Source organism: Rutidosis leptorrhynchoides, chromosome 8, assembly GCF_046630445.1.
Source record: "Rutidosis leptorrhynchoides isolate AG116_Rl617_1_P2 chromosome 8, CSIRO_AGI_Rlap_v1, whole genome shotgun sequence".
Taxonomy (NCBI): domain Eukaryota; kingdom Viridiplantae; phylum Streptophyta; class Magnoliopsida; order Asterales; family Asteraceae; genus Rutidosis; species Rutidosis leptorrhynchoides.
Window position 1 is genome coordinate 234202537 of NC_092340.1, and position 144179 is coordinate 234346715.

The following is a 144179-nucleotide window of genomic DNA, read 5'->3' on the forward strand; positions in this document are numbered from 1 at the left end:
GAAGCTCTTGTGTCAACATTATAGACACAAGGGATCGGCTAGCGTAAAGTATTTACTTTGCTAGAGGGCGCCGAGGTAAAACTAAAGATCTCATAATGTCATGACATACAGAATGATTTATCGCAATGGAATAAATCCATTTATAACTTGTAAACAGAAAATATTAAATACAACTGTATTTTATAAAGCCGCACAAAACCTAAGCGCAACACGCTAGACGGAACATCGCTAGTTCCATAAACAGAATTTTCTCTAACACATTTATTAATTTTTATAACATATAGACAGAATACCATCATTATGATTCATTCACATCCTATTTCAGAAGTTATCAACAGACTTCTCGATATTTCTTCATAACATAATTCAGCTAATGCAGAACGGAGAATGGATAAGTTGTTTACGCAGTAATCATAGAAATTATACATGTTTCGATCAGCTACAAACCCGATATACAATTTTTAAACTGAATAACACAATGACATTTATGTAGCAGTATACTTTAGATTCATAAAGGAGAATGCTGTGATGGGGTATTACGAACAACGGACGACAGATTACAGTTCAATGCGTAATCAAAAATCAGTTTAAGGCAAACATCATTTCATATGACATGCTATATGAAATTCAAATGCACATAGCAGCAAAATAATAAGAATAGCAAAATATGCTAACATTAAGCATAATGGCAGTATACACAAACAAATTATTAAGTGATTACATATTGTTATTACAGAGAAAATATGTTCTTAAATGGTCACATTCAAAATATCCTTCACTGACACCTCATCCCTAGCACAAACCTCACTTACAGAATCAATTTTCAAGGATGTTACTTCAGCAATGGCCAACTGCAGCTTGGCATCAGTATCTGGTTTCATGTGTTTTGAAATAGCATCTGGTAAAGGGTCAGGCTTCACGGGAAGAGCATCCAAAATTTCCTCCATTGCATCTGCAAGATCACTTTCTGTAGATGCCACTAAATACCTATTGAAAGTTTCACCCACAAGTTTAGAACTTAACACCCTATGCACAAGACCAGGGATACCGGCTTTTAAATCAGTAAAGTTTTTCTTAACATCAGCAGCAGCAGTAGTCTTTTCCTCCAACAATTGATTCTTTTCTTCTAATACTTTCTTCAACTCTTCATTTTCCTTCACCAGCTTATCCTTCTCTTCCATGCATTTCTCTTTTTCTACCCTCTCTGCAACATATTTTGTTTCCACTACTTCCAACAACTTATCCTTTTTCTCTACAGCCTCCATCGAAGTTTTCAATTTCATGTTGATATCCTTTAAATCTAGCTCAAGCCTATTCACTCTAGTAGCATTGTGCACAACATTGGCAATGATAGTCTCATGAGCTTTTTGCATCTTAAGCCCATGAATCACATGTTGATTCAGAAGCACTAATGCTGCAGCAGTAGATTGATAGCTTTGTTTATGAGTCATGGTAGACAGAGAGGAAGACAAATCAGTAATGGTGCTTGCCTGCAATGAATTCAGTAATTCTGATAAGAAAAAAATTATTAGTAAAATAGTGTTCTTAGATTATAAATCTTATAAGGACTACCTTCAAAAACTCAGCAAAACTATCAGATTTGTTAGCAGGATCGTCAAGGAAAGCCTGTAAACCACCAAGTGGTACAGATGGTGGTTGGGTAGATGCAGAAGATTGGGTTGTATCAGTCCCTTTAGGAGTATGCGGAGTTCTGAATGAGGGGTCTCAAAAGAATCAACATCATCAGTTTCTTCATTATCATCGTCACTGTCATCTTCAACATTAACAGTTTTATTGCTCTCAGGGTCCTTTCAAGAAGAAGTATCAACAGCATCATCTTAAAGAACCAATCCTATAAAATGGAGAAGCAGATAAATATGCAATACAGCTTCAACACAAAATTATTAATTTATTTATACAGATGCAGCTAAGATACATACTTCTCTTTTTTGGTTTGTCAACAGCTTCACCAGCTGGACGTTTCCTCTCACGTTTTGAACTTTTGCCAGCCTTCTTGGTGCTGGACAGTTCAGGGGTGACTTCAACAATTTCAACATCAGGAGATGGTTGAACAGTACCACCATCTCCGCCCTTAACAGACTGCTCTGGGCTTTTCAATTGTTGTTCAAAAGCAGCATCTTGGGCTTTCTCCGCCTCAATCTCAGCAGGGGTTTTGGGCCATTCAGACACAATCAAAGGGTCAAGATTGGTCTTCTTGAAAGTTTTGTAAACCTGCATTTCTTCTCCTGCAATCAGATAATATACAAACAAACAGAAACACATATAAGAACATACACAACTCAGAACATCATAACAAATAACAGAATATATCAATAAAGGTGCCTACCACGGCCTTCCCAGCGCAGCATCGGTGTATATCCAGAACGCCAGTTGTTACTCATTTTACAGAGAACCAATATGACTTCATAATCATCATATGACCTTTGTGGAAATTTGAATGTCTTCAAAGTACTAAGAATAAAACTTTCATCCTCAGATAATGTAGTGGATTTGCTAACTCCTATGGTAGTTTTTCTCCAACCACGAACACATGCCCAGGCATCCTGAACAACCCTTTCATTAACAAAGAAATAGGGATCTTTCCAGTTCTTTAAAGAACTTTCTTTCACTCCAGTAAACACCTTGTTTGGCTTACAATCAAATGTATACCAGTATTTGCTAACTAATCTAGTTCTAAATAATTCATGGAAAATATTCACATTGGGATTTTCTCCTACAGAATTACAGTACATTTCAAAAAGAATAATTTTCTGTAAACATAATGGATGAACTTGACTAACACCTATCCCATAGTGGGCAAGAATTTGTTGAAGAAAGGAAGAAAGAGGAATACGGAGGTTTCCTACAGTTAATTGCAATTTATAGAGGGTAATCATCTTTTTTGGAGGTTTATTAGCCCTATCGCTAGGTAAAGGCACAATAGGATTCAACAATCCAAGATATTTATGCTTCTTACATAATTGTTCTATATCGGCTTCAGTGATACTGGAAGGGATGGTGCTAACGTCACGATTGTCTCTCTGAGAAGACGTGCTGCTGGATTCGGCCATGGTAGTATGAAAAATGAAAATTCAAACAGAAGAAAAGATGAACAATCACTGACCTTGTACTTCACGGATTTCTAAATTGAATAAATTTGCAAGATATCTTCACAGCAAATAAACAGTTTTTGGAAAAGGAAAAAGGTAAAGGGTCGGACTATTTATAGTCAAGCAAATGAATAACAAAGGGATGAGATTGAGACACGTGTATGGATCAGATTAAATGAACAAAACAATTTGAATTTCGAAAATAAATTAGAAAGGTTTTGGGGGTAAATTCATAATTGATAAAATGACGTCAGAGCAAAAAATCAGACGGCTACAGCAGTTTTGTGTCTTCGAGGAAAAAGGCATCTTTTATTTTTAGTTTAATGACTTTATTTTTTACAAAAAAAAAGACATTAAACTGGGAGGACTTAATGGTGTATCCTAGGAGATACACGCATAAAAACATCAGTTTCATACAAAAAACTCGATCAAAGAGCACAAGACATAATGAAATTTGGCTGTTTTCAGAGTTTGCCGCCCAGCGTCCATCAGGCCGCCCAGCGTCAAGCGTAAGCCCTGCAGGCAGCCTTTATGCATAAGCCCTTTAACTCAGCGCATGAATGGCACGCAGCCACGTCAACACACACCACCGACATTCTGGATACTTCACGTAACAGAGCCATTCAGTGATTGACACGTGTATCCCGTGAAATTCAGACATTCTACGCCTATAAATAGACCCCCTGGGTCACCACATTTCCCATCATCTCAATTCTGAACTTCAGTCAGAGAGAAGTACACTTTCTCTCTCACACAGTTCTTTCTTACTCTAAACATATATTAGCCGCTTAGCAGTAACGCGCTATACGGATCAACTTCAGATTGATCCTCAGATTGATTGAGGCCACCCCACGGATCATCTATCCGTGTTCCGGGTCCGCAGAGATAATTTCTCGAGGGCAAACAACAATCAACATTATACGCCACACGCTAAGCAGTTGTTCTCTGTACTAGTACCTTACAGCCGCTATACGGAAAATCGTACTAACAATATACATATATATATATATATATATATATATATATATATATATATATATATATATATATATATATATATATATATATATATATATATATATTTATGTTAATAGCAACTTAAATATTCTGTATATTATTTTACATTTTTAATTTCAATTAATTGAAGAGTATTTTATTAATTCAAAATATTATATATCCACTTATATATATATATATATATATATATATATATACACTCCCTCCATCCCTAAATAATTGTCCTGTATTGACTTTTTGAGTCTTTTTTCTTCAACTTTGACTTTAAATATCTTTCGTTGTATTATATAATATCGAATGAAAGTTATACCAAATGAAAACATATTCGAAAATGAATCTATTGATATAAATTTCATCAAATATTTTATAGCATACACCAACAAATATTTAAAGTCAAAACTTAATAAATTGACTTTGAAAAGTCCAACAAGACAATTATTTTGGGACGGAGGGAGTATATATATATATATATATATACACACACACACACACATATTTACTTACATACAGTTGTTCGTGAATCTTCAGGCATGGTCAAAGGTTAACTGAATTCAAGTAAATAGTTCAAGAACTATTTAGACTCTACAATACAGACTTTGCTTATCGTGTCGAAATCATATAAAGATTAGGTTTAAATTTGGTCAGAAATTTCCGGGTCATCACAGTACCTACACGTTAAAGAAATTTCGTCCCGAAATTTGAGTGTGGTCGTCATGGTTAACCATAAAAATGTTTTCATGATGAATATGAGTCAATAAATAGAGTTTTATCATTATTGACTATTATAGATAAAACGGTTCGATTATGTGAAGCGTACGAGTGAAGCTGTCACAAAACATTGAGATAGAGATTTAACTTTTGACGTTATCACGGTGGATTTCTGAAATTCAAAGGGTGTAAAGAAAATCTTTGTAATACGATTTGATTCTTTGGTAATTAAGGAAATTAGAATCCTCTTTGGTTAAATGCGATGATCTGTCTCGATTTCTCTATCGAATATTTCACTATAAATCCACCCTCTTCATTTCCTTATTTTCACAGCTCACACCTTCTATTCTTTCTCCCTCAATTCAAACTTTTATTTTCTCTTCTCGACTTTAAGTCGAACAAATAATGTTCCAGAATTCGTAGGTATGGAGTTTTGAATGAACATGACTAATGTTATAAGAGAGAGATTATAATAGCACGATCTTGATTGGTTAAATTACCAGAATTCAATAGAAAAGATAGAATTATCAGGAAGTTATGTTCTTGATATGTTTGGAGATTAGGTAGAATGTAAGAGTCGTGTAAAATGGCACATGATGATGTTATAGTCTGTGAATCATCACGTTCCATTAGAAACTCAGCATGACTTACTGTAATATAATTACGTTGATCAAGTGTCATTATATTATACTAACTCATGCATCAATTCCCAACACTACTTCAAAAACATTCATACTTTATATTCGAATTTTACAGAATTTAGAAACTAAAACAGTTTCCTTTCTGATGTAACACTGATATCGCGAAGAGATAAATGATTTCAGATAAGAATAGTTATGAAAATATCTTCAGAAGTATCGAGGATATTTATAATGAAGATATGGTGTTATCTTAGAATTTTAAAATCATAGTGTGATGAAGAAATTCATTCACAATGATTTATAGCAATTTAAGAAGTAATGTATTCACTAAAGATTTCATCAGAAATAGGACCATCAGGATTATTTATGTACAAGTTTAGTCCTTGTGATTTGTTCAGAGTCTCCTTCATGGTTTGCTCAATCCGTTTCCCAGATCCAACATTTTTGAGTTTTACCAACATACAATTCTTTATCATCAAACTTTAGACAGTTAAGGTTGTTTACAGTTTTTGCTGCTTCATCAGCATTTTCAACCTTCCAAGTAATTATTCGTAGACTGGGTGATTTTCAGAATTTCAGAATGAAAGATCATAATTCTAAGAGTTAAATGTTATATGTATACATATAGCTGTTGATGTAGAAACGTTGCGAGATTCAATGTACTGATTGTTGATTCTCGATAATTGGTATGGTAATTCTCGTTATAAGATGTGAGTGAGTATATGATAGGGTTTTAATGAACAAATATAATGGTTTTTCGGAGAGACTTAAACCGATGAGTAATGAAGTTGCTGGTAAGTTTCTGCTAATGTGGTGAGATATAAACGATTTCTCGGTAATGATGATGAAAGGTAAACTTATATATCAAAGTTATAATAAGGCTAATCCGAATGAAAGATCGATGTTGATTTATTGGAGCTGTGACAAAATTGGCTAATTTGGAGAGAGATTGTAAAGTTATTTTCAGTAATAATAACGCCAAAGGAGCTAGCACAGATACGTGTTAAACGTTCACTCAGGTTCCGAGTGTTTTCAGGTGCATGACTATATGCATCATTCTTTTCTTCTGTAGATGAAATGCGGTTGGTTCATCCTCTCGATTGAGGTGTTTTCAAGAATCATGAAAGGTTTGAACGCAGATTGTAATTGTCAAGATACAAATGAGTTTTAAGATGAAATCAAGTGGCAAACTTGAAGAATTGTTTAGTTTCATATGTTATAATCAATATTTTAATTCATTTTAATTGTCCAATATTGGTAGTCCACGGTTAACAATCCACAGTTAGTAATTCAATAATTCATATATAGTTTAATATATAATATTCAAATTAAATAATACGTGTCGTGAACCATTATATACATGTCTCAGATTCGATCACAACTCAAAGTATATATATTATTTTAGAATCAACCTCAACCCTGTATAGCTAACTCAAGCATTACTGCATATAGAGTGTCTATGGTTATTCCAAATATATTTATAGATGCGTCGATATGATATGTCAAAACCTTGTATACGTGTCCCAATATTTAAAATGCGTAAAATAAATAACAGAAATTAAATGACGATAAATAAAATTGTGAGAATTAAAATTGCGATAAATAAATGTAATTAGGAATTAACAGTTAGCTAGGATTTCATCAGCGTGGATTCTTAACAAAATTTCTCATAGTTAATTTGTTTGTTTCTAACAAATTTTATTTTGTCCAATGTTTTCTTTATTATGCCACTTATTGGATTCTTATAAGTCAAAATCCAAATATGAAATTGAATGAAAATGGTTATTCTGCGGTGAACGGATTCGTATATCTGTGGATGTAAGTAGGGTAGTAAATGACCGTTGAATCAGATTCATAGAATGTACAGTGTACTTATTAATGTGAAATCTAAATATTCCTCGTTTATTACCTACCCGTTAAAATATTTTCACCATTAACAGTTTGTACAAAAGAATTTTTAATTACAATCTTTATGAAAACATATATTCATATATATTTTTTTCAGATGTAATCATGGATTTAATGAGTTAATATGATATTAATCTCATTTTCTTTTCGGTTTGAGCTAGAATAAATAATCTCTAAGACTTTAGAGATTACATAATCGCCATGAAGAACGAGATAATTGATGTAGAATGATACGTAGAATGGTGATTATACTCGAGGTACACAATGAGATGTTGAGGCATGGAATGTTGATGGTACTGGTGCTGTTATTGATGGTACTGTTGGTGCCGGTGATATTGCTGAAGCTGGTAATTTTTGCACCATATTCTCCAAATTGATTACTTGAGCGCGAAGTTCGTTGACTTCTTCTATTATTCCGGGATGATTTTCGGTCGGAACGAGCGAATAAATAAGTTTTAGAATTTTAGATAGAATATAATCGTGACGAGATATCCTGGAAATAAGGGTAAAAATGGTGTTTCGGGCTGATTCGCCGGTAAGTGTTTCAGGTTCTTCGCCAAAAGGGAAATTTGGTTGGTAGAAAGGAATTGCCTTCTTCTCGTTTCCGTGGATTAAGTCGAATATGAACTCATTAGATGAATTGGGAATGTCTGATTGGTTGATTCATTCCGGTGACGCTGCTTTCAGAGCTTAGGTGAACATCCATGTCGGAATCTGAGAGACTTGAACTAGTGGCGAGTTTCATTTCGTACGATTGAGTAAAGGGTTTTTCGGTATAAAATGATTTTCGAATATCAGATCATATTCTAATTACATAGAATACCTATACATAGTACAGAAGATCCCGTAAATTACGGAGGAAATTAAGGAAACATGTCAGATAAAGTCTACAGTAACAGATACGCTAAGATATGAATTTTTGTCTATACACTATTCATGCAATCATTGTAGTAAGATGTGTCTAGACTAAAAATAATAAGCAGGTAATTTCCTAAGGATGATAAGCAGGTGATTTTCGACACAAAATGATAAGCAAAACTTTTGACATGCAGAAACGGTCGAAGTCCAGACTCACTAATGCATCTAAACAACTATCAGTTAGACACACTAATGCAAGACCTGGTTCGCTAAGACCACCGCTCTGATACCAACTCTAACGACCCGTCCTAATCCATCTGGACGAATACATTAGATTTGGTTACATCGCGAGGTACTTGACCTCTATATGATACATTTTACAAACATTACATTCGTTTTTAAAAGACAAACTTTCATTACATCGAAAGTTGACGGCATGCATACCATTTCATAATATATCCAACTATAATTGACTTAATAATAATCTCGATGAACTAAACGACTCGAATGCAACGTCTTTTGAAATATTTCATGAATGACTCCAAGTAATATCTTTAAAATGAGCAAATGCATAGTGGAAGATTTCTTTCATACCTGAGAATAAACATGCTTTCAAGTGTCAACCAAAAGGTTGGTGAGTTCATTAGTTTATCATAATCAATCATTTTCAATAATATAATAGACCACAAGATTTCCTTTATTCAATAATCATACACTCGCAAGTGTTTAAAAATCATTCATATGGATTGAACACCTGGTAACCAACATTAACATCATGCATATAGAATATCCGCAAAAAAGAAATCCATCTGTATAATATAAACTCAAAGTACTAAAGCATACCATTTTCCAGTATGGGAGGAGTTAGTGCCCGTATATCTACCTTTAGGATTCGCGTCAATTAGGGTGTCTGTTCCCTAATTCTTAGGCTACCAAGCTAAAAGGGTGATATTCGATTCGATAATCCAACCATAGAATGTAGTTTCGATTACTTGTGTCTATTTCGTAAAACTTTTATAAAAGCAGCGCATGTATTCTAAGTCCCAAAAATATATATTGCAAAAGCATTTAAAAAGGTAGCAAATGAAACTCACAATACTGTATTTTGTAGTAAAAATACATATGACGATATTGAACAGTGCAGGGTTGGCCTTGGATTCACGAATATATATCATTTGTATATATATATTAAAACATATACTCGTATTCGAATAAATCTATATATTATTTTTAATAATATACTTGTTAAATTATTTGTTATATAGATATATATAATTGATTTATCTATTTTATTTAACTAGCGTTTATCTTTCATTATCATATATTAATAGTAATAATTTATATTAGGGTTTATATATATAATATATATGTATATATATATATATGTATATATATATATATATATATGTATATATATATATATATATATATATATATATATATATATATATATATATATATATATATATATATATATGTATATATATATATATATAATAATAACTATGAACATAATTTTACTAATAATACTAATAATACTAATAATAATAACTATGAACATAACAATTTTACTACTAATGATAATAATGATAATAAGCTTAATTATTTTTTTTCATTACTAATGATAATAATGATAATAATGATAATTAAGCTTAATAGTCATATTACCAATAATAATGATTTCATTACTATTATTTTTTTTGATAATAACGATACTTATAAAAATACTAATGATATTAATGTTTCTAATACTTTTAAATCTAGATATGATAACAATATTAATAATAATTATAATACTAAGAATAGTGATAATAATAATAATACTAATTATACTAATAACCATATTCTAACATTAGTAATAACAATAAATTTGTTAATCATTTTAATATTAATGATAATAATAATAGTACACTAATAATAATAATAATAATAATAATAATAATAATAATAATAATAATAATAATAATAATAATAACAACAATAATAATAATAATAATAATAATAATAATAATAATAATAATAATAATAATAATAATAATAATAATAATAATAATAATAATAATAATAATAATAATAATAATGATAATAATGATACTACTAATAATAATGATAATGATACTAATTGCATTAATGATAATAATAATTTTATTTCTAAAATTTGTGACGACCCGGAAATTTCCGACCAAATTTAAACTTAATCTTTATATGTTTCCGACACGATAAGCAAGGTCTATAATATTGAGTCTTAAAAAAAAATTTGAATTTGTTTACATGAATTCATTGACCTTTAACTGTTTCCGGTGATTCACGAACCTATAAACGCAATATGGAAATTTACATGTCATTAATTACTAATATTAATTTAAATATGTAATATAACTCAGATATATACATACGTAATATCTATATCTTTCTATATTTTCTGTTCCCTTCCTGTGTACTCGTGAATCTTTGGTTGACTCAATCATCACAATAAAACAAACAAGCAGTTGAAATTATATCACACTTACACTAACAAACCACTTGTATATTTCATAGTGTTTTATTTAGAACTACAAAACAATCATCAATTATATCGTGCCTTTTTAACTCACCGAATCAACCACACGTTAACAACTCTTACATAATAATACATTCGATATTACTCTAAAAAAAAAACTACCACCAAAGATCATCACAAAACCATTTTAACTACTACTGCTATCTTCGAATTCGTTGCTGCTGTTTCCATTATGGTTTTCAGTTCTAATCAATCAAATGAAAAGTTCAACGAAACAACAACAACAACAACAACAAAAAAAAAAAAACATTGACTTCACAAATAAAGGGTACTGCTATTACCTTATTCTTCTTTTCTGTTTTAACAGGAATCAAAACAATCACCACATCTTCTTGATTGTTCTTCTTCGTGAACCTCAAAACTCACAAACACCAATTCTTTAAACTTTACTTGCTGCTACCTTGTTTCTGTTTCATGATGGAACTACCTGAAATCAACACAAGCAACTTCCTTGTTCCTGTATTTTATCGAAAACCCAACATCACAAGGTATATTCATAACACCATAATCAAAGCACCATCAGAATTGTTACACAAATCAAATCGAATCTGTGTACAATTTAACAATAGAATACATAACACTTCAATCCTTCCTATATGAACCAACAGATAGATTACATAGCAGCAGATTTGAATGAATCAATTTACAACTTACGATGAATGATGTTGGATAATAAAAGTGTATAATTATATAAATAAATAAATAAGTAAATAAATAAAAGGAGTACCAATTTTTCGATTTCTGTTCTCTGTAATGGATTGATGGTGATAAACACCGAAGATAATTAGATCGATGATGATGATAAATAACGCAGTACCTGTAATCATCGATTGTTAATTTCTTCATGAATTGAACAAACACCAACCGATCATCAATTGTTAGATTTCTGCTCCTCTGTTTCCAAGATGCTTCAATTGCCTTCTCTTATTTCTGATTGATCGGTTGAGGGACCAAAGACCCAGATCGAATTTGGTTGTTGCTGCTTTACTCGCCTGGACCGAATGATCTTATCACACACACATCGGTTATATTTGATACAACTTGGGCCAAATTAAACCTAAATGGGATTTGCAAATGGGCTTCTTTTTATTTGTTAATAGACTTCCAAGATCCATTTGTTATTTAAGGTATAAAATTTATTATATATATATATATATATATATATATATATATATATATATATATATATATATATATATATATATATATATATATCATTAATATTATTATTATTATTATTATTAATATCATTATAATTATAATTAGATATAATTATTACATTGATATGAATACTATTATTGTTAATATTATTATTATTATTATTATTATTATTATTATTATTATTATTATTATTATTATTATTATTAGTAAAATTATTATTACTATAGTTATTACAATTATTATTATTACTATTATTATTATCATTTTTAAAAGTATTAAAAATTATCATTTTAATAAAACTATAATTATTATTATCAGCATTATCATTATCATTATTACTATTTTATTAACATTATTATTATTATTATTACAAATTAATTTAGTATTATTATAATTATAATTTTTACAAATAAAAGATATTATATAGAAATATATTTAATACATGTATCAAAAATATATCTAATTTACTATTTTAATATAAAAGTAACATATATAGATATATATATAAAATTTGAAATAACAAATACATTATAGTAAGTAATATATTAAATAATTAATATATATAAACTGGTTCGATTATTTTTACATGTTAAATTATACGTTTTAATATACAAAACCGATATAGGTTCGTGAATCCGAGGCCAACCTTACTTTTGTTCAATGCATCATATGTATTTTTACTACAAAATACAGTATGGTATTAAAGAAATCTTCCGCTGTGCATTAGCTCATTTTAAGGATATTACTTGGAGTCATTCATGGCATATTTTGAAAGACGTTGCATTCGAGTCTTTGAGTTCATCAAGATTATTATAAAGTCAATTATAGCGGGATGTATTATGAAATGGTATGCATGTTGTCAACTTTCGATGTAAAAAAAGTTTGTCTTCTAAAAACGAATGCAATGTTTGTAAAATGTATCATATAGAGGTCAAGTACCTGGCGATGTAACCAAATGTAATGTATTCGTCCTGATGGATTAGGACGGGTCATGAAAGTTGGTATCAGAGCAGTGGTCTTAGCGAACCAGGTCTTGCATTAGTGTGTCTAACTGATAGTTGTTTAGATGAATTAGTGAGTCTGGACTTCGACCGTATCTGCATGTCAAAAGCTTTGCTTATCATTTGTGTCAAAAATTACCTGCTTATCATTCTTAGGGAATCACTTGCTTATTATTCTTAGTCTAGACACATTTTACTGCATCGACTGCATGAATAGTGTATAGATGAAATTCATATCTTATCGTATCTGCTAATTTATATATTAGCGTATCTGTTACCTTTGCCTGACAGCTTCCGTAGATTCCTATGTAACTTATGGGATTATAGTATTATATATGCATATGTAAATTATGTATTGCAGGGTACTAATCTACATCCTATAATCTATTTCTTATCGAAAATCCTTCATCTGATCGTACGAGATGAATCCCTCAACCAGTTCGAATTCCTCAGATTCCGATAGCTATTCCGATATGGAGTTTCACCTAAGCTCTGAAAGCAGTGTCACCAGAATGAATCAACCAATTCATCTGATGGGTTCGTAGTCTACTTAATCAATGGAGACGCGAAGAAGGCGATCCCTTCCACCAACCGAATTCACCTCTTGGTGAAGAACCTGAAGCACTTACCGGCGAACCAGTCCGGAACACCATTCTCACCCTCACTTCCCGAGTACCTCGCCATGATTATATTCTATCCACAAATCTAAACCTTATTCATCCGCTCGTTTCGACCGGCAAATCATTCTGGAATAATAGAAGAAGTCAACGAACTTCGCGCTCGAGTAATCAATTTGCAGAATATGGTGCAAAATTTACCAGTTTCAGCAACATCACCGGCACCAACAGTATCATCAATAACAGCACTAGTACCATCAACAATCCATGCCTCAAAATCTCATTCTGTACCTCGAGTATAATCATCGTTCTACATATCGTTCTACATCATTTTTCTTCGTTCGACATGGCGATTATGCAATCTCTAATATTTTAGAGATTATATATATTCTTATTCTAACGGTAAACCAAATGAGTTTAATATCATATTAACTCATTAAATCCATGATTACATATAAAGGAAATATATATGTATATATGTTTTCATAAAGATTGTAATTAAAAATTCCTTCGTACAAAACTGTTAATGATGGAAATATTTTAACGGGTAGATAATACCCAAGGAATATTTAGATTTCACATTAATAAGTTACATTGTACATTCTTCGAATCTGATTCAACATTCATTTACTATCCTACTTACATCCACAAGATATACGAATCCGTTTACCACAGAATAACCATTTTCATTCAATTTCATATTTGGATTTTTATCTATCAGAATCCAACAAGTGGCATAATGAAGAAAATATTAGACAAAAATAAAAATTTGTTAGAAATAAACAAATTAACCATGAGAAAATTTTGTTAAGAATCCACGCTAACAAAATCCTAGCTAACTGTTCCTAGCTAACTGATTACATTTTATTTATCACAGTTTATTTATCGCAATTTAATTATCTCAATATTATTTATCGTCATTTAATTTCTGTTATTTACTTTACGCATTTTATTTATCGTCATTTAATTTCTGTATTTATTTTTTACGCACTTTAAATATCGGGACATGTATACAAGGTTTTGACATATCATATCGACGCATATATATATATATATATATATATATATATATATATATATATATATATATATATATATATATATATATATATATATATATATATATATATATATATATATATATATATATATATATTATTTGGAATAACCATAGACACTCTATATGCAGTAATGATCGAGTTCTCTATACAGGGTTGAGGTTGATTCTTAAATAATATATATACTTTGAGTTGTGATCGACTCTGAGACATGCACACGGGTCACGATACGTATTAATTAATTCGAATATTATATATTAAACTATATATGAATTATTGGACTGTTAATTGTGGACTATCGACTGTGGACTAATAACATTGGACAATTAAAATGAATTAAAATATTGATTATAACATATGAAACTAAACATTTTTTTTAGTTTGCCACTTGATTTCATCTTAAACCTCATTTGTATCTTGATGATTACAATCTGCGTTCGAATCCTTCATAAATTCTTGAAAACACCTCAATCTAGAGGATGAACCAACCACAGTTCATCTACCAAAGAAAAGATTGATGCATATAGTTATGCACCTGAGAAACTCTCGGCAACTGAGTAAACGTTTAAAATGTAGCTATGCTAATTCCATAGTGTTATTATTACCCAAAATAACTTGGGAATCCCTTTCAAAGTAGCAATTTTTGTCACAGCTCCAACAAGTCAACTTCAACTATACGTTCGAAACAACCTTATTATCAACTTGATATATATGTGTGCTCTTTTATTGTTATCAGGGAACCTTTTATATTTCACCATATTACCATCAGCGTTTAATCATCTAAAAACACAATTCTCTTGAAACCACCTCGGATTGATAACCGATGATTCAGATATGACTACGTTAAATGCAGAGGAAACAGTAAAACTGTAGATGGTCTAAATGGCCAAGAGTTTGATAACAAAGAATGGAGTGTTGGGAACGCTCGATAGAAAATTTGGTACTGAAAAATGGATTGAGCTAACCATGAAGGAGACCAAGGACAAATACAAGGACCAAACCCTATAATCAAAGAATCCAGATAATTTTAGATCCGATGAAATCTTTAGAGAATATCTTGTTCCAAAGTCATGTTAAAATCTTGCGGAAAATTTTTCTTCATCAACATTCGAACTTAGAAATTCCAAAATATCATCATAAATATCTCCGATATTTCTGAAGATATTTTCATAAATATTCTTGTCCGAAATTATCTACCCCTTCGTGTTTTCTGTATTCCATTATATTGGAAACTTCTGTAAAAATCTAAGAATAAATTATGAATGAATTGTGGAGAAGTGTTGGGAATTGAAGCATGTGTTAGTATAATATAATGATGCCCGGCCAACGTGATTATATTACAGTAATTCATGCTGAGTTTCTAATGAAACGTGATGATGGTTCATAGTAGATCATACCATCATCATGTGTCATGTTACATAACTCTTTCATTCTGCTTAACTTCTAAACGTATTAAGAAAATATATTCTTGATAGTTCTATTCTCAGTGATTCTGGTAATTTAACCAATCAAATCGTGCTATTACAATTCTTCTGCTTAGTATATTATGATCATTCAAAATTTCATACATATGAATTCTGGACCATTATTCGCTTGATTTGGAGCCGGGAAGAGAAAACGAGAGCATGGAGCTCCGAAATATAAAGGAAAATATAAAGCCAATCACAAACACAGAAATCACAAATCGTGAATATCAATGTGTATAGCAACATAAAGACACAAAAAAATTAAAAACACTATACCCCTAGGTAATCATAGACGTAAACAGATTCCTCCGGTGGTAAATGAAAAAGAAGAATGACAGAAGCGATAGTCAGGAAAATAACAAGGATCAGAACTGGATTTAGCATTTTCAAAATCTTTTGGAAGTATGAACTGAGAAGGAAAGTATATGAGTGATGAAAATAATGGAACTAAAGAAGTTCATTTATAGTGAAAATACCAGACAAAGCAATCGAGACAGATAATCGCATTTAATTATAGAGATCTTAAATTCCATAAATCCCGAAGAATCAGATCTTATAGATTACCAAGATTTTCTTTAAATCCCTTGAATTCCGGAATTCAATCGTGACTACGTCAAAAGTTATGGAAAAATCTTCATTTCTTTATCTCGATCTTTTGTGATAGCTTCATTCATACGCTTCGATTAATCAAATTATTTTATCTATATTACTCAATGATGATAAAACACTATTTATCAACTCATATTTGTCATGAAAACATTTTTATTGTTAACCATGACCACCTCACTCAAATTTCGGGACGAAATTTCTTTAACGGGTAGGTACAGTGACGACCCAAAAATTTCTGACCAAATTTAAACTTAATCTTTATATGTTTCCGACACGATAAGCAAGGTCTGTAATAGTGAGTCTTAAAAAAAATTGAATTTGTTTACATGAATTCATTGACCTTTAACTGTTTCTGGCGATTCACGAACCTATAAACGCAATATGGAAATTTACATGTAATTAACAATACATATACATAATTAGATATTGTAAAATAAATATAGTATAGAACTGACATATGATTTAGTTATTAAGAAAGATAAATTAAAATAACTAAACTTGTTATTAATGGATTTCGAACATAATTTGTCAATGATTAACAAACTATAAATCGTATAATGTTATGCTTTGAATTTAAATTGTTTTGATATATATAATTGATAATTGATACATCTATCTATGTAATGAATCTGGTTATGTAAAACATAATTATATATAGTAATTTGAATATACATATAATATATAAACATAATTATTACTATAGGTATATTGATAAAATATATAAATATTAGTTAAATGTTATTATATAAGTATTAAATATACATAATATGTAATGCATAAATATTAAATTTACTTGGAAGTAAAATATAAATATTATACTAATATTATTTCTTTATTATCAGTAAAATTTAACATTTATGTCTGTATTGTTATTATATATAATATATTGATATAAAAATCTAAAATATGTAAATTGTTATATTTTTATTATTACTAGCATTATTGTTAGATATTATTATTAAGAATTAATATTAGTATAAATTATTAGAAAATAATACAATTATACTTATCATGATTAATATTACTAAAAATGATCATTATTAATTATTATTAATATTAGTATTATTATTATTATTAATATTATTAGTCATTAATTACTAATATTAATTTAAATATGTAATATAACTCAGATATATACATACGTAATATCTATATCTTTCTATATTTTCTGTTCCCTTCCTGTGTACTCGTGAATCTTTGGTTGACTCAATCATCACAATAAAACAAACAAGCAGTTGAAATTATATCACACTTACACTAACAAACCACTTGTATATTTCATAGTGTTTTATTTAGAACTACAAAACAATCATCAACACTCGTGAATCTTTGGTTGACTCAATCATCACAATAAAACAAACAAGCAGTTGAAATTATATCACACTTACACAAACAAACCACTTGTATATTTCATAGTGTTTTATTTAGAACTACAAAACAATCATCAATTATATCGTACCTTTTTAACTCACCAAATCAACCACACTTTAACAACTCTTACATAATAATACATTCGATATTACTCTAAAAAAAAAAACTACCACCAAAGATCATCACAAAACCATTTTACCTACTACTGCTATCTTCGAATTCGTTGCTGCTGTTTCCATTATGGTTTTTCAGTTCTAATCAATCAAATGAAAAGTTCAACGAAACAACACCCATAAAAAAAAAAAAAAACATTGACTTCACAAATAAAGGGTACTGCTATTACCTTCTTCTTCTTTTCTGTTTCAACAGGAATCAAAACAATCACCACATCTTCTTGATTGTTCTTCTTCGTGAACCTCAAAACCATCACAAAACACCAATTCTTTAAACTTTACTTGCTGCTACCTTCTTTCTGTTTCATGATGGAACTACCTGAAATCAACACAAGCAAGTTCCTTGTTCCTGTATTTGATCAAAAACCCAACATCACAAGGTATATTCATAACACCATAATCAAAGCACCATCGGAATTGTTACACAAATCAAAACGAATCTGTATACAATTTAACAATAGAATACATAACACTTCAATCCTTCCTATATGAACCAACAGATAGATTACATAGCAGCAGATTTGAATGAATCGATGTACAACTTACGATGAATGATGTTGGATAATAAAAGTGTATAATTATATAAATAAATAAATAAATAAAAGGAGTACCAATTTTTCGGTTTCTGTTCTCTGTAATGGATCGATGGTGATAAACACTGAAGACAATTAGATCGATGACGATGATAAATAATGCAGTACCTGTAATCATCGATTGTTAATTTCTTCATGAATTGAACAAACACCAACAGATCATCAATTGTTAGATTTCTGCTCCTCTGTTTCCAAGATGCTGCAATTGCCTTCTCTTATTTCTGATTGATCGGTTGAGGGACCAAAGACCCAGATCGAATTTGGTTGTTGCTGCTTTACTCGCCTGGACCGAATGATCTTATCACACACACATTGGTTATATTTGATACAACTTAGGCCAAATTAAACCTAAATGGGATTTGCAAATGGGCTTCTTTTTATTTGTTAATAGTCTTCCAAGATCCATTTGTTATTTAAGGTATAAAATTTATTATTATATATATATATATATATATATATATATATATATATATATATATATATATATATATATATATATATATATATATATATATATATATATATATATATATATATATATATATATACATATATATATATACATATCATTAATATTATTATTATTATTATTATTAATATCATTATAATTATAATTAGATATAATTATTACATTGATATGAATACTATTATTATTATTATTATTATTATTATTATTATTATTATTATTATTATTATTATTATTATTATTATTATTAGTAGTAAAATTATTATTACTATAGTTATTACAATTATTATTATTACTATTATTATTATCATTTTTAAAAGTATTAAAAATTATCATTTTAATAAAACTATAATTATTATTATCAGCATTATCATTATCATTATTACTATTTTATTAACATTATTATTATTATTACTACAAATTAATTTAGTATTATTATAATTATAATTTTTACAAATAAAAGATATTATATAGAAATATATTTAATACATGTATCAAAAATATATCTAATTTACTATTTTAATATAAAAGTAACATATATAGATATATATAACATTTGAAATAACAAATACATTATAGTAAGTAATATATTAAATAATTAATATATATAAACTGGTTTGATTATTTTTACATGTTAAATTATACGTTTTAATATACAAAACTGATATAGGTTCGTGAATCCGAGGCCAACCTTACTTTTGTTCAATGCATCATATGTATTTTTACTACAAAATACAGTATGGTATTAAAGAAATCTTCCGCTGTGCATTAGCTCATTTTAAGGATATTACTTAGAGTCATTCATGGCATATTTTGAAAGACGTTGCATTCGAGTCGTTGAGTTCATCAAGATTATTATTAAGTCAATTATAGTTGGATGTATTATGAAATGGTATGCATGCTGTCAACTTTCGATGTAAAGAAAGTTTGTCTTCTAAAAACGAATGCAATGTTTGTAAAATGTATCATATAGAGGTCAAGTACCTCGCGATGTAACCAAATGTAATGTATTCGTCCAGATGGATTAGGACGGGTCATGAAAAAATTAGTAACAAAACATAACAATAATAATTTATAATCTCAATAATAATAATAATAATTATAATAATAATAATAATAATAATAATAATAATAATAATAATAATAATAATAATAATAATAATAATAATAATAATAATAATAATAATAATAATAATAATAATAATAATAATAATAATAATAATAATAATAATAATAATAATAATAATAATGATAATAATAATAGAAATGAAACTACCTCATGAAATCCTTTCATAAAAAAAATGTCACGAGCAGGGCTCGAACTCGAGACCTCCCGCTCACACCCAAACACACTTAACCACTCTTCCGTCCATTTTCTTTCTGATATAAACTCATTCCCTATTTATTTAACCCATTTATGTTTTCTTTCATCTTCTTCAAACACACATCGACCAGAAACAATTCAAAGTCATAACAGCTGAATTTATGGACTGAGTTAATACTAGTAATTGAAATAAAAATGGTCTCTAGTAATAGATCGAATTAATTGGATAAAAAAATTAAAAATCATTGTAACTCAGTTCGTGAAGAACCCACATGAACTCAAACTCAAACTCGAAAATTAAAGGCATTTTAGACAATGTTTTCAACTTGAAAAAGTTTCTAAATCACTCATATAATCTATCTAAATCATTAATTTAAACTTAAACCTTAAAACAATTTCGAATTTAATGATGAACAAAAGCTTTGACTTTTTAAAACCAAACTTTGACTCCAAAATACTTTCTTGATACTAAAAATTGGGATTTGAATCTTTCTAGACAGTTTAAATAAAAGATTTAGAGCTGAACTGCATTAACACATTTTAAAATCATTAAGAAAATCGAGCTTTGGATAAAATTAAAGAAGAACAGGGTACGGCTCCTGTGTTCTTCAAATTTCTGATTTAAATTCGTTTTATTAAGGGTTGTTACTGGGTTCTGTGGTTTGTATAGATAATGTGAGGTTGTGTGGTAACAAATACAGTTGGAATCGATCATTTTAAAACCCAATTGAAATTGATAGGTATTTACAGAAATAAAATAAATAAAAGAATAATTAAAGTTGATATTGATTGGCAACTGCTTTTGGATTTAGTTGTTATCTGATTCCTGGTTAGTACTAAAATAGAGGATTTGAGAATCAATTAAGCATAGTCTCGATTGAGACTTCAAACGTAAAGGTAATCCTATGTAATTTTATTTATATTAATTATTAATATTAATAATTTGTAAATATAATTAAATATATTAATAATAATAATAATATTAGTTTTATTGGAATAAAAAAAATATACTGAATATAGAAAATGATAATAATATTACTAATCAAAATAATATTAGTAATGATAATAGAAATAATAATGATAATGATAATAATAATAATATCACTAATGCTAATAAATAATTATAATAATAATTATAAATAAAATAATGATCATAATATTAATAATAAAATTAATAATTTTGAATGATAATACTTGATAATACAAGTAATAACAAATTTCATGTTTCCTATTACATATTCATGTAATACATATTATAATAGTATCAATAATACAAATAATAGTATTACAATTAATAGTATTAATAATAATGAGGGTAATAATAATATTGATATAAATATATCACTATATCTAAACTTGAAGTTTTATTTAATTTATCAATATTACATATGTCATTTAATATTTATACATTTTATATATTATGATATACATACAACATTAATTTTGTACAGAATCGTATATATATAGATTCATAACAATTTAATTACTTTGTATATTACTTTTTATTTTCAATTCAGATGATTAACTTGTATTTATTTTACTTATTTAGTTTAAACAATTAAATCGTATATTATTATTTCAACTATCATATATACATATATTATTAAGTATGTGTTGAAATCGTGTATATATATATATATATATATATATATATATATATATATATATATATATATATATATATATATATATATATATATATATATATATGTAGTAACCCGAACTTTTCCATGTTTATATATATATTAAATGAAATTGTTATTTACAGGAAATCATTATTAAATGAAATTGTTATTAAATGAAATTGTTATATATATACCAACAATAACCTTGGATCTAGCAGTACAGGAAATCGTGTCGGATGCACCTACAAAGAATTCACTGCCTGCAAACCTTTGGAATTTGATGGAACCGAAGGACCGATCGGATTGAAACGGTGGACCGAGAAGGTCGAATCGGTGTTTGCCATAAGTAAGTGTACTGAAGAGGACAAAGTGAAGTACGCTACGCATACCTTCACAGGTTCTGCGTTAACATGGTGGAATACCTATCTAGAGCAAGTGGGACAAGATGATGCGTATGCACTACCGTGGTCAACATTCAAGCACTTGATGAACGAGAAGTACCGTCCCAGAACCGAGGTCAATAAGCTCAAGACAGAACTTAGAGGGTTACGAACCCAAGGATTTGATATTACCACGTACGAAAGACGATTCACAGAATTGTGCCTATTGTGTCCGGGAGCGTTCGAAGATGAGGAAGAGAAGATCGACGCGTTTGTGAAAGGATTACCGGAAAGAATCCAAGAAGATATAAGTTCACACGAGCCCACCTCCATACAACAGGCATGTAGAATGGCTCACAAACTAGTGAACCAGATTGAGGAAAGAATTAAAGAACAGACGGCTGAAGAGGCCAATGTGAAGCAAGTCAAAAGAAAGTGGGAGGAAAACGGTGATAAGAATCACTAATACAACAACAACAGCAATTACAATAATAATCGCAACAATTATCCCAACAATCGCAACATCAATCGCAACTACAACAAACGGCCCAACAACAACAACAACAACAGCAACAGCAACAACAACAACAACAACAACAACAACAACAACAACAACAACAACAACAACAACAACAACAACAACAACAACAACAACAACAACAACAACAACAACAACAACAACAACAACAACAACAGCAGCAGCAACTACAACAATCATCCCAACAACAATAACAACCGCAACAACAACAACAACAATCAGAAGCAGCTATGCCAAAGGTGTGAAAAGTATCACTCGGGGTTCTGCACCAAATTTTGCAACAAGTGTAAAAGAAATGGTCATAGCGCGACGAAGTGTGAGGTCTACGGACCAGGGGTTAACAGAACGAAAGGAACAAATGGTGTCGGAACGAGTAATGGCGGAGCAAGTAGTGTCGGAGCAAGTTATGCCAATATAGTTTGTTACAAATGTGGAAAACTGGGCCACATTATTAGAAATTTCCCGAACCAGGAGAACACGAATGGACAAGGCCGCTGAAGAGTTTTCAATATTAATGCGGCAGAGGCACAGGAAGACCCGGAGCTTGTTACGGGTACGTTTCTTATTGACAATAAATATGCTTACGTTTTATTTGATTCGGGTGCGGATAGAAGCTATATGAGTAGAGATTTTTGTGCTAAATTAAGTTGTCCATTGACACCGTTGGATAGTAAATTTTTACTCGAATTAGCAAACGGTAAATTAATTTCAGCAGATAATATATGCCGGAATCGAGAAATTAAACTGGGTAGCGAAATATTTAAGATTGATTTGATACCAGTAGAGTTAGGGAGTTTTGATGTAATAGTTGGCATGGACTGGCTGAAGAAGGTGAAAGCAGAGATCGTATGTTATAAAAATGCAATTCGCATTGTACGAGAAGAAGGAGAACCCTTAATGGTGTACGGAGAAAAGGGCAACATGAAGCTACATCTTATTAGTAATTTGAAGGCACAAAAACTAATAAGAAAAGGTTGCTATGCTGTTCTAGCACACGTCGAGAAAGTACAAACTGAAGAAAAGAGCATCAATGATGTTCCCGTCGCAAAAGAATTTCCCGATGTATTTCCGAAAGAATTACCGGGACTACCTTCACATCGATCTGTTGAATTTCAAATAGATCTTGTACCAGGAGCTGCACCAATAGCTCGTGCTCCTTATAGACTCGCACCCAGCGAGATGAAAGAACTGCAAAGTCAACTGCAAGAACTATTAGAGCGTGGTTTCATTTGACCAAGCACATCACCATGGGGAGCTCCTGTTTTGTTTGTCAAGAAGAAGGATGGTACATTTAGGTTGTGTATTGACTACAGAGAGTTGAACAAACTTACCATCAAAAACCGTTATCCACTGCCGAGAATTGACGACTTATTTGATCAACTACAAGGCTTGTCGGTTTATTCGAAGATCGATTTACGTTCTGGATATCATCAAATGCGAGTAAAAGAGGATGATATTCCAAAAACTGCTTTTAGGACGCGTTATTGTCATTACGAGTTTATGGTTATGCCACGCACCAGCTGTGTTCATGGACCTTATGAACCGAGTGTGTGGGCCATATCTTGACAATTTTGTCATTGTTTTCATCGATGACATACTTATTTACTCAAAGAATGATCAAGAGCACGAAGAACATTTGAGAAAAGTGCTAGAAGTATTGAGGAAAGAAAAACTGTACGCTAAGTTTTCAAAGTGTGCATTTTGGTTGGAAGAAGTTCAATTCCTCGGTCACATAGTGAACAAAGAAGGTATCCAGGTGGACTCGGCAAAGATCGAAACCGTTGAAAAGTGGGATACCCCAAAAACTCCGAAGCATATACGTCAATTTTTAGGATTGGCTGGTTACTACAGAAGATTCATCCAAGATTTCTCCAAAATAGCAAAACCCTTGACTGCATTAACGCATAAAGGGAAGAAATTTGAATGGAAGGATGAACAAGAAAAGGCGTTTCAATTATTGAAGAAAAAGCTAACTACGGCACCTATATTGTCATTGCCTGAAGGGAACGATGATTTTGTGATTTATTGTGACGCATCAAAGCAAGGTCTCGGTTGTGTATTAATGCAACGGACAAAGGTGATTGCTTATGCGTCTAGACAATTGAAGATTCACGAGCAAAATTATACGACGCATGATTTGGAATTAGGCGCGGTTGTTTTTGCATTAAAGACTTGGAGGCACTACTTATATGGGGTCAAAAGTATTATATATACCGACCACAAAAGTCTTCAACACATATTTAATCAGAAACAACTGAATATGAGGCAGCGTAGGTGGATTGAATTGTTGAATGATTACGACTTTGAGATTCGTTACCACCCGGGGAAGGCAAATGTGGTAGCCGACGCCTTGAGCTGAAAGGACAGAGAACCCATTCGAGTAAAATCTATGAATATAATGATTCACACTAACCTTACTACTCAAATAAAGGAGGCGCAACAAGGAGTTTTAAAAGATGGAAATTTAAAGGATGAAATACCCAAAGGATCGGAGAAGCATCTTAATATTCGGGAAGACGGAACCCGGTATAAGGCTGAAAGAATTTGGGTACCAAAATTTGGAGATATGAGAGAAATGGTACTTAGAGAAGCTCATAAAACCAGATACTCAATACATCCTGGAACGGGGAAGATGTACAAGGATCTCAAGAAACATTTTTGGTGGCCGGGTATGAAAGCCGATGTTGCTAAATACGTAGGAGAATGTTTGACGTGTTCTAAGGTCAAAGTTGAGCATCAGAAGCCATCAGGTCTACTTCAACAACCCGAAATCCCGGAATGGAAATGGGAAAATATTACCATGGATTTCATCACTAAATTGCCAAGGACTGCAAGTGGTTTTGATACTATTTGGGTAATAGTTGATCGTCTCACCAAATCAGCACACTTCCTGCCAATAAGAGAAGATGACAAGATGGAGAAGTTAGCACGACTGTATTTGAAGGAAGTCGTCTCCATACATGGAATACCAATCTTTATTATCTCTGATAGGGATGGCAGATTTATTTCAAGATTCTGGCAGACATTACAGCAAGTATTAGGAACTCGTCTAGATATGAGTACTGCCTATCATCCACAAACTGATGGACAGAGTGAAAGGACGATACAAACGCTTGAAGACATGCTACGAGCATGTGTTATTGATTTAGGAAACAGTTGGGATCGACATCTACCGTTAGCAGAATTTTCCTACAACAACAGCTACCATTCAAGCATTGAGATGGCGCCATTTGAAGCACTTTATGGTAGAAAGTGCAGGTCTCCGATTTGTTGGAGTGAAGTGGGGGATAGACAGATTACGGGTCCGGAGATAATACAAGAAACTACCGAGAAAATCATCCAAATTCAACAAAGATTGAAAACCGCCCAGAGTCGACAAAAGAGCTAAGCGGACAGTAAAAGAAAAGATATAGAGTTTGAAATTGGAGAAATGGTCATGCTTAAGGTTTCACCTTGGAAAGGCGTTGTTCGATTTGGTAAACGGGGGAAACTAAATCCAAGGTACATTGGACCATTCAAGATTATAGATCGTGTCGGACCAGTAGCTTACCAACTGGAGCTACCTCAACAACTCGCGGCTGTACATAACACTTTCCACGTCTCAAATTTGAAGAAATGTTTTGCTAAAGAAGATCTCACTATTCCGTTGGATGAAATCCAAATCAATGAAAAACTTCAATTCATTGAAAAACCCGTCGAAATAATGGATCGTGAGGTTAAGAGACTTAAACAAAACAAGATACCGATTGTTAAAGTTCGATGGAATGCTCGTAGAGGACCCGAGTTCACCTAGGAGCGTGAAGATTAGATGAAGAAGAAATACCCGCATTTATTTCCAGAAGATACGTCAACACCTCCAACTGCTTAAAATTTCGGGACGAAATTTATTTAACGGGTAGGTACTGTAGTAACCCGAACTTTTCCATGTTTATATATATATATTAAATGAAATTGTTATTTACATGATTAAGTGTTTCCAACATGTTAAGCAATCAAACTTGTTAAGACTTGATTAATTGAAATAGGTTTCATATAGACAATTGACCACCCAAGTTGACCGGTGATTCACGAACGTTAAAACTTGTAAAAACTATACGATGACATATATATGGTTATATATATAGTTAACATGATTTTATTATAAGTATGTATCTCATTAGGTATTTTAACAATGAGTTATATACATAAAAATGAGACTATTAATTTAAGAAACTCGAAAACAATATATATAACGATTATCGTTATAACAACGTCTTACTAGGTACATATGAATCATATTAAGATATTGATACACTTGGTTAATTATGTTAAATTATAAGTAAATATATTATTAAGTGTATTAACAATGAAATACATATGTAAAAATAAGACTACTAACTTAATGATTTCGAAACGAGACATATATGTAACGATTATCGTTGTAATGACATTTAGCTGTATATATATCATACTAAGATATATTATATATCATAATATCATGATAATATAACAATTTAACATCTCAATTGTTATAATAAACAATGGGTTAACAACATTCAACAAGATCGTTAACCTAAAGGTTTCAAAACAACATTTACATGTAACGACTAACGATGACTTAACGACTCAGTTAAAATGTATATACATGTAGTGTTTTAATATGTATTCATACACTTTTGAAAGACTTAAAGACACTTATCAAAATACTTCTACTTAACAAAAATGCTTACAATTACATCCTCGTTCAGTTTCATCAACAATTCTACTCGTATGCACCCGTATTCGTACTCGTACAATACACAGCTTTTAGATGTATGTACTATTAGTATATACACTCCAATGATCAGCTCTTAGCAGCCCATGTGAGTCACTTAACACATGTGGGAACCATCATTTGGCAACTAGCATGAAATATCTCATAAAATTACAAAAATATGAGTAATCATTCATGACTTATTTACATGAAAACAAAATTACATATCCTTTATATCTAATCCATACACCAACGACCAAAAACACCTACAAACACTTTCATTCTTCAATTTTCTTCATCTAATTGATCTCTCTTAAGTTCTATCTTCAAGTTCTAAGTGTTCTTCATAAATTCCAAAAGTTCTAGTTTCATAAAATCAAGAATACTTCCAAGATTGCAAGTTTACTTCCAAGTTTTCTAAATCCATTTCAAGTAATCATCCAAGATCAAGAAACCTTTGTTACTTACAGTAGGTTATCTTTCTAATACAAATTAATAATCATATTCAAACTTTAATTCAATTTCTATAACTATAACAATCTTATTTCGAGTGGAAATCTTACTTGAAATTGTTTTCGTTTCATGATTCTGCTTCAAGAACTTTCAAACCATCCAAGGATCCTTTGAAGCTAGATCTATTTTTCTCATTTCCATTAGGTTTATCCAAGGAACTTGAGGTAGTAATGATGTTCATAACATCATTCGATTCATACATATAAAGCTATCTTATTCGAAGGTTTAAACTTGTAATCACTAGAACATGGTTTAGTTAATTCTAAACTTGTTCGCAAATAAAAGTTAATCCTTCTAAATTGACTTTTAAAATCAACTAAACACATGTTCTATATCTATATGATATGCTAACTTAATGATTTAAAACCTGGAAACACGAAAAACACCGTAAAACCAGATTTACGCCGTCGTAGTAACACCGCGGGCTGTTTTGGGTTAGTTAATTAAAAACTATGATAAACTATGATTTAAAAGTTGTTATTCTGTGAAAATGATTTTTATTATGAACATGAAACTATATCCAAAAATTATGGTTAAACTCAAAGTGGAAGTATGTTTTCTAAAATGGTCATCTAGACGTCGTTCTTTCGACTGAAATGACTACCTTTACAAAAACGACTTGTAACTTATTTTTCTGACTATAAACCTATACTTTTTCTGTTTAGATTCATAAAATAGAGTTCAATATGAAACCATAGCAATTTGATTCACTCAAAACGGATTTAAAATGAAGAAGTTATGGGTAAAACAAGATTGGATAATTTTTCTCATTTTAGCTACGTGAAAATTGGTAACAAATCTATTCCAACCATAACTTAATCAACTTGTATTGTATATTATGTAATCTTGAGATACCATAGACACGTATACAATGTTTCGACCTATCATGTCGACACATCTATATATATTTCGGAACAACCATAGACACTCTATATGTGAATGTTGGAGTTAGCTATACAGGGTTGAGGTTGATTCCAAAATATATATAGTTTGAGTTGTGATCAATACTGAGATACGTATACACTGGGTCGTGGATTGATTCAAGATAATATTTATCGATTTATTTCTGTACATCTAACTGTGGACAACTAGTTGTAGGTTACTAACGAGGACAGCTGACTTAATAAACTTAAAACATCAAAATATATTAAAAGTGTTGTAAATATATTTTGAACATACTTTGATATATATGTATATATTGTTATAGGTTCGTGAATCAACCAGTGGCCAAGTCTTACTTCCCGACGAAGTAAAAATCTGTGAAAGTGAGTTATAGTCCCACTTTTAAAATCTAATATTTTTGGGATGAGAATACATGCAGGTTTTATAAATGATTTACAAAATAGACACAAGTACGTGAAACTACATTCTATGGTTGAATTATCGAAATCGAATATACCCCTTTTTATTAAGTCTGGTAATCTAAGAATTAGAGAACAGACACCCTAATTGACGCGAATCCTAAAGATAGATCTATTGGGCCTAACAAACCCCATCCAAAGTACCGGATGCTTTAGCACTTCGAAATTTATATCATATCCGAAGGGTGTCCCGGAATGATGGGGATATTCTTATATATGCATCTTGTTAATGTCGGTTACCAGGTATTCACTATATGAATGATTTTTATCTCTATGTATGGGATGTGTATTGAAATATGAAATCTTGTAGTCTATTGTTACGATTTGATATATATAGGTTAAACCTATAACTCACCAACATTTTTGTTGACGTTTAAAGCATGTTTATTCTCAGGTGAATACTAAGAGCTTCCGCTGTTGCATACTAAAATAAGGACAAGATTTGGAGTCCATGTTTGTATGATATTGTGTAAAAACTGCATTCAAGAAACTGATTTCGATGTAACATATTTGTATTGTAAACCATTATGTAATGGTCGTGTGTAAACAGGATATTTTTGATTATAATTATTTGATAATCTACGTAAAGCTTTATAAACCTTTATTTATGAAATAAAGGTTATGATTTATTTTAAAAATGAATGCAGTCTTTGAAAAACGTCTCATATAGAGGTCAAAACCTCGCAACGAAATCAATTAATATGGAACGTTTTTAATCAATAAGAACGGGACATTTCAATATATATATATATATATATTATTTTAAAAGCAACTTAAATATTCTGTATATTATTTTACATTTTTAATTTCAATTAATTGAAGAGTATTTTATTAATTCAAAATATTATATATCCATTTTTTTATATATATATATATATATATATATATATATATATATATATATATATATATATATATATATATATATATATATATATATATATATATATATATATATATACACACACACACACACACATATTTACTTACATACAATTGTTCGTGAATTTCGGGCATGGTCAAAGGTTAACTGAATTCATGTAAACAGTTCAAGAACTATTTAGACTCTACAATACAGACTTTGCTTATCGTGTCGAAATCATATAAAGATTAGGTTTAAATTTGGTCGAAAATGTCCGGGTCGTCACATTTAGGGTTTAGATTTAGGGTGTAGGGTTTAGAGTTTAGATTTAGGGTTTTTGGGCTTAGATTTAGAGTTTAGGTTAGGGTTTTGATTTAGGGTTTAGGGTTTAGAGTTCAGGTTTAGGGTTTAGGGTTTATGTTACAGTTTAGGGTTTAGATTCTAGGGTGTAGGGTTTTGGGTTTAGATTTAGGGTTTAGGATTTAGGGTTTAGGTTTAGAGTTTGGATTCTACGGTTTAGGGTTTATATTTTAGGGTTTAGTGTTTATATGGTTTATGTTAGGATTTAGGATTTAGGGTTTAGGGTTTAGAATTAGGGTGTATGGTTTAAAGTTTAGGTTTAGAGTTTTGGTTTTAGATTTAGGGTTTAGGGTTTAGATTTAGGGTTTAAGGTTTAAATTTTAGGGTTTAGTGTTTAGATTTAGGTTTTTTGGTTTAGATTTAGGGTTTAAGATTAGATTCTAGGGTTTAGATTTTGGGGCTTAGGGTTTATGGTTAGGGTTTAGATTTAGTTTTTAATTCAAAGGATTTAGAAGAGTTTAGGGTTTAAGGTGTATGGTTTAGATTTTAGGGTGTATGGTTTAGATTTTATGGTTTAAATTATAGAGTTTAAGGTTTAGGTTAGGGTTACCTAATATTATCATATGAGATCTGTAATCTGTACATTGATTTTACTAATTAAATCTGTAATCTGTATAAAATGATGTATTTTTACTATCATTTTAAGGTATGATTTAACTAATCTTAAATCATGTTGAATATTAATGGGTTTTTAAAAGTAATGTAACCAATACATGTAACCTATAGTTTGTGTTTTGTTCTACCTTCTACTAGCTTTTGCACAATAGCTTTATCATCTGAACATTACCACGAACAATAACTTGGTAGTCACGATGGCGCGTTGAATGTGACTAATATATGATTCACGTTAATTGTATTCAATATGAGCTATTGGGTATCGTCGTGTAAAAAATTATACAGTAATTCATAACAAATAGCTCTGTCTCTACACCTATATCATTTCAAACATCACAAATCATTTAATGCACATAATTGAATTTAGTTACTTGTATTGAAAGAAGCAATGGGTTGGTGAATTGATACATGACAGGAGTTTTGAATGAAACGAATTCATTAACCAATTTATGATCCGCTTTCGATCCAAAAACTTGTTCAAGTTTGATGTTAACTGGAGCATGTATAAACTCAACAACTTCCAAATACAATATAATATGATATTAATAAATGATTTCAACTTTGAAAAATCCCGCGAAATCGCGGGTCTTTAACTAGTATCTTCAAAATTGGCTCAGGAACTTCACAACCATTAAGCTTAGTTTTGGGCCCAATCTGAAGCACATTTATTTTGATTATAGTAGGGTTAAGCATGTAGTTGTAACCCAGTTTAATCTTCGTATCTTATCTATTTATTTAAAGTTCTATTTTTCTGAAGAAAAAAACAAGGAAGACCAGAGTTCACAAACATAACCTCTGCATATACAAATAAAATATATTACCAAAAGCAAAGTGCCAGATTACAGTTTTTAACCACAGTCTGAACTACAAATACTACTACAAGAGCATAAGTCATACATGTATTAATTACCATTATAAATTGTTAATTTATATACTTTACACTACCAAAAAAAGATGGGTTTGGGTATGCACAATGCACCAGTTCATACCCTAAATAAACTCCTAGACTACCCTCTGCAAACAATGGCACGAGCATGATAAATTTTTGTCTATAAACCAATTATGTAACACGTAGAACGGTACAATTAAGATGACGATATATCGAGGGGTACACCAGGAATGGGCTCTAGCGTCTTTACATCCGGTAGTTCTCTTAATAAAAGTTCCTGCATCACAAAGTTAACAAGCTTTTAGTTCCAAAACAACGTTTACATGATTGTTAATTAAATGAAAGTTGTGGAACTGAAAAATATACCTTAAATGATTCTAAGGTTCCATCAGACTTTATTAAAGTTGTAAGAACACCTTTACCTTCAAGATCTCCATTTCTCATTGATACAACATATCTGTAGAAGATAATAACATTAAGGGTACCAATATAGTAATTTTGACAAAATATACATAAAAAAAAAAAGATAAAGATTTTCGTTGAATTACTTGCAACGTAGTAATTTTGCAAGTTGAACAGCATCTTCTTGTCCGGACACTAATGTAAGACCGGGTAAAAGTTGCTTAATTACAGGTGTAATGATGATATCGGCTTTTTCCTTGCCGATAAGCTCCTTGTTGTATACGCAATGTGGTTCATAGTAAAGACTCAACTCCCCTTGTGGCGAAGTGACAATATACCTAAACCACGTAAGCGTGCGTTATGTTGATTATCTTGTTTTTGAAGTTTAAATTTACACAAAGAAAATGCTTACCCATTTTCGGGCCGTTGCCAAGGAGGACCAAGAACAGGCCCAGGGGTAGCCTTTACTTTGAGTTTTGAACCGTTTCTTGTTTGTATTTCAGTGTTTTCGCCAGGTTCCAAATATATAACCTGAAATGTGTGTGTATATAATTTTTAATATTTTAATTTCTGTAATTCAAGTATATTGGAACATGCATCATGTTCCAATATACTTGATAAACAAAAATTCAACATACATAAGGCAGTATAATTACTCTGGCAATATGATTGAAGAGTAGTATCATACTTACATTGCTGAATAGAGGATCTATTAGGACTTTTGCATTTGGAGTGGCTATTACTTTAACATTGGTCAATTGTTTAGAGAGTGGCTTCAATGTTTTTAGATGACAATGATCATCAAGGCTTTGCGTAATCAATAAGCAATCGACTTCAGGAAGATCTGATAGCTGCAATACGCTACAAATCATTAGAGCATAATACTATTTATACTAAAATTCTTATCAATAATCCCTCTGGCAGTATGATCAAGCTGTATAATAAATGTTAACATATGTCATCCAAAGAGACTTGAAAACTGTAGTTAAGGTATATTAGCTTAATAGCATCAACATAATGATAAGATATAAGCATAATACTCCTACAGTCCCAGTTTAATTGTCAACTTTTGTTTTTAGACTATCCCAAATTAATAGTTACATCCATAAGAATAATGAGGTAAAGTTCTATTATACTCTTACTTATGCATGTAAAACAAAAAGGTGTGTAAAATGTAAGGGGTTTAACTATAAAGTTAAAAAATAAAAAGTACAGATAATGATTTTTTCTTAAACTGGGTGTCTGTCTGTAGGCTATTAAATTAGGACGGAGAGTACAACTTAAGAATGGTTCATCGCCTTCATAAATGTACCTTGAATTCCTTCAAGTATTTCTTGCTAGCATCATAAAGGAAAGGTATTCCAAAATCCAAATTACCGACCAATACTGGATCAACTAAAATCTTCACTCCACCAACCTCCCATAACCAACTATTTCCCTGTATTAAAAGAATCCAACAATATGCTAGTTAGAGTCCCATACGATGATACACACATCTTCTTCATATAGGATAAGCAGAACTAAAAATGTGCAGCTTGAACGGTATCTGGCAAGGGTTATTTTGAAACATATTGCCAAGAGGGCATACATTGACAATCCAAATAGATTAACCGAATAATCCTTTTTTAAAGGGTCAAAAAACATGGTAGTAAGAAATTCACATTATGTGAAACACTTTTAGTCCTTTTTGAAACGGCCAATAACGTACAATGACACTAATTTATGCTAGACCATTTAGAGTTTGACCGCCTCGGAATGATTCAATGATTAATGTTGAATCAATCAACATTCAACACGTTTGTATATTAACCTCTAAATGCTAAATGAGAAGTGATGCTAAATGAAACAAAAATACGTACCGAATCATTTACAATTTACAATTGAAATTATCTCTTAACCATTTAATCACCTTCATTTTCTTTTCATACCCTCTTAAATTATACAGTTATCAAACAATTGTTAAGATATTCTTTTATACTCAACTCACTAAGATGCTCGCCTCACGTCACTTCGCTCGCCTTGGGAGGATTGCTAGTGACGGTAGCGGCTTATTGATATAAAAGGTTTATGGAGATTTACACATCATTTAGAGTTCATACATAATGATTATCAAATAAGTTGTTGTAATTCAGAATGAAGTCAGTCACAACCCTTGAATTATTCAAATTTTGAATAATTCTGTGCTTAATAGTAAAGTTTTAAGAGCACCCTCCCTCCAAAAGGCAACAACAAGTTTCACAAAGACCCCTCAAAAATCAAAGAATAAAAGATAGGGACCTCCAAGTAAGTTAGCTTGAATGCATCAGTTCCGCTATAACTGGATCCACCCACTTTCTCTTCAAAATTCAAAGCACAAACAACCCTATATGAACTTTGTAAATTAAGTGATGTTTCATGTCATAAAATTATCATTAATTATAATTATATACCTCCTATTTGTAACAATTCATAGTGACAAAAAAATATCAAAAGTTACCTATTGTTGGAGAGCTTTGGGATTTTGGATATGAAAAACGATAAATTTTCCCTAGTTGATAATGAGCGATTGTTGGAGATGAATAATGGGGAAAATTGTTGTGTTGATGATGCTTTGTTTAATTTGTTGGAAAATTGAGAATACAGGTTACATTGGAGAGCCATCATCATATAATATCTTTAAAAATATAATATCTTATATGGAGACTTTATGATTATGATGATTTTAATTGCAGGGTTTTTGATTAAAGGGTATGCGTGGATTGTTGAGATCCACTGCTACAATTTGGGCGCCAATTGTACCCACCTAATTTTGTGAGGCTCAAATTTTTCTGGTAAAATGAATAATCAATCATATTTGGAACTTTTTGATGTTGGGCTCAAAAAGTTATTTGAACTATAGGAAAATGGTTCTATTAAGGCCCATCAAAATGGAATTAAAATTTATATAGATATAGACACTGAATTCATATTTGATTCGGTTTTTGTCGGTTTTGAATCGATTAGGGTTCGGGTTAAACAGTTTAAACCTAAATATTTAACACCTCTACCGAAACCATCTTTGACCCGAAATCAACCCACTGAAAAATATCATGTTTCACCCATTCACCTAAACGGGTCGTATCCATGTTGTTGTGGATAACACTTGAGAGAGTGGGATATCTAACACCTTTCTATTCACAGTAGGACAAACATAACATGATTCAGTCCCTCATTATCGTCTATCTATACATTTATATTCATAATAATCTAACCACATATGAACTCATGAACTACAGAAAATGAAATATTAAAGAAACGGCAAACCAAACGTAACCATACAGTTACATACAGAGCTTTAGACTATATCAAAGGGTACACCAGGGATGGGCTCAATCGTCTTTACGCCAGGTAATTCTCTCGATAAAAGCTCCTGCATTACAAAGTTAGCCTGTTTTTTCACTTGGAAATTGCAATAGTTTCGCTGTACGATGTTCTTCAATATTGAACAAATTTCACCATAAACTTGTAGTAAAATTGAAGAATCGCATACCTTGAAAGATTCAATGGTTCCCACTGACTTTATTAGACTAGTAAGAGGACCTCTGCTATCAAGATCTCCATTATTCATTGGAACAAAGTACCTAAAAAAGGTATATGAATATGATATCATGATACAATTATTTAAGTTTGTTGGATTGTGGTTGAATAATTAAACTCAAAATCAAGATTCTAGTAATATTACTTTGAATTTAGCCATTTTGCAAGTTGAACTGCATCTTCCTGTCCTGAAACTACCGTTAAGTTTTGAACAAGCTGCTTGATAACAGGGGTAATGATGATATCAGCATTTTTCGTTCTAATAATATCCTCGTCATACACGCAATGTGGTTCGTAGTAGAGACTCAAATGTCCTTTAGGAGAAGTGACAATACACCTAAACAACATATAAGCAAATGAGAAATGATATAATGATTACAAACATATTGTTACTAAACGATTAGATCGCTTTACCATAAAGTGATATATACCCGTTTATATGTGATTGCCAAGGAGGACCTACACGTCGTGGTCCGTCGATTGCCTGTATTTTGACTCGATTTCCGTTACTTGTTTGAATTTCGGAGTGTTTGCTAGAGTGTAGATACGTGACCTGAAATGTGCACGCATATATACTAAAAAAATATAAAAAGGAAACATATATCTCACTAGATAACAAAAACTTTCAATTAAGAAAGCTTGTTTCAATGGTGCAAATTTATAAGTGTAATATATATATAATATATACTTATATATACTAACGTTGTTAAATAAAGGATCCAATAGTGTCTTTGCATTTGGATTAGCTATCACTTGAAGATTCGGAAACATTTGAGAAAGTGGTATTAATGTATTCAAATGGCAATGATCATCAAAGCTTTGTGTAATCAATAAGCACTCAACTTCAGGAAGATCAGAAAGCTGCAATATAAAGGCCAGTTAACCTCACATCATCAAACATAACACCAAATATAGAACTAAAGTGAAAATGATTAATAAATATTATTAATCCTTGTGTCAACGTTAGCAACATTTGTAACTAGGAGTTGGTGTGGGCAGTTGGGCTGAATGACTAAGAGCCCAAGAGGCCGCTGAAAACATGGTTGAAGCCCAAAAGCAGCCTGTTATACATCTAGGGGTTTAGAGTTGGCATTGAGTTCACAAGATTCGTGAACTTATTTTTGGCTTCATAAAAGGTTGGGAATATATGGTTTGGTATTGGTAATAATATTGAAAATACAACGGTAGAAAGCACGTAATTGTTGTAAAAATTTGCATATAACTAATTTGGTTTTCCAGCCACGGGAAAATATACCATATATCATTAGCCATTACCAAGGTTGCATAATTCGCTATATGGGGATTAATCGGTCGAGACTTTGAAATGAGTTTTCGGCAAATCGGGGATTAATCGAGGATTAATCGGATTGTACTTTATACATTTAATATTAAATTTCAAAAATTATATGTGTAAATATAGAAGATAATCATAAACATAAACATAATCTTTAACATAATTGTTTAAAATCGTTCATTGTGTTTAGAAATGATATCGGCCAAAAAGTCACATTTTTACCCACAATATTAAGCCCTAGAATAATAAATATTCAAACTTTGTCGGCAAAATTACCGCTTTTTCGGTTGATTTTGTAGATTAAGTAATTACGAAGGCGATGCAAAAAGAATCAAGTAAAATGGAGCTAAAACGAAGATTCTAGAGCGAAAACGGTGAAAGGCAAGAAATCAAGTTACGATCCAGTGAAAATCAGCTGACCAGGCAGACCAAACGGCTTGCCAAACGGCCTGCCAAACGGCCTGTCTGGCTCACAAACGGCCTACCAAACGGCCAGATCAAACGGGCACCTTAAACAGGCAAACCTGGCAAACGGCCCCTGTTAACGGCCTGCCAGCCGTTTGCAGGCAAATTTCAAGTCTATTTAAAGGGCTTTCTCCATTCATTTCAACACACACTCAAATTGTAATTCAATTTATATTTTCAAGCTTTTAGTTAGTTTTTAGTAGAAGTTAGCTTAGCTTTTATTTTTCGGAGGATATTCCGGCGAGTCCCTGCGATCTTGGGCAGATTTCTTCGGCCCTTTTCAGGTTTCTATCCGAAACGCTTGTCTTTTGTATTAAACATGTGTTCTTACTTTTTATGTTTAATAATGCGTTCCGATATTGCCATGATAGCTTAATTAATCTGTATGTTGCCATGATAGAAGTTTGAGTTAGCGTAATTATGTTAATTTAGTACGATCACTGTCGAAATACTGAACTAGGAAGTCTGATAGATTTGTATGCTAGCATCTTAAGGATTGACCAACTTAGGTTGTGATCAGGACTTGTCCACCTATATGAAATTAGCTACTTCATAGGACTAAGACCCCTGGTTATACTGTATCTGAAGATTCTAAGAACTCGATATGGCCGGAGTTCTCGAGAGGCATTTAATGTGCTTTTAGGACACGGAACTTAGGAATTGAGACATGAATGACCTAGTATGCCTATTGACTGTTCCGAAGAGACTTCTTAGGAGCTGTTAAGATCTGGTTAGTACCTTTACTGTGTGACCCAAGCCTATTGCATGTTCTTGTTTGATTGTTACCTTAGGACTAAGTCATATCAACTGTTTAGGTTTTTATTAGGTTTTTATCTGCTTTACTTTCAGTATATCAACTGTAATGCTGTATAATGCTTGAATTGATATGATCTCACTAGTATGATGGAATGGTTGTTAGTTTTCACTTACGACGGACTCCTTCCGTTTGTGATCAGTGTTAAATCAACATGGCACGTTGTTATTCAGTTAACTAAACTGATAACGAGGGTTAAGATTAGAGCTCAACTCACTAATAAACCTAGTACTTTACTGAGGATAACCTCCGAGGTATAGCTACCTTTCAATTATACAACCAAGTGACATACTTCTCACTGCTCAAAAAGAACTCCGAGAGTTCAGAGACAAGTAGGTCTGTGTAATAGGCTCATCCAACCAGATCTACATCATTCCAAGCATAGTCTTAACATAAGCATAATTACCTTTCCTTAACCTTACACTGATATCTTGGTCAACATTTCCCTGATCTGTATACTCCGGATATCCTTCCACTTATTTACTTTTCCGCACTTAGGACTTTTAGCTTAAACCAACTACTATCTTTTATCTAGGTAATTTAACTAAAAGACAATTATCCACTTGATCTTCAATTCGTTAATCCATCAAAAACACGACACTAGGTTAACTTACACCTTCTACACCTTAGGAAGTGAAAAATAAATTTAGGCCCCCTCATAATACAAATAAACAAAACCACTGTGTGCTACATTGATCAACTGAATCAGACGTCCTGCGGCCTAACGACACCGCACGAATAAAACCGTCCGTTTCAACCGTACCTTTGTAGTCACATCAGAGAGAGTTTTCTGGCGCCACTGCCGGGGATCGAATATTTTGATTGAGAAAGGTTTAAACAGACAAAAGTATTGTTTGGTGGTGTCTAAGAAAGACAATTATACACGGACTTGTGTGACAACCCGGAAATTTCCAACCAAATTTAAACTTTAATCTTTATATGTTTCCGACACGATAAGCAATATTTGTTAAGTTAAATTTCAAGAATTTTAAACTATGTTCATACATTCATTCAACCTCGACCAAGTTCCAACGATTCACGAACCATTAAACGAATATGATTATATATGTATATGTGTATATATATTATAACTTGAAACGTAAACAAAATATTAGATTAAATACTTTATATGATTGTATCTGTTTCAAAATGTTTATCAATGGAATTAGAAGATAAGATCAAATGATTGAATTATCAGATATATTAAATTATGATTACAAGTCTCTGTTGAAAGGCCCACGTTGATTTGAGAAATCTTTTCATTTTAACAATATTCGGAAAATGGTAAAGTGATTTATAAATATGAACAAATTGTCAATCATTGAGAACTAGACAAAGGATAGTGGAAGATTGAATATCATAAAGACTCGATTGATCTATTTAGTTTCAAACGTACAAAAACGTTTTCAGTTTAAAAAGAACTTTATTATTAAAACGTATATAACTTTTATAAATATCTAGAACCATTTTTGACAACTCATTACTTAACTAGTATGATAAAGATAACGATATTTATATTTTATTTTACTAAATATATATAACGATTTAAATTAATATTATATATATTTATACGCATATTATACGTACATAGTTTTATACTTTTACTATACTTAAACTTTACCTTTACTTTATTTTTACTTTACTTTAACTTTAATAATTCATACTTTAATAATTCACTTTAATAATTCATACTTTAATAATTCACTTTAATAATTCACTTTAATAATTCATACTTTAATAATTCACTTTAATAATTCAAAAATCTATTATAAATAGAATTCAATAGGTTTCATTATTTCATAGAAACTTGAAAATAGTTTTCTCTAAACTCTCTCAATCGATTTACATATATATATTTACTCCGTATAATCTCAAGATATTATTAGTATACATAAAATATTACGACGGAGTGCTGTCCGAGTGATTTCGAAGTTGTTTTTTCGAGTGGGATAGGATTAAGGAAATTATGGGTTATAGCTATGGAGGTGATTGAGTATGGTTCATGGGTATGCTCGTGAGGTCAATATAGTGTTTATCATCTCCGTTGCGTTTACGTACCTTTCCTGCAATATTGAATCTCAATATTGATATGTGAGTACTCATAATTTAATTTTTACATACTAATAGTGTATCCCTGACTAGTGCTCGAGTATATAGGATTATGCATGCTTGTACTTTTGATATTGCCATTAGATAGGTTATGTTGATTCCTGAATTAGTTACATATACGATTGAGATAAGGTATAAGATATGCATGTCGTTGGAAAGCTAGCGAAAAATAGTTGAATTTTGGTTTAAGAATCACTTGAATCCAAGTAACGGTTAGAAAGTTATGAAATAAACAAATTGCATAATTAATTTCGTAATTAAAATTGCTGATGATAATTAGTGAACTAATTTTCTGGGTTATAAAAAGTGGTTATTTGGATTCTACTCGTCGAGTAGATGAATTTTCATATAAAGCACGTCTCGTTTCGTTGAACGGTTGTCAAGTTATGGACAAAAGAAGTTTTGCAAATTTTGATGAAATGTCGAAACGGGAACTGAAATTCTCGCTGATCTGCGTTGTTTCATATATAAAAAAAAATACCACTGAATTCTTTGCGGTAAGGTCTAACAAACGACTCTGGCCGTTTGTCAATTCGAGTCTCGACGATTTTTCTAAAAATCATCAAATTTGACGGTTTGGTCACATTTTAAAATTCTAAAAAGAGCTGAAACTTTTTTATTTAAAAATGTCAGTTTTGTATCAGTTGTCATGGTCGGCCTGATATGTGTTTACTCTTGCCAAAAATCATGTTATATCTTTGTGGTAACGAGAATTTGCAGGCTTTGACCGTTTGTCAATACGAGTTTTGAGGAATTTTCTAAAAATCTCCAAAGTAGGCTACTCGGTCACTTTTGTAAATTTATTAAAGCTGAAAAATTAACTTTGAAACGCCGAAAACGCGTTGGCAACTACGAGTTGTCTAGGTTTAGTTTACTTCTGTAATATTTATGCTTAATCTTTTTGGTAATGTGTAACTTTTATCTTTGGCCGTTTATCAATCGGAGTTCCGATAATTTTTCTAAAAATAGCTGAAGTGGCCCGTTTAGTCATGTTTGACCGAAAATCATTTTTGTATAAGTTATTATATATTTGCATGCGACCTCATTTTTACTTTGACCTTTGACTTTTGACTTTAACCTTTGACTTTTGACTTTGAACTTTGACTTTTCCTGTTAACTTTTCAGTTAACTTTTTGTGTTGATTTTCTCTAAAAAAAAAAAAAAAAAACCTAAAATACTATTTTATGATTATGAAACCATTTGTGTTACGTTGTTTCGCACGTCACCTTTTACTAGAATCTTAATTGAGCATGAGTAATATAACATGTTACTATACTGTAGAGTCAGACTCGAGCTATAGGATAGGATTACACTATGACCTGACCTAAATTGCTATACAAATATTGACCAACATATAAATATATATAATTAATATAGGTTCGTGAATCCGAGGCCAACCTTGCACTTGTTCAATGACGTTATATGTATTTTTACTACGAAATACAGTATGGTGAGTTTCATTTGCCTTTTTACCCTTTATATTTTTGGGCTGAGAATACATGCGCTGCTTTTATAACTGTTTTACGAAATAGACACGAGTAAATGAAACTACATTCTATGGCTAGATTATTAAACCGAATATGCCGCTTTTTAGTCTGGTAATCTAAGAATTAGGGAACAGACACCCTAATTGACGCGAATCCTAAAGATAGATCTATCGGGCCCAACAAGCCCCATCCAAAGTACCGGATGCTTTAGTACTTCGAAATTTATATCATGTCCGAAGGAGGATCCCGGAATGATGGGGATATTCTTATATGCATATTGTTAATGTCGGTTACCAGGTGTTCACCATATGAATGATTATTTTTGTCTCTATGCATGGGACGTATATTTATGAGAACTGGAAATGAAATTCTTGTGGTCTAATAAAATGATGGAAATAAATGATTATGATAAACTAATGAACTCACCAACCTTTTGGTTGACACTTTAAAGCATGTTTATTCTCAGGTGTTAAAGAAATCTTCCGCTGTGCATTTGATCATTTTAAAGATATTACTTGGAGTCTTTCATAGCATATTTCGAAGAACGTTGCATTCGAGTCATTGAGTTCATCAAAGATTATTATTAAATCAATTTATAGTTGGATAATGGATATTATGAAATGGTATGCATGCCTGTCAATTTTCGATGTAAAGAAAGATTGTCTTTTAAAAACGAATGCAATGTTTGTAAAATGTATCATATAGAGGTCAAATACCTCGCAATGTAATCAACTATTGTGAATCGTTTATAATGTATATGAACGGGTCCTTTCAGTTGGTATCAGAGCGGTGGTCTTAACGAACCAGGTCTGCATTAGTGTGTCTAACAGATAAGTCGATAGGATGCATTAGTGAGTCTGGACTTCGACCGTGTCTGCATGTCAATAGTTTTGCTTATCATTTTGTGTCAAAAATTAACTACTTATCATCCTCAGGAAATTACCTGCTTATCATTTTTAGTCTAAGGCACGTCTTGCTGCATTGATTGCATGAATAGTGTATAGACAAAAATTCATATCTTAGCGTATCTACTAAATCATATCTTATCGTATCTATTACTGTAAACGTTGCCTGATATATCCCGTAAATTCCTCCGTAATTTACGAAATCTTTTGTTCTATATATATGGATATTCTATGTAATTAGAATACCATCCGATAACCGAAAATCATTTCATATGGAAAAAAAAATCCTTATTCAATCGTACGAAATGGAATTCATCATTAATTCAAGTTCCTCGGATTACGAAATGGAATCCCACTCCAGCTCCGAAAGCAGTGTGACCGGAATAGATCAACCAATCAGTCATTACCTATTCTGGATGAATTGGGGATGGGTTCGTAGCCTCCTCAATCATTGGAGACAAGAAGAAGGTGATCCCTTCCATCCACCACATTGCCCTCTTGACGAAGAACCTGAAGCACTTACCGGCGAACCTGTCCGAAACACCATTTTCTCGCTCATTTCCAGAGTATCTCGTCACGATTATATATTACATCAAATTTTAGATTTTATTTATCCGCTCGTCCGAACCGACAATCACCCCGGTGTAATAGAAGAAGTCAACGAGCTTCGCGCTCGGGTAATGGCTTTGGAGAATATGGTGCAGAGATTACAAACACCAGCAGCAGCAGCATTAGCATAACCAGTAACACCATCATCAACGCCAATAGTACCATTACCACCCCAACCACAACCACGTCGTAAACCTCAACTTTACACTCTGTCCCACGAGCACCAATGTCATACGCCCTGTAGATACCAAGGAATACCAACAACAATAACCGACGAAGTATTAATTCATAACTTCATTGGAGAAACATTCCGCGCAGATTATGTAATCTCTAAAGTCTTAGAGATTATCTAGCCCTAACCATAAATCAGTTAAGCGAACCAAAATGATAGAAGGAAGAGTAGAAACCCTGACAAAAATGGTGTGTGATTAACAAGCTAAACTTGTTTTACCAACAGCATCAACAGTACCGTCAGCATCACCAGCATCATCAGTACAGTCAACATCAGAATCAACAACACCTATAACATCACAAACTCCGCCAGCTCAAGAATCACTATGGACATCATTACGAATCAATAACCCGTATATTGTATCAACGAGTTATGAAGAATTAACTCATTCCCTTTGAAGAAATTATATGTATATTTTATATATTTTGAAATAAAGATAAATCTTTCCGTGCTAAACTATTGTGTGTGAATCTTAACTACTCGGTTAATTCATATTACAAATATGCAATAATGTACGTCCTTCGGCCGCAACTTAACCAGCGTTAACTACAATCTCTGTCGCAATTCAACAAATTCCAATTCATAATAAATCAAGTATATATTTGATTTTACACTTTCATCATCGATGTACCCGAAACTTTTCAGATAACATCATTCGTACTTTGCGAAATTCACAAGAATTCCACGAACCGAACATCATACATCAACAAATAACGAAGTATTGATTCATAATTTCAATGTCATTAAAGAAATACTGCGTAAAAGTTATGTACTTTTTAAAGCCTTTAGGGATTATTCAATTCTAGTTTCAACCGTAAATCAAATGAGTTTAATTTAACATTAACTCATTAAATCTATGTTACATCTGAAGAAAATATACATATATATATTTTCATAAAGACTGTAATAAAATTCTTTTGTACAAAATATTAATTGTGAAATTTTTTTTAACGGGTAGGTAATACCCGAGAGATATATAAATTCACAATTAATATATTACATTCTTCGAATCTGATTCAGCAAATCATCCATTATACTCCCTAATTTCACAACAATATATATTCTTTTATAGAAATCAAAACAACCATACTCATTCAAAATTTAATTACATATTCTAATTTTGAAATCTCAAAATTCAACTTGAGATATGACCAAAATCATCACTCTTAGATCCTTACATCTTTCACAAGCTATATTTTGACTTCAAAACTGTGTTAGAACATCAAATGTATGTTAACGATTACAATCTGTGTTCAAACCCTTCGAAAATTTCTGAAGACACTTCGAATGATGAGCAATCGAGATGATGATCCAACCACATGTTACCCACAGTTATGTACCCGAAAAACTCTTGAAACCAAAGTAAAAGTTTAAACAACGTATCCGCGTCAGATTCTTTAGCATTTATTAGCAAAAATAACTTTGCGACTCCTATTCAAAGTAGCCAGTTTTGTCACAGCTCCAGCAAGTCAACTTCGACTTTTCAGTCAGACTAACCTTATTATAACCTTGAGATATACACCATCGTTACCAGGGAACCTTTTACATTCCACCACATTATTAACAGATGTATCAACAACTTCATTACCCTTTGACTTTAGCCTCTCCAAAAAGTCATTATAATTATTCATTGAAACCCCATCATTTACTCATTCGCATCTTGTAATGAGAATTTCCATACGAATCATTGGGAATTAGCAATCAGTATTTTGAAATCTCGCAGCATGTCTACGCCAACAGTTATATGTGTATATATAACGTCTATCTTCTGGACTTAATTTGAATGTGAAGATTCTGAAAAACACTTCGAACTACGAATTGGTTCTCCGAAAATGGAAAAATACTGATGAAGTAGCAAAAAAAAAAAACTATAAACGACCTTAACAGTAAAAGTTTGATGATAATGAATACGTGTGCTGGCAAAGCGCAGAAAAAGAGAAGTCTTGGAACTGGAAAACGGATTGAGCAAAGTAGGAAGGAGGTTGTGGACAAATTACAAAGACTGAACCTGACTTCAAAGGATCCAAATAATTCAGTATCTGCTGAAGTCATTAACGAATACCTTGCTCCTGACTCTAAACCCCTGCGGACAATATTCTTCATCATCCTCTGATATTAGAAATTCTAAAATATCATCATATCTTGCATTATAAATATCCTCCATATTTCTGAAGATATTTTCTTAATTTTTCTTATTTGAAATCATTTACCTCTTCGCGCTATCTGTATTACATCATAAAAGAAACTATTTTAGTTTCTAAATTCTGAAACATTCAAGTTTAAAATAGGAATATTTTGAAGTAGTGTTGGGAACTGAAGCATGAATTAGTATAATATAATGACACTTGATCAATGTGATTATATTACAGTAAGTCATGCTGAGTTTCTAAATGGAACGTGATGATTCACAGATCATAACATCATCATGTGCCATGTTATACGACTCTTGTATTCTATTTAACCTCTAAAATATCAAGAAAATATTTCTTGATGATTCGGCCTTTTCCAAGGTATTTTAGTAATTTGACAAGTCAAGATCGTGCCATCACAATTTCCTTCCTAGAACATTAAAAATGTTCATTTCGAAATTCATATCTGTGAATTCTGGACCATTACAAGCGGTGCTTAATCGCAAGAAGAAGAAATGAAAGGACAAAACTCCGAAATAGAAATTGGGGTATAAATTGCAGCAAATAAAAAAGAGCATTAACTGTGAATGATAATGATTATAGAAGACAGAAGCAGAGACTTTGAAATATAAGGGAACATATAAAGCCCAACGACAAACCAGAAATTATAAACCATATATATATCGATGCATATAGCAATATAAAGACACGGGAGAACTAGGAACACTATAAACCCAAGAGTATAGTAGAAGTAAATAGATTCTTCCGGCGGTAGATGAAAAAAAAAAGAAGAATGACCGATATGAAAGTTAGAAGTATATCGAGAATCAGAACTGGATGGAGCATATTGATGAATACTTTAAAATATGAGTTGAGGGGGAAAGAATAGAAGGTGATGAAACATGACTAGGAACTTAGAAATCGACAGATTTAACTCACATAATGGCAGAATAAGTGAATCAAACCCTCTAGTGAATAGGTTAAGTTTTTTTTTTGATTAATTTAGTCAAACCACAACTAAATCAAGTGTGATTAGATCAACACCTAGAGCTATTATTCACCACCTGGGTGATTTGGACTGAGAGAGAATCGAAGGAGCTCACTAGATCTGAGTGTGTGTAACAAATGAGAGGCTTAACCTAAAATGAAGAACATAAGACTTTATATACCCCTGCTGTTGACACACCCATACGATTCATTCATCACACGTACGAGTTGGCTTCATCAACCGTACGGGTGATCACTCACTCGTGTCTTATCATTTAGGTTGTAATTGTGACTTAGCTCAGCATCAACCATGCGTATGAGCCTGTCAGCCGTACTAGTGAGGCTTCACTCGTACGTCTGACTAAGTCTAACATAGTCAAACATCTAAATCTCGTTCCTGCAGTTCCTATAACCACATACAAACACGGATAGGATAATAACGAGCAATCATGGTGGCCTGTAAACTGTTGTACCTGCAATGGACGTGAGTAGATGTCTAGGGACTTGCATAAAATGCATCAACAGATGGTGTGAGTTGTAAGGAAACGAAGGAGGTGAATTTATAAGAAAATCTCCGACAGAATAATTAAAATGGATGATCGCATTTAAAGCGGATCCTAATTCCCTTGATTACCGGAGAGTCAAATCTTATTAAGAAGATTTTCTTCAAATCCCTTAAAATCTGGGAATCAATCATATCTACGTCAAATGATAAGATGAATCTACACTTACTCATTTCACTCTTCTATGTTAGCTTCATTCGTACTCTTCATATAAATGGATTGTTTATCCAAATTATTCGCTGATGATAAAACTCTAATTTTCAGCCCGTATGCATCATGAAAACATACTTATTATCATTCACGACCTTTCCACTCAAATTTCGGGACGAAATTTCTTTAACGGGTAGGTACTGTGACAACCCGGAAATTTCCAACCAAATTTAAACTTTAATCTTTATATGTTTTCGACACGATAAGCAATATTTGTTAAGTTAAATTTCAAGAATTTTAAACTATGTTCATACATTCATTCAACCTCGACCAAGTTCCAACGATTCACGAACCATTAAACGAATATGATTATATATGTATATGTGTATGTGTATATATATTATAACTTGAAACGTAAACAAAATATTAGATTAAATACTTTATATGATTGTATCTGTTTCAAAATGTTTATCAATGGAATTAGAAGATAAGATCAAATGATTGAATTATCAGATATATTAAATTATGATTACAAGTCTCTGTTGAAAGGCCCACGTTGATTTGAGAAATCTTTTCATTTTACCAATATTCGGAAAATGGTAAAGTGATTTATAAATATGAACAAATTGTCAATCATTGAGAACTAGACAAAGGATAGTGGAAGATTGAATATCATAAAGACTCGATTGATCTATTTAGTTTCAAACGTACAAAAACGTTTTCAGTTTAAAAAGAACTTTATTATTAAAACGTATATAACTTTTATAAATATCTAGAACCACTTTTGACAACTCATTACTTAACTAGTATGATAAAGATAACGATATTTATATTTTATTTTATTAAATATATATAACGATTTAAATTAATATTATATATATTTATACGCATATTATACGTACATAGTTTTATACTTTTACTATACTTAAACTTTACCTTTACTTTATTTTTACTTTACTTTAACTTTAATAATTCATACTTTAATAATTCACTTTAATAATTCATACTTTAATAATTCACTTTAATAATTCATACTTTAATAATTCACTTTAATAATTCAAAAATCTATTATAAATAGAATTCAATAGGTTTCATTATTTCATAGAAACTTGAAAATAGTTTTCTCTAAACTCTCTCAATCGATTTACATATATATATTTACTCCGTATTATCTCAAGATATTATTAGTATACATAAAATATTACGACGGAGTGCTGTCCGAGTGATTTCGAAGTTGTTTTTTCGAGTGGGATAGGATTAAGGAAATTATGGGTTATAGCTATGGAGGTGATTGAGTATGGTTCATGGGTATGCTCGTGAGGTCAATATAGTGTTTATCATCTCCGTTGCGTTTACGTACCTTTCCTGCAATATTGAATCTCAATATTGATATGTGAGTACTCATAATTTAATTTTTACATACTAATAGTGTATCCCTGACTAGTGCTCGAGTATATAGGATTATGCATGCTTGTACTTTTGATATTGCCATTAGATAGGTTATGTTGATTCCTGAATTAGTTACATATACGATTGAGATAAGGTATAAGATATGCATGTCGTTGGAAAGCTAGCGAAAAATAGTTGAATTTTGGTTTAAGAATCACTTGAATCCAAGTAACAAATTGCATAATTAATTTCGTAATTAAAATTGCTGATGATAATTAGTGAACTAATTTTCTGGGTTATAAAAAGTGGTTATTTGGATTCTACTCGTCGAGTAGATGAATTTTCATATAAAGCACGTCTCGTTTAGTTGAACGGTTGTCAAGTTATGGACAAAAGAAGTTTTGCAAATTTTGATGAAATGTCGAAACGGGAACTGAAATTCTCGCTGATCTGCGTTGTTTCATATATAAAAAAAATACCACTGAATTCTTTGCTGTAAGGTCTAACAAACGACTCTGGCCGTTTGTCAATTCGAGTCTCGACGATTTTTCTAAAAATCATCAAAGTTGACGGTTTGGTCACATTTTAAAATTCTAAAAAGAGCTAAAACTTTTTTATTTAAAAATGTCAGTTTTGTATCAGTTGTCATGGTCGGCCTGATATGTGTTTACTCTTGCCAAAAATCATGTTATATCTTTGTGGTAACGAGAATTTGCAGGCTTTGACCGTTTGTCAATACGAGTTTTGAGGAATTTTCTAAAAATCTCCAAAGTAGGCTACTCGGTCACTTTTGTAAATTTATTAAAGCTGAAAAATTAACTTTGAAACGCCGAAAACGCGTTGGCAACTACGAGTTGTCTAGGTTTAGTTTACTTCTGTAATATTTATGCTTAATCTTTTTGGTAATGTGTAACTTTTATCTTTGGCCGTTTATCAATCGGAGTTCCGATAATTTTTCTAAAAATAGCTGAAGTGGCCCGTTTAGTCATGTTTGACCAAAAATCATTTTTGTATAAGTTATTATATATTTGCATGCGACCTCATTTTTACTTTGACCTTTGACTTTTGACTTTTACCTTTGACTTTGAACTTTGACTTTTCCTGTTAACTTTTCAGTTAACTTTTTGTGTTGATTTTCTCTAAAAAAAAAAAAAAACCTAAAATACTATTTTATGATTATGAAACCATTTGTGTTACGTTGTTTCACACGTCACCTTTTACTAGAATCTTAATTGAGCATGAGTAATATAACATGTTACTATACTGTAGAGTCAGACTCGAGCTATAGGATAGGATTACACTATGACCTGACCTAAATTGCTATACAAATATTGACCAACATATAAATATATATAATTAATATAGGTTCGTGAATCCGAGGCCAACCTTGCACTTGTTCAATGACGTTATATGTATTTTTACTACGAAATACAGTATGGTGAGTTTCATTTGCCTTTTTACCCTTTATATTTTTGGGCTGAGAATACATGCGCTGCTTTTATAACTGTTTTACGAAATAGACACGAGTAAATGAAACTACATTCTATGGCTGGATTATTAAACCGAATATGCCGCTTTTTAGTCTGGTAATCTAAGAATTAGGGAACAGACACCCTAATTGACGCGAATCCTAAAGATAGATCTATCGGGCCCAACAAGCCCCATCCAAAGTACCAGATGCTTTAGTACTTCGAAATTTATATCATGTCCGAAGGAGGATCCCGGAATGATGGGGATATTCTTATATGCATATTGTTAATGTCGGTTACCAGGTGTTCACCATATGAATGATTATTTTTGTCTCTATGCATGGGACGTATATTTATGAGAACTGGAAATGAAATTCTTGTGGTCTAATAAAATGATGGAAATAAATGATTATGATAAACTAATGAACTCACCAACCTTTTGGTTGACACTTTAAAGCATGTTTATTCTCAGGTGTTAAAGAAATCTTCCGCTGTGCATTTGATCATTTTAAAGATATTACTTGGAGTCTTTCATAGCATATTTCGAAGAACGTTGCATTCGAGTCATTGAGTTCATCAAAGATTATTATTAAATCAATTTATAGTTGGATAGTGGATATTATGAAATGGTATGCATGCCTGTCAATTTTCGATGTAAAGAAAGATTGTCTTTTAAAAACGAATGCAATGTTTGTAAAATGTATCATATAGAGGTCAAATACCTCGCAATGTAATCAACTATTGTGAATCATTTATAATGTGTATGAACGGGTCCTTTCAACTTGGTTGTTGGATTTTCCGAACAGTCTCCAATTATATTGAAACCAAAAGGATCCTGCCTCTCCGTAGTCGGCCTGGCCACCTAGATACAAGTAACCTGTAAGAAATCCTATCAGTTAAGATATCCGATTAGGTTAGCGACCGAATTTCGAGAATAATTGTTTTTATTAAATTATCGATTCTTTTAGTAAATTAATATTTTTTAAAAGTTATTTTTAAGTCTTTTTTTTAAAACAGAAAAATCTAAAAAATGGAATAACAAGATACCTGTAACGTCCTCCCAATAGGGTCTGGAAGAAACGTTACTAATATCAAATAAACCAACATATTATAATACGAGAACAATACTAAATGAGAAAATTTAACTTTATTGAGTACGCAGCGGAAAATGAAATGTCGTTACAATAATGGAAATAACGATAAAGTAATTGTTCATATGCAGAAGTAATAAATGCGATATCTCTTGATCCTAAGTCCAAGTAGCATCACATAAGTAGTAGATAAGAAAGCTTGAATCAAACAGCACCTGAGACAAAACATGCTAAAGTGTCAACCAAAAAGGTTGAGTGAAGTTCATAGGTTTAACAAAAGTAGTTATCGTTGTTTTTAGACCACAAGATTTAGTTGTAAAGTTGATCTCCCGCAGGATCAAAAAGTAGATCTCGCAGATCCAAAAGTTATGCCAGTGCGTGATATTTAGACTAAACATTCAAGTTTGCCCCATGACAAGTTGTGTCTGTCCTTGTCGCTTTAATTTCATTATCAAGTAATACAAAGACTTAGTCAAATGTATCGGGGACGTTACTCCCGATAGGCCTACCCCCAATAAATAAGCATGCCGCAGCACTTAAAAATATCACTGTAGGGACTTAGTCGGACATAGCCGGGTATAGCATAGTTTTAACAGTTGGTACTTGTGTCTAAATTGTAAATAGTAAAAGCAGCATGTGTCTCACCCCAAAAAGTTAAATAAGTTTGCTAGCAATAAAGAGTGGGGCTATGAATTCACCTTAGTAAGTAGAGAGAGTTATTCCTCGGAATAGAGAGTTGAACGAGTGAGCAGGAAAGTCAACCTATTGACATTTAAGAGTAGTTAAGTGTTTTGCCCATGTTTAAGTTTAAGTGTGTGTTTAAGTATAGTTTGTTTTACTAAGTTTCTATTCCTAGTAAGTTACTATTTTTATAAAGTTTCTATTTTTAGAAAGTTTCTTATTTTACTAAGTTTCTATGACTAGAGAGTTTCTACTTTTATGAGAGTTTCCATTTTAGGATACTTGCCGTATTAGATAAGCTTCCAATCACCCCTTTCCCTTCGAATGGCTAATTTAGATCTAGGGGCTTGAGCCATAGGACCCTTTAAATCGGAAATCCAAACCCTCTGTCTAGAATCTCGTAGAAACCATTCGTCAAGAAAGTTCGAAGATCTATACATCTCTAATACATATCCCAAAATGTTTTTGTGCTACAATATAATTAGTAGGTTATAGGTGCTAGTAATAGTAATAGTGTATACATGTTAAGTACTAGTATAAGTAGTATTAGGGTTTCATTAATTAGGGTTAGTTAATTAAAGTAGTAATTAATAACTAGGGTTTAGTAATTAATGTCCTAGGGTTTCATAAATGTTTAGAGTTTAATTAATTAGGGTTTAAGAATTATAGTTTAGGTGTAATTAGGGTTTAAGGTTTTAATATATATATGTATATATAATTCGTATATATATGTATATATATATATAAAAATATTTTTTTTTACATGTATATATGTATATATAAATCTAGGTGTGTTTATGTATATACTTATGAATAACAAGTTTATAATATGAATATGAATTATCAAAGAACAAAGTTTATGTAAATAGTTTAGGGTTTATGTTATACCTTTGAAGATTCAAGATAATTAACAAAGAAAAGATGAACACGATGAAGATGGAAGATCAAAGCCTTGAAAATCTTGAAGAACTCCTTGAAGATTCTTGAAGAACACGAAGAACAAGCTTGAAGATCCGAATACCACAAGAGAGGGAGAGGGAGAGATTGTTTTTGAGAGAGGATTTTGGTGTGATTTGTGAATGAGAAACTAGGTGTTTATATAGTGCAAGTATTAGAGTGTTAGTCAACATAAGGATGTTCTAATTAATGATTTTATTTTGTTTTATAATTTTTAGTCAACAATAGGTGGTACTAGTTTATAATTAGTCAACATAAGGATGTACTAGTTTACACTTTATTTTTAGTCAACATAAGGATGTAAGATTTTTTTAGTCTCATTATTATTACTATTATTATTATTATTATTTTTACATTTACTACATGATAAGTATTATTTTCTTTTTACTAATTCATGACTTGTATATATTTAGTTCCCAATTGTTTTATTATTTATATAAATGTCACTTTTTATTTATTACTTATAGGTTATTAGTTATAATATTACATAAATGCATAAATTTTAATTAGCAGTGAGTGTCGACTAACAGTTTATTATTTTCATCTTTTATTAACTTGTCAATTTTTGTACAAAGTTAATTAATATGTTTTCTAACTCTTAACACTTAACAATTGTTGATTAAAGTTTAATCATTAAGTTTTAATTATATTGTTTGGGCTTTTAATATTGGAAAAATATAGAATGGAAAAAATGAGGGTCGTTATAGTACCTCCCCGTTATTGAAAACTTCGTCCCGAAGTTTTTAGGTAGTTTCCTCGTTTGCATCAGCAGTTGAGAAGAGATGGGGATATTTCCGTTTCATATGGTCTTTGCGTTCCCAGGTATATTCGGGGCCTCTACGCGAATTCCAACGGACTTTAACGATAGGTATATTGCTTTTACGCGTTTGTTTGACCTCTCCTTCCATGATTTCTATAGGTTATTCAACGAAGTGCATTTTATCATTAATGCGAATATCATTCAAAATGATGATGTTATACAAGTCATTTCAGTAAATTGGATACATGAAATGTGTTATGAATAGTACTGAGCTCATTTAAAACCTTGAGCATTTTATGCCACAATATTAGGGCAGACAAACAAAGAGGAGTTCGTGAAAATCACAGTCATGAAATTTGATAGAGATCTTCATTGTTTACAACAAGAATATTTTAATGATGAATATAAGTTGAAAAATAAAGTTTTATCACTATTGAATAATATGGATAAAACGATTCGTTTATAGGAAGAGTATAAATGAAGCTATCATAAAAGAGTGAAATGAGAAAATTAAATGTTCGCCTTAACTTTTGACGTAGTCACATTTGATTTCCGGAATTTAAGGAATTAAAGGAAATCTTCGTAATCTATAAGATTTGATTCTCCGGTATTTACGAAATTTTGAGATTTGTTTGATTAAATGCGGTGATTTGCCTCGATTGATGTGTTTGGAATTTTGCTATAAATTAGCTTCTTTCGTTTCATTATCTTCACCACTTCTATACTTTCTTTCTCAATTCAAACTTTCAAAAGATTAAGAAAATGCTTAATCCAGTTCTGATCCTGGTTATTATATTGACCATCTATGCAGTCATTCTTCTTTTTCTTTTACCGCCAGAGGAATCTGTTTACTTCTACTATGCTCTTGGGGTTATAGTGTTTTTAATTATCCCGTGTCTTTATATTGCTATACGCATTGATATACACGGTTTGTAATTTCGGAGTCGTTATCGGGCTTTATATTTTCCCTTATATGTCGGAGCTTTATGCTTTTGTTTCTTCTTCCCGACTTCAAGTCAAGCGAGTAATGGTCCAGAATTCATAGGTATGAAGTTTCGAATGATCATAATATATAAAGTAGAAAGGAAATGTAATAGCACGATTTGATTTGTCATATTACCAGAATATCCGGAAAAGACCGAATCATCAAGAAAAATATGTTCTTGATATATTTAGAGGTTAAATAGAATGTAAGAGTCGTGTAACATGGAAAATGATGATTATAAAATCTATGAATCATCATCTTCCATTAAAAACTTAGCATGACTTACTGTAATATAATCACGTTGGCCTGACGTCATTATATTATACTAACTCATGCTTCAATTCCCAACACTTCTTCAAAGCATTTATAATTTAAACTCGAATTTTACAGAATATAGAAACTAAAACAGTTTCCTTTATAAAGATATCGCAAAGAGATACTTAATTGCGGACATGAATCGTTATGAAGATATCTTTCGAAATATAGAGGATATTTATGATGATATTTTGGAATTTCTAAGTTCGAAAGTTGATGAAGAAAAATTTTCCGCAAGCTTTTAACATGACTTCGGAGCAAGATATTCTCTAAAGATTTCACCGGATTCAGAATTTCCTGGATTCTTTGAATATAGGGTTTGGCCCTTGTGTTTGTCCTTGGTCTCCTCCATGGTTAGCTCAATCCGTTTTTCAGTTCCAAATTTTCTTTTGGGCTTTTCCAACGTACCATTCTTTATTATCAAACTGTTAGCCCTTAAGAACATCTATAGCATTTGCTGTTTCGTCAGCATTCTCAAGGTTAACGAATCTGAATCACTGATTGACAACCCGAGATGGTTTCAAGAAATTTTATTTTTAGATGATTAAATGCTGATTGTAATCGTCAATGGATCTAATGGTTGACGAATAGGCGTTGTTGATTTCAAAAGTAATGAATGATAATTTTGGTGGTTTGATGTGATAATTCATCATAGAATACGAATGAATATAATTCATGAATGTAGTGATCTTTAGGAAGATAACATCTGCTATAGCTTTACTTGAATTCTGATATGTCAAATTCAGAATATGTAATTTGATTTGAATGAAAATGGTTGTTCTTTGGTACGCGGATACATATGTGGATGTAAGTAGTATAGTTACTGATTATTGAATCAGAATTTGAAGAATGTACAATGTAACATATTAATGTGAGATATAAATATTTCTCGGGTATTACCTACCCATTAAAATATTTTCACAATTAACAGTTTGTACAAAAGAGAAGATATACGTTCATATATGTATTCTTCAGATATAATATAGATTTAATGAGTTAATATAATATTAAACTCATTTGATTTGGGTTGAAACGAGAATAAATAATCTCCAAAACCTTAGAGATTTCATAATTGTCGCGCAATATTTCGCTAATGAAGTTATGAATCAATACTTCATCGTTCATTGTTATTGATATACCTCAGTATATGATGTGGTGCTCGTGGAATTCTTGTGAAATTCATAAGGCACGAATGATGTTTTCTAGAAAGTTTCGAGTACATCGAAAATGAAAGTATACAATCAATCATGTATTTGAGTAATACACTTGGTTTATTATGAAATGGAGTTTATTGTGTTGAAGCAGTGATTAACGATTGTTAAGTCATTAACGAAGGATGTACATCATAGCATATTAATGATATGAATTAATCAAGTAGTACATACTAGTTAAGATTCACACGTAATAGCTTAGTATGAAAAGATTTATTATTGTTCCAATCCATATATATAAAGTATACATATGTAATTCTTCAGGAAGAATGAGTCAATACATCTTAACTCATTATTACTAATATTCCTTGGTATCTATGGGGCGTATGATGTTGATGTTTGAGGTACTGAGTGTGATGTTGAGGCGTGGAATGCAGATGTTTTCGTTGGTGAAGCTGGTGATGTTGGTGGTGATGCCGATGGTACTGGTGGTACTGGTTATGCTGCTGGTGCTGCTGCTGGTGTTCGTAGGTTTCGCACCATATTCTCCAGAGCCACTACTCGAGCGCGAAGCTCGTTGACTTCTTCTATTATTCCGGGATGATTGGCGGTTCGGACAAGTGGATGAATAAGATCTAAAATTTTAGATATTATATATTCGTGACTGGATATCCTAGAAATGAGGGTGAAAATAGTGTTCCGAACGGGTTCGCCAGTAAGTGCTTCAGGTTCTTCACCAAGAGGTGAATTCGGTTGGTGGAAGGGATCACCTTCTTCTTGTCTCCATTGATTAAGTTTACTACGAACCCATCCCCAATTCATCCAAAATAGATGATGGCTGATTGGTTGGTTCATTCCGGTTACGCTGCCATTGGAGCTCGAAGAGTTCGAGGAATCCATATTATGTGTTTGGAATTAGGGTTTTTGATATGAGATTAGTGTTGAATACTGGATGATATATTCGTCTCCTCGAATACGTGTATATAGCAAAAAGATTTCCGTAATTTACGGAGGGAATTTAGGAAAAGTGTTAGACAAAATCTATTGGGATAGATACGATAAGATATAATAAGATATGATGTGTCTATACTTTAATAATGGCAGTATGACGTGTCGAGATCATAAAGTGATAAGTATGTAATCTAATAATCTTTTGATTAAAGACTTTCAATTCGTATACTGTGATAACCCAATGACATTTTTCGATTCATAAACCGATGCATAAAGGCATAAGGCATATAGGTACGTGATATAACAGGGAGTTATATACGTTTGTGTGTGAGTAGTAACAATTATAAGAGTTTCAAAACCATGGATAATATTTCATGTAATACACATAACCATGATAGATGACTTATGAATGTCAAGAATTTCTGAAATCATTGTGTCGCATTTAGATGCGGTGGTGTAATTGGATAGTACTCAGGAAAGTGAGCAGAGTTCTTAGATTAGCTCGTCATTCTAAGATAAGTAAAGTTTATAAAGTATAGTGTAGCATTTAACAGTTAAAGGCAACAATTAAAGGCACTATGGTCAAGAAAAGTTGTAGTCCTACATTAGGAAAGAGACTTTGATTAGAATCTTTAAGTCAAGTTTGGTAAAGCATGATTGTTAAGATTATAAGGCAGTCCTAAGTGCTTTAAGTCTAAGGCAGGAAAGGTTATAGTTTCCTAGATTGCTAAGGCACCCTAGCTAGCAAGTAAGGCACACATAAAAATGCAATCCTGGTTCTCTATAACAGCCTGGTTATGCTCTGATACCAATCTGTAACGTCCTCCCAATAGGGTCTGGAAGAAACGTTACTAATATCAAATAAACCAACATATTATAATACGAGAACAATACTAAATGAGAAAATTTAACTTTATTGAGTACGCAGCGGAAAATGAAATGTCGTTACAATAATGGAAATAACGATAAAGTAATTGTTCATATGCAGAAGTAATAAATGCGATATCTCTTGATCCTAAGTCCAAGTAGCATCACATAAGTAGTAGATAAGAAAGCTTGAATCAAACAGCACCTGAGACAAAACATGCTAAAGTGTCAACCAAAAAGGTTGAGTGAAGTTCATAGGTTTAACAAAAGTAGTTATCGTTGTTTTTAGACCACAAGATTTAGTTGTAAAGTTGATCTCCCGCAGGATCAAAAAGTAGATCTCGCAGATCCAAAAGTTATGCCAGTGCGTGATATTTAGACTAAACATTCAAGTTTGCCCCATGACAAGTTGTGTCTGTCCTTGTCGCTTTAATTTCATTATCAAGTAATACAAAGACTTAGTCAAATGTATCGGGGACGTTACTCCCGATAGGCCTACCCCCAATAAATAAGCATGCCGCAGCACTTAAAAATATCACTGTAGGGACTTAGTCGGACATAGCCGGGTATAGCATAGTTTTAACAGTTGGTACTTGTGTCTAAATTGTAAATAGTAAAAGCAGCATGTGTCTCACCCCAAAAAGTTAAATAAGTTTGCTAGCAATAAAGAGTGGGGCTATGAATTCACCTTAGTAAGTAGAGAGAGTTATTCGTCGGAATAGAGAGTTGAACGAGTGAGCAGGAAAGTCAACCTATTGACATTTAAGAGTAGTTAAGTGTTTTGCCCATGTTTAAGTTTAAGTGTGTGTTTAAGTATAGTTTGTTTTACTAAGTTTCTATTCCTAGTAAGTTACTATTTTTATAAAGTTTCTATTTTTAGAAAGTTTCTTATTTTACTAAGTTTCTATGACTAGAGAGTTTCTACTTTTATGAGAGTTTCCATTTTAGGATACTTGCCGTATTAGATAAGCTTCCAATCACCCCTTTCCCTTCGAATGGCTAATTTAGATCTAGGGGCTTGAGCCATAGGACCCTTTAAATCGGAAATCCAAACCCTCTGTCTAGAATCTCGTAGAAACCATTCGTCAAGAAAGTTCGAAGATCTATACATCTCTAATACATATCCCAAAATGTTTTTGTGCTACAATATAATTAGTAGGTTATAGGTGCTAGTAATAGTAATAGTGTATACATGTTAAGTACTAGTATAAGTAGTATTAGGGTTTCATTAATTAGGGTTAGTTAATTAAAGTAGTAATTAATAACTAGGGTTTAGTAATTAATGTCCTAGGGTTTCATAAATGTTTAGAGTTTAATTAATTAGGGTTTAAGAATTATAGTTTAGGTGTAATTAGGGTTTAAGGTTTTAATATATATATGTATATATAATTCGTATATATATGTATATATATATATAAAAATATTTTTTTTTACATGTATATATGTATATATAAATCTAGGTGTGTTTATGTATATACTTATGAATAACAAGTTTATAATATGAATATGAATTATCAAAGAACAAAGTTTATGTAAATAGTTTAGGGTTTATGTTATACCTTTGAAGATTCAAGATAATTAACAAAGAAAAGATGAACACGATGAAGATGGAAGATCAAAGCCTTGAAAATCTTGAAGAACTCCTTGAAGATTCTTGAAGAACACGAAGAACAAGCTTGAAGATCCGAATACCACAAGAGAGGGAGAGGGAGAGATTGTTTTTGAGAGAGGATTTTGGTGTGATTTGTGAATGAGAAACTAGGTGTTTATATAGTGCAAGTATTAGAGTGTTAGTCAACATAAGGATGTTCTAATTAATGATTTTATTTTGTTTTATAATTTTTAGTCAACAATAGGTGGTACTAGTTTATAATTAGTCAACATAAGGATGTACTAGTTTACACTTTATTTTTAGTCAACATAAGGATGTAAGATTTTTTTAGTCTCATTATTATTACTATTATTATTATTATTATTTTTACATTTACTACATGATAAGTATTATTTTCTTTTTACTAATTCATGACTTGTATATATTTAGTTCCCAATTGTTTTATTATTTATATAAATGTCACTTTTTATTTATTACTTATAGGTTATTAGTTATAATATTACATAAATGCATAAATTTTAATTAGCAGTGAGTGTCGACTAACAGTTTATTATTTTCATCTTTTATTAACTTGTCAATTTTTGTACAAAGTTAATTAATATGTTTTCTAACTCTTAACACTTAACAATTGTTGATTAAAGTTTAATCATTAAGTTTTAATTATATTGTTTGGGCTTTTAATATTGGAAAAATATAGAATGGAAAAAATGAGGGTCGTTATAATACCCTTGCTTCTATGCATAAGTCGTGCTTAGAGGAAAGAGGGGGACCAATCACCTTAGGAACCGAAGGAATTCCTGAAATTAGTTCACACATGATTAAACTAGTCAGTATGATCTGTAAATTTCAAGGATTACCGACTGACGATCCAAACTTCCACTTAAACAAATTTATCAGTTTAGTTGACTCTTTTAAGAAGGAAGAAAACGAGAAAAACATTTTGAAACTCCATCTTTTTCAATATTCACTTTCTACACACGCTTTAGCATGGTTTGACGAACTTAACCCAAATTCAATACATTCATGGGAGGATTTAGCCACCAAATTTTTAAACAAATTTTATCCACCCTCCCTACAAACCTGTTTAAGAAATGACATCACAAACTTTTATCAAAAAGAAAACGAGTCATTGTGTCTAGCATGGAATGGAATAAAGATTATGCTTAAAAGACGTCCAAATCATTCGTTAAGTCAGGCAGACATAATCTGTACGCTTTACAATGGTTTGACCAAGGATGATAAGTCTCTCCTAGACATGGCCTCGCAAGGCAAATTCATGTCCCGAACAGCAGACGAAGCATGGAATCTCTTGGATACAATAGCTGCATAGCAGGAAGATTGGAGCAATGAAGCTGCTGAGAAGGATGACGTCTTTGTTCATACGGAATTCGATATTGAAATTAAAGATAAGAAAGGAGTAGAGAACGTCGCAGCAGACCATCTTAGTCGCTTGGAGAATCCAGTGATGGAACAACTTGATGAACAAGATATCAGAGATATATTTCCGGAAGAACATCTTATTAGTTTAGGACAGACTCACATAGGATTATAATTCACTGATACTCCTTGGTATGCTGATATGGCCAACTACCTAGTTGCCAGAGTAGTACAGAAGGGAATGAGCACCTCCCGAAGAAGGAAGTTCTTCAGGACGCCAAGTACTACTACAGGGAAGACCCTTACCTATTTAGAATTTGCCCTGATCAGATAATCAGGAGATGCGTAGATGAGAAACAAGCAGCAGGGATTCTTCACCAATGTCACCACGGACCAACTGGAGGTCATCATGGAGCAAACTTAACCGCAAGAAAAGTTTACGAATCAGGATTTTATTGGCCGTCTATATTCCGAGATGCGCAAGAGCTTGTAAAGCGTTGTGACGCATGCCAAAGGCAAGGTATTATCTCTATGAAGAATGAGATGTCTCGAACTAATATCCAAGCTTGCGAGATCTTCGATATATGGGGATTAGACTTTATGGGGCCATTCCCAAAGTCTAATGGGAAAGAATATGTCCTCGTAGCAGTAGATTACTTCTCCAGATGGGTCGAAGCCCAAGCGTTTCCAACCAATGATGCCAAGGTCGTCACCAACTTCCTAAAGAGACTCTTCTGCCGATTTGGAGCTCCCCGCGCTATAATAAGTGATAGAGGCACACACTTCTGTAATACTCAATTTATGAAGGTGATGCAACAATACAGAGTTACCCACAAAATGTTCACTGCCTATCATCCGCATACTAACGGACAAGCAGAGGTCACGAACAGAGCACTCAAGAGAATCCTAGAACGCATTGTCGGCCATCATGGAAATAAATGGGCCGGGAAAGTAGACGGTGCTCTGTGGGCATTCCGGACTGCTTACAAGAATCCTCTAGGGACTACACCCTACCGCATGATCTATGGAAAAGCCAGTCACCTTCCGCTGGAACTCGAATATAAAGCTCTCTGGGCACTGAAGACCTGCAACCTCGATCCCTCAGTTACCGCTAAGCATCGGAAGATGCAGATGAATGAACTCGCTGAATTAAGAGACCAAGCATACGAAACGTCATACATCTATAAGGAACGAACGAAGCTTACACATGATACAAAATTGATTCCTACAAAGTTCGCTCCTGGAGATAAAGTTCTGCTCTTTAATTCTCGAATCAAGAAGTTTGCTGAAAAATTTAGATCAAGATGAAGTGGCCCATACAAAGTTGTACATGCTTTTCCACATGGAGCCGTGGAACTAGAAGGACCTACAGGAAACTTCAAAGTCAACGGCCACCGGCTAAAAGCTTATCTAGAAGACCACGATAAGGAGGAGCACGTCTTCTCCTTTGATCCATTCTGAAGATCTGACAAAGAAAAGTCGAGCTGTAACGACTTGATAAACAAAGCGCTCTTGGGAGGCACCCCTTGCTTATCCTTTTTATTATTATTTCAATTATTTTCAGTCTATAAAAATATTATATCTGTGTACTAACAACTAAGAGCCATACTTGCGCTTAGTACTTAGAAGTTTGTTGAATGTGTCAGGCAAAAATGCCAAGTTCAGGAGCTTCAGTTTACATCCCAGTTCGTAGGAGGAGGACTCCTAGAGTTTACTCATCCGGAAGCAGTGCTGACCAGAACAGGCCATCGACAGGGCAATTAGGCACAAGGCGATTAATATTGGAGAGTGTTGAGGAGGATATTGGCACAGCACCGCCAGCTCCCCCTATTCGACGATCTAGACATTTAGCTAGGAGACTTACTGAGCACACACAGCCACTAGAGACACAGGAGCCACAGACGGTTATACACTATGGAGCCACCTTGAATGACCCAGATGTTACATGGGCATTACTCAGAGACCAACAGAGACTTTATCGAGCTCTTAGAGCATACCTTCAGCGCGAGGGGATGCCACGCAGTACTCTGGGCCCATCGTCATTCAGGCTAGCGCGCCGTGTTCAGCCGACACGACAAGTTACCCCCAGGCGTTCCACACCGGCCTCAGTTCACTCAGTCGCTTCAGCTGCCATCCCCGCACATGCTACTCCTGTTCCCATCACGCCAAATGTTTTAGTCGTTTCACCTGCTCCAGTCACCGAGGCAGTCCCAGTCGCTGAGCTACCCGAGGGTTGTCACCTAGTCACGATTCCCATATCAGTTGAGCCGCCCACGGCCTAGGCATTTGAGATTATCGGAAGCATCCCTGATGAGGAGCCTTTCCCGAGCCTATCACACCTGGAGTTGCCGTCAGACCTTTGTCTGGATTCACTACTAAGCCTCGAGTTGGATGTAGGGCAACCACTTGAGTATTTGCCGAGACTAGAGGATGATGACGATCCCTTTGGACTTCATGGATACTTCGCAAACACGACTCAGCACATTGACCAGGATAGTATTCCATAGACTACTTTACTTTATTTTACTTTTAGTTTTATCTTTTGGAAGCATTGTACTAGAAAAGTTATATATATTGGAAATGCTGCCTTTCTCTTTTTGTTCTTCATGCAGAAATCTTATCAAAAGAGACTGGTCCTTTCCAGCAATTAGGAGACCGACCGTAGGAAGGCCCAGCAGTAGGAAAGTAACATGACCATAGGGAAATAATCCTTCCTCAAACCTATTTTAATTATTACGCGCTAAAATCTCTAAGTGTGGGACAACCCCCCGCAACTGACTTGGAAATTTTAGAAGACTATGTCCTTAATTTATAAAATATTAAAATATTCTTTTTCAGAGAACATTAGGGACACTGTTCTTCTAAGTGTGGGGTATTGGGTAAAGGTTTAAAGGACGAGTAACCGTAAAACGCCAAGTTTTGAAAAATTCTTTTGTCTAAAAAGTAATTAAGCAATGGATATTGGGTGATTTCGAAAAATTCTTACCTTGTTTTGCCCAAAAGATCCAATAAAACTGCTAGAAATCGGTTTTCGGAACATTCATTAAAACGGAACGATTAAGCTGAAACTAATGTTTTGTGTCAAAAGATTTCTTTTAAGAGAATATGTAAAAGGCTACTCATGATCAAGCACGACCCCTACTCCCAAAAGGTAAGGAATCTTGGACCCAAAGTTCTGTATGACCCATCAAATCTACAGTACTTTGTCATTTCAATTGATGAGCGTGCTGGTGTACGGTTCAAGTTAGAACTTGGTTGTGACATACGTTTCAAGACCAATGGTTAGTAAGCCCCATACGTAGTGCAGGTGCGATACTCCTTCCGAAATCATTCTGAATAGAGAAGACAAAAAGCCATCCGTTTCCGTTTTCACTCCCCGCAATTTAAACCGACCAACTCACATAAAGAGTTGATGAATCAGAAATATTAACCCCAAATTCACTCAAAAAAATACAGTACTCATTCACCTTCATTCCCCTTTCCATTTATCAAAAAGATCCATAGATTAACGAAGAGATAGATCGATCAAATTCGCTTCAAAAGCACTTGTTGAATGTAGCGACCCCGACAAATCGTCAAGTGACGGCGTCGACTACGTAGGTCCCATTACCTGGTCATAAGTCTTTAAAACAGACGTTTGACCCAAAATATGTCGCATCCATTCAAGTGTAAAGATTGTTTCAAAGTTTACAAAGATAATTGACCACAAGTTAAGTTACAACGTTATAAGTACAAATGAAAACTATGCGACACAGTTTAAATAAGTTCAAAAGATGCTCCAAAATGCATGTATACTCGACATCCAAGCAAGTATCAAAAGAGTGCGGAAGCATGTATCACTAAGCATTCAAAACCTGAGAAAACATAGAAGAATCTGTCAACGAAAACGTTGGTGAAATCATAGGTTTAGTAAGTATTAAACGTTGTTTTTGAACCACAAGATTTTGTATTTCCATAACGTAGATTATCCAAATCATTTGCATTCCAAAAGTGTTGTTATACGCGAGCACTCAATTATCAAAACTTAACCAACGTTACCCCATCACACAGTGCTAGAACCCGCACTAAAACACAAAAATATATTTCATCCGCATAACGGTAGCGAACCGTCCGAATGAGGGTTTGTTAAACCCGTATGGCCACACAATATAAGTTCTCGCTTACACCCTGCAAGTGTAACTAATGATAATCGAATTGAGGCATTTTTGTTCTAACTCGCACGTGGAATGTTTGTTTTCACACTTGTGTTCAAAACATAAAAGTAAGTAGTACAAGATGTAACAAAGTAGATGTTTTCTCAGCCCACGATTTAAAAGTATAAAAGTTGTTGAAAAGGTGGGACTATGATCTCACCTCGAGTGCACGAGTATAAAGGTACTTCAACAAGTAAACGTGTGCAAAGACAAAGCTAGTCTTGACCTAAACAATAGGTTTATATCAATAACGGTAAACACGATAGGTCAAAGATGTTCAATTAGTCCTATGGCTCGTTACGACTCAATAATGTAGCATGTGAATCAAGTTGTCATGTTTCATGCAAGATACAAGTATAAAAGCATGTTAGAACGATTGCACAACCATTTGGTTAAGTTTGATTAAAAGTCAAACTTGGTCAAAGTCAAAGTCAACGGGGTCGGGTCGGGTATCCGACAATTTTTCTAAGTTATATAATCATATATGAGTATGTTGGCCAAGTTTCATGTTAATCGGAGGTCCGTAGCATAGCAAACATTTTCATGTCAAATGACCAAGTGAACAGCCAGTTTTAGCACAATGGGACGGCGTCCTGAGAATCTAGACGGCGTCCCTCTTTTAAGGTTGGGACGGCGTCCCTTAGAGCTAGACGGCGTCCCTCTTTTAAGTTTGGGACGGCGTCCCAGAGAGCTAGACGGCGTCCCTCTTTTAAGTTTGGGACGGCGTCCTGCTTTTCTGGACGGCGTCCTGGTTTGTTCCCAGACCCTGTTTGCTGCAACTCTAAGTGCACGAACCAACAATCAAACCAACCCAAATTACAAACCGCAAACAATTAGAACATGTATTTTATATCACCGGAAAGGTAATTTGACGAGGAAAACACCTAGACACATTTCATCAAGCAATTCAACACTTACACATCCCAAAACCGCATTTAAACGTTCATAATCAAGGTTCAAGTTCCAAATATGCATTTCATGATTCGGGCAACCAATTTACATGTATGATATGCCGTTTCGAAGGTAATCATACACACATTGCAACAAAATTCTTATCTATAATATTTCATAACATTTGATGTATCAAAAGTTCATCTAAAGCTTATCAAACCCTAATCCAAGTTCACAAAATCACTAATCATGTTCTTGGAATTTCCTTAATTAACCTATACATCAAAACGAAGCTAATGATACTAGGAACACAATTAGAACATGAACTTTTAACATCTAACAACATATGATCATCCAAAATTCAAGAACAACACACCAACATTCAAGTTCATGCTAGTTACACTAAAACAACGAGATCGAGCATACAAATTACATACACAAACTAGACTCGAGCCATAGACACTAATTAACAACTTTATAACTCAAAAATCTCAAGAACACATAAAATTAGTGATTTTAGAAAGTTACCCAAATGAGATGAAGTTGGTACCAAAATGAAGAGGATGAAGAGAGGATCACGAATATGTAATTTATTTGGTTGCTAGCTCCCTAATCCGGATTTAGATGATGAATGAATGGATTTGGTTTTTGAGTGTGTGTTCTTGCTAGAGAGAAAGAGAGAGAGATGGAGGTGGAAATGAATGGGTGAAAGGGGTTTGACCCTTTGACCTAGTCAAGGGTTTGATCCCTTGTCAAGTTTAGTCCCTCAACTATGAATCGGGTGCGGGAATTAACCGAACGAATTATTTTAAATTTCACGGAAGTACGGGAGATATTAAATTCCGATAACGAGAATATTTAAAATGTTACTTAACAAAGGATACGAATCTAGATACGAAGGGTATTATTTAAAAAGAAAAAGACGGGCGTTAAAATAATTTAACGGAAAAATGCGGGATGTTACATTATCCACACCTCAAAAGAAATTTCGTCCCGAAATTTAGTTGGAAGTAATAATCGATGCCTCTCACTCGAGGCCGGAGATGTCAATGCTATGAATAAGTGAAGGTACGTCCTTGAGTGTTCTCATGAATTTGGATTGTCAGGGTTTTACGTTGCATTAAGGTTCGGTTTTTACGATCCCCGGTTTCAACTGGTTTTCCTATGAAGAGAAGTTTGTCATCGATAGTTGATGTATCTAGCAGGATTGCACGTTCCTGTTCCGCAGGACACGTTTCTAAGTTTGTTACACGAAATGTAGGGTAAACGGAAACTTAATTGAGTCGGAAGTTCTAAACGATAGGGAGTGGTTCCAATACGCCCCAAGGTTTCAAAAGGTTCAATATTGCGGATATAACCTTCCTCGATTTCCCAAAATGAATTACACCTTTCCAAGGTGCGGTTTCTCAATATTACGCGGTTACACACTGGGATTTGTGAGGTTTTCATCTAAGTTTGGTATGACTCTTTTGGGCGACTACGGGTCGTCTCGAGCCCTCCTCGGATATGAATGATTTCAATTGTTGTTTCTTGATGGAGTTCAGATTTCGGTGGTTGATGCTTTGGTTAAATGAACAGGGGTATGACATTAGCGGTCATATAGGGTTTCGGAAAGTGCGCGTGAACACACGAGTGGTAACTACTGTTGTAAGAGTGATCTACTAAAAGTGACAATACGAGTTTGTGACATGTCTTTCCAAGACGTAAATTGTTCGTTTGCTCGGTTCGTCGGTTTGTGGGTGGTACGTGGTACTCATGTCTAAGCGGGTCTCCAGGGTTTCTTGTAAAACTAGAAGTGAAACGAGTATTGTGATCCGAGATAGTCGACAATGGTACACCGTGTTGGAATAGAATTAAGATATGTTTGAACAAGCTAGTTAGGGTTTGAAAACGTTTTTTTTTTTCAGGGCTATTCACCCTCGTGGTGAATACTAGTAATACATGATGAGTCTCTCTCTCCATTGAGAAAGTATATAAAAGGTTTCCTTATACAAAAGTACAAGCAAAAGGACAGGAGTGGAATGAGAACTTAGAATAGGATGAGCTCACATCCTGAGGTAGCCATATCGCGCATCTAGTGGTCAAATGTTGAGACCTGGTGGGAAAACGAGATAGAACACATAGTTGTATAGTTCGGGGTTGAGTAGTAGTTGTCCGTATCAGGAGCATGAGGACGATAAGTCAAAGAGAAAGGAAGTATCCTTGGATTGTGTGTTATCTTGGGTCCCAGTAATATCAGACGGTCATAGTGAAATAACAGTGTTATGTAACGTGGTACGTGGTGATGAGAAGATTGATCGGATCCATAATTAAGTATTCCAATCGTTCGTGCAAAAATAACGAATTTCAGTTACGTCGATTTTTGAGTCGAGAGAGTATGCCTTTCGGCGTTCATCTAGAAATATTTCCATGTTTGAGTTCCATCTGTTGCTATACGATTTTAACTAGAAATGTTGGTGTGAAGAATCACGCTCAAGGTTCGAACACGGAGAGGTTTAAAGTTTTCCCTTAGTGAGTTAACGAGTTTAAAAGTCGGGTAACACGAGAAAAGTCAGAAATGAATCTTCGGTGATAACAGGCGAGATCTAAGATTTTACGAATACAAGTCTGAGTTGAGAGAGTTTCATGATTACGTGTGGCTTGATTTCGAGATTGATTGTAATGCCTTGACCATTAACATCATGGTCTAGAAAATTTGACTTCGTTTAACAGAAATTCTCACTCGGAGAATTTGGTATAGAGTTGCTCTTTTCTCAAAGTTCGAGTGTAAGATGATGATGTTGTTCGTTTGCCTTCTTTACTTGAATAAGTTAAGATGTCATCTATAAATATGATAACAGATTTGTCTAGATAAGTTGCATACGTGGTTTAGGAGGTTCATGAATACGGACGGAGTCCTAAATAAATCAAACGGTACTAAGAGGGATTTACAACTAACGTTGCGAGCTCGGAAAATGGCTTAGGAGACATCGCCTCCCTTAACCCCCAATTGATGATAACCAGAACGGAGGTCGATTTGGAATACACGGGATCCACGCAAATAATCATGAGGTAATGGATACGAGGAAGAGAGTATTGGTTTCCAACCGAAAGTTACTTAGTTCACAATAATCTATACATAAATGTAGGGCAACAATTTCTCCTTAATGAATAGGTTTTGAGTTCCTTAGTTCTATAGGTGTCGAGTCCAATTTCTTAACGCATATCCTCCGATAAAATTTATAGGCACACAATATTTTCCGTCGGTCACTTAAATCGTCTAAGTAGTATCTGGGGGAAAGAGGTGGAATATAAAGAGCACGAGTCAAATCCTTGGTTATAAAACGTCTAACGGTACTCGAATCGAATAAGTATGAAATATACGGTTTGTTGTGAAGAAACGTACCCGTGACTAGTCCATCATCGTCTCGGGCATCCTAGGTGTCGATGTTGTAAGTTCAACGGCGCGCGTTGGTTTTTGCTTTATTCTTTGGGCATTCATTCCTAAAATGACCCGATTGGCCACATTTGTAGCAAATACTCGGCTTTGGTGCGTCGGGCCCCTTTTGAGTGACGGGGGCGGTACTTCCACAATACTTGGCAATATGACCACTACCTTGGCACCGATGGCAAATTAGCTTGCCACATTCACCAAAATGATGCTTGTGGCATTTGTTGCAAAAAGGTCGTGTCCCGGCATAACTTTTCTTGCCGACGGGGGTGAGAGGTTCCTTGGCAAAGTTGTTGTTGTAGTTGCTCGATTGGGGGGCTTCCCATTTTCTTTTGTTGTCACCCGACTCATCCTCGGCTTTAGGTGCCGGCACTTCAATCTCGTCTACCGTTTCGATCAATTGACGGGCCATATTCAGGGCCTCTTGGTGATTACTGGGTTTGGATGACATTACTCCTTGTTTGATGCTCTTGGGAAGACCATCCATGTAAAGTTCAACCCTTAGAGGTTCGGGGGTCACGAGGTTTGGGCACATCAAGGATAGCTCAGAAAATCGTTGATTATATGCCTTTAGGTCATTCCCAACCGCTTTTAAAGTTCTTAGTTCGTGTTCGAGCTTACGGGTCTCTTCGCGCGGGAAGTATTCGGTGATCATCTTTTTCTTTAAGTCGGCCCATGAGAGAGTGTGAGCTTCATCGATACCCACCGACAGCACATACGTATTCCACCATGTGAGGGCGATACCGGCGAAAGTGTGGGTGGAATATTTGACTTTGTCTTGGTCCCGACAACCGCTTATGCTAAAAACGGCTTCTGTTTGCTCAAACCATCGGGTGAGCACAACCGGTCCTCCGGTCCCATCGAAGGTGTGAGGTTTGCACCCCATGAAAGTTTTGTAGGAGCAACCCTCGTTTGAATTACCGGCTCCATGGTTGTTGTGGTTGTGGTTGTTATTGATGTCGGAGGAGATACTAGCCATAGCCGCACCTATGGCGGTGGCTATCATGCGTTGAAAAGCTTGTTCGGAAGTTTCATTACGTGGCCCGCGACGGGGAGGCATTGTTCCTTCAAGACACAAGAATATCGTTGATTAGTATTCTCAATAATACTAATCATGATAGGGAATGAGGATGTAGAGAAAATTTTCCTTGACTCGCCTTAAATTCTTTATGTCATAATGTCGGAATGTCCATATGAATCACCGTAATATAATCCCGGAAATTATATTACCCTGATTCTCATGTGCATTTAACATTACCTCATAAAGTCAAGGTGGCGCGTCAACAAAATTTATCAACGTAAGATCAAGATCGAATACGAGTTAGATATGATAGAAGAGTTCGAGTATAGATGCACAAATAGTCAAGTAATTCCTACTTCAGTCTATATGCCGGTTGTAGTCTAGATTCACCTATGTACCCTATGACTCGGGGTGGACACAAATGAACTCTAAATCCCTACAACCAAGGCTCTGATACCACTTGTAGCGACCCCGACAAATCGTCAAGTGACGGCGTCGACTACGTAGGTCCCATTACCTGGTCATAAGTCTTTAAAACAGACGTTTGACCCAAAATATGTCGCATCCATTCAAGTGTAAAGATTGTTTCAAAGTTTACAAAGATAATTGACCACAAGTTAAGTTACAACGTTATAAGTACAAATGAAAACTATGCGACACAGTTTAAATAAGTTCAAAAGATGCTCCAAAATGCATGTATACTCGACATCCAAGCAAGTATCAAAAGAGTGCGGAAGCATGTATCACTAAGCATTCAAAACCTGAGAAAACATAGAAGAATCTGTCAACGAAAACGTTGGTGAAATCATAGGTTTAGTAAGTATTAAACGTTGTTTTTGAACCACAAGATTTTGTATTTCCATAACGTAGATTATCCAAATCATTTGCATTCCAAAAGTGTTGTTATACGCGAGCACTCAATTATCAAAACTTAACCAACGTTACCCCATCACACAGTGCTAGAACCCGCACTAAAACACAAAAATATATTTCATCCGCATAACGGTAGCGAACCGTCCGAATGAGGGTTTGTTAAACCCGTATGGCCACACAATATAAGTTCTCGCTTACACCCTGCAAGTGTAACTAATGATAATCGAATTGAGGCATTTTTGTTCTAACTCGCACGTGGAATGTTTGTTTTCACACTTGTGTTCAAAACATAAAAGTAAGTAGTACAAGATGTAACAAAGTAGATGTTTTCTCAGCCCACGATTTAAAAGTATAAAAGTTGTTGAAAAGGTGGGACTATGATCTCACCTCGAGTGCACGAGTATAAAGGTACTTCAACAAGTAAACGTGTGCAAAGACAAAGCTAGTCTTGACCTAAACAATAGGTTTATATCAATAACGGTAAACACGATAGGTCAAAGATGTTCAATTAGTCCTATGGCTCGTTACGACTCAATAATGTAGCATGTGAATCAAGTTGTCATGTTTCATGCAAGATACAAGTATAAAAGCATGTTAGAACGATTGCACAACCATTTGGTTAAGTTTGATTAAAAGTCAAACTTGGTCAAAGTCAAAGTCAACGGGGTCGGGTCGGGTATCCGACAATTTTTCTAAGTTATATAATCATATATGAGTATGTTGGCCAAGTTTCATGTTAATCGGAGGTCCGTAGCATAGCAAACATTTTCATGTCAAATGACCAAGTGAACAGCCAGTTTTAGCACAATGGGACGGCGTCCTGAGAATCTAGACGGCGTCCCTCTTTTAAGGTTGGGACGGCGTCCCTTAGAGCTAGACGGCGTCCCTCTTTTAAGTTTGGGACGGCGTCCCAGAGAGCTAGACGGCGTCCCTCTTTTAAGTTTGGGACGGCGTCCTGCTTTTCTGGACGGCGTCCTGGTTTGTTCCCAGACCCTGTTTGCTGCAACTCTAAGTGCACGAACCAACAATCAAACCAACCCAAATTACAAACCGCAAACAATTAGAACATGTATTTTATATCACCGGAAAGGTAATTTGACGAGGAAAACACCTAGACACATTTCATCAACCAATTCAACACTTACACATCCCAAAACCGCATTTAAACGTTCATAATCAAGGTTCAAGTTCCAAATATGCATTTCATGATTCGGGCAACCAATTTACATGTATGATATGCCGTTTCGAAGGTAATCATACACACATTGCAACAAAATTCTTATCTATAATATTTCATAACATTTGATGTATCAAAAGTTCATCTAAAGCTTATCAAACCCTAATCCAAGTTCACAAAATCACTAATCATGTTCTTGGAATTTCCTTAATTAACCTATACATCAAAACGAAGCTAATGATACTAGGAACACAATTAGAACATGAACTTTTAACATCTAACAACATATGATCATCCAAAATTCAAGAACAACACACCAACATTCAAGTTCATGCTAGTTACACTAAAACAACGAGATCGAGCATACAAATTACATACACAAACTAGACTCGAGCCATAGACACTAATTAACAACTTTATAACTCAAAAATCTCAAGAACACATAAAATTAGTGATTTTAGAAAGTTACCCAAATGAGATGAAGTTGGTACCAAAATGAAGAGGATGAAGAGAGGATCACGAATATGTAATTTATTTGGTTGCTAGCTCCCTAATCCGGATTTAGATGATGAATGAATGGATTTGGTTTTTGAGTGTGTGTTCTTGCTAGAGAGAAAGAGAGAGAGATGGAGGTGGAAATGAATGGGTGAAAGGGGTTTGACCCTTTGACCTAGTCAAGGGTTTGATCCCTTGTCAAGTTTAGTCCCTCAACTATGAATCGGGTGCGGGAATTAACCGAACGAATTATTTTAAATTTCACGGAAGTACGGGAGATATTAAATTCCGATAACGAGAATATTTAAAATGTTACTTAACAAAGGATACGAATCTAGATACGAAGGGTATTATTTAAAAAGAAAAAGACGGGCGTTAAAATAATTTAACGGAAAAATGCGGGATGTTACATTGAAAGATTCCGAACCCCTGATTGTTTTTTATAGGTCAAAGACTTATTTTCAGTGGATTATCACTCCCTCTCTGGGCACCAGGAACGAAAGACAAAAGTTATGAAGAAAGGGTATTCCGAAAAAAAAATGAATGAAAGAGCAAAGTCTCTATGAATAAGGGCAAAGAAAAACCCTAGAAGTTGCCCCAAGAAGGACCGGAGGAGCCAAAGAAAATTGTAGACAAAGTCTTAGCAAAATCCGTCTCTTTCGAAGAAACTTTTTAAGGATTCCAAGCCGTTCTCTATCCAAAAATGGATACTCTGAAGAATCAAAGTCTATCAATTCTCTCTAAATCAAAAGATCTGGATACCTTTCACCTATCAATAGAAATTTTTCAACAAACCCTATAACCCGTCTTCCTCTTGAAAGAATGCCTAGGAAGAAGATCAGTGCCGTTCTTACTTAACCGGTGGAGATATCGATGTTTTGCCAAGCCAATGATGAGAACTGTTACACGACTGGCTTCTGAGCGACAATACAATTAGAATAGGACACCCTAAACACTTGAGTGATATGAGTGATCCGCTGGTGAGGAGCCTGGTCATGTATACTCTACATCTGAGAGTTGGAAAGTACGCCTTTTTCACTATGGACGCAATTGAAATCTAGCGACCAAATCATCGAAGCTCGAAACTTTTTCTAATACTTTCGAAAGATGTGACGACTACTGATGAAGGCATAATAAAAAGATCCACGGGTGGGGCAAGGAAGAATCTATTAGAAAGATCCTTATATTCCCACTTTTTACTTAAGGACAAGCAAAGCTAAGTGTGGGGTATTTGATATCGGTCAAAAAGTCACATTTTTACCCCCAATATTAAGCCCTAGAACAATAAAGATTCAAACTTTGTCAGCAAAATTATCGCTTTTTCGGTTGATATTGTAGATTAAGTAATTACAAAGGCGATGCAAAAAGAATCAAGTAAAATGGAACTAAAACGAAGATTCTAGAGCGAAAACAGTGAAAGACAAGAAATCAAGTTACGATCTAGTGAAAATCAGCTGACCAGGAAGACCAAACGGCTTGCCAAACGGCCTGTCAAATGGCCTGCCTGGCTCACAAACGGCCTGCCAAACGGCCAGATCAAACGGGCACATTAAACGGTCAAACCTGGCAAACGGCCCCTGCAAACGGCCTGCCAAACGGCCTGCCAGCCGTTTGCAGGCAAATTTCAAGTCTATTTAAAGGGCTTTCTCCATCCTTTTCAACACACACTCAATTTGTAATTTAATTTATATTTTCAAGCTTTTAGTTAGTTTTTAGTAGAAGTTAGCTTAGCTTTTATTTTCCGGAGGATATCCCGGCGAGTCCCTGCGATCTCGGGCAGATTTCTTCAGCCATTTTCAGGTTTTTATCCAAAACGCTTGTCTTTTGTATTAAACATGTGTTCTTACTTTTTATGTTTAATAATGCGTTCCGATATTGCCATTATAGCTTAATTAATCTGTATGTTGCCATGATAGAAGTTTGGGTTAGCGTAATTATGTTAATTTAGTACGATCACTGTCGCAATACTGAACTAGAAAGTCTGATAGATTTGTATGCTAGCATCTTAAGGATTGACCAACCTAGGTTGTGATCAGGACTTGTCCAACTATATGAAATTAGCTACTTCATAGAACTAAGACCCTGGTTATACTGTATCTGAAGATTCTAAGAACTCGGTATGGCCGGAGTTCCCGAGAGGCATTTAATGTGCTTTTAGGACACGGAACTTAGGAATTGAGACATGATTGACCTAGTATGCCTATTGACTGTTCTGAAGAGACTTCTTAAGAGCAGTTAAGATCTGGTTAGTACCTTCACTGTGTGACCCAAGCCTATTGCATGTTCTTGTTTGATTGTTGCCTTAGGACTAAGTCATATCAACTGTTTAGGTATTTATTAGGTTTCTATCTGCTTTACTTTCAGTATATCAACTGTAATGCTGTATAATGCTTGAATTGATATGATCTCACCAGTATGATGGAATGGTTGTTAGTTTTCACTTAAGGTTTTGCCAACTTAAACCGACGGACTCCAACCGTTTGTGATCAGTGTTAAATCAACACGGCACGTTGTTATTCAGTTAACTAAACGGATAAAGATGGTTAGGATTAGAGAGCTCAACTCACTAATAAACCTAGTACTTTACTGAGGATAACCTCCGAGGTATAGCTACCTTTCAATTATACAACCAAGTGACATACTTCTCACTGCTCAAAGAGAACTCCGAGAATTCAGAGATAAGTAGGTCTGTGTAATTGGCTCATCCAACCAGATCTACATCATTCCAAGCATAGTCTTAACATAGGCATAATTACCTTTCCCTAACCCAACACTGATATCTTGGTCAACATTCCCTGATCTGCATACTCCGGATATCTTTTCACTTATTTACTTTTTCACACTTAGGACTTTTAGCTTAAACCAACTACTATCTTTTATCTAGGTAATTTAATTAAAAGACAATTATCCACTTGATCTTCAATTCGTTAATCCATCAAAAATACGACACTAGGTTAACTTACACCTTCTACACCTTAGGAAGTAAAAAGTAAATTTGGGCCACCGCATAATATAAATAAACAAAACCAATGTGTGCTACCTTGATCAACTGAATCAGACGTCCTGCGGCCTAGCGACACCGCACGAATAAAACCGTCCGTTTCAACCGTACCTTTGTAGTCACATCAAGAAACTATAAAGTTATAGTTTAAATTCATGTTAATATTTTGTCCAATTTTGACTTTAACCGATTTTGATTACCAAATTCGATTTTGACTCGTCAATTGACGTTAACCGTTTAATTAAATGTTTTTTGAAACATTGGAACAGATTTTTTTAAAAAATGATTAATCGGGGATAAATCGGCGAGTAATCGGGTTTTTTTTTTACAAAAGTGGCCATTACTGTTCATAACTATATTTCATTACCTTAAGAGTATTTTCGTCTTTTAGCACCCTTCAAATAGGCCTGTTATGTCATTTTACACATGCTTTTGTCGGTGATTATTTCTCCTCCTTTTACATATCAGGGTTTCTTAAACACACCTATTTTTTTCAGAGTCTGGCTGCAGCCTTCGAAAATGGTAGTCTCTGTGTTTGTACACAATCTAGGTAATAGTCAAATTAACATCATTAAGTAAATTAGTAAGATTTTAAAGTGTGACAAACATCATAAATGTTTAGGTCACTTTTTTCACATTTCTAAACAATTCTTGAAGTTGTAAGGAACGAGACATTTTATTTTTTTAAAAAAAATCGCTAAAATGTCTCTGTGGTTTGTACCAAAATGTTGTTGATTTAGTCCCTGTGCTTTTTTGACCGAGTTCATCTTCGTGGCTTGCAAAATGATGTTGATTTCATCCCTTTGGCTGACTGTCGTTCCTCATGTCACATGCTACGCACACGAGGGTAAATTCGTCTTTTATATTTTCTTCCTTTTTTTGTTTTCCTTATTTAATTTATATCACTTTCATTTTTATTATCTTTATCCCCAAAAAGGGAAGACAAACGCTAATTTCTTTTATATGTCAGCAACACCAGCAATCCAGATCCGAAGGGTGCATTTACAGCAATCACTTTGTAAGCAAATCGTAAATCATCAATTCGTAAATCAGCAGCAATCCAGATGAGCTCCGATTGCTGCTATTCATCCGTTTCTTGAATTGGAGTTTGAGCTTAAGAAATCAATTTATAACTCGACATCAGCAATCAATTCGTGATTCAGATCATAAGGGTGCGTTCGTGACTTTGAGCTTCAAGGCTGCTGCTATTCATCTGTTTCGTGAACAAATCAGGCTTCGTGACCTAGATATGAGGTCGGTGGTGGCGTTGAAGGTGACGACGGCTACTGCCACTCTTCTGTCAAGCCACCGCCGAATGCTTCTGCTCCCATGTTCTTCTTTTTTTTTTTTTAGCTATTGATTTTTGTTTAGATTGACAACATGTACCTTTGTGATTTGGGTGTTGGAGTTTTTAGATGTTTTTGTTTAGATTGGCAATAGGTAAAGATTGAGATGATAGGTTAAAGATTGAGATGTTTTAGGTTAAAGATTGAGATAATTTTAATTGTGGTGGGTTGATTTTATTGTTGTACAAATTAGTGATTTTGATGAATTAGCTGTTGTTTAATTTATCTTGGTGTTGAACAAATTAGGGCTAGTTAAAGATGGTAGGAAGGAGATGAGGTTTCGCAAAGGAGTACTTTGTTAGTTTTTTTACAAGGAGTACTTTGTTAGTTTTGTTTAGTATATAAATATGTATATGTATGTTGGTTATTGAATGAAAGCAGAGAAAATATTAGACATGTAGTCTATGGAGTTTTTTGGTGTTCTTTTACTCTTATTTATCTTATATTTAAATATTATGAAGAAATGTTTTAACAAATTCAATCACATAGGTTATTGAACGGTTAATGTAGGTTAATACGTAATATATGCTTTGTGATTGAATACTTTAGTGATATAGACAACTACATAAATATTTCTCAGTAATTAGGGTATGCGTGTAGTTGGGATTGAATAGTACCGTAGTTTCATAATCGTCTAATAGCATTCGGGTGATTGTTTTGGTTAGGTTTTATGTGAGTAAAACTAGATTAGGTCACAATTTTAAAGAATTTTGTTGTAGATTAATTGGTATCTAGGTTGGTGATAGATCCTAGGTTATATATACTACTTAAGAATATGTGAGAGTCGTGAAATGATTACAGATCATTTGCCAAACAATAGTCAACAGTTCATAAAACGCAATATAGACTAGGATGAGAAATCCTAGCGAATACGTTTGTCTCTTTGGAGTTAGAGTTTTTAGTTATTAACTAGTTTTCGAACCCTCGTTTTGCGCCGGGGGTTCGATTTTTAATGTATTTTATTGTGTTTAGTTACGGAGCCTGCGAGTGAAAAATCAACATATATGAATAGTACCCTAAATATTTAGCGTTTTTTTTAAAAGTGTCCGTTTTGCGTATAGTTAGTGACATTGTGTTCATAAAATTATTTCTGGTTTAAGGATGGTGTCGGAAAAATTTCACTCGTTGTGAGTGAGAAGATATGACCTGTTGAATATTTGAGTGGAGTTTATTTAAGATATTTTATGAAAATTTTGATTTGACGCTTTAACCCCCTGTGTTGGGGGTCGATTTTAATTTTTGAACAAAGTGTGAGGGGCTTTTGTGGTGTTATATGAAAGAAAGAAGGGAAAAAAAGGTGAAAAGACGAAAATACCCCTGGTACTATTCATAAGTTTTGTCTAATAGTTAATACTAGTTGCGGAGCCCCCGCTTCGCGCCGGGGGCTCCGTTTTGAATGCGAGTTAAAAAAAAGTGTTGATCTATTTTGTAAAAAAAAAAAAAAAATTCGACATCTAACATTGAAGGGTTGTTCTTTTGTGAAAGTTGCTTCTTTTAGCGTTCGGGTTTTTTTTTTTTTTAAAGTTAGTCGATCTATTTTGTAAAAAAAAATATTTTTCGACATCTTTTGGTAGCATTGAAGGGTTGTTCCTTTTATGAAAGTTGTTTTTTTATCGTTTGAGACAAAAAAAAAGGAGCACAGTAGTAGTGTGGTGAGTGTTATTATTCAATATTTTTAGTGTTAGTGATGAGATAAATAATATTTAAGAATATAGGTATAAAATTGGGGGGTTCGATTTGTATATTTTAATGAAAGTTAGGGGGTTGGGTGTGTGGAAAATAAAATATTAAATAGTACTATAAAATGGGGGGGTTCGATTTGTATTTTAAAGAAAGTTAGGTGGTTGGGTGTGTGAAAAATGAAATATTAAATAGTACTATTCATAACTAATAAGACAAATTTTGTTTATTAGTTATATTAGTAGTAGTAGTAGTGTGGTGAGTGTTATTATTCAATATTTTTAGTGTTTTTTATTAGTTATATTAGTAGTAGTAGTAGTGTGGTGAGTGTTATTATTCAATATTTTTAGTGTTAGTGATGAGATAAATAATATTTTAGAATGTTGGTATAAAATTGGGGGGTTCGATTTGTATTTTAATGAAAGTTAGGGAGTTGCGTGTGTGAAAAATGAAATATTAAATAGTACTATAAAATGGGGGGGTTCGATTTATATTTTAATGAAAGTTAGGGGGTTGGGTGTGTGAAAAAATGAAATATTAAATAGTACTATTCATAACTAATAAGACAAATTTTGTCTATTAGTTATGTTAGTAATAGTAATAGTAATAGTAATAGTAATGTTAATTTATTTTAATCAAATTCAAATCCTTTATTAAAAAACTCCTTTTATAGCTTAGTTATTAGTAATTGATTTCCTTATTACATTATTCCGTGTGAAACAAACCAGATTTATTGTTAAATTGATTATAATTAGAGTCCTATTTATTTGATAATTGTTATTGTTAGTACTAGTTCTATTTCTATTTAAATTATTATATTAAATTAAATTTAAAAGTCAGATTTCACATGTCAATTGTACAAACCAAAACAACTAAGTTAAACTAACCTATAACATCATAACATACTCAAAACAGAAACTAAACACTTGATCGCTAAGCAACAAACTAACCGAAATAAAATAAAAATTAAAAAAAAAATTAAAAAATAAAAAATGATAAGAATGGGAATAATAGTTGATGAGGATGCAGGAGTTATCATAATGATAATCGAGATAAATAAAATTATAATAACAAAACAAAACAAAAAAAAAAAGTAAAAAAGATAATCAAAACCTGCTAAATAGAGAACAGATGATAAGACTACAGTTAACGCGGCGCTTGTCTCCTCTTTGCCACCTACATGTCATGAGAAACGTTCCACAAACACCTGGAATGGAGCGTTTATATTGGGGCGTTTGTCAAAAAGAAACGCGTGAGGGAGGGAGAAATGAGATGAGATGGCAGCCCATGATTTGTTCTAGATATTTTTTCTCTCCAACTTTAATTTATTTACATCTTAAATACCAATCAAATTTTAACACATCACCATCAAACTTGTTACAAAAGTCCTCCGTTACAACTTCCCCTTTTCCTACCATGACCTAGTCAGCGATTATACTCAAAAAGTACACCTTATTCACTCCACCTCACAATTACCATTAACAATGGTCTAAGAGTCGGTAACACTACGTATTGGCAAACACGTGTCTTACACTTGTGTTGAAACTAATGGTTTTGAGAAAGAAGAAAATGATACACATGCATGTGAATTCCACGTGTATATGAATGAGATTGATTACGTGCACCGGAATATGATGATCAATTTGTCGGCTAAATTCAGCTTGCAACAAAAGTTGGGGGACCGTATAAGCTGATTGTGTGAGCCGTATATCTAGAGAAAAAACCTAGGAAACTTATACCATATATGTTAAGTGAATAAATTTGAAACGATACATCAAAGCCCCTATATGCCCCCTATTTAATTTAATTTAATTTAATACTCCATAATACATTAGCCATGATATAGACCCATATAAACGAATATTGTCATATTGTCTAGTTAACACTCAGAAATTCAATTACCTTGAAATTCTTCAAATACTTTTTAGCAGCTTTAAAAAGAAAAGGTACTCCGAAGTCCAAGTTGCCCACCAATACGGGATCAACCAAAATCGTGACTCCAGCCACCTCCCATAACCAAGTATTTACCTAATTAAATTAAATTTAATAAATAAATAAATAACACAAGTAGTTACAATATTACATACTAAAATAACCAAAATAGTCCTTAATTAAGAATCAAATATCATGTAACAGACCTCCAAGTAAGTTAGCTTGAATGAATCACTCGGTTCACTAACTTTCTTTTCTGACTTCATAGAAGAAATAAGCCTAATTTAAACAACGGAAAACTATAAACTTAATGATTCTAAAAATTATAAACTCACGCATCAATGAACACGAAATATACCTGTTCGTAAACTTAGGAGCGTCTAGTATCATAAACGTTGAATCTTTCCGATTTAATCGGATACTTGTTTTCGGAATTAGTGTTGTAGAAAATTTTGTTGATAATATTGTGTTTGATTTGTGTGGAAGATGGTGAAGCGGGTTACACAGGACAACCATCATTGTTTTGCTGGATAAAATGATGAAGCACTACTATTAATATTATTTTAGTGGTAAGCAAGTTGCGTAACTGTTAGCATTATTGTGTGATTTTTCTGTAGTTGCATTATTGTTTTGTTGTTAAGCACGTGTGAATATGTTACTAGTATATGTTTATTGAGATCCACCAATGGAAATTTCGGCGGGAACAGAAGAGGGGTGGATAGGAGAGGGATGTTTTGTAGGTACAATTTATATGAAACTTAAACTAAATATAAATTATAAATTATAAATTATAAATTAATCCAGTTATAATATTCACACAAAATAAATAATCGGATTAAGATCGAAAAACTAAAATGATTTAACCGAATTGAAGGTTGTTGAACCGGGCTTGTGTTTGACATAATCCTCTTAAACAGATTATTCGTCTGTTCCCAGAGTACACCGCCGAAGCATCGTACTGCCAGACGTGAAACTTGTGCGAAAGGTAACCGGAACGGGGAGACCTTGTTGCGGCTGAGGTGAAATACTAATTGTGTTTTTGTTTTTAGTTTTTGGTGTGTATTTCTACAAAGCCTAAAGCCTTTATATATAGTGAAGACTATAGCCTTAGGTTTGCTCTCACAATCGATGTGGGACAAAAACTAAAACTTCTAGATTTTGCACCAAACTATCAACTTTGAGGTTCGGTATCTCATTCACCTTTAATCCATTTTGACCACTCCTTTGCTCGTTTCAAAGCCCTCGTCAAGGACTACAAAACCCACTAAATGGTTATCAATATATTTAACTCGACCATATAACTATTTGTGTCCAAATTAAATTGGTGAAAACACACACTTGTTTTTTGCCCTTTTTTCCAACAATCCTCCACATGAATGGAGATCGATCTCAGAAAAAACAATATTCCGATTAAGTTTCGGCGGTTGAATTTTGCATACGATAAATAGGTGTTACCCTTTGAATTTTCGCTTATGAAAGAACACTAGTGTACTGGCTCTGAGTAGACGACGATGTCTTTGAACTCGTATGCCGTTTGTGTACGCGACAATGCGCTTCACACAAGACTCTCCCTGACAATGTCAAGTCCTCATAGTTATGTTCGTTATGGTCATGAACATTAGTCTGGTTCTGCGAGAGCTTATCAAGTATTGCGCCCCAACAATACCCTTCAAAGCGACCCCACTTCTCTCTCACATAGGTGATTCACCACCGAATGGCTACTGATTAACCATGCATAGTTATTTCAGTTGAATCATTAAAAACCATAGGCTTATCCTCATACTTGTCACTTTTAGAAATGAACTATGAAGTCTACTCTTAATTAGTAAACTTGCTTTAACATGTGTAGGGGTTGCTAATTTAGTAATTAACTCCCCTGTAACACCCCGTCAAAAATCCCTTTAACGGAATGTTAACTCTGGTCCCAGTGCTTGGCTTGACTTCTACGTAACAACAATGTTGGTTAATGATCCAATGATAATATTCAAATGTTAATCACTTTGTTTTGATGATGACATAAAAGAGATAAGTGCTTATTCATATGCAAGACGAAATGAGTTCATAAGCCTACACTATCTCTAGCAAAAGACCAATACACCTAATAATAAAATGGTCTGAATGGTACAAGGCTGAACCACGGTCGACCGTAGGTCTGACCGTGGAGTGCCCTGCACCACAGTGTACACGTTTTCTGAAAACTAGGCTCTACGGTCGACCCCACGGCCAACCGCGATCGATCGCAGATTTGTCTGTCAAGATTTTCAATTACTTTAAGTTTGATCACTTTGAGGCATCCATAATTTACAAAACCTTTTCTAATATACTTCGAATGGTTGCCCTTTTTATATTCAAAAGAGTTTTGGTCACTAGAACGCTAATCTTGATTAATCATACTTAATGATGTCTTAATGACACTTTAGCTTGCAATTAAGGGTAAACACATAAGTGTTGCAAAATATCCTTTTGTACCTAATTGCAAATCATACTTCTAAATCTAAAATATATCTAGACATGATTAGGATGGTCATTAAGTCCCAACTAAAGAGATGCTCTCCTCTTAACCCTTAGACCATACTTACATGTTTAAGTATGATTATCTTAGAAATTAATGAAGTAACCAATGAGGCAATATACTTCCATCAAAGAAAAGACAAATGATTGAAGTCATGGGTTATGAAGTTTGGAGTGTTGCAAGTAACCAATGAAAGTATGTACTTGCAACCAAATGATAACAAATGAATGGAAGAATTACAAAAAGAAGCTTGAATGGTTTCTAATTGTCATGGAACAAAAATTCAGCATTTGCCATATTTAGTGAGGAAGTTTATGACAATGGTAAACCAAGAAAAGATGCCTTCCTCTTTGGTATTGTGAACTTGAAAATGACTTATGCTTCATAGTTTATTATACATCTTTTGAAGCATCCGTTCAAACTTGATACAAAAATTCAGCATTTACCATAGTTGGAATTTGTATTCAATTCACTACAAGATGCCTTCCTCTTATGGAATTTGTTGGCTAGTGAAATGGAGTCATCAATATTTGTTTGTTTCTCCTTTGGCTTCATGGACTCCTAACACAAGAAGAAAGTCAAAAGATGCTATCTTTCTAACAAGCTTTTGTAGGGTGTATATTTAATGACCCGTCCTAATCCATCTGGACGAATACATTACATTTGGTTACATCGCAAGGTACTTGACCTCTATATCATACGTTTTACAAACATTGCATTCGTTTTTAAAAGACAAACTTTCATCACATCGAAAGTTGACATGCATGCATACCATTTCAGAATATATCCAATCTATAATTGACTTAATAATAATCTTGATGAACTCAACGACTCGAATGCAACGTCTTTTGAAATATGTCATGAATGACTCCAAGTAGTATCTCTAAAATGAGCAAATGCACAACGGAAGATTTCTTTCATACCAGAGAATAAACATGCTTTAAAGTGTCAACCAAAAGGTTGGTGAGTTCATTAGTTTATCATAGTCGATCATTTCCATAATTTTAATAGACCACAAGATTTTCATTTTCATTTTTCATAAATATACGTCCCATACATAGAGACAAAAATTATTCATATGGATTGAACACCTGGTATTTGACCTTAACAAGATGCATATAGAATATTCCCATCATTCTGGGACAACTTCGGACATGATAAATTCGCCATCATTTCGGGACAACTTCGGACATGCTAAATTCTTTAACGACCCGTCCTAATCCATCTGGACGAATACATTACATTTGGTTACATCGCGAGGTACTTGACCTCTATATTATACATTTTACAAACATTGCATTGATTTTAAAAGACAAACCTTCATTACATCGACAGTTGACAGGCATGCATACCCTTTCATAATATATCCAAACTATAAATGACTTAATAGTAATCTTGTTGAACTCAACGACTCGAATGCAACGTCTTTTGAAATATGTCATGAATGACTCCAAGTAATATCTCTAAATGAGCAAATGCAGAGCGGAAGATTTCTTTCAAACCTGAGAATAAACATGCTTTCAAGTGTCAACCAAAAGGTTGGTGAGTTCATTAGTTTATCATAACATTCATTTCCATCATTTTAATAGACCACAAGATTTCATATATTTAATTGTACACGTAACCCGAGTACATAAAAACACGCATAACTCGTGAATTAAAATTCATTCATATGGTGAACGCTTGATAACCGACTTAACTTTAATGCATAGAATATCTCCAAACAGAACCTCTCGTCTGTATAATAATAATAATCTCGAAGTACTAAAGCATTCGTACCTCGGATGGGACTTGTCGAGGTCCATAGATCTATCTTTAGGATTCGCGTCAATTACAGGCCATACCCGTTTCCTAATTATTAGGTTACCAAGCTAAAAAGGGGTGATATTCAATATTCATAATCCAGCCATAGAATGTAGTTTTTGATCACTTGTGTCTATTTCGTAAAACATTAATAAAATCAGCGCATGTATTCTCAGTCCCAAAATATATGTAAAAAGGGAGCAAATGAAAATCATACTGTATTTTGTAGTAAAAATACATATGCATACGACGGAACTGAACAATGCAAGGTTGGCCTCGGATTCACGAATCTATTTCAATTATATATATTAAAACATATAATCGTAATCGAACAAGTTATGTATTATTATTAATTGTTATTTTAGTAATTTGTATGTTTCATTAATAACTAAATTAACTATATTTATTTTATATATTTTAGATAAATAGTTAATAGTTATTATGAAAATATTAATGTTGTTATGTGATATGTATTAAATATATTCTTATATAGTTATTTATTTGGTAAAATAATATTAATAATAATAAATAACAATTTGTATCTTTTTATAATAATAATAATAATAATAATAATAATAATAATAATAATAATAATAATAATAATAATAATAATAATAATATTGGTACTACTAATAATCTAAATGATAATTTTAATAATAATATAAATTTTGATAAAAATGATAGTAATAATAATTGTAGTAATAATAATAACTACAATAACTATAAAAATAATAATTTTTCTAATAAGGATAATAATAATGATATTAATACTAATAATACTTATTTTAATAATAATATTAATATTAATGACAATAATACTTATAATACCTAATGCTAATACTTATTAATGATATACTTATTATTAATAATAATAGTAATCATGTAACAACAATTATTAATAATAATAACAATAAGAATAAAAAAAATAAGAATAAGAATAATAAAATAAGACTACCTTCCAAACAAGTCAAAAATAAATGCCATAGCCTGGTCTCGAACCCGCGACCTCTCGTTCCACACAAACATCCCTAACCCTCTGATCTAACACGTTTTTCTGTTTCAAATCCCTTCCCATAATATATAACCCGTATTAACTGTGTTTTTTTTCTTCTTCTTAAATTTAAAACTAAACTTTATCACCATCATTCCTAACTTCTATTATCATCATCATTTCAGTCCATAGCCATACATGAATCGAAATTTGGCCTAATAACATAAACAAATTCACGGTCCATCAAACTCTCTGCCCAAAAGCTAAATCAAAGCCTCAGTCCAATAAACTCCCGGCCCAAATGAAAATATTGGGTTTTGGAACAATACTACAAACATGTTAACGGCCCAACAATCAATCAATCCAAAACAATTATACTCCAAATCGATTTTATATTTTTAAAGTTTGAAAACTTCTTTTACTAAAAAAAAAAATCAAACCGATCCCTTGCATTACATACGCATGATACCCTATTTAGTGACCTGTACTCCTTTACTTTAAATTAAAACTTATTTAAACAACAAGTGGGAATCTCAATAATGAGGTTGGCGGCTATCACATTCCAACAACCAATAAAACCAAAATGGCTCCTTTTTAATTCGTTGTATTGTAATAGAAAAGAAAGAAAAAACGCTGTAATAGTTGTATTGGGTGGCGGTTTTGATGATACAATTGTAACAAAAAGGAGCAAGGAGAAATTATATGAGTTTAAGGTGTTGCAGCATACTGAAGTGGTTTTGTGCTTGGGGTTCGATATGGGTAGGTTTCAGAAAAGATTAGGAAACAGAAAATGGACTGCAGTTGCAATAACCGTAGCAAAAAGGATTGATAATAGGCTGTTTGGCTTCGATTTCACAACAGAAGAAAATTACTGTGAGAGAGAGATAGTTAGAGAGAGGTATGCGAGAGACAAAGGTGGTGATTGTGTGGTGGTTTGTCGAGCAATCTGTAGCAATGACAGGAGTAGAACAGTTAACAACAACAAAAAAGATGATAAAGCCATCTTGCGGTGGTGATGGTGGTATCGAGTTTCAAATGGCGGTGATGGTGGGGTTACAAGATGTTTGTTCGTGGTGATTAAACAAGTTAAGAGTGATGGGTGTTTCGTGGGTGTTCGGGTTTATCAGAAAATAGAACAAGCAATTTTGTTGTTTGATGATATGGGTTTGTGTAGGTGGTTTACGACTATAAATAATAATCTCAAAAGAGGTTCGATGAGCTTGGGTTCGATGATTAGTTGTAATGGGTTTGGGTTCCTGGGTCACAAAACAAAAAAATAAAAATATTTGATCGTGGTGAGATTGGTGAAGGTGTCGATGGTATTCTTGATGATGGTTGTGAACGAGCAAATACCAAATAAGGAAAAACTGGTTGCAGTTATTGTGGAAGGAATACCCGATGGTGGTCATAGGTTTAGGATGGTTTATGGTTCGAAGGTTTAATGATGACGATAGTTTGGGTTGTGGTTCTTGGTTATACAATGGTGAGGATGGTTATGGGTTTCGAATGACGGGTTGTAGTGGTAGCCGTATAATGTTGGGAAGGTGTAAGTGGTGGTGTGTGTGTTGATAGTTGTGGTGTTTAACAGAAGTAGAAGAAGAAGAGTGAGACTAGTGGGTGGTCAAGAGATAACGACAGCAGTTTGGATATTGCACTGGTGATGGAAGGTTGAAATGGAAGAAGATGGTTTTGTTATCTCTCGGTACTACAGATGTATATATATAAAAAGGGTGATGGATTGTTAATATATAATATTATAATAATAATAATTATAATCAATTAAACGTGTGGAGCATAGTAATATATTATGATTTCAATATTTAACAGTATAGCAGCCTGATATATTGTAATTATGTGCCGACAATTTTACAGGGAATGCGACATCGTACTCGATTGTTAATCAGTGGCGGATAAAAGTCTTCTGAAAAATCTCATATTTTTAAATTAACTATATTTATTTATTTTGGTCATTATGGTATACAATTCGATCATTAACTATTAAATAAAAATTACATTAATTATTCACTCCCAATCCCAAGTAAAATATAAAAAGTTTTAAAATTAAACAAACAACTCCTAAGTACCTTTTTAATAAGTCTATAATTTATAGAACTCATTTTCGGATCACCGTTTATTTTAAAATTACATAAGTTTGATTTTAACTTGTTTAATATCGATCGACTGACAAACGAGTGCTATTATCGTTCACTAAATAATTTCGAAACCATATAAATATACATTCAATATACCTTACATATATATATATATATATATATATATATATATATATATATATATATATATATATATATATATATATATATATAGATTTATTTTAATATCATATAATATTTTATTTACATAGTTAATTAACTCATATAATATTTTAATTTATAATATATATATATATATATATATATATATATTTACACATAATGGTTTGTGAATCGTCGGGAATAGTCGTAGGGTAATTGATTACATAAACATAGTTCCAAAATTTTCGAGACTCAACATTACAGACTTTGCTTATCGTGTCGGAAACATATAAAGATTAAGTTTAAATTTGGTCGGAAATTTTTGGGTCGTCACAGTACCTACCCGTTAAAGAAATTTCGTCCCGAAATTTGATTGGGATCGTCATGGCTGACAATAAATATGTTTTCATAACGAATATGAGCTGATAAATAGAGTTTTATTACTGCTGATTAATATGGATAAGATAATTCGATTACTCGAAGAGTATAAGCGAAGCTATCGCAAAAGTTTGAAATAATTAAATAGAGATTCGTCTTAACTTTTGACGTAGTCATGGTTGATTTCCGGAATTCAAGGGATTTAGAGAAAATATTCGTAATAATATTTGGTTCTTTGGTAATTAAGGAAGTTAAGATCCGCTGTGATTAAATGCGATAATCTGTTTTGATTGCTTTGTCTAATATTTCACCATAAATGAACTTCTTTCGTTCCATTATTTTCACAACGCTCATCTTTTATACTTCAATTCATATTTCCAAAATATTTTCCAAATTATCAGGAGTCACTGAAAAAGATAGAATTATCAAGAAACTATGTTCTTGATTTGTTTATAGATTAGATAGAATGTAAGAGTCATGTAACATGGCACATGATGACGTTAGGATCTGTGAATCATCACGTTCCATTAGAAACTCAGCATGACTTACTCTAACTCATGCATCAATTTCCAACACTTCTTCAAAAACATTCATATTTTAAATTCGAATCTTTCAGAATTTAGGAACTAAAACAGTATCCTTTCTGATGTAACACTGATATCGTGAAGAGATAAATGATTTCAGATAAGATTAGTTATGAAAATATCTTCAGAAATATCGAGGATATTTATAATAAAAGATACGATGATATCTTAGAATTTCTAATATTGATGGATGATGATGAAGATTGTTCGTAAAAGTGTAGAGTCAGGAGTAAGGTATTCGTTAATGACTTCAGTAGATACTGAATCATTTGGATTCTTTGAAGGCAGATTTAGTCTTTATGATTTGTCTACAGCCTCTTTCATGGTTTGCTCAATTCGTTTTTCAGTATAAATTTTCCATTGAGTGTTTCCAACACTTCATTCTTTATCATCAAACTTTTGGCTGTTAACGTCGTTTACAGTTTTTGCTGCTTTATCAGCATTTTTCAAAATTTCGAGAACTGATTCGCAGACGGGGTGCTTTTCAGAATTTCAGAATGGAAGGTCATAATTCTAAGAGATAAAGGTTATATGTATACATATAACTGTTGATGTAGACATGCTACGAGATTCAAAATACCAATTGCTGATTCCTGGTACTTGGTATGACAATTTTCGTTATAAGATGCGGATGAGTATATGTTGGGGTCGATAAATATAATGATTTTTCGGAAAGTCAAAGATCGATGAAGTTAATGGTAAGTTTACTGCTAATATGATGGAATATAAACGGTTCCCCGGTAACGATGACGAAAGGCAAACTTATATATCAAAGTTATAATAGAGTTTATTCGAATGAAAAGTCGAAATTGATTTGATGAAGCTGTGACAAAATTGGCTACTTTGGAAAGGGATTGCAAAGTTATTTTCGGTAATGACAACGCCAAAGGAGCTAGCACAGATACGTGTCAAACGTTTACTCAGGTTCCGAGTGTTTTCAGGTGCATAACTATATGTATCAATCTTTTCTTCTGTAGATGAAGTGCGGTTGGTTCATCCTCTCGATTGAGGTGTTTTCAAGAATCATGAAAAGTTTGAACGTAGATTGTAATTGTCAAGATACAAATGAGATGAAATCAAGTGGCAAACTTGAAGAAATGTTTAGTTTCATATGTTATAATCAATATTTTAATTCATTTTAATTGTCCAATGTTATTATTCCACTGTTGTAGTCCACAATTAGTAGTTCAACAATTCATATATAGTTTAATATATAATATTCGAATTAATTAATACGTATTCGTGACCCATTGTGTACATGTCTCAGACTCGATCACAACTCAAAGTATATATATTATTGTAGAATCAACCTCAACCCTGTATAGCTAACTCCAGCATTACCGCATATAGAGTGTCTATGGTTATTCCAAATAATATATATAGATGCGTCGATATGATATGTCAAAACATTGTATATGTGTCCCGATTTATACGACGATATTTAAAGTGCGTAAAATAAATAACAGAAATTAAATGACGATAAATGAATTAGAGAGAATTAAAATTGCGATAAATAAATTGTGATAAATAAAATGTAATACGGAATTAACAGTTAGCTAGGAACAGTTAGCTAGGATTTTGTTAGCGTGGATTCCTAACAAATTTTCTCATAGTTAATTTGTTTGTTTCTAACAAATTTTATTTTGTCCAATGTTTTCTTCATTATGCCACTTGTTGGATTCTGATAGATCAAAATCCAAATATGAATTTGAAAGAAAATGGTTATTCTGTGGTGAACGGATACGTATATCTGTGGATGTAAGTAGGATAGTAAATGACTGTTGAATCAGATTCGAAGAATGTACAGTTTAACTTATTAATGTGAATCTAAATATTCCTCGGGTATTACCTACCCGTTAAAATATTTTCACCATTAACAGTTTGTACAAAAAAATTTTTAATTACAATCTTTATGAAAACATACTTACATATATATTTTCTTTAGATGTAATCATGGATTTAATGAGTTGATATGATATTAAACTTATTTGATTTACCGTTAGAACAAGAATACATAATCTCTAAAACATTATAGATTACATAATCGTCATGTCGAACGAACATCAAGGATGTAGAATGATACGTAGACGATGATTATGCTCGAGGTACGTAATGAGACGTTGAGGAGCGTGATGTTGAAACTTGGGTTGTTGGTGGTACTGGTATTGATGTTGTTGCTGAAGCTGGTAAGTTTTGCACCATATTCTCTAAATTGATTACTCGAGCGCGAAGCTTGTTGACTTCTTCCATTATTCCGGAATGATTGTCGGTCGGAACGAGTGGCTGAATAAGGTTTAGAATTGTGGATAGAATATAATCATGATGAGCTACCCTGGAAATGAGGCTGAAAATGATGTTTCGGATAGGTTCGCCAGTAAGTGCTTCAGGTTCTTCGCCAAGAGGTGAATTCGGTTGGTGGAAGGGATCACCTTCTTCGCGTCTCCATTGATTAGGTCAACTACGAACCCATCAGATGAATTGGGGATGGTTGATTGGTTGATTCATTCTGGTGACGCTGCTTCTGGAGCTTAGGTGAACATCCATGTCGGAATAGCTATCGGATTCCAAAGAACTTGAACTAGTGGCGAGTTCTATTTTGTACGATTGAGTAAAGGGTTTTTTGGTATGAAATGATTTTCGGCTATCAGATGGTATTCTAATTACATAGAATATCTATATATATAGAACAAAAGATTTTGTAGAATACGGAGGAATTTATGGAATATGTCAGGCAAAGTTTACCATAATAGATACGCTAAGATATGAATTTTGTCTATACACTATTTATGCAATCAATGCAGTAAGATGTGTCTAGACTAAGAATGATAAGCAAATGATTACCTAAGAATGATAAGCAGGTAATTTTCGACACAAAATGATAAGCAAAACGTTTGACATGCAGACACGGTCGAAGTCCAGACTTACTAATGCACCTAAACAACTATCAGTTAGACACACTAATGCAAGACCTGGTTTGCTAAGACCACCGCTCTGATACCAACTTTAACGACCCGTCCTAATCCATCTGGACGAATACATTACATTTGGTTACATCGCGAGGTACTTGACCTCTATATGATACATTTTACAAACATTGCATTCGTTTTAAAAGACAAACCTTCATTACATCGATAGTTGACAGGCATGCATACCCTTTCATAATATATCCAAACTATAAATGACTTAATAGTAATCTTGTTGAACTCAACGACTCGAATGCAACGTCTTTTGAAATATGTCATGAATGACTCCAAGTAATATCTCTAAATGAGCAAATGCACAACGGAAGATTTCATTCAAACCTGAGAATAAACATGCTTTCAAGTGTCAACCAAAAGGTTGGTGAGTTCATTAGTTTATCATAACATTCATTTCCATCAATTTAATAGACCACAAGATTTCATATATTTAATTGTACACGTAACCCGAGTACATAAAAACATGCGTAACCCGCGAATTAAAATTCATTCATATGGTGAACGCTTGATAACCGACTTATCTTTAATGCATAGAATATCCCCAAACACAACCTCTCGTCTGTATAATAATAATAATAATCTCCAAGTACTAAAGCATCCGTACCCCGGATGGGACTTGTCGAGGTTCATAGATCTATCTTTAGGATTCGCGTCAATTAGGGGCCATACCCGTTTCCAGTGTTGTAAATCTCCTTATTTCTCCCCGAGATCTCCCCGAGATCTCATTTTTGGAAGGCTGCCGAGACGAGATGTCCATCTCCCGAGATTTCTCGGTCAACGGGGTCAACCTTGGTCAAATTCACGATTTCTCGAATTTCCTCGCTTATTTCTCGAATTTTCTCATAAAATCTCGTAATTTTTCGAATTCTCTCGCTCATTTCTTCAATTTACTTGTAAAATTTCGTAAAAATGTATATAAATGTACATATATTTACTTATTTATAGATATTTATATTATAAATACTAAAAAGTCAACGTAAGTCAACGTCCGAGGTCTCCCCGAGATTTTTTCGAGATGCCGAGATCTCCCAAAAAATGTTCAAACGAGATCTCCCCGAGATCCGAGATCTCCAACCTTGCCCGTTTCCTAATTATTAGGTTACCAAGCTAAAAAGGGGTGATATTCAATATTCATAATCCAGCCATAGAATGTAGTTTTTGATCACTTGTGTCTATTTCGTAAAACATTAATAAAATCAGCGCATATATTCTCAGTCCCAAAAATATATGTAAAAAGGGAGCAAATAAAACTCACGATACTGTATTTTGTAGTAAAAATACATATGCATACGACGGAACTGAACAATGCAAGGTTGGCCTCGGATTCACGAACCTATATCAATTATATATATTAAAACATATAATTGTAACCGAACAAGTTATGTATTATTATTATTAATTGTTATTTTAGTAATTTGTATGTTTCATTAATAACTAAATTAACTATATTTATTTTATATACTTTAGATAAATAGTTAATAGTTATTATGAAAATATTAATGTTGTTATGTGATATGTATTAAATATATTCTTATATAGTTATTTATTTAGTAAAATAATATTAATAATAATAAATAACAATTTGTATCTTTTTATGATAATAATAATAATAATAATAATAATAATAATAATAATAATAATAATAATAATAATAATAATAATAATAATAATAATAATAATAATAATAATAATATTGGTACTACTAATAATCTAAATGATAATTTTAATAATAATATAAATTTTGATAAAAATGATAGTAATAATAATAATTGTAGTAATAATAATAACTATAAAAATAATAATTTTTCTAATAAGGATAATAATAATGATATTAATACTAATAATACTTATTTTAATAATAATAATAATATTAATGACAATAATACTTATAATACCTAATGCTAATACTTATTAATGATATACTTATTAATGATAATAATAGTAATCATATAACAACAATAATTAATAATAATAACAATAATAATAATAAAAAATAAAAATAAGAATAAGAATAATAAAATAAGACTACCTTCCAAACAAGTCAAAAATAAATGCCATAGCCTGGTCTCGAACCCGCGACCTCTCGTTCCACAAAAACATCCCTAACCCTCTGATCTAACACGTTTTTCTGTTTCAAATCCCTTCCCATAATATATAACCCGTATTAACTGTGTTTCTTTTTCTTCTTCTTAAATTTAAAACTAAACTTTATCACCATCATTCCTAACTTCTATTATCATCATCATTTCAGTCCATAGCCACACATGAATCGAAATTGGGCCTAATAACATAAACAAATTCACGGTCCGTCAAACTCTCTGCCCAAAAGCTAAATCAAAGCCTCAGTCCAATAAACTCTCGGCCTAAAGGAAAATATTGGGTTTTGGACCAATACTACAAACATGTTAACGGCCCAACAATCAATCAATCTAAAACAATTATACTCCAAATTGATTTTATATTTTTAAAGTTTGAAAACTTCTTTTAGTAAAAAAAAATCAAATCGATCCCTTGGATTACATACGCATGCTACCCTATTTAGTGACCTGTACCCCTTTACTTTAAATTAAAAGTTATTTAAACAAGTGGGAATCTCAATAATGAGGTTGGCGGCTATCACGTTCCAACAACCAATAAAACCAAAATGGCTCCTTTTTAATTCGTTGTATTGTAATAGAAAAGAAAAAAAATGCTGTAATAATAGTATTGGGTGGCGGTTTTGGTGATACAATTGTAACAAAAAGGAGCAAGGAGAAATTATATGAGTTTAAGGTGTTGCAGCAAACTGAAGTGGTTTTGTGCTTGGGGTTCGATATGGGTGGGTTTCGAAAAAGATTAGGAAACAGAAAATGGACTGCCGTTGCAATAACCGTAGCAAAAAGGGTTGATAATAGGCTGTTTGGCTTCGGTTTCACAATAGAAGAAAATTACTGTGAGAGAGAGATAGTTAGAGAGAGGTATGAGAGAGACAAAGGTGGTGATTGTGTGGTGGTTTGTCGAGCAATCTGTAGCAATGACAGGAGTAGAACAGTTAACAACAACAAAAAAGATGATAAAGGTGACGGTGATCTTGCGATGGTGATTGTGGTATCGAGTTTCAAATGGCGGTGATGGTGGGGTTACAAGATGTTTGTTTGTGGTGATTAAACAAGTTAAGAGTGATGGGTGTTTCGTGGGTGTTCGGGTTTATCAGAAAATAGAATAAGTAATTTTATTGTTTGATGATATGGGTTTGTGTAGGTGGTTTACGACTATACACAATAATCTCAAAAGCGGTTCGATGAGCTTGGGTTCGATGATTAGTTGTAATGGGTTTGGGTTCCTGGGTCACAAAACAAAAAAATAAAAATATTTGATCGTGGTGAGATTGGTGGAGGTGTCGATGGTATTCTTGATGACGGTTGTGAACGAGTAAATACCAACTAAGGAAAAATGGTTGCAGTTATTGCTGAAGGAATACCCGATGGTGGTCATAGGTTTATGATGGTTTATGGTTCGAAGGTTTAATGATGACGATAGTTTGGGTTGTGGTTCTTGGTTATACAATGGTGAGGATGGTTATGGGTTTCGAATGACGGGTTGTAGTGGTAGCCGTATAATGTTGGGAAGGTGTAAGTGGTGGTGTGTGTGTTGATAGTTGTGGTGTTTAACAGAAGTAGAAGAAGAAGAAGAGTGAGACTAGTGGGTGGTCAAGAGATAACAGCAGCAGTTTGGATATTGCAGTGGTGATGGAAGGTTGAAATGGAAGAAGATGGGTTTGTTATCTCTCGGTACTACAGATGTATATATATAAAAAGGTGATGGATGGTTAATATATAATATTATAATAATAATTATTATAATCAATTAAACGTGTGGAGCATAGTAATATATTATGATTTCAATATTTAACAGTATAGCAGCCTGATATATTGTAATTATGTACCGACAGTTTTACAGGGAATGCGACATCGTACTCCGTTGTTAATCAGTGGCGGATAAAAGTCTTCTGAAAAATCCCATATTTTTAAATTAAATATATTTATTTATTTTGATCATTATGGTATACAATTCGATCATTAACTATTAAATAAAAATTACATTAATTATTCACTCCCAATCCCAAGTAAAATATAAAAAGTTTTAAAATTTAACAAACAGCTCCTAAGTACATTTTTAATAAGTCTATAATTTATAGAACTCATTTTCGGATCACCATTTATTTTAAAATTATATAAGTTTGATTTTAACTTGCTTGATATCGATCGACTGACAAACGAGTGCTATTATCGTTTACTAAATAAGTTCGAAACCATATAAATAAATATTCAATATACCTTATATATATATATATATATATATATATATATATTTTAATATCATATAATATTTTATTTACATAGTTAATTAACTCATATAATATTTTAATTTATAATATATATATATATATATATATATATATATATATATATATATATATATATATATATATATATATATATATATATATATATATATATATATATATATATATATATATATATATATATATATATATTTACACTTAATGGTTCGTGAATCGTCGGGAATAGTCGAAGGGTAATTGATTACATAAACATAGTTCCAAAATTTCCGAGACTCAACATTACAGACTTTGCTTATCGTGTCGGAAACATATAAAGATTAAGTTTAAATTTGGTCGGAAATTTTCGGGTCGTCACAAATTCGCCATCATTCCGGGACAACTTCGTATATGATAAATTCGCCATCATTCCGGGATAACTTCGGACATGATAAATTCGCCATCATTCCGGGACAACTTCGGACATGATAAATTCGACATCATTCCGGGACAACTTCGGACATGATAAAAAGGGGCATATTCGATATCGATTATCCAATCATAGAATGTAGTTTCGATTACTTGTGTCTATTTCGTAAAACATTTATAAAAGCAGCGCATGTATTCTCAGTCCCAAAAATATATTGCAAAAGCATTTAAAAAGGGAGCAAATGAAACTCACAATACTGTATTTTGTAGTAAAAATACATATGACGATATTGAACAATGCAAGGTTGGCCTCGGATTCACGAACCTATATCAATTTTATATTTATTAAAACATATAATGGAATCACATAATTTCCTTTATTAGTATGTATTATTTATATATTTTTAGTTATATAGAATTTATACTAGATTCCATTAAAAACAATACTTATATTATATCTTAAATTATATGTTATATATATTTATGTTGTATATATATTTAAAATGATTAAATTCTATATATTTAGTTATATTAATATATATATACATGATTAGTATTATATTTAAAAATCATTAGTTTGTTATATATAAGTATTTATATAAATAATGTTAATATGTGTGATATATAGGTATATAAACTATTAATATAATTATAGCATATGTAATAAGTATATTTTAGGTACAAAATATTTATCTTAAAAAAATATAATAGTTTTGATAATAATGATTTACTAATAATAACTTTCTTGATAATGATAATACTAATAATAATAATGGCATTGTTACAAATGGTACATATGTTAATAATAATAATAATAATAATACTAATATTTACAAAAAATGATATTAATACTAATATTAGTGAAAATAATAATAACTTGTATTATTTTTATAATAACAATAATAATAATAATCATAATCACAATAATAATTATAGTACAAAAATGATAAATTAGTAATCATAATAATAATAATATTATTCATAATTGTGACTACAATCATAATACTAATAATAAATGATAACTAATACTTATTTTAATAGTATTAATAATAATAATAACAATTATAATACTTGTAATACTAACAATAATTATAACAACAACAACAACAACAACAACAATAATAATAATAATAATAATAATAATAATAATAATAATAATAAATTTTAAAAAGGAAAACTACCTTTAAAAAGGGTTTCTAAAAAGAAATGCATCTGACCAGACTCGAACCTGTGACCTCTCGAATACCCATCACCACTCAACACCACTCCTCTATCTTTGATTTTCTGATATAACCCGTCTACTAAAACTATTTAACTCGTTTATATCTGTTTTCCCTTATCTTCTACTTCTGATAAAACTTAGTCGACCAGGGATTAACAATTACCATAACATCGAATTAAGTTTGGTTTTGAATTCTAATTTGAAACAGAAAACAATAAGTGATCGATGGAATTTATTTAAAACAGAAATAAAAAATAAAAAAAATAAACCCGTCAAGAACACCTATGAAACTCAAATCTTGATTTTGAAATTTGAAACGTTTTAGACAAAAATTACAACACCAATTGTGTTTCAAATCACCTTTAGAAAGTTCGTGGATCATCAATTTATTCAAAAACATCCACACGATTACGAATTTCCTGATGAACATAACTATTGACTTTTTATTCTTAAACTTTGACTCTCAAATTTATCTTTAATTCTTAAAATTAAGACTTGAAAAGTTACAGATAGGATCATGACTAGATTTAGAACCTTTCTGCATTTTTAGTTTTTGTAATGAGTTTTCGAAATTGGCTTTTCAAAAAGATGAACAAGAACAGGGTAAACCGACGGTTGTTTAAAAAAAAAAATTCTGTTTCACCAATTTAATTTGCAGTAGCTCCTCATATAGAGTGTTTACTCCTTGATATAATATCTATAATTGATAATTGATTTAGTTTGATTCCTGAAGTGGACGTGTAGCCAAAAGGTCGACAGAAGGTACAAGCTTTTCTGTATCAGCTAAATAAAAAATTAAAACAGATAGTTTAAATCCAAATCTGATTGTACGTAAGAGAGGATTTGAGGTCGACTTCTAACATAATTACAGACAGGGAAATAAGTTTTGATGGTGATGTTAAACCAAAATACATATTTTTGTTTTTTTCCTGTATTTATATATGTATAACATGTATTTATGTATTTATATTTCTATTTATAATCTGTATGTGATGACCCGGAGAATTCCGACTAAATTTAAACTTAATCTTTATATGATTTTGATACGATAAGCAAAGTATGTAATGTTGAGTCTAGAAAATTTTGAAAGGATGTTCATATATTCAATTGACTTTCGACTGTTTCCGATGATTCACGAACCATTGCTTGTAAATTTGTAGATATATATAAATATGTGTATATATAAATATATGTATAATGTATATAATAACATGAACATTAATAAACTATTATATACATTTATTGTTATAAATAAATATATACAATAAAATACATTGTAATAAAAACTATTATTTTATATGTATATTTCTTGTATATATATATTGTAATATTTAATTTAATCGTTTAATATATATTTATGTGCGTAGTAAATTTTATTATTTAAAACTGTTTATATATATACATAGTGTATATTAAATATAATTAATGTTGAGCTTAAATGGTAAATGTCTGTAACTTTCGATTGACGTTTAATTATTTTTAAAATAGGTCTAATATATATATAAGAAGTTTTAAAATAAAAGTTGTTCTAAAATTTGATTAAAAAGATAATAGTTTTGATAAATATTTTTTTACCATTTCAATCTAAGTTTTTGTACTCCGTACATATAAATTGGAACAGAAAATAAATAATTTTTGAACCTTTTTGATCAGGTTTCAAACAGGTAATGAGTGAAATAATTAAATATGTTTAATCTAAAAATTTGAGATTTTTAGGAACACTTTTATACGTTAACTATTTAGCAATGGTCACGATATTGCATTCCGGGGAAAACTGTCGGTAGATAATGTTAAAAGTATGGCTGCTTTATTATTGGTTACTGTTTGTTTGTTGATTTCTTTCCCTCTTCATGATCACAGAATATATATGTATATATCTACACACATATGCATATATACAGATGAATACCCACACATATATTACACCACATTGACTTCCATCAATCACCACCTTCCCCACCATGAACCGCCACCTTCACGCCACCAATCACCTAATTGAACCGCCAACTTCTCTCTCTCTCTCTCTCTCTCTCTCTCTCTCTCTCTCTCTCTTCTATTTTCGTTTGAGAACCCTCACCACCTCCTCTCTCCTTCCCAACCGTAAGCACCTACTACTACATACAAGGTGTTTCTATTTTGAACCGAAGACGTCAGTCAACCACACCAAACCATTATATACGAACAACCCTTTTGTGCTACTGTACCGCTTTCTATCATCGCTACTTTCACCCTATTCCTTTTACCGATCACCAAACAACTATAAAAGTTGATACTACTGTTTTCAAACGGCACCACAAACCATCTTTTTCTTCATCGTGGAGTCATCTTCAATAAACAACCACCATTATTGTTTGTTGCTTGCTACTATTATAATAACCAACCCACCATCACTTGAAGACCCATTTAAATAATTCGACTGTTATACCCTCCTGTTACTACTTCTATCCGGTCATCAACATCATCGATTTTCTTTTTTATTTACTTATGCCACTGCTGCATTTTTCTGTTGAAACGTCACCGGAGCACCACAGCTACGGCAACTATTCTGTCGTGAACTCTGTTACTATTGTTCTCGCACGACTGTAGCTGCTCATCCTTGCTTCTGTTAAGATCATGATGGATTTGTTGATGATGGAAAGAAGAAGACAATGAGATGAAAATGATGATGGAAAGTTGAAGACGATGAAGATGAGTGAATAATGAATTATGAGGAAAATTATTATGATTATAATAATTGAGATGTTAAAGCATTCGAATTTTATTACCAGACAACCCCACCATCACTAAACATCACTCAATTTAAAGTTAAGTATGTTGTTGGGCCTTGTATACGCATGACTAGTGGGCCGTAAGTTCTGGATGGGTTCGTGAAGCACTTGGGCCGAGAACTTCCTTGTTGTTGGGCCGGTTCTTGATTTGGTTGGGCTGAATTATAATACATACCCATTACCATTTGAAAATCCTTGGTGACTTGATGATGAACGGTATCTGTGTTAACGAAGAGAAGATGATAATGATGAATGATGCTTTGTTATAAAAATAGTGTATAAAGATGATGATACCGTGGTGAGATGATAATCGTTGATGATGCTGCTATAGCTCTACGTTCTTGCTATTTATTTATTGTTGTTGCTTGTGTACTGCTGCTGCTATGTTTCACTTCGAACCATGGCATCCTTTTTTCTGTTCTTTGGTGATGACGACTACGAGCAGTGGGTTAGACAAGTATGACAATCTTAATGCTATGAAGTTGATAATGATAAGAGTTGATGATAATGTGATAGAATAGAAGAGGATGATGAATATGGATGTTATCAAATAAGTTGTCGATTCTCGGTAGTGGGTAACGATTCTTGATGGTAAGTTTGTTCAACTCTCGATAGTCGATACACAACCTAAATGTACCATCCTTCTTCTTGATAAACAAAACTGGAGCTCCCCATGGTGATGTGCTTGGTCGAATAAAACCACTCTCTAAAAGTTCCTGTAACTAACTTTGTAATTCTTTCATTTCACTGGGTGCGAGTCTGTATGGAGCACGAGCTATTGGTGCAGCTCCTGGTACAAGGTCAATTTGAAATTCAATGGATCGATGTAGGGGTAATCCCGGTAATTCTTTCGAAAATATATCGGGAAATTCTTTTGCGACAGGAACATCACTGATGTTCTTTTCTTCAGGTTTAACTTCCTTGATGTGTGCTAGAATGACGTAACAACCTTTTATTATTAGTTTCTGCACCTTCAAACTACTAATAAGATTTAATTTCGCATTGTTCTTCTCTTCGTAAAACATTAAAGGTTTTCCCTTTTCACGCATAATGCGAATCGCATTTTTGTAACAAACGACCTCTGCTCTCACCTTTTTCAACCATTCCATACCAATTATTATATCAAAACTCCCTAACTCAACTGGTATTAAATCAATTTTAAACGTTTCATCCCCCAGTTTAATTTCTCTATCCCGACATATATTATCTGCTGAAATTAATTTACCGTTTGCTAATTCGAGTAAATATTTACTATCCAAAGGCGTCAATGGGCAACTTAACTTAGCACAAAAATCTCTACTCATATAGCTTCTATCCGCACCCGAATCAAATAAAACATAAGCAGATTTATTATCAATAAGAAACTTACCCGTAACAAGCTCCAGGTCTTCCTGCGCTTCTGCCGTATTAATATTGAAAACTCTTCCGCGGCCCTGCCCATTAGTATTCCCCTGATTCGGGCAATTACTTATAATGTGGCCCGATTTTCCACATCCATAATAAACAAAGGCGGCATTACTTGTTTCGCCACTATTTGTTCCTTTAGTTCTGTTAAACTTTGGTCTGTAGACCTCACACTTTTTCGCACCATGGCCAGTTCTTTTACACTTGGTGCAAAATGTCGTACAGAACCCATTCTGGTGGTACTCTTCACACCTTTGGCATTTTTGGTTTTTATTGCCGTTGTTGTTATTGAGGTTGTTGTTAGGATTGTTATTGTTATTGGAAAGGTTATTGTAGTTGTTGTTGTTGGGACGTTTGTTGTAGTTATTGTTAGGATTGCGGTTATTGTTGCGATTGTTGTTGCGGTTGTGGTTGTAATTGTTGTTGTTGTTGTTGTTGTTGTTGTTGTTGTTGTTGTTGTTGTTGTATTGGTGACCCTTGTCACTGGTTTCTTCCCACTTTCTCTTGAGTTGTTTCGTGTTGGCTTCTTCAGCCGCATGCTCTTTAATTCTTCCCTCAATCTGATTTATGAGTTTATGAGCCATTCGACTTGCCTTTTGTATGGAAGCGGGATCGTGTGAACTCACATCTTCTTGAATCCTTACTGGTAACCCTTTTATAAACCCGTTGATCTTCTCTTCTTCATCTTCGAACGTTCCTGGACATAATAGGCACAACTCTGTGAATCGTCGTTCATATGTGGTAATGTTGAACCCTTGTGTTCGTAACTCTCTAAGCTCTACCTTGAGCTTATTAACTTCGTTTCTAGGACGGTATTGCTCGTTCATCAATTGCTTGAATGCCGACCACGGTAGTGCGTAAGCAGCATTTTGTCCTACCTGTTCAAGATAGGTGTTCCACCACGTTAACGTAGTACCTGTGAAGGTATGTGTAGCGTACTTAACTTTATCCTCTTCAGTACACTTACTTATGGCAAACACCGATTCGACTTTCTTAGTCCACCGTTTCAATCCAATTGGTCCTTCAGTTCCATGAAATTCCAAAGGTTTGCAGGCATTGAATTCTTTGTAGGAGCATTCTACACGATTTCTTGTGGAATTAGTTCCACTGCTAGATCCAGAGTTATTGTTATTTTGCATCGCAGCCTGTACTGTGGCTATTTTTGCTGCAACGAAAATACGGAAGTCTTCCTCGCTTATGTTCAAATTCTGACGAGTCGACGGTGCCATTTCCTTCAAAAATAGCCAAAAGAATTGAGTTAATCATATAGAATTTAAGAGTAGTCAATAGTATCTCATAGCATTATATGAACTTATTTATAAAAGTTTTTTCTTCATATTAGCATTTTATAGTTTTAATTCGGGTAGTACCTACCCGTTAAGTTCATACTTACTAGCTACTATACAACTCAACTACTACGCTTCTATATGAAAAACTTATTACAATAATATTTCGCGTTCAAACCTTTATACAATATTTTACATACTTACAATACCGCTATTATACATATAGGATGAAATATAGCACATAATATCTTTGCTACTCAGCAGCTATAAAGGAAATTCTAGTTAATACGCAAGTTGTTCAGCAAAAGACATAAAGACACGTAATTCATAAGTCCATAAACAAGTCATGCATTCAGGTTTTACTAAGACGACTTCCCATCCTTGGTCTTGTGGAAAGTAACTGTTATGACCATTGGCTAGGCAGCATGTTGTAATTTCGTCAAAAGGACGAGGGTTTCATAATGTCCAACTGCCTCGCAATAATCTAAAAACCTTGTTTCTCACCCCAACTACTGAATCCGTCACTTGTGGGAAGGTTTTATTTAAAAGTTGTAACCCGATATTCTTTTTCTCACTTTGGTAAGAAGCGAACATCACTAACCCGTAAGTATAACATGCTTCTTTATGTTGCATGTTAGAAGCTCTTTCTAACTCACGAAATCCTATGTTGGGATATGTTGAGTCAAAATAGGTTCTTAACCCGTAGCGTAAAATTGCATTTGGGTTCCCCGCATTTAACGCTTTAAAGAAAACACGGCGTAACTTACAGTCTCCCCAATGTGATATACCCCACCTATCAAAGGAAAGCCGTTTATAAACTAAGGCATTTCTGGAAAGTCTTTCAAATGTTTGACAAGTTAATTTCGCCATAACTAAATGTGCTGATGAATTCCGACCGACTCTAGACAAGATTTCCTCAATCATATCCTCTGGTAGGTCTTCTAAAATATTCAGTTGTCTACCTTTAACGTCCATTTTGTTTTCATACTGTAAAATAGACAAGGATTAGTTTCGTAAAAGATAATTAACAAACACTACAAGCAATTTTTACTTAGAACATAAAAGTACAAGCACACTACAATACATATAATACACAACATGATTACAACCCTCTAATCTGAATCACTGGTTTCGTCTTCTTCGGACTTGGTTCGTTTTCCTAATTTTCTAGGGATATATGGTGCTCCTCTAATACGAGCCGTCGTTTTCCACAATGGTTTAGAAAAACCTGGTGGTTTAGAGGCTCCCGGGTTATTGTTACAATTTAGGAAATACGGACGTTGCCGATACATATAAAGTTCATCGGGGTTGGAATCAGGTTTCTCTATTTTTATACCTTTTCCCTTATTATTTCCTTCTGCCATATTAAATTGGGTCGAGGTAATTTCTATAACATCATCGGAATCCTCATCGGGATCCGATTCATCGAAAAATTGGTAATCTTCCCAATATTTTGCTTCCTCGGCGGAAACACCATTGACCATTTTTAACTTTGGTCCGTTGGTTGATGATTTTCTTTTATTTAAACGATTTACTGTAGGTATCAGAATTTCTTCCTCCAGAACCTCTTCCTATTCTGGTTCCTCCTCTTCTGATTCCTCCTCTTCTGATTCCTCTTCTTCCGGTTCCTCTTCTTCCGGTTCCTCTTCTTCCGATTCCTCTTCTGAAATTTGTGAATCTTCCCAAATTATATTCGACTCTTCATTATTATTAGGTGATTCGATGGGATTTGTACTAGTGGTAGACATCTATCACACAATATCAAACACATTAAAAGATTAATATATCACATAATATTTACATGTTAATAATATATTGTTTCCAACAAAAGTGTTAAGCAATCGTTTTTAAAGAAAACACGGTCGAAGTCCAGACTCACTAATGTATCCTAACAAACTCGATAAGACACACTAATGCAAATTTCTGGTTCTCTAAGACCAACGCTCGGATACCAACTGAAATATCCCGTTCATATTGATTATAAATGTTCCATATTAATTGATTTCGTCGCGAGGTTTTGACCTCTATATGAGACGTTTTTCAAAGACTACATTCATTTTTAAAACAACCATAACCTTTATTTTATCGATAAAGGTTTAAAAAGCATTACGTAGATTATCAAATAATGATAATCTAAAATATACCGTTTACACACGACCGTTACATAATGGTTTACAATAAGAATATATTACATCAAAAATAAGTTTCTTGAATGCAGTTTTTACATAATATCATACAAGCATGGACTCCAAATCTTATCCTTATTTTAGTATGCAACAGCGGAAGCTCTTAATAATCACCTGAGAATAAACGTGCTTAAAATGTCAACAAAAATGTTGGTGAGTTATAGGTTTAACCTATATATAATCATAGTAATAGACCACAAGATTTCATATTTCAATATACATCCCATACATAGAGATAAAAATCATTCATATGGTGAACACCTGGTAACCGACATTAATAAGATGCATATAGAATATCACCATAATTCCGGGTCACCCATCGGACATGATAAAATAGAAGTACTAAAGCATTCCAATTTCCAGAATGGGGCTTATTGGGCCCGATAGATCTATCTTTAGGATTCTCGTCAATTTGGGGGTCTGTTCCCAAATTCTTAGGCTACCAAGCTAAAAAGGGGCATATTCGACTTCGATCATTCACCCATATAATGTAGTTTAATTTACTTGTGTCTATTTCGTAAAACATTTATAAAATTGCATGTATTCTCATCCCAAAATATTAGATTTTAAAAGTGGGACTATAACTCACTTTCACAGATTTTTACTTCGTCGGGAAGTAAGACTTGACCACTGGTCGATTCATGAACCTATAAAAAATATGTACATATATATCAAAGTATGTTCAAAATATATTTACAACATTTTAAATAAGTTTTAATGTTTTAAGTTTATTAAGTCAGCTGTCCTCGTTAGTAACCTACAACTAGTTGTCCATAGTTAGATGTAAAGAAATAAATTGATATATATTATCTTGACCCAATCCACGACCCAGTGTATACACGTCTCAGGCTAGATCACAATTCAAAGTATATATATATTTGGAATCAACCTCAACCCTGTATAGCTAACTCCAACATTACTGCATATAGAGTGTCTATGGTTGTTCCAAATTATATATATAGATGGGTCGATATGATATGTCAAAACATTTGTATACGTGTCTATGGTATCCTAAGATTACATAATATATTAGAATACATGCATAATATAATATAAGTTAGCTAGGATATGATTAATATAGATTTGTTACAATATTTTCCGTAGCTACAACAATCAAAAAAATATCCAACCTTGTTTTACCCATAACTTCTTCGTTTTAAATCCGTTTTGAGTGAATCAAATTGCTATGGTTTCATATTGAACTATATTTTATGAATATAAAAAGAAAAAATATAGGTTTATAGTCGGAAATATAAGTTACAAGTCATTTTTGTAAGTGGTAGTCATTTCAGTCGAAAGAACGACGTCTTGATGACTATTTTGAAAAACATACTTCCACATTGAGTTTAACCATGATTTTAGGATATAGTTTCATGTTCATAAGAAAAATCTTTTTTCCAGAAGAACAACTTTTAAATCAAAGTTTATCATAGTTTTTAATTATCAAACCCAAAACAGCCCGCGGTGTTACTACGACGGCGTATATCCGGTTTTACGGTGTTTTTCGTGTTTTCCGGTTTTAAGTCATTAAGTTAGCATATCATATAGATATAGAACTTGTGTTTAGTTGATTTTAAAATTCAAGGTAGAAGGATTAACTTTTGTTTGCGAACAAGTTTAGAATTAACTAAACTATGTTCTAGTGATTTCAAGTTTAAACCTTCGAATAAGGTAGTTTTATATATATGAATCGAATGATGTTATGAACATCATTACTACCTTAGGTTTTGTGGATAAACCTACTGGAAATGAGAAAAATACATCTAGCTTCAAAGGATCCTTGAATGGCTTGAAAGTTCTTGAAGCAGAATCATGACACGAAAACAAGTTCAAGTAAGATTTCCACTCGAAATAAGATTTTTATAGTTATAGAAATTGAATCAAAGTTTGAATATGAGTATTACCTTGTATTAGAAAGATATATTACTGTAAATAAGAAAGATTTCTTGAGGTTGGATGATCATTTTACAAGATTGGAAGTAAGCTAGCAAACTTGGAAGTATTCTTGATTTTATGAAACTAGAACTTATAGAATTTATGAAGAACACTTAGAACTTGAAGATAGAACTTGAGAGAGATTAATTAGATGAAGAAAATTGAAGAATGAAAGTGTTTTTAGGTGTTTTTGGTCGTTGGTATATGGATTAGATATAAAGGATGTGTAATTTTGTTTACTTGTAAATAAGTCATGAATGATTACTAATATTTTTGTAATTTTATTAGATATTTCATGCTAGTTGCCAAATGATGGTTCCCACATGTGTTAGGTGACTCACATGGGCTGTTAATAGCTGATCATTGGAGTGTATATACCAATAGTACATACATCTAAAAGCTGTGTATTGTACGAGTACGAATACGGGTGCATACGAGTAGAATTGTTGATGAAACTGAACGAGGATGTAATTGTAAGCATTTTTGTTAAGTAGAAGTATTTTGATAAGTGTCTTGAAGTCTTTCAAAAGCGTATGAATACATATTAAAACACTACATGTATATACATTTTAACTGAGTCGTTAAATCATCGTTAGTCGTTACATGTAAATGTTGTTTTGAAGCCTTTAGGTTAACGATCCTGTTAAGTGTTGTTAACCCATTGTTTATTATATCAAATGAGATGTTAAATTATTACATTATCATGATATTATGATGTATTAATATATCTTAATATGATATATATACAATTAAATGTCGTTACAACGATAATCGTTACATATATGCCTCGTTTCGAAATTCTTAAGTTAGTAGTCTTGTTTTTACATATGTAGTTCATTGTTAATATACTTAATGATATGTTTAATTATATCATAATACCATGTTAACTATATATATATCCATATATATAACATCATATAGTTTTTACAAGTTTTAACGTTCGTGAATCACCGGTCAACTTGGGTGGTCAATTGTCTATATGAAATCTATTTCACTTAATCAAGTCTTAACAAGTTTGATTGCTTAATATGTTGGAAACACCTTATCATGTAAATAACAATTTCATTTAATATATATAAACATGGAAAAGTTCGGGCCACTACATCACTCGTGCTCCGAAAGCAGTGTGACCGGAATGGATTAACCAATCAGCCATCATCTATTCTAGATGAATTGGGGATGGGTTCGTAGCCTCCTCAATCATTGGAGACAAGAAGAAGGTGATCCTTTTCATCCACCACATTTTCCTCTTGGCGAAGAACCTGAAGCACTTACCGGCGAACCTTTCCGAAACACCATATTCTCTCTCATTTCCAGAGTATCTCGTCACGATTATATACTATCTCAAATTCTAAACCTTATTCATCCGCTCGTTCCGACCGACAATCATCCTGGAGTAATGGAAGAAGTCAACGAACTTCGCAATCGAGTAATAAATTTGGAGAATAGGGTGCAAAACTTACCAGCTTCAGCAACACCACCGGCACCAACAGTACCACCAACATCAACACCAGTACCACCAACAACCCAAGCTTCAACATCACATGCCTCAACATCTCATTCTGTACCTCAAGTATAATCATCGTTCTACATATCTTTCTACATCATTTATCTTCGTTCTACATGGCGATTATGTAATCTCTAATATTTTAGAGATTATATATTCTTATTCTAACGGTAAATCAAATGAGTTTAATATTATATTGACTCATTAAATCCACGATTACATCTGAAAAAAATATATATATATATTTTCATAAAGATTGTAATTAAAAGTTCTTTTGTACAAACCGTTAATGGTGAAAATATTTTAACGGGTAGGTAATACCTGAGGAATATTTAGATTTCACATTAATAAATTACACTGTACATTCTTTGAATCTGATTCAATGGTCATTTACTATCCTACTTACATCCACAGATATATGAATCCGTTCACCACAGAATAACCATTTTTATTCAATTTCATATTTGAATTTTAACTTATTAGAATCCAACAAGTGACATAATAAAGAAAACATTGGACAAAATAAAATTTGTTAGAAACAAACAAATTAACTATGAGAAATTTGGTTAAGAATCCACGATAACAAAATCCTAGCTAACTGTTCCTAACAAACTGTTGATTCCATATTACATTTATTTATCGCAATTTTAATTCTCGCAATTTTATTTATCGTCATTTAATTTATGTATTTATTTTACGCACTTTAAATATCGGGACACGTATACAAGGTTTTGACATATCATATCGACGCATCTATATATATTATTTGGAATAACCATAGACACTCTATATGCAGTAATGCTCGAGTTAGCTATACAGGGTTGAGGTTGATTCTACAATAATATATATACTTTGAGTTGTGATCGAGTCTGGACATGTATACAATGGGTCACGATACATATTAATTAATTCGAATATTATATATTAAACTATATATGAATTATTGAATTGCTAACTGTGGACTACTAACTGTGGACTACCAACATTGGACAATTAAATCGAATTAAAATATTGATTATACCATATGAAACTAAACAATTTTTCAAGTTTGCCACTTGATTTCATCTTAAGCCTCATTTGTATCTTGACGATTACAATATGCGTTCAAACCTTTTATGATTCTTGAAAATACCTCAATCGAGAGGATGAACCAACGACACTTCATCTACGGAAGAAAAAATTGATACATATAGTTATGCACCTGAAAACACTCGGAACCTGAGTAAACGTTTAACACGTATCTGTGCTAACTCCATTGGCGTTGCTATTACTGAAAATAACTTTGCAATCCCTTTCCAAAGTAGCCAATTTTGTCACAGCTCCAACAAATCAACTTCAATTATTCATTCGAGTAAGCCTTATTATAACGATTACCCTTTCATCATTGTTACCAAGGAACCTTTCATATCTCGTCACATTAGCAGTAAACTTATCAATAACTTCATTGATCTTTAAGCCTCTCCGAAAAATCATGATACTTATTTATTGAAACTTTATCAAGTACTCATCTACATCTTGTAACAATAATTGCTATACCAACTACTAGAAATTAACAATCAGTATTTTGAATCTCGCAGCATTTCTACGCCAACATATATATATATATATATATATATATATATATATATATATATATATATATATATATATATATATATATATATATATATATATATATATATATATATATATATATTATATATATATATATATACATACTTTGAATGTGAAATTTTTGAAAAACACCCCAAACTGCGAACTAGTTCTCAAAACTTTGAAAAATGATGATGAAGTAGCAAAAACTGTGAAATGACCTTAACAGCCAAATGTTTGATGATAAAGAATAGTGTGTTGGCAAAGCTCAGAAAAAGAGAAGATTTGGTACTGAGAAACGGATTGACCAAACCATGAAGGAAGCTGTGGACAAGTCACAAAGACTAAATCTTCCTACAAATGATCCAAATGATTCAGTGCCTACTGAAGTCATTAACGAATACCTTACTTCTGACTCTAAACCTTTATGGACAAATCTCTTTCATCATCCATCGATATTAGAAATTCAAAGATATCATCGTATCTTTCATTATAAATATCCTCGATATTTCTGAGGATATCTTCATAATTATCCTTATCTGAAATCAATTATCTCTTCGAGCTATCTGTATTACAACATAAAGGAAACTGTTTAGTTTCTATATTTTGAAAATCTTTGGGTTTAAAATATGAATGTTTTGAAGAAGTGTTGGGGACTGAAGCATGAGTTAGTATAATATAATGACACTTGATCAACGTGATTATATTACAGTAAGTCATGCTAAGTTTCTAATGGAACGTGATGATTCATAGATCATAACGTCATCATGTGCCATGTTACATAACTCTTTCATTCTGCTTAACTTCTGAACATATCAATAAAGTATATTCTTGATAGTTCTATTCTCAGTGATTCTGGTAATTTGACAAATTAAATCGTGCTAATACGTTCTTTCTTGTTTAGAATATTAAGTTCATTCGAAACTCCATGCTTACGAATTCTGGACCATTACCCACTTTACTAGAGGTCGAGAAGAGAATAAAAAGGCAAAGAGCTCCAAAATATGAGAGAAAATATAAAGTCCAATAACAACACGGAGGTTATAAATCATGGATATTAATACGATTAGAAATATAAAGACACGGTAGAATTAAGAATAGTATCACCCCTAGGTAATATTAGAAGTAAACAGATTTTTCTGGTGAAAGATTGAAAAGAAGGATGACAGAAATGATAATTAGGAAAATATCAAGGATTAGAACGGGATTAATCATTTTCACAATCTTTTGGATGTATGAACTAAGAAAGAAAGCATAGGAATGACGAAAATAATGGAACGGAAAAAGTTTAATTTATAATGGAAATATCAGACAGATCTTAATTTCTTATTTGCCGAAGAATAAAATCTTTTAGATTTCGAAGATTTTCTTTAATTTCCCTGAATTCCAAAAATCCACCATGACTACGTCAAAAGTTAAATCTCTATCTCAATCTTTTGTGACAGCTTCACTAATACGCTTCGAGTAATTGAATCATTTTATCCATATTACTCTATGGTAATAAAATTCTATGTTATTAACACATATTTGTCATGAAGACATTCTTATTGTCAGCCATGACCATCCTAATCAAATTTCGGGACGGAATTTCTTTAAAGGGTAGGTACTGTGACGACCCGGAAATTTCTGATCAAATTTAAACTTAATCTTTATATGATTCCGACACGATAAACAAATTCTGTAGAGTTGAGTCTCAAAATTTTTGAACTGGTTACATGAACCCTTGACTGCTTCCAATGATTCACGAACAATCATTTATAAATAGATATATGTATATGAATATATGTGTAGATATATATATGATAACATGATAACTTGAAATACATTAATAAAATATTATACGATTTAGTTTCTAGAATTAAAGACGTAAGATAATTTATGATATACAATAAAACTTGATATTTAAAACGTAATCATATATATAGTAGTTTGAATATATATATGATTTCGATACATAACTATTACTATATGTATATTGTTAAAATATATAAATATTAAATATATAATGCATATTATATAAATATGAAATGTTACAAAACTCATAATATGCAATTACAAGTTAAAATATAATTATTATATTAATATTGTTATTATTACATTCAATATTAAATAAATATTAATATTAATACTAATATCAATATTATGAATATTATTATTATTATATATATATATATATATATATATATATATATATATATATATATATATATATATATATATATATATATATATATATATATATATATATATATAAAATTTGATACATTTAAGTTGTTATATTATTATTACATTATTATTATTTTTATTAATATCAATACTAGTACTATAAATATTAATAAAGATTATAATATGAAAATTGATACACAGATTTGTTATAGTATCATTATTAGTAATATTATTGTTAACATTGTTAATATCATTATTATTATAACTAATAGTGAAATTATAATGTTAGTTATTATAATTAGTAATATTATTAAATATTATTATTACCATTTTCATTAAGAATTATTATTATCATTATAAATTATTATTATCATGAGTATTATAATAATTATTACTATTATTAGAAAACAATACAAATTATTAATGTTATCTTTAATAATATTATTATTATTATCAATTTTTATGATTTTAGTATCATTATTATTTATAATTATTATTAATATTATTATTATTAATATTATTATTATTAATTATATATATATATTAATTATTAATATTAATTTAATTATAAATCAAGAAATCTAGTACGATCTTCTTTAATCTCAATCAAACAGTATAATCGTTTGTTTCTATTAGATAATTGGTACGAACAGATTCTTTTAGTCCATAAGCAAACAAATTCGGTTACCCATTATAATCAACTTGTAATTTTTTTTATTTTTATTTATTTTGATCGAATTATATTGTCTTCAATCAGTTAAAGGTCTATTTCCATTCACATTATGAATCAATTATGATCAGAATAACTATTAAATCACGTACTCCCTCACATTTTATATACACACTACTGTAATTCAAAAAATTAAAAAACACCAAAAACTCAAGAACAATGAACGTACCTCTGTTCGTGGGTTATTTTTCACAAAAACTTGATTTCAAATTTAATTTCAAAATCTAGTGATGCTGTTTTGTTAGGAATCATGTAGTGAATCTGTTTGCAAAGTTTCAACTCCCAAATCGTTATATCGATCCTGAATTTTGGAGTCAAATATCGAAATTTAAAAGTCAAAATTTTTGTTCTTCTTGAAATTCATACTTGTTTTGATAATTCTATTTTAAATGGCAATTCAGAAAGTTTCCAGGAGGGAATTAGAACCTATTTTGTGTTGAAAAGATTTTCCAAAACATTTTAGAAATCACAATCAAGTTTGTGTTTCTTGCTGAGTTCGTGAACTGATATAGCAGTTCTTTTTAGATTTTTTTTATTTTGATTGTTTGAATTAACAAATGTATCCAACTCAGATTAGTTATAAATCAATTTCATGTCAAAAAAATTTGAATTGATAAGCTTTTGGGTTTTGGGTTCTGTCGATTGAATCAAAGAAGAAAAAGGAAGATAAATAATACGGATTATATATATTTGGAATTGAGATTATATCAGAAAAATAGAACGGCTGGAATGGTTAGAGAGTGTTGTTGGTGAGCGAAAGGTCTCGGGTTCGAGCCCGGCTCGTGGCATTTTTTTTTAAGAAAGCTCTTAGGGAGGTAGTTTCGTAAACCAAAAATTGTTGTTATTATTATTATTATTATTATAATTATGATTGTTATTGTTATTACTAGTATTAATTATTATTGTTAAAATTGTTGTTGTTGTTGTTGTTATTATTATTATTATTATTATTATTATTATTATTATTATTATTATTATTATTATTATTATTATTATTATTATTATTATTATTATTATTATTGTTATTGTTATTGTTATTATTAGTGTTATAATTATAATTACTTACCATTTATTATTATGATCACAATTATTATTGATTATTATTATGAATTATTATCATTATTGTTATTATTAGTATCATAATTATTATTATAAGTATCAAAATTGTTATTATTATTATTATCATAATTATAAGTATTATATTTATTATTATTATTATCATTATAGAAATAATACAAAGTATTATCATCTTCGTAAATATTAGTATTAGCATCTTTTTGTAAATAATAGAACTATTAATATTAACATAAGTATTAATATTTGTATTATCACATGTATTATTATTATTATGTAATTACTAAAATCAGTATTATAACTATCATTAATAGTAAAATTAATATTTTCACAAGTATTATTATTAATATCACTATTATTATCATTAATAGAGTTATTATTAACATTATTACCTTTACTAGTAATATTAAGTATTAACATTGTTATTAATTTTGTCATTACTAAGATTATGATAATATTACTATTATTACTATTTTTGACAAACAAATATATATATATATATATATATATATATATATATATATATATATATATATATATATATATATATATATATATATATATATATATATATATATATATATATATATATAAGGTTATATTTAATACATATAACATAACAAAAATTAATATCTTTATATAGAAAATGAATATATGAAACATATATTTACTATTAATATAAAAAGGATATAACAAATAAATTTATATATATATATATTTGTTCGATTACAATTATGTATATTAATAAATATACAAATGATATAGGTTCGTGAATCCGAGGCCAACCTTGCACTTGTTCAATGCCATCATATGCTTAATTACTACGAAATACAATATTGTGAGTTTCATTTGCTCCCTTTTTAAATGCTTTTGCAATATATATTTTTGGGACTGAGAATACATGCGCTGTTTTTATAACTGTTTTACGAAATAGACACAAGTAATCGAAACTACATTCTATGGTTGAATTATCGAAATCGAATATGCCCTTTTTATCATGTCCGAAGTTGTCCCGGAATGATGGCGAATTTATCATGTCCGAAGTTGTCTCGGAGTGATGGCGAATTTATCATGTCCGAAGTTGTCCCGGAATGATGGCGAATTTATCATGTCCGAAGTTGTTCCGGAATGATGGTGAATTTATCATGTCCGAAGTTGTCCAGGAATGATGGGGATATTCTATATGCATCTTGTTAAGGTCGATTACCAGGTATTCAATCCATATGAATGATTTTTGTCTCTATGTATGGGACGTATATTTATGAGAAATGGAAATGAAAATCTTGTGGTCTATTAAAATTATGGAAATAATCGATTATGATAAACTAATGAACTCATCAACCGTTTGGTTGACAATTTAAAGCATGTTTATTCTCAGGTATTAAGGAAATCTTCCGCTGTGCATTTGCTCATTTTAAAGATATTAGTTGGAGTCATTCATGGCATATTTTAAAAGACGTTGCATTCAAGTCGTTGAGTTCAATAGAGATTATTATTAAGTAAATGACAGTTTAGGTCATTTATAGGTTGAATATTATGAAAGGGTATGCATACCTGTCAACTTTTGATGTAATGGAAGTTTGTCTTTTAAAACGAATGCAATGTTTGTAAAATGTATCATATAGAGGTCAAATACCTCGCAATGTATTCATATGTTATTGTATTCATTCTTATGGATTTGGACGGGTCTTTACATAAGGAAGTTAAATGGTTCTTACGATAGGAAACATCTATCTTACTTAATGATTCAACTTCCTTAAATGGATCTAGGAAGTTGATTAATTTCATTGGAAATTAATACTTGTCCAATGTAAAGACAAGTTTGATCTAAGTAAGGTTTGTGTGACCTATTGAAGAACTATGGGTGATTATAAGCTTAGCTATAAGTTTACTTGTGAGCTATCTTCTTAAAGGGATCTAGAAGGTAGTTGTGGTTTCACTAGGTTAGAGCATTAGGATCTTGTGGTAAGAGCTTTTGGTGATTGTGAATTTTTCAAAGGGACGTAAGGGTTCATAAGTAACGGCTTATCGAGGAGCTAGCGTTGTATTCGGACACTCTACCGGGTTTGAGGTATCATAGTGAAAAAAACTCTCAATTCGTATAATTAGGGAGTGGATTAAGGTGGATTAGTTAACATCTACCTGAACCACTATAAATCCTTGTGTTTGTGCATTTTACTTTATTTCATATATAGTCTAATAAACACAAGCATACTATTTTGTTAAAACTAGTTCCTTGGACTTGAAAACGATATCATTGTTAAACACAACATCCACGGTCGCATCTACGATCGACCGTAGGATATCCTAAACTGAAAAATTTTAACAAATCGATTTTTGGAACTATTCACCCTCCCTCTAGTTCCTATAATTGGTATCAGAGCGGTTGCTCTAATTTTTGCTCAAAAACGTTTTTGTCATGTCTAAAACTATTTTGTGCAAAAACCCGAGTCAAAGATCTTGGAACTAAGCTATAATTGTTTGTAGAACGCAAAGGAGATTTTGGATGAGTTAGTCTTGAATCATGATGAAAAATTTTCATATGAAAAGCAACTTCAAGAGACTCGTGTGATGAGGAGTCAAGGATCGAATCCGAATGCTCAAACTTACATCCATGACATTGCGGAAATATACCACCATTCACATGGTGAGGTAAGCTTACTTGTTTTTAGTCTATTTAATATTTGTGGCCTCTATATGTTGTGATAATTAACAAAACTATGATTAAAAAGAAAAACTTGAACAAAGAAATATTCTTTAAATAAACAAGTTAATTTAAAAAAAAAATCAATCTCACTATGGGATCTCAACTATCCCACTATGGGATCATGTTCTGTTGAAAGTTTTGTAAAATCACACCCGATCCCATTTAAGTATGTAAAGAAAAATGTGGGGTTGGGATAAAATCACAACTATAAGTACACAATAGAAGCACCTTGAAACTTGCCATAATTGAAATTACTTGTGCCTTGAATCCTTCTATAAAAAATAACATGAGTTATTGTTTAATGTGTGCTTGATTTGTTGATCTTACATGATAGAATACTTATGTTGTCACATAACTTAGAGCCTTTAGTGATAGATATAATATCTAAGATTAGACTCTAAGCATCTTAATAAGTATTCTTGAAACTCATATAGTCAAACAAAAGGTTACTAAGTGGGAATATTAATTAGAGACTAAAATCATTAACATATGACCACTTTAAACAAGAAAAAAAATTTGTTCTTAGATAAAGTTGTGAATAAAATGATTATTAAAGTCAAAGATACTAAATGATAAATCAACACTTGGCTTTAAAAGACACATTGAGTAAACCTACCACAAGCTTTTCAAAAACAAACTTTATAAAACTCAACTTAGTGCCAAACTAGTCGGCGGTAAAGCCTACGGTCGACCGTGGATCGACCACATAGGCTCTGATCAAAATGTGCTTTTATAATTTTAAGATCGGCCATGATTTGATACTTTTAGATGTTAATTCTTTGTTAATTGGTTATAACATTAGTTTTACATTGTTTATTTGAAAGATCTAAACCTTTGCTAAATGTAAAGCTATTTATTGTCATCAAATGACACTTGTTTATATAAATGATAGTGATTCCCAAACAACTATAAGTGTACACGATAAATTATTCTCACTCAAGACATGAACTTGGTTTATCAAATCTTATAATATAAACATGTCTAAAAGGATAAACTCTAGTGTTTGAGAAAGGTACTAAAATGGGTTAGGGCGAGAGTACTTAATGCTAACAACCCCAGACCCAACAAACATTAGGTACCACGTTTTGTTTTTCTAACAAGTTGTAGGTTTGTTAACAAGTGTGGTGGAAGACGATGTAATCACAAGTACTCAAAACACATGTCCATGATAAATATGTCACCCCGAGCACAAAGAACATGATGACGTAATGGACATATTTGAAGTTCCATTATCGGTAGAGGTAACATCTCTTGTAAGTAAATGTGCTACTTAAGTTTTAGCTTGCTATGTGCATATTTCTTAACATGCTAGTTAGGTTACAACTTATTTGAAAGTAGAAACATGTTATGCATACAATTAGGTAGAATGTCTTATATGCTTGCAAGTGAAATTGGTGAAAAGATAAGAACATGTCAATATGTGCGTTGCATCAATACATGTTTTTAGATGGCACATAAGATTAGATCACACAACCATGAAACTAATCATTAGAGATCTACCTAAAAGTAATATATGATGATCACTAAGTGAGCTAAAGTGTTAAAAAGATCATTCTCATTAGTTTGCTTCAACAAAGTAAATATTTGATAAACAATGATAGCAAAGAGAATCACGATAAATAAATCTTAGGAGACATCAATAGGAGTCAAATTAGATTTGAAGTGTGTAGTCTAAGTTCTTCATTTTCTAGGTATATTATTGATAATGCTAAAAATGAACATATATTTCATAGCATTATCCTTCAAGAAAGACAAGCTTTTAGTTGCAATTGTTCTATTTACAAGTGATATTCGTTTAAATAATAAAAGGTGAAGACAAAAGACAGATTCGACTATTTGAAGACGCAAACGACCAAAACGCTAAAAAGTACAAAGTACAATCCAATTGGTTCAATTTATTGATGAGAAACGTCTAAAAATTATAAGAGTACAAGCCGCAAAACGCAAAGTACAAGATATTAAATCGTACGAAAGGACGTTCGAAAATTCGAAACCGAGACCTGAACCAACTATCAACGCACGACGCAACGGGCCTAAAATTACAAGTCAAAGATGCACAAGAATATAATATAATATATATATATATATATATATATAATTATATAAAATTATATATATTATATTATATAATAAATAAATCAAGAGCCGCCCACGTTTTGGAAGCATTTGGTGCTGGAAAAGCAGGCCATGCGAGGCCTTATTCCCATGCGATCGCATGGCTGAGGAAACCTGGCCACATCTATATATTGGAGCATTTTTCGACGAATTATACACACCTTCATTCACTGATCTCTCTCACTCTCTCAATTATAATTATATTTATATTTTAATTATAATTTTAATATTAAGTTAATAATAATAAGGTTATAGTATCGAATGTTTTAAGGTTTTGTAAGTCGAAACTCTATCCGTGTAACGCTACGCGATTAATACTCATTGTAAGTTATGTTCAACCTTTTTAAATTAATGTCTCGTAGCTAAGTTATTATTATGCTTATTTAAACCGAAGTAATCGTGATGTTGGACTAAATATTAAGACGGGGTTATTGGGCTTTGGACCATAATTGGGGTTTGGACAAAAGACCGACACTTGTGAAAATTGGACTATGGGCTATTAATGGGCTTTATATTTGTTTAACAGAATGATAGTTCGTTAATTTAATGTAGAGATTTACAATTTGATGTATCTATAAATAACCATATACACTCGATCAGATACGATGGGCGGGATATTTATAAGTACTAATAATTGTTCATTTGACCGGACACGAGGATGGATTAATAGTCAATAGACTCATTAAAACAGGGGTGGATCACATACAAGGACACTTGGTGTAATTGTTAACAATGTATTAAAACCTTGGGTTACACGCAGTCGATAACCTGGTGTAATCATTAACAAAGTATTAAGACCTTGTTACAGTTTAAGTCCCTAATTAGTTGGAATATTTGACTTCGGGTATAAGGGTAATTTGACGAGGACACTCGCGCTTTATATTTATGACCGATGGACTGTTATGGACAAAAACCAGATGGACGTATCAAATAAACCAGGACAAAGGACAATTAAACCATGGTAATAAATTAAAATCAACACGTCAAACATCATGATTACGGAAGTTTAAATAAGCATAATTCCTTTATTTCACATCTCATCGCACTTTTATTTACTGCAATTTTATTTATCGCACTTTTATTTATCGTCATTTACTTTACGCTTTAAATTAAGTTATATTTATATTTAATATTTTACATTAGGTTTTAATTGTGACTTAAGACATAAAATCGACAAATCGGTCTCTAAACGGTAAAACCCCCTTTTATAATAATAATAATACTACTTATATATATATTTATACAAATATAGTGTTTAAAATAAATATAGCATTAAACTCAGGTAGATCCCTGTGGAACGAACCGGACTTACTAAAAACTACACTACTCTACGATTAGGTACGCTGCCTATAAGTGTTGTAGCAAGGTTTAGGTATATCCATTCAATAAATAAATAAATAACTTGTGTAAAATTATAGCGTATTTAATAGTATTTCGTAGTAAAATATAATCTATTTCGTACTACACCTCGCACACATCAAGTATTTTTGGCGCCGCGGCCGGGGATCGAAAGCGAAACGCTATTTAAAAAAAAAAATTTAAGTTATTTTTGTAAAAATATTTTTATATAAGTTTTGAATATCAAAAATATAAAAACATCAAAATATATATATTGATCTATTTATATAAGTGTTTAAAAAAAATATATATATTTATTATTTTATTTATCATATTAAAAAGTATTTTCATTTTTAGATTTTTAAAAATATAAATTTTTATTTTATTTTATATTTTTATACGAATTAAAATCAGAAAAAAAAATAATTTAAATTTTAAACGGGCCGATCACTGTAGCAGCCCAAATATCTGGCCTGGTATCCGTTCCCATGCGACTGCATGAATATATAACATAAAATCTTTAACAACCCGTCCTAATCCACCTGGACGAAGTCATTAACATCTGGTCCCATTGCGAGGTACTGACCTAAATATGCCATGAATGACTCCAAGTAATATCTTCAAAATGAGCAAATGCACAACGGAAGATTTCTTTCATACCTGAGAATAAACATGCTTAAAAGTGTCAACCAAAAGGTTGGTGAGTTCATAGGTTTATCATAATAATCATATCAATATTTTAATAGACCACAAGATTTTAGTTTATAAATATATGTACACTCGCAAGTGTATAAAAGTATTCTATAAGTTGTTAAGCGCTTCGGTGACTATACTTAACAATTAATGTGGCATATTCCCTTTATTATGAAATCTCCCTACACTGTACCAAGTGTAATAAAAACGAAGTACTATGCAACCGTTTACGATACTAGAGCGACTAGCCCGGTTGGGATGGTCAAACCCGATAGATCTATCAATAGGATTCGCGCTTACATGTTCTTCCAACATGTAAATATTAGTTACCAAGCTATTAGGGAAGATATGCAAAGTGGTACAACTCAACGCAGAATATATTTTAAGTACTTGTGTCTATTTCGTCAAACATAAAAGCAGCGCATGTATTCTCAGCCCAAAAATATATATTGCAAAAGCAATTAAAAAAGGAGCAAATGAAACTCACAATACGATATTTTGTAGTACAAATATTCATACGACGAAACTGCACAATGCAGGGTTGGCCTCGGATTCACGAACCTATATCATGTATATATATTAACACATATCACATTTAATCAATTGAGTTTATTTATATTATATAATGTATTAAGATTAATATCTTTATTTTTATATATATATATATATATATATATATATATATATATATATATATATTATATTAAGATATGTTTTTATATAACCACAACTTTATTTGGAAAAATAATATTTATAATAGAAAGTTTTAATATTTTTATAATAATAATACTAATAATAATAATAAATAATAGTAGTGATAATAAAAATAATGATAATAACAAAAAAATCTTGATAATGATAATGTTAATAGTAATAATATTAATAAGTTATTTTATTTTTATAATAAAATCAATAATATTGATAATAATACCTAATACTAATACTGAGTAATAATAATACTAATTATGATATTAATGATAAAAATAATAATTTTACTAATAATGTTAGTCTTAATAAAATGACAATTTTAGTTAATAATAGTGATAATAGTAATACTTACATTCCTAATAATGATATGAAAATAATAATAATAATAATAATAATAATAATAATAATAATAATAATAATAATAATAATAATAATAATAATAAAATAACTACCTCAATGTAACAAGCTTTAAAAAAAATAAACGCCTCTGCCAGGGCTTGAACCCGCGACCTCACGCTAATCCAAACCACCACTTAACCATTCCGCTATTTCAGCTTTTCGGATTTAATGAACTGCTAAAAATATATAAACCGTATTTGTTTCTGTTTCACCTTATTCCTCATAACATCTGGCCCAACAGAGAATCAATACACGGATCAAAATAACCTCGGCCCAATACACACAAAAGTCCATTAACCTTAAAAATAACCCAGTTACAATTCAAGTGTCGATTGAAAAAAAATAAAAGGTTTCGGTTTTGTTGGATATACGAACAGGAAAGGAAACGGAAACAAAACGTAATAACTTTGATCGAATAGCAGTCCTCTTCTTTCTTCATCATAATCGTCCGTTTGTATCATCTTCATAATCACGATCATGATCTTTTCATTACCGTCACACCTCATCATCTATATCATGATTTCATGTACCATAATATCTCAATAGCTCACGTCATTATCAATATCATAATCATCACAATTTCGCTGTAGAGGAATACGAAAATAGAATGATAAGGGTAGCATGGTTGCAGCAAGGCTACTAAAAAATATATATATAGGAATAAGTTATGTAGCAGAAGTGGGTTTCGAATAAATTGGGTTTTGGGTTTGTGGTTCGTGATTCAGCAACCAGAAAAATAGGAGTATAGCAGCACTATATAACGAAGAGGATGATGGTTCTCGGTTTAAGGTTAGGGAAGAGAGGGGAAAATGAGAGAGAGAGGGAAGTGGTGAAATGGGTTTGAAATGGTTTTTGGTTTAGTTCACGGTGGTGTGATAGTTCGAATAGCTGGTTGTTTGGACAGATTATGTATAGCAGTAACAGCGGTTATCAAAAGTACAAGGGATATGGTGGTTGATGATTAATGGTAGTGTGAAGTGTTTTGTTGTTCAGAGGTGAAGTGGATTGTTTCATAATGAAGGTTAGAGAGAGAGAAGAGTGTGAGATGACGGATGGAGGTGGATTGTGTAGTGACCCGAACTTTTCCATGTTTATATATATTAAATGAATTGATATTTACATGATTAAGTGTTTCCAACATGTTAAGCAATCAAACTTGTTAAGACTTGATTAATTGAAATAGGTTTCATATAGACAATTGACCACCCAAGTTGACCGGTGATTCACGAACGTTAAAACTTGTAAAAACTATATGATGACATATACATGATTATATATATAATAACCATGATATTATGATATGTAAGTATCTCATTAGGTATTTTAACAATGAGTTATATACGTAAAATTGTGTTTATTGAATTAAGAAACTCGAAACGATATATATAACGATTATCGTTATAACGTCTTACTAATTACATATGAATCATATTAAGATATTGTTACACTATGTTTAATCATGATAAATGATAAGTAAACATGTCATTATGTCTATTAACAAGAAACTACATATATAAAACAAGACTACTAACTTAAGAATTTCGAAACGAGACATATATGTAACGATTATCGTTGTAACAACAGTTAACTGTATATATATATCATATTAAGATATATTATCATATTAAGATATATTAATATATCATAATATCATGATAATGTAATAATTTAACATCTCTTTAGATATAATAAACAATGGGTTAACAACATTTAACAAGATCGTTAACCTAAAGGTTTCAAAACAACATTTACATGTAACGACTAACGATGACTTAACGACTCAGTTAAAATGTATATACATGTATTGTTTTAATATGTATTCATACACTTTTGAAAGAATTCAAGACACTTATCAAAATACTTCTACTTAACAAAAATGCTTACAATTACATCCTCGTTCAGTTTCATCAACAATTCTACTCGTATGCACCCGTATTCGTACTCGTACAATACACAACTTCTAAATGTATGTACTATTGGTATATACACTCCAATGATCAGCTCTTAGCAGCCCATATGAGTCACCTAACACATGTGGGAACCATCATTTGGCAACTAGCATGAAATATCTCATAAAATTACAAAAATATTAGTAATCATTCATGACTTATTTACATGAAAACAAAATTACATATCCTTTATATCTAATCCATATACCAACGACCAAAAACACCTACAAAAACTTTCATTCTTCAATTTTATTCATCTAAATGATCTCTCTCAAGTTCCATCTTCAAGTTCTAAGTGTTCTTCATAAATTTTACAAGTTCTAGTTTCATAAAATCAAGAATACTTCCAAGTTTACTAGCTCACTTCCAATCTTGTAAAGTGATCATCTAACCTCAAGAAATACTTGTTGTTTACATTAAGATATCATTCTAAATCAAGGTAATACTCATATACAAACTTTGATTCAACTCCTATAACTATAACTATCTTAATTCGAGTGATAATCTTACTTGAACTTGTTTTCGTGTCATGATTCTACTTCAAGAACTTGCAAGCCATCCAAGATCCTTTGAAGCTAGATCATTTCTTGTAACTTCCAGTAGGTTTACCTACTAAACTTGAGGTAGTAATGATGTTCATAACATCATTGGATTCATACATATAAACCTATCTTATTCGAAGATCTGAACATGTAATCACTAGAACATAGTTTAGTTAATTCTAAATTTGTTCGCAAACAAAAGTTAATCCTTTTAACTTGACTTTTAAAATCAACTAAACACATGTTCTATATCTATATGATATGCTAACTTAATGATTTAAAACCGAAAACACGAAAAACACCGTAAAACCGGATATACGCCGTCGTAGTAACACCGCGGGCTGTTTTGGGTTAGTTAATTAAAAACTATGATAAAATTTGATTTAAAAGTTGTTCTTCTGGGAAAATGATTTTTCTTATGAACATGAAACTATATCCAAAAATCATGGTTAAACTCAAAGTGGAAGTATGTTTTTCAAAATGGTCATCTAGACGTCGTTCTTTCGACTGAAACGACTACCTTTACAAAAATGACTTTTAACTTATTTTTCTGACTATAAACCTATACTTTTTATGTTTAGATTCATAAAATAGAGTTCAATATGAAACCATATCAATTTGATTCACTCAAATCGGATTTAAAACGAAGAAGTTATGGGTAAAACAAGATTGGATATTTTTTGATTGTTGTAGCTACGGAAAATATTGTAACAATTCTATACAAATCATATCCTAGCTAACTTATATTGTATTATATGCGTATTATAATGTAATCTTGGGTTACCATAGACACTTATGCAAATGTTTTGACATATCATATCGACCCATGTATATATATTATTTGGAACAACCATAAACATTCTATATGAAGTAATGTTGGAGTTAGCTATACAGGGTTGAGGTTGATTCCAAAAATATATATACTTTGAGTTGTGATCTAGCCTGAGACGTGTATACACTGGGTCGTGGATTGATTCATGATAATATATATCGATTTATTTCTGTACATCTAACTGTGGATAACTAGTTGTAGGTTACTAACGAGGACAGCTGACTTAATAAATTTAAAACAGTAAAACGTATTAAAAATATTGTAAATATATTTTGAACATACTTTGATATATATGTACATATTTGTTATAGGTTCGTGAATCGACCAGTGACCAAGTCTTACTTCCCGACGAATTAAAAATCTGTGAAAGTGAATTATAGTCCCACTTTTAAAATCTAATATTTTGGGATGAGAATACATGAAGTTTTATAAATATTTTACGAAATAGAAAAAAGTAATTGAAACTACATTATATGGGTGAATGATCGAAGCCGAATATGCCCCTTTTGCTTGGTAACCTAAGAATTAGTAAACCGATCTACTAATTGACGCGAATCATAAAGATAGATCTATTGGGCCTAACGAACCCCATCCAAAGTACCGGATGCTTTAGTACTTCGAATTCGTTTATATCATGTCCGAAGGATTTCCCGGAATGATAGGGGATATGCTTATATGCATCTTGTTAATGTCGGTTAACAGGTGTTCACCATATGAATGAATTTTATCTCTATGTATGGGATGTATATTGAAATATGAAATCTTGTGGTCTATTATTATGATTTGATAATATATAGGTTAAACCTATAACTCACCAACATTTTTGTTGACGTTTTAAGCATGTTTATTCTCAGGTGATTATTAAGAGCTTCCGCTGTTACATACTAAAATAAGGACAAGATTTGGAGTCCATGCTTGTATGATATTATGTAAAAACTGCATTCAAGAAACTTATTTTTGATGTAATATATTCTTATTGTAAACCATTATGTAATGGTAGTGTGTAAACGGTATATTTTAGATTATCATTATTTGATAATCTACGTAATAATTTTTAAACCTTTATCGATAAAATAAAGGTTATAGTTATTTTAAAAATGAATGCAGTCTTTGAAAAACGTCTCATATAGAGGTCAAAACCTCGCGACGAAATCAATTAATATGGAACGTTTATAATCAATATGAACGGGACATTTTAGTTGGTATCTGAGCGTTGGTCTTAGAGAACCAGAAAATTGCATTAGTGTATCTTAACGAGTTTGTTAGGATGCATTAGTGAGTCTGGACTTCGACCGTGTTTTTCTTCAAAAACGATTGCTTAACATTGTTTTTATTGGAAACTATATATTATTAACATGTAAATATTATGTGATATAGTAATCTCTTAATGTGTTTGATATTGTGTGATAGATGTCTACCTCTAGTACAAATCCCATTGATTCACCTAATAATAATGAAGACTCGAATATATTTTGGGAAGATTCACAAATTCCCGAAGAGGAACCGGAAGAGGAGGAACCGGAAGAGGAGGAACCGGAAGAAGAGGAACCAGAAGAGGAGGAATCGGAAGAGGAGGAACCAGAAGAAGAAGAGATTCCGGAGGAAGAAATATTGATACATATAGTAAATCGATTAAATAAAAGAAAATCCTCAACCAACGGACCAAATTTAATAATGGTCAATGGTGTTTCTGCCGAGGAAGCAAAATATTTGGAAGATTACCAATTTTTCGATGAATCGGATCCCGATGAGGATTCCGATGATGTTATAGAAATTACCTCGACCCAAATTAATAAAGCGAAAGAAAATAATAAGGGAAAAGGTATAAAAATAGAGAAACCCGATTCCAACCCCGATGAACTTTATATGTATCGGCAACATCCGTATTTCCTAAAATGTAACAATGACCCGGGAACCTCTAAACCACCAGGTTTTTCTAAACCATTATGGAAAACGACGGCTCGTATTAGAGGAACACCATATATTCCTAGAAAATTTGAAAAATGAACCAAGTCCGAAGAAGAAGAAACCAGTGATTCAGATTAGAGGGTTGTAATCATGTTGTGTATTATATGTATTGTAGTATGATTGTCTTTTATGTTCTATGTAAAAAATGCTTGTATTGTGTGTTATTACGAATCTAATCCTTGTCTATTTTACAGTATAAAAACAAAATGGACGTTAAGGGTAGACAACCGAATATTTTAGAAGACCTACCAGAGGATATGATTGAGGAAATCTTGTCTAGAGTCAGTCAGAATTCATCAGCACATTTAGTTATGGCGAAATTAACTTGTCAAACATTTGAAAGACTTTCCAGAAATGCCTTAGTTTATAAAAGGCTTTCCTTTGATAGGTGGGGTATATCACATTGGGGAGACCGTAAATAATGCCGTATTTTTTTTAAAGCATTAAATGCGGGGAACCCAAATGCAATTTTACGCTACGGGTTAAGAACCTATTTTGACTCAATATATCCCAACATAGGATTTCTTAAATTAGAAAGAGCTTTTAACATGCAACATAAAGAAGCATGTTATGCTTACGGGTTAGTATGTTCGCTTCTTACCAAAGTTAGAAAAAGAACATCGGATTGCAACTTTTAAATAAAACCTTCCCACAAGTGATGGATTCAGTAGTTGGGGTGAGAAACAAGGTTTTTAGATTATTACGGGGCTGTTGGACATTACGAAACCCTCGTCCTTTTGACGACATTACAACATGTTGTCTAGCCAATGGTCATAACGGTTATTTTCCACAAGACTAAGGATGGGAAGTCGTCTAAGTAAAACCAGAATGCATGACTTGTTTCTGGACTTATGAATTACGTGTCTTTATTTCCTTTGCTGAACAACTTGCGTATTAACTAGATTTATCTTCAAAACTGTCCTGTATCATAGTGTACTATATTTCGTGTTATATGTAATATAGTGAAGTTGTAAGTTTGAAGAATATTTGTATGTGATATATTATTATAATCAGTTTTTCATATGGAATTGTAGTAGTTGAATTGTATATTAGCTACTAACAACAACAACAACAACAACAACAACAACAACAATACCCAATTCCACTGAAGTGGAGTATGGGGGAGGTTAGATGTAAACAGTCCTTTCCTCTACCCTAAAGTAAAAGGGAAGTCATTCCTCCACCTAGGATACCTATCGGTCCCCAGGTAGAGGAAGTCATCCCACCCTATTCTGTAGAGCAGAGAGGCTGCTTCCTAGGGACCTCCGACCAAAAAGAACCATGAAAACCGATATGTGAAGTAAAAAAAAAAATTTGATAAAAAAAAAACTTCACCATGAATAAAGTATACTCCAATACGATATTATAGGTAAATAAAGCATATAACAATATAATGTAATATAGCATATAAGTAAAAAATGTGAGTGTCAAATAAGTAAGTATAACAACTCATGTAAGTACAATAAGTATACGTAAAATGTTGGTAAGAAGCATGTAGGTAAAGTATGCAGTATAAAATAGATGGTATACTATGTAGGCATAGACAAATAAGTAAACTCTGTTAGCATAAAAACATGTGATATGTAAGTACGTATAAATTAAATGCTATATAATGTAATACAAACATGTAATCATATAGAGCAATAAAGCATGTGAAAAAGCTACAATAAGTATAGATATATTATATATACGTAAAGTCCCACGAAAAAAAAAAGCTATATGAAGGGCACACAAGAGAGTAGGCAAGAAATATAATATGAATATATAAAATAAAATAAAACCATATGTAGAACCTAGTCATTTATTCTAATTCTACTCCTCCACACATTCCTATCAGAAGTCATGTCCTCGGTCAATAAGAGCTCCTTCATGTCAAGCTTCACTCTATCCTCCAACCTACGTCTGGGTCTACCCCTTCTCCTTATGCCCCCAACAACGAGGGTCTCTACTCTCCTAACCGGGGCTAAAAGTGGGCACCTCGTAACATGCCCGAACCATCTAAGTCGTCCTTCCCTCAACTTGTTGGTTATGTTCCCAACTTCCAAGTTCTCCCTAAAAACTCCATTTGGAATCATATCTAGCATGGTCTTGACACACGTCCACCTAAGCATCCTCATTTCTGCCACCTCCATCCTCCTCTCTTGGGCTTTCTTCATTGGCCAACACTCTGAGCCGCACAACATGGCCGGTCTGATTGCCACCTTGAAAAATTTCCCTTTCAATTTACAGGGTACCTTCGTTTTGCACAACACCCCTTTCGCTGCCCTCCACTTCAACCATCCTACTCGTATACGATGCGTCACGTCCTCATCTATCCTTCCCGATTTATGAAGCATCGAGCCTAAATATCTAAAGGACTCTTGTGGAGGTAAAATCTGATCCCCAATTCTGACATCCACTAAATCCTCTTGTTCTTCTTCGCTCGCTTTGAAATCGCATCTAAGGTACTCCGATTTAGGTCTGCTAATCCGTAGGCCATTTGATTCTAGTGCAGTCCTCCATTGCTCTAGCCTTCTGTTAAGCTCATCCTGGGAATCCGAAACTAAAACAATATCGTCGGCGAATATTAGGCACCAAGGGATGTCCTCTTGTATCCTCTTAGTTAGTTCGTCTAGGATCAAAGCGAAAAGATATGGGCTAAGTGCCGATCCCTGATGTAAACCTACCTCTACAGGGAAAAACTCTGTGTTTCCTACTGTCGTTCGTACGCGAGTCTTCGTCCCATCGTACATATCTCTAATAGTTCTTATATATCTACTTGGGACACCCCTAGCATTAAGAGTCTTCCAAATCAGCTCGCGCGGGACACAGTCATAAGCCTTTTCCAGGTCTAAGAACGCCATGTGTAGGTTCTTTTGCTTTTCCCTATACTTCTCCATAAGGCTTCTAATGATGTGAATTGCCTCCATCGACGAGCGTCCTGGCATGAAACCGAATTGGTTCTCAGAAACCTTTGTCTCGCGTCGGAGCCTCGTCTCAATTACTCTCTCCCAAAGCTTCATGGTATGACTAAGTAACTTTATGCCTCTGTAATTACTACATATTTGTGCATCTCCCTTGTTCTTGTAAATGGGGATGACCTCACTGAGTCTCCATTCCATAGGCATCTTTGTGCTTCTAAACGTCGTGTTGAAAAGGTTTGTCAACCATCTAACCCCATCGCCTCCTAGGCACCTCCACGGGTATGAACTTAACGGGTAGGTAGTACCCGAATTCAAACTTATAAAACGCTAATATGAAGAAAAAGCTTTTATAAATGAGTTCATATTATGCTACGAAATACTATTGACTACTCTAATATTCTGTATGATTAACTCGATTCAGTTGGCTATTTTGAAGGAAATGGCACCGACTACTCGACACACCATGAATATGAGCGAAGAGGAATTTCGTACCTTTCTTGCTGCAAACATAGCCGCAGTACAGGCTACGCTACATACCAACAATAACTCTGAATCTAGAAATGCAGCTAACGGTGCAAGAAATCATGTAGGATGCTCCTACAAAGAATTCACTGCTTGCAAACCTTTGAAATTTGATGGAACCGAAGGACCAATTGGATTGAAACGGTGGACCGAGAAAGTCGAATCGGTGTTTGCCATAAGTAAGTGTACTGAAGAGGACAAAGTTAAGTACGTTACGCATACCTTCACAGGTACTGCATTAACGTGGTGGAACACCTATCTTGAACAGGTAGGACAAAATGCTGCTTACGCACTACCGTGGTCGGCATTCAAGCAATTGATGAACGAGCAGTACCGTCCTAGAAACGAAGTCAATAAACTCAAGGCAGAACTTAAAGAGTTGCGAACATAAGGGTTCGGCGTTACCACATATGAATGACGATTCACAGAGTTGTGCCTATTGTGTCCGGGAGCATTCGAAGATGAAGAAGAGAAGATCGACTCGTTTGTAAAAGGGTTACCAGTAAGGATTCAAGAAGATGTGAGTTCACACGAGCCCGCTTCTATACAGAAGGCAAGTCGAATGGCTCATAAACTCATAAATCAGATTTAGGGAAGAATTAAAGAGCAGGCGGCCGAAGAAGCCAACACAAAACAACTCAAGAGGAAGTGGGAGGAAAACAGTGACAAGAGTCACCAGTACAACAACAACAACAATTACAACCACAATCGCAACAACTATTCCAACAATCGCAACAACAATCGCAACAATAACCGCAATCCTAACAATAACTACAACAAACATTCCAACAACAACAACAACAACAACAACTTTTTCAACAACAATAACAATCCCAACAACAACCTCAATACCAACAACGGCAACAAAAACCAAAAACAGCCATGTCATAGGTGTGAATAAAATCATCAGGGGTTTTGCACGAAATTTTGCAACAGGTGTAAAAGTAATGGCCATAGCGCGACAAAGTGTGAGGTCTACTGACCAAAGTTTAATAGAACTAAAGGAACAAATAATGTCGGAACAAGTAATGTCGAAACGAATAGTGTCGGAGCAAGTAATACCAACACTGTTTGTTATAAATGTGGAAAACCGGGCCATATTATTAGAAATTGCCCGAATCAGGGGAATACTAATGGGCAGGTCCGTAGAAGAGTTTTCAATATTAATGCGGCAGAAGCACAAGAAGACCCGGAGTTTGTTACGGGTACGTTTCTTATTGATGATAAATCTGCTTATGTTTTATTTGATTCGGGTGCGGATAGAAGTTATATGAGTAGAGAATTTTGTGCTAAATTAAGTTGCCCATTGACGCCTTTGGATAGTAAATTTTTACTCGAATTAGCAAACGGTAAATTAATTTCAGTAGATAATATATGTCGGGAGAGAGAAATTAAACTGGAGGATGAAACGTTTAAAATTGATTTAATATCAGTCGAGTTAGGAAGTTTTGATGTAATAATTGGCATGGACTGGTTGAAAAAGGTGAGAGCAGAGGTCGTTTGTTACAAAAATGTAATTCGCATTATGCATGAAAAAGGAAAACCTTTAATGGTGTACGGAGAAAAGAACAACGCGAAATTAAATCTTATTAGTAGTTTGAAGGCGCAAAAACTAATAAGAAAAGGTTGTTACGTCATTCTAGCACACATCGAGGAAGTTAAACCTGAAGAAAAGAACATCAGTGATGTTCCCATCGCAAAAGAATTTCCCGATGTATTTCCGAAAGAATTACCGGAATTACCCCCACATCGATCCATTGAATTTCAAATAGACCTTGTACCAGGAGCTGCACCTATAGCTCGTGCTCCATACAGACGCGCACCCAGCGAAATGAAAGAATTACAAAGTCAGTTACAGGAACTTTTAGAGCGTGGTTTCATTCGACCAAGCACATCACCAAGGGGAGCTCCTGTTTTGTTTGTGAAGAAGAAAGATGGTACATTTAGGTTATGTATCGACTACCGAGATTTGAACAAACTTACCATCAAGAACCGCTACCCACTACCGAGAATCGATGACTTATTTGATCAACTACAAGGCTCATCTGTTTATTCGAAGATCGATTTATGTTCTGGATATCATCAAATACGGGTGAAGGAGGATGATATTCCAAAGACTGCTTTTAGGACGCGTTACGGTCATTACGAGTTTATGGTTATGCCGTTTGGATTGACTGACGCACCAGCTGTGTTCATGGACCTCATGAACCGAGTGTGTGGGCCATATCTTGACAAGTTTGTCATTGTTTTTATCGATGACATACTTATTTACTCGAAGAATGATCAAGAGCACGAAGAACATTTGAGAAAAGTGCTAGAGTTGCTGAGAAAAGAAAAACTGTACGCTAAGTTTTCAAAGGGTACATTTTGGTTGGAAGAAGTTCAATTCCTCGGTCACATAGTGAACAAAGAAGGTATTTAGGTGGATCCAGCAAAGATTGAAACCGTTGAAAAGTGGGAAACCCCGAAAACTCTGAAACACATACGTCAGTTTTTAGGACTAGCTGGTTACTACAGAAGGTTCATCCAAGACTTTTCCAGAATAGCAAAACCCTTGACTGCATTAACGCATAAAGGGAAGAAATTTGAATGGAAAGATCAACAAGAGAAAGCGTTTCAATTGTTAAAGAAAAAGTTAACTACGACACCTATATTGTCATTACCTGAAGGGAATGATGATTTTGTGATATATTGTGACGCCTCAAAGCAAGGTCTCGGTTGTGTATTAATGTAACGAACGAAAGTAATTGCTTATGTGTCTAGACAATTGAAGATTCACGAACAGAATTATATGACGCATGATTTGGAATTAGGCGCGGTTGTTTTTGCATTAAAGACTTGGAGGCACTACTTATATGGGGTCAAAAGTATTATATATACCGACCACAAAAGTCTTCAACACATATTTAATCAGAAACAACTGAATATGAGGCAGCGTAGGTAGATTGAATTGTTGAATGATTACGACTTTAAGATTCGTTACCACCCGGGGAAGGCAAATGTCATAGCCGACGCCTTGAGCAGAAAGGACAGAGAACCCATTCGAGTAAAAGCTATGAATGTAACGATTCACACTAACCTTACTACTAAAATAAAGGAGGCGCAACAAGGAGTTTTAAAAGAGGGAAATTTAAAGGATGAAATACCCAAAGGATCGGAGAAACATCTTAATATTCGAGAAGACGGAACCCGGTATAGAGCTGAAAGAATTTGGGTACCAAAATTTGGGGATATGAGAGAAATGGTACTTAGAGAAGCTCATAAAACCAGATACTCAATACATCCTGGAATGGGGAAGATATACAAGGATCTCAAGAAACATTTTTGGTGGCCAGGTATGAAATCCGATGTTGCTAAATACGTAGGGGAATGTTTGACCTGTTCTAAAGTCAAAGCAGAGCATCAGAAACCATCAGGTCTACTTCAACAACCCGAAATCCCGGAATGGAAATGGGAAAACATTACCATGGATTTCATCACTAAATTGCCAAGGACAGCAAGTGGTTTTGATACTATTTGGGTAATAGTTGATCGTCTCACCAAATCAGCACACTTCCGGCCAATAAGAGAAGATGACAAGATGGAGAAGTTAGCACGACTGTATTTGAAGGAAGTCGTCTCCAGACATGGAATACCAATCTCTATTTTCTCTGATAGGGATGGCAGATTTATTTCAAGATTCTGGCAGACATTACAGCAAGCATTAGGAACTCGTCTAGACATGAGTACTGCCTATCATCCACAAATTGATGGGCAGAGCGAAAGGATGATACAAACGCTTGAAGACATGCTACGAGCATGTGTTATTGATTTCGGAAACAGTTGGGATCGACATCTACCGTTAGTAGACTTTTCCTACAACAACAGCTACCATTCAAGCATTGAGATGGTGCCGTTTAAAGCACTTTATGGTAGAAAGTGCAGGTCTCCAATTTGTTGGAGTGAAGTGGGGGATAGACAGATTACGGGTGAAAACCGCCCAAAGTCGATAAAAGAGCTATGCCGACATTAAAAGAAAAGATATAGAATTTGAAATTGGAGATATGGTCATGCTTAAGGTTGCACCTTGGAAAGGCGTTGTTCGATTTGGTAAACGAGGGAAATTAAATCCAAGGTATATTGGACCATTCAAGATTATTGATCGTGTCGGACCAGTAGCTTACCAACTTGAGTTACCTTAACAACTCGCGGCTGTACATAACACTTTCCACGTCTCGAATTTGAAGAAATGTTTTGCTAAAGAAGATCTCACTATTCCATTAGACGAAATCCAAATCAACGAAAAACTTCAATTCATCGAAGAACCCTTCGAAATAATGGATCGTGAGGTTAAAAGACTTAAACAAAACAAGATACCAATTGTTAAGGTTCGATGGAATGCTCGTAGAGGACCCAAGTTTACCTGGGAACGAGAAGATTAGATGAAGAAGAAATACCCACACTTATTTCCAGAAGATACGTCAACACCTCCAGCTGCTTAAAATTTCGGGATGAAATTTATTTAACGGGTAGGTACTGTAGTGACCCGAACTTTTCCATGTTTATATATATTAAATAAAATTAATATTTACATGATTAATTGTTTCCAACATGTTAAGCAATCAAACTTTTTAAGACTTGATTAATTGAAATAGGTTTCATATAGATAATTGACCACCCAAGTTGACCGGTGATTCACGAACGTTAAAACTTGTAAAAACTATATGATGACATATACATGATTATATATATAATTAATATGATATTATGATAAGTAAGTATCTCATTAGGTATTTTAACAATGAGTTATATACGTAAAATTGTGTTTATTGAATTAAGAAACTCGAAACGATATATATAACGATTATCGTTATAACAACGTCTTACTAATTAGATATGAATCATATTAAGATATTGTTAAACTATGTTTAATCATGATAAATGATAAGTAAATATGTCATTATGTCTATTAACAATGAACTACATATGTAAAACAAGACTACTAACTTATGAATTTCGAAACGAGACATATATGTAACGATTATCATTGTAACAACATTTAACTGTATATATATCATATTAAGATATATTAATATATCATAATATTATGATAATGTAATAATTTAACATCTCTTTAGATATAATAAAAAATGGGTTAACAACATTTAACAAGATCGTTAACCTAAAGGTTTCAAAACAACATTTACATGTAACGACTAACGATGACTTAACGACTCAGTTAAAATGTATATACATGTAGTGTTTAATATGTATTCATACACTTTTGAAAGACTTCAAGACACTTATCAAAATACTTCTACTTAACAAAAATGCTTACAATTACATCCTCGTTCAGTTTCATCAACAATTCTACTCGTATGCACCCGTATTCGTACTCGTACAATACACAGCTTCTAAATGTATGTACTATTGGTATATACACTCTAATGATCACCTCTTAGCAGCCCATGTGAGTCACCTAACACATGTGGGAACCATAATTTGTCAACTAGCATGAAATATCTCATAAAATTACAAAAATATTAGTAATCATTCATGACTTATTTACATGAAAACAAAATTACATATCCTTTATATCTAATCCATAAACCAACGACCAAAAACACCTACAAACACTTTCATTCTTCAATTTTTTTTCATCTAATTGATATCTCTCAAGTTCTATCTTCAAGTTCTAAGTGTTCTTCATAAATTTTACAAGTTCTAGTTTCATAAAATCAAGAATACTTCCAAGTTTACTAGCTCACTTCCAATCTTGTAAAGTCATCATCCAACCTCAAGAAATCCTTGTTGTTTACATTAAGATATCATTCTAAATCAAGGTAATACTCATATACAAACTTTGATTCAATTCCTATAACTATAACTATCTTAATTCGAGTGATAATCTTACTTGAACTTGTTTTCGTGTCATGATTCTACTTCAAGAACTTTCAAGCCATCCAAGATCCTTTAAAGCTAGATCATTTCTTGTCACTTCCAGTAGGTTTACCTACTAAACTTGAGGTAGTAATGATATTCATAACATCATTCGATTCATACATATAAAACTATCTTATTCGAAGATTTGAACATGTAATCACTAGAACATAGTTTAGTTAATTCTAAACTTGTTCGCAAACAAAAGTTAATCCTTCTAACTTGACTTTTAAAATTAACTAAACATATGTTTTATATCTATATGATATGCTAACTTAATGATTTAAAACCAGAAAACACGAAAAACACCGTAAAACTGGATATACGCCGTCGTAGTAACACCGCGGGCTGTTTTAGGTTAGTTAATTAAAAACTATGATAAACTTTGATTTAAAAGTTGTTCTTCTAGGAAAATTATTTTTCTTATGAACATGAAACTATATCCAAAAATCATGGTTAAACTCAAAGTGGAAGTATGTTTTCCAAAATGGTCATCTAGACGTCGTTCTTTCGACTGAAATAACTACCTTTACAAAAATGACTTGTAACTTATTTTTCTGACTATAAACCTATAAATTTTATGTTTAGATTCATAAAATAGAGTTCAATATGAAACCATAACAATTTGATTCACTCAAATCGGATTTAAAACGAAGAAGTTATGGGTAAAACAAGATTGGATATTTTTTGATTGTTGTAGCTACGGAAAATATTGTAACAATTCTATACAAATCATATCCTAGCTAACTTATATTGTATTATACATGTATTATAATGTAATCTTAGGATACCATAGACACGTATGCAAATGTTTTGACATATCATATCGACCCATGTATATATATTATTTGGAACAACCATAGACACTCTATATGCAGTAATGTTGGAGTTAGCTATACAGGGTTGAGGTTGATTCCAAAAATATATATACTTTGAGTTGTGATCTAGCCTGAGACGTGTATACACTGGGTCGTAGATTGATTCAAGATAATATATATCGATTTATTTCTGTACATCTAACTGTGGACAACTAGTTGTAGGTTACTAATGAGGACAACTGACTTAATAAATTTAAAACAGTAAAACGTATTAAAAATGTTGTAAATATATTTTGAACATACTTTGATATATATATGTACATATTTGTTATAGGTTCGTGAATCGACCAGTGGCCAAGTCTTACTTCCCGACGAAGTAAAAATCTGTGAAAGTGAGTTATAGTCCCACTTTTAAAATCTAATATTTTGGGATGAGAATACATGCAGTTTTATAAATATTTTACGAAATAGACACAAATAATTGAAACTACATTATATGGGTGAATGATCGAAGCCGAATATGCCCCTTTTGCTTGGTAACCTAAGAATTAGTAAATCGATCTACTAATTTATGCGAATCCTAAAGATAGATCTATTGGGCCTAACGAACCCCATCCAAAGTACCAGATGCTTTAGTACTTCGAATTCATTTATATCATGTTTGAAGGATTTCCCGGAATGATAGGGGATATTCTTATATGCATCTTGTTAATGTCGGGTACCAGGTGTTCACCATATAAATGAATTTTATCTCTATGTATGGGATGTATATTGAAATATGAAATCTTGTGGTCTATTATTATGATTTGATAATATATAGGTTAAACCTATAACTCACCAACATTTTTGTTGACGTTTTTAGCATGTTTATTCTCAAGTGATAATTAAGAGCTTCCGCTGTTGCATACTAAAATAAGGACAAGATTTGGAGTCCATGCTTGTATGATATTATGTAAAAACTGCATTCAAGAAACTTATTTTTGATGTAATATATTCTTATTGTAAACCATTATGTAATGGTCGTGTTTAAACGGTATATTTTAGATTATCATTATTTGATAATCTACGTAATGCTTTTTAAACCTTTATCGATAAAATAAAGGTTATGGTTGTTTTAAAAATGAATGCAGTGTTTGAAAAACGTCTCATATAGAGGTCAAAACCTCGCGACGAAATCAATTAATATGGAACGTTTATAATCAATATGAACGGGACATTTCAGATTGGGGTGGTGAAGGGTGGTAGCCGGCGGTGATAGGCGTGTGGTGATGAGATGGCTGTTGGTGATCAAAAAGGAAGATTGGGAGTGGTTCCTCATGAATCTTTCCAAGTATATACATATATAACACCAAATATACACACACACACACACACACACACACATATATATATATATATTGATTTATATATAAAGTAATAATTATAATATTAAATAATAATATTATTGATGGAATTTAACAAGTTTCATAAACAACATGTTCTTATAGTTAACTTGATCATTAAACCAATTTAATGTAGTTAGAACAAGCGAAAGCATTATGTAAAGTTCTTGTTAACATGATAAGCTATTAAGTTAAATTCCATGATAACATCAAGTCTTGGATAAATGCTTGCAAATATATCAAGTAGAGAAGATATATTTACCTTCTCAAGCTAGTTGAGGGTTATTTCAAATGACAAAGATGGTGAACAATTGTGTAGAACCTCAAGCTATTGTGTCTCAACACTACCCTTAAACTTGTTAGGTATTAAGACCCTTAATAACCTTTGAATAAGCTCAAAACCCTTTCGTTTTACACCCAATTTTCTAGACAGCAGCTAGTTGAAAGAATGATGATGAATGAAGCCTCAAAACTATGAAACCTCAAGAGATAATACCCCAAACTTTTGCCCAACACCTAATACTATGGTTAGGATTTATTGACACTTGAATTTGACTTGAAAATTAACTAGAATAACCCTCTCCTTGCAGCTGAAACTCACGGCCAGAATGTGTGTGAGAGAGCAGAATTTTCTAGCTAGTTTTGATGCGTGTTACTTTCAAGTTAATGAGTCAATACCTTGGTACTTGTTGAGCATGAACCTAGGAGTTGTGACCTCAAAAGTACCAAAAGGAATAAGCATGGGAGGTTGTCATGGGACTCCCAAAACCGCCACCCCATACATCCCTTTTATAATCACACTAGTTTTTTATAAACTTATAATAAACCATGTAATCATTAATGTTACTTGCAAGTTTTATAAACCCTCTTATAAAATATAACACACTATAATTATTTAAACTTATAAATAATTAAACGTAAATTATCCAAATAATTTATCTCAAGTGATTATATTTTAGTAAACCCATTTTCTAAAATTCAAGTGTCGCGTATTTATTTAATGACCCAATCGTTAAGATTAAATACATATAAAGTGTTGGGTATGACCCGACTTGGATCATAACACATTATCCACATTAATTTAATATGTCTCTCGGGCATACGAAATACCTTCAATCTCTCACTTGCACGAGAAACATAAGAAATTAATGCAAGTGATGGATACCACCTAACGACCGTCCATCACCCCCAATATGTTATGACTTTATGCCATTCAATAACATCATCCTTTTCGAGTTCCCATCTCGAATATGAATAGGTGAATCTATTCATTATATCCTTTCATCCTAGATGTCATGTTAAATCCAAGAGATACAGAGTGATCACTCTCTTTTAGATTTACCTTTATCAGGCCTTAGACATCTGACTCTCAACGAATAAGAGGGACAAATCCCATCTTGACTACATACGTCCTAAATATATACTTTGTATTATACCTGAGCTCTTCCTTATGAACTACCATATTTCAGAATAGCGAAGGAAAGAATCAAGGTACAATACTTGGTAAATATCCGAATCCAATATGTATCTCAGGTCAGAGGATACAATGATATTCGCCTTTACTCAAGATTACATGTGATCAACCACAAAGGCTCCATTTAGTAAGTCTTGAGGGCGAGTCTTCCAATATTTGTATCCCACAAATATCTATGAACCTTGGTAGCAACCTTGCCCCACATTCATCCCGTGAATGTATACCAATCCAAGTTCATAATAGTCTAAACCTCACACTTGTTCCCACAAATGTGATCGACTACGGAATTTAGAATAATTACTAATTCATGGATAAAATATGCAAAATAGGAACATAACTCAAAATAAATTAATACCACAATTATATTAATGAGTTTGAATAATTTCGCTCGGTTACAATACTTAAAACAGATTACATCCAATCACTATAATATCGAAGCCCTAATGCACTAACATGCCCTTGATGTTTTGCACCATGTAAGAGCTTCGTGAGTAGATCCGCTATATTAAGATATGTGTGAACTTTGTGAATACATATCTTTCCCTTTTCAACTTCATCCCTTATGTAGTTGAATCTCCGCTCAATGTGACGGGTCTTTTGGTGTGCACGAGGTTCTTTAATTTGAGCAATCGCACCCTCGTTGTCACAAAAGATCTCAAGAGGGTCCTGAATGGAAGGGACTACTCCTAAGTCGTCGATGAATTTCTTCATCCATGCAGCTTCCTGAGCTGCCAATGATGCAGCGATGTACTCCGACTCTGTAGTGGATAAAGCAACAACATCCTGTTTTGAACTCTTCCAAGAGACCGCACCTCCATTTAACGTGAAGACATAACTGTAAAGACCCGTCCTAATCCATCCGGACGAAGTCCATATCGATTATAAACAATTCACAACAGTTGATTACATCGCGAGGTACTTGACCTCTATATGATACATTTTACAAACATTGCATTCATTTTTGAAAAGACAATCTTTCATTACATCGAAAGTTGACAGGAATGCATACCATTTCATAATATATCCAACTATAATTAACTTGATAATAATCTTGATGAACTCGACGACTCGAATGCAACGTCTTTTGAAATATGCCATGAATGACTACAAGTAATATCTATAAAATGAGCAAATGCACAACGGAAGATTTCTTTCGTACCTGAGAATAAACATATTTTAAAGTGTCAACCAAAAGGTTGGTGAGTTCATTAGTTTAACATAAATAATCATTTCCATCATTTTAATAGACCACAAGATTTCATATTTCCATTTCTCATAAACATACGTCCCATACATAGAGACAAAAATATCATTTATATGGACTGAACACCTGGTAACCGACATTAACAAGATGCATATAAGAATATCCCCATCATTCCGGGATCCTCCTTCGGACATGATATAAATTTCGAAGTACTAAAGCATCATGTACTTTGGATGGGGTTTGTTAGGCCCGATAGATCTATCTTTAGAATTCGCGTCAATTAGGGTGTCTGTTCCCTAATTCTTAGATTACCAGACTAAAAAGGGCATATTCGATTTCGATCATTCAACCATATAATGTAGTTTCAATTACTTGTGTCTATTTCGTAAAACAGTTGTAAAAGTTGCGCATGTATTCTCAGCTCAAAAATATAAAGGGTAAAAAGGCAAATGAAACTCACAGTACTGTATTTTGTAGTAAAAATACATATGACGACATTGAACATTGCAGGGTAGGCCTCGGATTCACGAACCTATATCATTCGTATATATATTAAAACATATACTTGTAATCGAACAGATATATATATATTATTATTAGTGATATAATTTTTGATATTATTAATTGTTATATTTTATTATTACTATAAAAGATTATAACTTTTGTTACGTTATATGTATCAAAAATTTTATATGTATATATTTCATTTGTTTGTTAAAATAG

The 144179-nt window shown here is 32.6% G+C and overlaps 2 protein-coding genes across 2 annotated transcripts; both read right to left on the reverse strand.

The window, feature by feature from the left end:
* Positions 1-32426: 32426 nt before the first annotated feature.
* Positions 32427-35668, reverse strand: LOC139862567 (uncharacterized). The gene is made up of 8 exons (XM_071851185.1): positions 35395-35668; positions 35196-35280; positions 34231-34356; positions 33611-33769; positions 33331-33449; positions 33065-33256; positions 32883-32973; positions 32427-32793 (listed from the first exon to the last, which is right to left on the reverse strand). Exons 1-8 carry the CDS (start codon positions 35562-35564, stop codon positions 32713-32715), a joined length of 1023 nt encoding a protein of 340 aa, XP_071707286.1. The 5' UTR covers positions 35565-35668; the 3' UTR covers positions 32427-32712.
* Positions 35669-36109: 441 nt separating this feature from the next.
* LOC139864872 (uncharacterized) lies at positions 36110-82422 on the reverse strand. The gene is made up of 8 exons (XM_071853436.1): positions 82220-82422; positions 82068-82140; positions 81832-81957; positions 37176-37334; positions 36905-37026; positions 36619-36810; positions 36427-36517; positions 36110-36306 (listed from the first exon to the last, which is right to left on the reverse strand). The coding sequence occupies exons 1-8, from the start codon at positions 82378-82380 to the stop codon at positions 36232-36234; spliced, it is 999 nt and encodes a 332-aa protein (XP_071709537.1). The 5' UTR covers positions 82381-82422; the 3' UTR covers positions 36110-36231.
* Between the last annotated feature and the right edge of the window lie 61757 nt (positions 82423-144179).

Bases quoted from the DNA above. Each gene is read 5' to 3' on its own strand.
- LOC139864872 (XM_071853436.1), bottom strand. From the start codon at position 82,380: ATGATGGTTGTCCTGTGTAACCCGCTTCACCATCTTCCACACAAATCA. The intron at 82,141-82,219 runs GTATATTTCGTG...TGTTTAAATTAG, and splicing joins GCTCCTAAGTTTACGAACAG to GCTTATTTCTTCTATGAAGT. The intron at 37,335-81,831 runs GTAATTGAATTT...TTTATATTGCAG, and splicing joins AGTATTTGAAGAATTTCAAG to CTTTCTGATCTTCCTGAAGT.
- LOC139862567 (XM_071851185.1), bottom strand. From the start codon at position 35,564: ATGATGATGGCTCTCCAATGTAACCTGTATTCTCAATTTTCCAACAAA. The intron at 35,281-35,394 runs GTAACTTTTGAT...AAGTTCATATAG, and splicing joins CCAAAGCTCTCCAACAATAG to GGTTGTTTGTGCTTTGAATT. The intron at 33,257-33,330 runs GTAAGCATTTTC...TACGTGGTTTAG, and splicing joins TGGCAACGGCCCGAAAATGG to GTATATTGTCACTTCGCCAC.